Genomic DNA, 144,179 nt, shown 5'->3' with positions numbered 1-144,179 from the left:
TGTCGTCCTCGCGGCCTTCTAACCCCCTTTTTCGAGCATCGTGCGCGCTTGTTCTCCTCCCCCACCAAAGACACGCAGAAGAGGGAAAAAAATTGGCAAACTTATGGCCAGGAGGAGGTGTGCAAAATGTGTCCTAGCAGCGGCGGCCATTGCGCAAAAAAGAGCACCCCACCCTCACCCTCGGCCTGGCACGCGAAAATTTTTGCGGACTCTTCCTCCTCCTCGTCCGAGGCAGGAAAAATTCGCCCACGGATATGGCAGCGTACTCAAAAACTCCGGAGGGTTGTCTGTCGGGAATAAATAAATTGAGGAAGATGTGCGTATAATCAGAATTGAGTGCAAGTGGAGGAGTTGTAAATTTTAATGCGTATCGCTCGCGCGCCAAAAACGGTAACGATGAGTTACGCGCACGCACATTTCGCAATCGGTTTTGGCTACCGTGGCCAAGGCCATCAACCGGGTGATTACTGTCACGTGGCACCTCGGGGAGCGTACGAGGACATTTTAACGCTGGGATGATGATCTGGAGTAATGGCGTTTGATGGCATCTGTCGCGCTACGGCAGCGGCTTTTGAAGTCATTGCCGGGATTTGATTGGGCAGAAGTGATTTAGATAGTTTTCCCAAAAGAATACGAGTCAAAATAAATTGAGTCAATTACCTTTTTGAAAATGAGAATACAAAAAAAGATTGCATCCCATTTTGAAACATCAAAACATTAAAACATTAAAACATTAAAACATTAAAACATTAAAACATTAAAACATTAAAACATTAAAACATTAAAACATTAAAACATTAAAACATTAAAACATTAAAACATTAAAACATTAAAACATTAAAACATTAAAACATTAAAACATTAAAACATTAAAACATTAAAACATTAAAACATTAAAACATTAAAACATTAAAACATTAAAACATTAAAACATTAAAACATTAAAACATTAAAACATTAAAACATTAAAACATTAAAACATTAAAACATTAAAACATTAAAACATTAAAACATTAAAACATTAAAACATTAAAACATTAAAACATTAAAACATTAAAACATTCAAAAAGGTTACATAAAGGTAAAATTATATGATCAAAACCCAATCTTACCACCCAGACCCAATGTCACCCGGTATGACTATGACTGTGGACTTTTATCACTACTGACAGTTTGCTCAAATTATTAAAAGACTTGAGTGAGCTAAACGATTCACATTTAAAAATTCTCAAAAACTTTTTGTTCGCTAATGTTTTTGCAATTCTTAAGGTGAAACAAGAAGGCAGCGCCATATTGAAAGAATGATTCGAGTTTTTGAAAGCACCTTTAGGAAAACGGCATTTTTTTTGTTGAGCCTTGATACCACTGTGACCAATTAGAGGATTATTGTGGTGTAGGAAAATGGCATACCCTACAAAGTTATGTTAAAATATGATGATAATACGGGAAAATTTTATTTAATTTTAAGATAAATGCGTGTAAACGAGTTCCATACAACATTTTTTGCAATTCCAAAAAACACACACTGAGTAAAATTTTATGTCAAATTTTCATGTATTTTGTCAATAAATCGTTTAAATCAAAAAATTTTTGAAAAGTGTTACTTTTCGAAACAAGTGCTGAAAAGTTCAACCCATTTGAGTGCTGAAAAGTAGAACTTTTCAGCATTTATTTTGAAAAGTGTTGCTATTCGATTCTGTTATTGTTGGTACAGAAAAGTAGGCTATTTCGTCGTTCAAGAATGACAGGAAAAGTAAGTAGTTTCATGACGGAATTGCAAAAAATGCATTATACACCTGTCCAGTCGTTTTTTCCATCATTAATTTCCAAAATATCTAACTATTGACAAAAATTTTATTTTTTTCTAAAAATAAAATTTTTGCGTTGCTGTACATTGGGATTTCATAAAAATTCAAAACATTTTTAAACAAGCCCAAACATGCTAAATATGATTATCAATGTAGAAAAATGCATTAAAGATTGTTTTCAGTTGATTAGACTACTATTTTCATGGAAATTTTAAAGTTTTTTGGAAAAATATTTTTTTGCACTCTGATTTTTCAGACCAATTTTTAAGGGGTGCGACATAAACTTTGAAAAATATTTGCAACGGCCTAATTAGTAAGGAAATATAAGTCGTGGCAAACAGGAATAAAAACGATTAAAACATAAATATTAATTGAAATTCTGAATAAGTGATTATTTCTTATGGTCTTTGGAGTTGTTGAGATTAAACTTTCATGAAAAAAAATAACTGTTGCTTTTATTACTGGTGATTTTATTTTAATTTCATATGATGTGATTGTTAGCTTGAGATCCGACTTTTTGAAAATTCGGCCTTTTAACATTCAGCTGTTTGGAAAATTGAAAAACCTCCCTGCGAGAAAGCCTTGGGGACCTTGAAATAATAAGTTTCTTTAACTATAATTTTAACAAATCCATAAACAAATTTTTGTCTGCTCACCCGAGCAAGGGAATTTTTTTTTTACTTCTTAAAAAGACTGGTTTCTACAACTGATTTATCCCCTTACGGTTTATTCCCCTGAACACACGCTGCTTTCTTGACCTCAAGAGGGCAAAAGATGAACCCGAAACAATCTCTCGCCACCCCAATATTAAGCAACCCTCCGAAACCCGAGACGTCAAACTGACATACACACACACACACATGTGTGTGTGTGTGTGTGTGCGCAAGGATCAAAGGCTTCATCAAAGGCAGCAGCAGAAAATTCCAGCTCTCCTAATGGGAACGACACGCTTCTGTGAAATTTTATGTTTTCACACTAAAAATCGCTCATTTCTGTCCAACCCCCCTCGGGTAGTTTTTTTTTGTTCGTATGGTAGAAGGGTTTTGATTTACATTTATTTTGCATTCGGTTTCGCTCACATAATTAATGGCACAAAAGCCAACGCGAACGATGTTGCGTCCCGTGCAACAACAACAAAAAGGACTAATATTAAAAAAATGACATATATCATCCATCGAATCCTGTGGCGTTTCTTTTTTTTTTTTCTTTTCGAGGGTAATCTGCATCCCTGCACAACATCACACACGACGACGCCTGTGATGAGATGAGGCGAAAGGATTTTTTTTTTCAGTTAGTTTACGCTACTTTTGTTACCAATTTTAAACATATTGAATAGATGGGTGGAAAAAAGTGATAAATTTAAATTGGGATGGCAACGCGCTTACAATGGATTGGTGTCATGTTTTGCAGTGGCATTTGCACATGCAGCGAGTGAGGTTTTTTTTCGAGCATAATTTTGCGTGAGTGAGCTTATCTGGGTTTTTTTAGCGTAAAGATAAACAGCATGGAGGAATATTTTGGCATGTACAAGCAGCTAGGCGATTGATTAATAGATAGTTGGGTACTGTTTGAATGAGGAAAAGTTTTGAACTTGGTATTTGAAAACCATAAATTAAATTTTGTAAGTTAACACTACTGAATGAGCAGCTAACATGTACTACAAGCAAACTACATCTATTTTTCATAGAAAGTGTGTTGCATACATCGCTAAAAATTTGTAAATTTGGAGGGTGTTATTTTAGAAGGTTGAATATTACCTCTTTAATGTTGTAATTTAACCTCAATTCAATCTCAGAAAGTGACATCACAACAGAAAAGTGGTTAATTTACACGCTTTCAGAGGTGGATAAAAAAGTTATTTTCATAAAAAAAAACGAAGTTGGCTTTATAGCACCCGCCGCGGGATTCGAACCAGCGACCTCTGGATTGTGAGTCCAGTGCGCGGTCCGTTTGATCCACGCGGGCGGGATGGCTTTTGAATTTTTCTGCATTTCAAATCGATTTTAGCATGTTTGAGTTCATTCAAAAATATTTATAATTGTACAAAACCGCAAAAAGTTTTATTTTACAAAATTTAGTTTTATATGTGTCAATTATTTTCTTTTAAATATTTAATGATTTCATCTGAGGGTGACAAGAAATATTTGATTTTTATTCATCTTCAGAAATACCCTCTAGCTCGATTTTTAGGAAAAAAAAACAAAATTTCACAAAAAGGTGGTGTTAAATTTGTTGGATCTTTGTTAAGTATGAGACTCTTATAAAAATGTAATGGCAGACAACTTTGTCGAAGACTGCAGAACGATCCGAATTAACACTGAAGAATTATTAGCGATTTAAAGATATGAAAAGATTTTTTTTCACCGTATTTAACAATTTATAGAAACGCTTAATTCAAATTCAAAAACTTTGAAAAATGTTTGCATCAGCCTAAATTAATTGATGTTTTGCAATATTTTTGCTGGTATCATAACTGCCATGATGAATAAAGCATTTTGCGATACTTTTTGATAATGGGCTAACCATTTTATATTTATCTTTTTTTTTTTTCGAGGGAAGAAAGTGTTGCCAAAAAAGGGATTCACATTTCCACCCAAAATACATCGCGTGGTAGGTAAATTCTTAAACTGCAAGCATAAAAAATCGTTATCTCAAGTGATTTAAATTCTCCCAACATTCGAAAAATTGATTCTTATGTAAAATCTTCTGGGAACACAATGGTGAAGTTTAATCAAAATTGGGATTCTCAAAATTTGAGCTTGATTAGAGAAAAAGCATTTCGAGTTGGCGCGGAATGACCCTTATATGACTCACATGAGCAGTTCTCTCAGATTTCGGTCATTCGATTTTTTTTTCTTTTGTATTTTTTAATCCGACTGAAACTTTTTTGGTGCCTCGGTATGCTCAAAGAAGCCATTTTGCATCATAAGTTTGTCCATATAATTTTCCATACAAATTTGGCAGCTGTCCATACAAAAACGATGTATGAAAATTCAAAAATCTGTATCTTTTGAAGGAATTTTTTGATCGATTTGGTGTCTTCGGCAAAGTTGTAGGTATGGATATGGACTACACTGAAAAAAATGATACGAAGTAAAAAAAAAATGGTGATTTTTTATTTAACTTTTTATCACTAAAACTTGATTTGCAAAAAAACACTATTTTTATTTTTTTTATATGTTTTAGAGGACATAAAATGTCAACTTTTCAGAAATTTCCAGGTTGTGCAAAAAATCATTGAGCGAGTTATGAATTTTTGAATCAATACTGATTTTTTTCAAAAAATCGAAATATTGGTCGCAACAATTTTTCAACTTCATTTTTCGATTAAAAATCAAATTTGCAATCAAAAAGTACTTTAGTGAATCTTTGATAAAGTGCACCGTTTTCAAGTTAAATCCATATTTAGGTGACTTTTTTGAAAATAGTCGCAGTTTTTCATTTTTTTAAATTAGTGCACATGTTTACACACTTTTCGAAAAAATATTTTTGAAAGGCTGAGAAAATTCTCTATGTTTTGCTTTTTGAAACTTTGTTGATACGAGCCTTAGTTGCTGAGATATTGCCATGCAAAAGTTTAAAAACAGGAAAATTTATGTTTTCTAAGTCTCACCCAAACAACAATGTAAAAATATGAAACATTCGTGAAATTTTCCGATCTTTTCGAAAAAAATATTTTCAAAATTTTTAAACCAAGACTAACATTTTAAAAGGGCGTAATATTGAATATTTAGCCCTTTTGAAATGTTAGTCTTGATTTAAAAAAAATTAAAATATTGTTTTCGAAAAGATCGGAAAATTTCACGAATGTTTCATATTTTAACATTGTAAATCGGACCATTAGTTGCTGAGATATCGACGTTAGAAAATGGTAGGTTGTTTGGGTGAGACTTAGAAAACATCAATTTTCCTGTTTTTAAACCTTTGCATGGCAATATCTCAGCAACTAAGGGTCGTATTAACAAAGTTCAAAAAAGCAAAATAGGGGAACAGCATCTAATTCCAGCGTGCCTCTAATGTTGGCAGGTCAGAACTTCGACATTCAATTAGAGCTAATTAAAAGCGTTTTCAACTGAACTCGAGTGATAAATAGCTCAATAAGAAGTGAGCAAGCAAGTTTCTATCAAAAGTTTTGCAAAATTAGTTGTTTAAAAAGTGAAAATTAGCCAATTGGATGGAGTTAGAAGCAAAAGCTTAACCTGCCAAACATACGAGAATTTACCCTACAGAGAATTTTCTCAGCTTTTCAAAAATATGTTTTTCAAAGGTTTTGCAAACATGTGCACTTATTTAAAAAAAATGAAAAACTGCGACTATTTTCAAAAAAGTTACTTAAAAATTGCTTTAACTTGAAAACGGTGCACTTTATCAAAATTTCACTAAAGTACTTTTTGATTGCAAATTTGATGATTTCGTAGAGAATCACTCACATATTACTATTCAGCAATTTCATTTGAAAAGAGCCTAAACCGAAAAAAAAGTTCTCCGATCGGGCTCAAAATTTTTCTGGGGGTTCCTTGGCCAAAATAATTAGACCCATTTTTTTTTGTTTGGCCATTAGCAAGCTTTTTTTTAAAAAAAATCATATCTCCGCGTCATTTCATCCGATTTCAGCTGTCTTAGACGCAAAAGACAGGTGATTAGTTTAGCTATTTGTAAAAAATAGCAAGAAGTTTCGAAAATCTAGACTAACATTTGAAAAAGTCGTATGAAGACTAAAAACGGCGTTTTGACCGTGTCTGGACCAAAAAGCCTATGTCTGAAAATATTTAAATCGGATTCCTCGGAAAATTTCATTTAATACATCACAAAATTGGCGATGTCAAACCGTACGTTTCCAAGATATGATTTTTTGAAAATAAAAACTGAGTTTTTCGACGCGCCACGCGCAAAAACAGGAAAATGAAGAAATTTGCAGAAAATCAACTTTTTCACTAAAACAGCGATAACTTAAAAATTTCAGCGATGATCTATACATGTTAGGGTACCAACAGTTGCGTATTTTTTCATTTCTCTGTAAAGGAACCCCACTTATTGAATGTACCAAACTCAAAGTCATACACGAGCTTCGTTCATTGATTAATTCCAAGGGTAGTCTTTGTTTGCATTTCCATTCATTTACCGCCAAATTCAACAATAATTATTTCTCGTGTATCTTCCCCGAAAATAAAACCCATTAAAAAATCTTCCCGTGTGGGTCATAAAAACTTCGATTTACATACCTAGCTTCATGCTGATTTCATTTCCACTCGTCAATTCCCGCGCGCTGAATGGAACCTCGTTAGCCGCGCAGTTAGCTTGACAGGATATGCGTTCCCGCGTTGTCTGGGCACATGTGCAAAATCCTAACCAAAACCGAGAAAAAAGGGGTTGAATGTCACCCCACGGAGGAACAAAGCCTGGCTCGGTTGGTAGCGGCAGGTAGAAACTACCCCTTCCTATCTACCTTAACGTTATTTTGCTGTGAAAAGTGTGCAACAGTAATTTCTCTAACGAGGATTGTATCACACGGGCTCGTTGACGTAAGTGGGTTCCGATTCATCTGGAGCGCGGCCCACACTTGACAGGATGATGATAAGAACTGCGGCCGTCAAGAATTGGAACGAACACCTTTTGAGTAGGTTTATTATTGCGTAATAGAATCTCTAAAACTACGTCGCTGAAAATAGTTTCCGAGGGGGACAATCTGATCCCTTTATGCAATTCAAGTGTCAAGAGGCTACCCATTCAGAATCAATCATTTTTCACTTCTGAATGAGTTAACGAGGGGATTCTTGTTCCAGCATTGTTTCAAATCAGTTGATGTGAAAATGAGTGCAGTGAAATGCTTACAAACTTCATGGGAACCTCTAGTTGAAACGTAACAGATGTGATAACCAATCTGCAACCAGCAGGCAATAAGCCTGGCCAAATAAGTTAGTTCTTGAAAAATGTAGTGCTATCTTGTCGCATGTCAATTTTGGCCAAATTGGGTTAAGAACGCCTCACCCTTCGACCTCAACAGATCCTCAAAATTCAATTGCAATTCTGAGGTAACGTCATGATTCGAATTCCCGGACGCTTCGAAACCCGGACACTTCATCTTGTTTTATCAATTATTTGGATATAAGTTCGCATTGTAAATGTCAAAACTGTGTTATTTGATGAATTCCAACATCAACTTTAATTTAAAGTTTGTTTGAACGCTGTAGTTAATGCCAAAACAGTTAAATACAATAAAACTATAAGTTTACCAAAAAAGCGAAACATTTCACTTGAAATATTTCAAAGGCATTCGAAGCACCTAAAGGCAAAGCAGAAATTTATGTTTTCGATTTCCTTAAGGGGTTACATACATGTAGAAAATCTCAAAATTTCATATTAAGGTAAATTCCACTAAAAAGATGATTTCAAATCACTCCTGAAAGTTCCATGAAGATATTTCATGATTCAACTGGGTAACAGGCGATTTAAGTTTGAATTTTTGCCGTGCGCAAAGCGAACTGTCAAACTTTGTGAGCGTTTTTCTCGAAACACAGAGTTGATTTACGGGTGCCACGATATCTCGAGGTGGTATGGACCGAATACGCTGAAATTTGTGATGAAGACTCTCAAGACATATTCCGTGTGCATGACGAAGCCCGAAGGCTTTTGTTAATTTGATTTGGTTAACCGCGGTGGATTTTCTTGAAATAATTCGAACTGTCAAAACTCCACCAAAGCATCTACCACATTGATCGCACAAAAATCTGTGGTAGAAAAGTATCCACCGGTAGAAGCTTTGGTGGATTTTTGACAGATCGAATTATTTCAAGAAAATCCACCGCGGTTAACCAAATCAAATTAACAAAAGCCCTCCGATTTTTAAATTTTGCTTTTTAAAAAAAAATACAAAAATCAAAAACTGACGATTTTTAAAATGAAAAACATAAAAATATTTTTATCTTTTTTTAAAATAAACTTTTTGAAAATCGACCTTCGTCATGCACACGGAATCGGTTTAGCAAGTCTTCACCAAAATTTTGAAATATTTCAGTACAAATTTGTGCTATTCTTAAATAAAATCGAGTGTCCCGAATTCGAAGCAAAAGTGTCCGGATTTCGAATCAGCTTTTATCAATGTCCGGAATTCGAAGCACAACAAGTCATTTTAATTTTAGGATTCTGATGAAAAATTGTTAGAAAAGACATATTTTGCATGCATTTTCTTGAAACTGACTGTTTATACTACATCCTCCTGATATTTCTTCATTTCCAACTTATTACATGATTTTTTGTCAGCTATAACAAAAATGATATGCTACTAAGTGTCCGGATTTAGAATCATGACGTTATTCAACAAAATCAAAAAAACTCCGTGCATTGTTGTCACTCTTAATATAGAAGACGTTTCAATCTTGTCGTGCTATCTTGACACACCCTGAAAAATAAGGCAAGTACGACAACTGACCAAAGGGTATTTAGTCAGAGGATGTGAACCAAACCATTTTCTTTGTCCAAAAATTGCCTGATGGTGAAATCATTTCCACTTCTATCATTCAAAGATGCTCGTTGATGATGTGTCCTCCCATACCATTGTGTTCCTTCGCCAGTGCGTTTATCTTCTTCTAACTAGGTTTGCGCGCCCCCTCCCACGTGTCAAGATCACTTCTGCCTAAAATTTACATTTTCCGCCTTGAGTCCATTTCGCACACACCATGGACGTTATTTTTCCGGAACGGCAGTCCTCAAAGGGTTTCCTTTTTTATTGTTTCTTTTGTTGGCATGTGCTAAGAAAAGGGTCCTATTTTGGACCAAGATTTACATCACAAGAATGGAAACAAATTCAACTCAATTTGCTGATAAGCCCAACTTTGGACAATCAACCTTTCCCCGACATTCTTCTCCTACGCTCAATGGCCCAAGGATCGAAGTTGTGCGTAAACGTGTGAGTGCGATTTCGCCTGGATAAACAAAAAAAAAGAGAAACGGATGATTCAAAATTGGAATCCTCCTTTCAGCTTTCACCCTTATCCCTTAACCGGAGGTCGCGGAACGGAACGGAATGTGTCACTCCGAAACGGGGCGCACAGGTTCCGGCGGCGAGTGCAAGAAAGTGTACGCACATAAATATTTCATGCTCGCACAATTTTATTTCGTCAAACGAAGATAAAAGTGGAATACGGGCCGGAAAGCCATAAAATATAAATAGCGTATCCGGGGAAACGTCCGCGGGCGGAAGGAAAGCCACTGACAAGTGCGCCCCCCCCCCCCCATCGCACATATCCGGCGGACTATGGCTGCTGGAAAGCGGGGGGATTGTTTTGAGTGAAGGAAAAAAATGTACAAAGGATTCATTTGAGGGCCATAGCTCATGAAAAATCTCAAAACATTGAACTTAAAATCATCTCAAAAAAATAAAATGTAATCACAGGTTATGTTCTCAAGAATAACTTAATTCAAATAAATATCTTATTGTTTTTTTTCAATTCTAAAATATCCTTAATTGAAATAAATTATACATAAATAGCAAATCCATATGAACAAGACTATTTTAGGGGAAAATTTCCACATTTTTTGCTAAATTAAATAATAACATTTTCATAATCATCGCAGTCGCAGTCGGTGTCGGAGAAATAGAGTCTTTAGGAGGACCCGGAGTTCATGGAATTCTGATAAGCTGTAGTCGGAATGGACACAACAGGGTTTGGAGTTGGAATCGATTAATTTTCAGCAATTTGTATGTGAATTGTTGTTGGAGTCGAAGTCGCTGGATTAGGAACATTTAGGAGAGCTGGAGTCGGACTCGGAGTCTGATTCATTGAATCTTCGAGAGGGCGTCAGAGTTGGAATTGCTTCAGAAGGTAATATATCAAATAAAATGTATTTACCTACCAATTGTTCAATGATATGTTTAGGCCATTTTTATTGGATTCATTTACATAACATATCCAAACATGATAAGGTGTCATCAACAGGATTCCAAGATTTTTTTGACAATAAAGTCTTTTTTTTTTCAACACGCCTCGCACCAAAACAAGCGAATGTAAAAATGTAAAAAATAACTGCATTAACTAGAAGATTAAAGCTCTGTTTTTTTTTTTTTTTTTTTGTTTTCAATTAAAAGTCGCAGCTTTTGGTACCCAAAAAAATACATTTAATTTTTATTCAGCAACAAACATAACACTCATCTACAGTAGGGTACCCAGAATATGAAACTTTTTCTCAAAACCTCGCTCCAAAAGCTGAATAATGTGAAGTTTGTGTGGGAAAAATCGAAAAAAATGTATGGGAAATCCAATTTTCTTACTGTTTGATCTGCACGGTGCGCTAGATCCATCAAAATGTTCCCAAAAGTGATATTCATTGAAAATTTAATGCTCTACAACTTTTTAGATCATACCAAAGCTGTAAGACTCGATCCCGAAAAGTTATTAGCGATTTGAAAAAGTTATTTTTGTATGAAACACATTTTTTTCACCAACTTTGAGTATCAATGGGTAAATCTCAACCAATTTCGCTCAAAATTTGCACAGATGCTTAAAATAACCCAACAAACCGTTTTCCACTTGTGGAGCAGGGGGTCATTTTTTCTGGTCATTTTTTCATGGTGATATTACATCTGGGAAGTGGTACATCTTTTATGTCAGAAAAAATGTGTAATTTTACCTCAGGAAATGTGTAATTTCACCACTTTTCTGGTGTAATGCCGCTTTTTCAGTCTAAATTGAGGTAAAATTACATCATCAAAGAGGTAATATTCAATCTTCCAAAATTACAGCTTCCAACATTACATTATTTTTGACTGTGTAATCTGCAGTCATCCTTCTTTTTAAAAATATAATTATAACTACACAGATTACGGACAGATTTTTAATTGGCCGGACTTTTGTACGGATTTTTTCGTATAATACGGATTTGTACGGAATTTTAATGATGACAATAATAACTTTGTTTATATTTTACTGCTTTTGCCCAACTGCGTTGTGTTTACCGCAGGGAGGATTCTGTGGACGGATCACATTCCACAGAAAATTACAGGGGAGGAAGGATGCGTGGACATTAGCCTGTCCCATTTTGAGGTCATGTCGAGGAATTTCAGGTGCTCACTTCTTAAATGATAGATTATGATGTTAGGAACAATGTTTTCTTAGACAAGAAAAAATAATAAAATACTTTCTCGCACCCCCTAGTCGATTTACTGAAAAAAGTCACTTTTTTGAACAAATTTTCTAAAATCGCTTGGAATCAATACAAAAACTGTTTCGATCAGGTGTGTATTATCTTCAAACGATAGGTTTTTGTCCATAGATTAAGATGCACTATCAATATTGGACCAAAATTTAAGTTTTTGGACTCTCCCAGGCGGATTTGTGTCGAAAAAATCGCATTTTTTCGAAACTTTTTTCAGAAATGTTCATTTAATTTAGGGTAGCCTATTTTTCCCAGTAAAACCAATACATGCAGCTTGTAGGAAATTTCATGGCGAACATTTTTCCCTCTGAGAAAATGCAATTTCGACACTCCAGAGCCGAGATATTTGAGTTTTAGTGAGGAAAAAAGTGCCAATTTTCAAAATTTCTCAGAATTCAGAAGCAAGGCCTACTAATTACACGATGTAGCAAGCATATGTCTTAAAGGTCAAGGTATGCTTTTTTATAGTAATTTTGGCGGCTGAATCCAAATCTGAAATCAAATTTCGTGTAAACAGTGATGTTTTGGAGCTACACCCTTTTGGAATGTTATTTGCGTGTTTAAGAGGCAGTTTTTGTAAATATTACTCGGTTTGTTCTAGAGGTCGTATCGAGGTGCTCCGATTTGGATGAAACTTTCAGCGTTTGTTTGTCTATACATGAGATGAACTCATGCGAAATATGAGCCCTCGACGACAAAGGGAAGTGGGGTAAAACGGGCATTGAAGTTTGAGATCCAAAAACATAAAAAATCTTAAAATTGCTCGCATTTTAGTAAAACTTCATCATTTCAAAACACTCTTAGATGCATTCGAAAGGTCTTTGAAGCCCTTCAAAATGTGCCATAGACATCCAGGAATGGTTTAACTTTTTCTCATAGCTTTTGCAAATTACTGTTAAAAATGGATTTTTTTAAAACCTCAATATCTTTTTGCAACAGCCTCCAACACCCATACTCTTTTAGTTCAAAAGTTAGGGAATTTCATGGACTATAATCCTACGGTAATAACTTTTTGGCCAATCGCAGTTTTTCTCATAGTTTTTCGATTTTTCTATAACAAACATTTTACAACGTTAGTTATTGTCCCTACAGCATCCATAGCGGCACTTTTTAGTCTCAATTTTGTCATATTCGAAATCCTTGGAAACTTCAAACTTCAATGCCCGTTTTACCCCACTTCCCTCATCTCATCTCATCTCATCCAAATCGGAGCACCTCGATACGACCTCTAGAACAAACCGAGTAATATTTACAAAAACTGCCTCTTAAACACGCAAATAACATTCCAAAAGGGTGTAGCTCCAAAACATCACTGTTTACACGAAATTTGATTTCAGATTTGGATTCAGCCGCCAAAATTACTATAAAAAAGCATACCTTGACCTTTAAGACATATGCTTGCTACATCGTGTAATTAGTAGGCCTTGCTTCTGAATTCTGAGAAATTTTGAAAATTGGCACTTTTTTCCTCACTAAAACTCAAATATCTCGGCTCTGGAGTGTCGAAATTGCATTTTCTCAGAGGGAAAAATGTTCGCCATGAAATTTCCTACAAGCTGCATGTATTGGTTTTACTGGGAAAAATAGGCTACCCTAAATTAAATGAACATTTCTGAAAAAAGTTTCGAAAAAATGCGATTTTTTTGACACAAGTCTGCCTGGGAGAGTCCAAAAACTTAAATTTTGGTCCAATATTGATAGTGCATCTTAATCTATGGACAAAAACCTATCGTTTGAAGATAATACACACCTGATCGAAACAGTTTTTGTATTGATTCCAAGCGATTTTAGAAAATTTGTTCAAAAAAGTGACTTTTTTCAGTAAATCGACTAGGGGGTGCGAGAAAGTATTTTATTATTTTTTCTTGTCTAAGAAAACATTGTTCCTAACATCATAATCTATCATTTAAGAAGTGAGCACCTGAAATTCCTCGACATGACCTCAAAATGGGACAGGCTAGTGGACATACCGTACGATGAACCAAAATACCAACACACAATGGGTTCAGGCTCGTACCGAAGCTAGAAAACCAAACCCGCGGTGTGCGTTGGCACTGGCGCATGGGAAGCTTGATTATTGTTGTGAAAGTTGCGTTTACTGTTAATGTGTGTAGTAAAATATAATATTATAAATGAATGTATTCATAAGCATTAATTTTAAAAGTAAATGACCTTCATAACCAGCTGAACAATAATGAAGTATCAATTGAAATAAGGCAGAGCGGATTAAAGAAATTGTGAGAAGTTGATTTATTGTTGATGTCAAATAAATATAAAGAAGAATTAACGAAACATAAAGACGTTGTCAAAACTAATCAAAATAAAAACAGAACTTTCATTAAATCACAGACGTATATAAATTTTCTTTCTTCCTTAGTACCTAAATAACATTTCTTTCCAATAATATTTAAATCTCGTCATGAATTGTACAGATTTCCCCTTTTCTGACTACCTTTCGTCAACTTTTAAACTTTTGAACATTTAGCAAAAAAAGTGGAAGAACATAAAGAATCACGGTTTATTTTGTGATCGTAAGCTGTAAATTCGTTTTATTATACGATGGAGTCATAAGCTCAGCAAAAGTTGGTAGTCTAAGGCATGGACATGAACATTGCAATAATAATAGGTGATTGGTTGTCAGCCTTGCCAATTCGTATGGAAATTTCAATATCTCAAACCAGAGGATCCTTCTTATAAAGGTAGTTCAAATAACTACATGGTTTGCATGGTTTAAATGTATTTTCACATTCTTCATGAGTGTTTCAGTTCTTAATAATCCAATTCATCTGCTACGGACATTAGAGTGCTTAATGTTCAAAATTCGCAAATCCTTAACAATTGCCGGTTGATCTTCAACATTCAGTCTCTCCCTCCTCAACGCCCAAATTTATACATGGGATGTTCCCCGGGGGACACTGAATTGGCGAGGGTTCCGCGAAAATAAAAAAAACATTAAACTCCCGATATGGAGTGCCAATATTTTGGAAATGCACATTACCAAAGTCGTTGAACTGTATCTTATCTAGCAGAGCAGCGCAGAGGGGTTGTCGCTACCATTACCGGTATCACCCACGATTTGGTCCCCTCTCATCGCGGACTCTTTTTTTTCGCACAAGATATTCGCGCACATGTTTATTAAAAAATACCTAGCAAAAAGCATGCAAACGACACTGCCATCGCCGGCAAGAATGGCGAAAAAAAGATAAAACTAATTTCGCATTACGTGCGTTTACGTTGACATCGCGTCTCGCGGGAATCAAACATAAACATTCGTTTGCATTAGGCGACCCCCTCAGCTTCCTCAGATTATATAAGCCGAGAAATTACTCCGCCGAAATCGATTCCTCGGAGACGCGGAACCGATCCATCCATCCAACTCCGCGAGGTGGCCCTGCCTCGAGTATGGTAAACAACCCACGGAATGGGATTTGGCAGTTCCAGAAGTGTTGACTCTTCATTTCTGCAAGCTTTTTGAAGGCACATACCAGAAAAAGAATATTATCAGAAGAAAAGCGTGGAAAACCCACTCTCGACGCACACAAACACACATATCGAAAGCAAACAAACCGTCCGCCATTTTGGCTCATCTGCCTTTTTTGTAAGACGTGCGACAATCATCAACAGTTCAACCGCTTCAACCGCTATGGCATGCGTGCGTGTGCTGACGATGATGAGTTGCCATCTGGGGAGGCTTCCGGCCCCCTGGGCGGCGTGGAACCAGCCAGCTTCTTCGTCGGCTCTGGAATCAGAATGCGTTTCAGGAGAATGCCAAAAATGTGGCACTTGTTTGTTGGTTCAGATGGCGTTCTCTGAGATGGTGTTACGTTGGGAATGCCCACGCAGTTTGGTGGTTTTGGCTAATGGAGTGGCGGCGTAAACATTTTGGCACAGATGATACATCGTTGCATAAGTCGACGTGATCGTGCTATCTTGTCGCACGTCGATTTTTGGCCAATTTGAGTTAAGAACGCTGTTTTGTGCCACTATTAATGTCTGACCTTTTGACCTTAACAGATCCGCCAAATTCGATCTTAATCCTGAGAAATTCAACAAAAACCTTAAAAACTCCATGCTTTGTTCTCAATCTTCATGTGAAAGAAGTTTCTATCTGATCGTGCTATCTTGACACATCCTACAAGTGTGACAACTGTCCAAACTTACACCCAAAATTCAGACTCGAGAGAACCGTTCCCTCAAAATTTATTGAGAGCTCAAAGCCACTATCACACAGAATAATACTACCAACTCACACCATCATAACAAATGTGTTCATTCGTTAACTGATACAATAAATCTCCAACAAGTGTTAACATCGACATCTGACCAATCCTTTATTACCAAGCAGTGATGGCCGAGGCATTTAAGCCATTGGGTTAGTATGTCAAAGGTCTTTGGTTCGATTTCCGCAGTCGACGCTTTTGTTTTTTTTACGAATGAACTTTTTTTACAAATGAACCTCGAAAGAATAATTCTTTCGCTCATCTCGAGCTGTGTCCGTGAGTGGTATCACTGTTCTGTCGACTCGAGGCCATTATTCTCTCGGACCAGCGGTGCCCAATTTTGGGTGTAGTAGTTTGTCACACGTGCATGCCCGACATTTTTAATTAAAACTCAAACAACCAAATTTCGGGAAAATACTTAAAACGGTCAGCCTAAAAAAACGTGTTTGCTATTGTTTACATTGCGTGCTCTGTGTTTTGTTTAGTCGAGGTCAAACAAGTAGCGTGTATTTCAAATAAAGTTTTACAAATATAATTTTGCTCTCAATATTGTGTACTTTTATATCTTTTTAAATCCTTTTATAGTTTTCCCAGGCTCACGCAGGAAACACTTGAACTTCGTTAAAAAAAAAATCCTTTGACAAATGTTTACAAAGTCACAATTTTACCCATTACAATTCTCCGCAAAATAAACCGATTTCATGACATATTATTTTTTGTAATTTTTTAGGCAAATACTTTTCATGGGGTTTCCTTATGACTAAAGATGTCATTTTGCATTATTGATTGGTCCTACAAACATCCATACAATTTTGGAAGGTATCCGTATAAAATGGTTTGTGAATTCTCTAAAATCTGTATCTTGGGAAGGAATTTTTTGATCAATTTGCACATTTCAGGCTGACGTTTGGCAAAGAAATGTTAATCCCTGCCAAACTTTTCATCAACATGATATGAGAAAGCTTACCGATGAAACGCCTCAAAGAAATCCACCAAAATTGTATGTTTGTATTAACTCTAGTTTTAGCTGCTGTTAGCCTAAAATTGTCCAGAGAATCTGATAATGCTATTCGATTTCCGATTCGAACTCATTTTTATTGAGAAAAAAATGAAACTTTAAAGTAATTTGATATTTTTAAAGTTTTCGTAATATCAGTTAATTTCAATTTTGTTTGTATGTTTAAAGGTCCAAAAACATCATTTGAGCCATAGGGAAGCATGGGCAATAGACCTCATTACTTAAATTATATTTCCAAGAGCTGAGAAAAATTCAGAGAAATTCGTCTAAGAAACATTGAAGATTGCAATTTCCGGTCCTGAGAAACATGCACTTAAATATATTGAAATAATAATACTGAAGGTTTCAAACGGCGATACTTCGCCGAATCTGTCCCTGCGGTTAATGCAACGCAGTACTCCTGGCCGCTTTAATTTTTGCTTTACATTTTTGGGGTCACTCGGATGTACTGTAATTATTAATATTGACAAGAAAGGACTTGAGACGTAATCAAACCGCAAGTTCTTCCAGGATGCTTTCTCCGGACGGGCTGCACTTGTGTTCGAACAAATTAGATTAGATTTAAGGTTTCAAACAGCGATACCTCGAAAACGAATGGTCCGATATCCAATCTCAAAAGTCTTCAATGTTTCTTTGGTAAATGTTTTGGACACATTTTAAAGCATTTTTTTCAGTCCCAGAGCTATTTTTTTAAATCGAAAAAAGATACAATTTTTCTCCAAATCGATCTAAAGGTGGCTTAAAGTTGATAAGTTTGCAATATTTAAAAACAAAAATGAATTATTATACACTTTTCGATTGCATATTGCATTATACAAGAAAAACTAAGATAAATTTTAATTTTTCAAAAAATTATCGTGATTTTATTGGTTCCTTAAAAAACATAAAAAAATGAGCAACTTATAATTTCTGAACATCCCTAACCAACACCTACAAGCAGACACCAAATCGACCGAAAATTCCTCCCCAAGATCCAGATTTTCGAATTTTTAAACAACATTTTAATGGATTGCTGCAAAAATTGTATGGAATTTTGTATGGGTAAATCAATGATGCAAAAAGGCGTCTTTGGCCCTGAAAAGTTTCAGACAAAACAAAACAAAAATACAAATAAAATCCATTCACGGTTTTCGTGAAGAATTGCTCCATTATTCAATATTTTGAAGGACCGAATAGTTTTTCGCAAGTTTTGATTCTTTATTGGAGAACAGAGATTTATAAAAAGTCAATTTGAATTGACTTTTAAATTTCCAGAAAAATAGTCGTGTAAATACTGAGCTAAAAGTCATCTGATCGAGGGCAGTTGTATAATCCTTCATTTCGAAAATAGTGGTTTTCTCTCACCGTGGCAGCCGTTACCATAGCTTCCCACAAAACTCAGTTTTTCGAAGGAAATTGTCTAACGCACTCTCATTGGATATTTTTGGCAGTAAGTTTCTGGTGAAAGACTTCGCGGTCCGCCCAGGGAGGCTTCTGCTCCCATGGGGTGGGGGGAGGGGGGCTTTTCTCATTTAGAAAGTTTGCTGAAATTTTCTGTACATACACACCAAACTTATTTGCCATGGCGTGCACTAAATGCCCCTCCGTTCAGCAGCCTCTCCAATCCATCCTGACTTGGCCAAAAAGGCGCCTTCGCGCTGGTGTCTGTTTTTAGTCTAATTTAATCCTTTTTGGGTAGTGAGAGAGGATCCTTGGGGGTTGACGGGGAATCTTCCCACCCAGTAGCACATATGTGCTTATTAGACCACCGTGGACTGCACTGGGAAAAGTAAGTGGAGGCGGATTGTGGGGGGAAACCGGGGCGTCTTATGGGCGAAACCGCACATTCGTGAAGATTTGCATGCAATTTCGGAGGAACGCGCTGCGGGAGATGATGTGCCGAAAAAGGAGGAGGACTTCATTAAAATTGTGCGGGAAAATGCCACTGAACAGTGGGTGGGTTTCGTTTCGGTGACGATATTTCGAGCTAGTATGGAAACGAGTTGAAAACTTAGTTTTGCCTGTGACTGAAGACTGATTGAAGGGTTAACCACACGTTTTACGGTTGATTATTATTTGAGTTTGTTTGGAGTAACGTCCAAATCGAATTCATTTATCTTGTTTGCTGATTTGGTTTTGCTTAACACTATTTCATTGCATTTGCCTGACTCTTGACAAACATACCAAATTGGGGGAATCGATGAGTCGAGACAATCAATCAATACTTCATTTATCATAGCCTTAAGCAGATCAATTAATCATTCGGTTTCACTTGTGGAGTTTATCTATTTGGTTTTGAATACATTGCTATTGATGAAGCGAAACCAAATCGTAAAGTGTGACACTGTCAGAATGAAACGAAGCATTTTTAATGTGTAGTTCATTAGTGTAATCTATAAAATGACTCAGAAGAAGAAATAACTGTTCTTTAGACAAAATAAAAATCGATTTCTCTAAATATACAACGTCAAGAAGTTCATCTTGCGAAGCCAACAAAACTTTGACCCAAACCCACCCCCGGCAACCATCAGCACCAACACACAAAGAATTCACATGTCCTGGCCAAACCCACATGCCACGTGAAATATCGAATGAGCTAAAACCCCCAGGCCCACGTGTCCCTTCCCACCATCCACATGAGGAAAAGTTCGCGCTTCGAAAATAAGGCAAGAAGCTTAATTAGCATGGCACTGACTGCTTCCCCGCCATCCATCTCAACGACCTCCCCCTACGTCCACGAAGCCCCTTTCAAAAGAGTTTTCCTGGCGATGCTGGTGCTGCCATGGGGACGCAAAGACCTGCGCCGCCACCAACGAGAAGGGACTTTGGGGAGGTTTGGAGCGAAACTTCATATCAGCTCCAGAACCGTCAGTTTACGTGAAAGGCAGGACTTATCCCCGCCCGCACACACGCAAACGGCAGAAACCCCGGCACTGCTGCTGTCCACGTAATCCGTTCGGTCGGTTCTGGTGGAGGGACCAGAGTTGAAACTACTTACTTTTTCTATCATTCTCGAATAACGAAACGGCCTTCTTTTCATCGCCAACAATAACAGTACTGTAAAGTACTTTTTAGCATCCATTTGAGTGCTAAAAAGTTCAACTTTTCAGCAGTTGTGTAAAATTCGTTGAAAAAACTTTATGCATGAACTACTATTTTTCAAAAAAAAAGAGTGAATGAAATTTACGAATAATTTCCATTTCTGACCGTCTCACATCACTGCCGCCACATCGCACAAATTCCCCAGCAAAAGCCGGGCGTCCTGTTGTTGTGCTAAGGGAAAGACACTCGACATCCCAAATCCCGTGGAATTTCCCGGCCCGTTCGCAACTTGCTCTCGCGCCGCCTGCCATTCAATTTCAGAAACGATGAATGTGTACATAGTTCGGTGAAGGTCCGGAACACCAGCCTTCCCGACCCCAGTCCCGCACCCCCAAAATCTGTAGCGTGAGTCCATTTGTCTCATCTTGTCGTGTTGTGTTTTAGTCCTGGAGATAAAGTATACATAGGAAGTCTGCAGGACGACCCCCTTGTGGACCCGTCCTTAGACAAGCCACCAGAGCTCCAGTGTGGTGAGCTATGGCAATGTCGATTGTTTAAACGACTGCTTGCTCCAAACTGTTTCCAAAACGGCGAAACTTTGGCCATTTGCACATTCTCAAGGAGCCGCCGCCTTCTCTTACCACCTTCATCGCACCCGGTTAAGTTCCAACTTCGAAAACCAATTTCCGCTAATACCTGACGAGATTGTGCAAGCTCTAAATCAATAACCGGAGGACAAAACGACGCGGTATCTAACAAAAATCTCATTTGCTCGCGTTCTTCCTAAGCCGCAGCTTTGCCAGCCGCGTTCCATTCCGTAGCATCGGTTCCGAAATTCGTCGTCGAACACACCCCCAAAACCTGAAACGCAAAACCAAACAAATATATATTATAAATTTGAGTTATCTTCTGGTAAGCTTCTCCAAAATGCTGATTCCGATTTCGAAGCATCCCTTCAACGAGTAGTACAGGTTTAGGTATGGTATGTGTGTAGTGGCGATGCGTGGTTCGCGGATCGTTCCGAAAGACCGCGTAGCGCGCGCTTTCTATTGCGAAAAGCAATAGGGTAGAGGACCCAGAAATCGCCCACTTTATAGTGGCAATCTAGGAAATTTGATGAGTATTTAATGACAATTTATGGTATTTGGTTCTATATGTTGTAGAACGTTGATAAACTATTTGATTTTAAGTTTCCACAAAGTTTTCATCATTTAAATGTTCATTTTTGATGAAATTTTGCGTTTTAATAAAGTGCTCTGAAGAGCCTATTTTCGCCCCCCTAAATCCAATTTTCGCCCATCCTTGGAACCAGTTTTCGCCCACGACAAAAATCAAGATACCATATGAAGTTATGACACAAAGCTAAGCAAATATGGTCTCCTATTGATACACAACATGTTCCCGAAGCTCAATTTCATTGATTTGCACATATTTTGTCGTAAAATAAATTGAAGTTCAAAAAACCCTAGGAGCTTTCTATACAGATGTCCTAATATTTTTTAGGTTCTTTGTATATTCTAACTAAAACCAAAACATGTTCTCACTCTCACTAAAAAAAATATGACTAAATCAAAATTTGTGATAGAACTCATGTGTCCCTATTCACCCTAGATAAGAGCACACAGTTACAATTAGCTCCATGTTGTTGTTGATTTTGTTAGGGGAGCTTTAACCCTATGGGGCATTCGCTCCCGAATTGACTCAATATAAAACTTCGAGTACCTCTTAATAAAAATATTAAAGCACATGTGTAACTACTTTCCCATCCTCTGCTTAATTTGTTTTCCTCTGTACCAGTAAACTTTTACTACATTTGAACTAGGTGTCCCATATCTTAGCTTAGGTCAATTTTTGAACTGATGTTTATACCAAAACCCCCTAATGAATGAAACTAATTAAAATGATTATTTAACCTATAAAAATATTCTAGAATGTTCCAAATATATTTTCAAGCACATTTCGCTGCGATTAGATAAGTTTTTATGGTAAACGAAAACTGGTTCTAGATAAAATCTGAAAACACAATAAAAGATTTCGCCCTGGACGAAAATTGGATCGCATGTTTTTTCATGACCCCAGAAATCGCCCTCTTTATTTTATTGAAATAACCTTTGGAAAACGTTTAAAACAGGTAAATCACTAGATTTTCATGAAATTCACACATACAGTGAACTAATGAATTATTCATTTACATAATTTTCGGACAAAATGAGTTGTTTTCCCTTATTAACATTATTACCCGCTGTAGTCTAAATTGACAAAAATATGGCGGCTGCAGTAAGGCTTTTTTTGAAAAGCTTATAAAAACTTAATAAACAATAGAAATTCATAAGAAAAGTTTCAATTAGTACTAGAAATGAATGAATATGTAAACCTGCATAGTAAATTCAACCAAAAAATGGTATAAGTTTGCTAAATACAGATTAAATCCAGTAGGTGGGCGAAAACTGGAGCAGGGCGAAAACTGGGTCCTCTACCCTATTACGGACGCTGACTGCGTCACCTCGCAACGCAAAGGGGATGTACCGTCAAGTGGGGTGGAATTGCAAATTGGCTCATTAACATTGTATATTGAGATTCTAAGGCACAATTTTTTGATCGATTTGTTTTTTTTTTTTTTTCAAAAAAGTTGTAGATATTGACAATAACTAGTTTGACACAAAACAAAAATAAATGATAACTTTTTATCACAATTGTTAAATGCTCGAAGATGTTTTTTGTCAAAATTGTCATATTTTATGTGTTTAAAAGAACCAAAAGAACCCAAAGAAATGCACCTTTTGAGCAATAGAGAAGGACAGGCAAAAACTCTGCCGCCAAGTATTTCTTTTTTTTTGTGAAAAATGTAATTTATAAATAATGCTATATTACAATAAATTTCTCCATTTGTTTATTTGATGTTTTTATGATAAGGCAGGTAAAAAAATAGTTGAAGTTGTTGTCTCTCAGCTCTAGTCAAGGTCAAAGGGAGGGCAAAAATACGAAATTTTAAATTTCCTAATTTACAAAATGATTCATAGATTGATAGAGTTGTGCAACTGTTAAAAAAAATAACAAGTTATCAATGGTATTCAGAAAAAATAATATTTGGAGGAGATCGAAATGGTTCAAACAAGTTTTTAAAACTGCTTTTAATAAAAATAATCTTTGGCTCACTGACTTTTAGGGAAAATTTTGAAGAGGGTTGGGACAAAATGTTGTAATAACACATGCATCGGCCTGAAGTAACTAAGAATATGGTTTGAAGGGAAGATTTCTATTACTGAGATGAGAAAATTTGCTAAAAATTCTGAAAATACAAAAAAAATTAAATTACTAATAACAATTAAAAGTGTTTTTTTTTTACCCAAAAAATATATTGAAAAATAAAAAAAATAATATTTAAGGTTTTAATGTGCATTGTTTTCAAATATAGTAAACCAGGTTGAGTTTGAAAGGATTTCAAATTATATATGAAATATTTTCCAACTGTAAGGGCGTTGCAAAAAATATTTGATGTCCCTCGAGGGGGGGGGGAGGAGGAGGGGGGGGGGGTTTGCGGTGATGTGAATTGGAAACCATAAAAACAAGCAAAAAACTCGATTTTCGTCCAAATCGGACTAGGTCCTTTTATTTGACACCACCCCAAAGTTTCACTTTTCTGCAAACAATGTTAAAAACCTTTATTGACAAACTGCGATATCTCTTTCTTGTTTTTATGGTATCAACAGCCCCATACAATTTTAACTTGATCAAAAAATATTGATTTCAACATTGCACTTTTTTGTGCACGATTGAGGTTATACAAATAAAGCAGATCTTCCCAAAACAAATTCTGTACATAAAATATTACTTCAGTGAAATGTGGCGAATCGAGACTACAGTCTAAGTAAGGACATTAGTTTTCAGAGTACTTAATTGCATAAAATTTAGAAACTTGTTTGTTTATGTATGTTTTTACATCAACAATTTAAAAATATGATCTGATGAGTGAAAGTATAGTTGAAATAGCTGTCCCTATCCATCCTATATGTCCAGATTCGGCTCAAATACAATCCTGCTTTGTTTTGACTGTAAATTGGGCTCATTTCTGAAGTCTGAGCTGTGGTTATTTTTAACTGAAATTTTACCAATTTCTTTCATCCGTTAATAACTATACGAAAACTATTTCATTACACTACTTTTCTCAAGTTGATTTTATGCAAAATCTTCCAATCTTTCGAATGAAAATGGTTGCGTAATGATAAGTGGTTGCGAACACGGTCAAAATTCAAAATTAAGAGTAAGTTTCTCAAAAATCCTTAAAATTACCCTTGAAAAAAATATTTTTGAAATGTTTTTCAAAGTGCGATAGAAAGCCCTCGCGATTACCTTTCCAACGATATATAACTTTTTGATGTTTGGTAATGTATTTTGGGAGATATCATTTCTCCAAATTAGGGCATTATTTCGAAAAAAAATCCATAGTTCAATACAAGTTTTTATTTACAGGTGGCTAACGGCTGACATTTTCATTGGTTCGAAGGTTGTTTTAATGGTTTTTTGGTGCGCTGAATCGAATGAGAACATTGCCGTAACGATTTGAGAACATGTGCATCTAGTGGGACGGTTTCAGCGAGAATTGCTCATATTTAAGGTTTTAATGCGCATTGTTTTCAAATACCGTGTACCAGGTTGAGTTTGATAGGATTTCCGCTATCGTCAATCTCGGGATTTATCCTCTGTGTCCGTTCACAGTACCTTTATACTACCAGATCGTGTTCTTTATTCTCTCGGATGGTGCTGTCCAATTGTGGGTGAACAATTTAAAAATTATGATTTTTTTTAAACTAACCATTTGAATGATTTGTTGACAATCTTTGTTCAAAATGTCTCCTAAATCAGGAGTCTTGAGCTTACTTATATTTTGTGAAATTGTAAGCTTTATGATGCCAAAATCTCTGAATTTTGTTATGTAAATAAGACCTCCGCTAAGTTGAGGGCCTCATAATCTATTAGCATTATTCTTTCAGTACAATTTGATACCGTCATTCCATCGTGTATTGTGGGTATACTTATCGAAACCAAGCCAAAAGTGGTCAATCCAATCTATCCTATTCATCCAGATCTTAGATATTTCAGTATAGGGTAATTCTCTACCAACTCACACGAAATCGGGAAAAGTTGCCCCGACCCCTCTTCGATTTGCGTGAAACTTTGTCCTAAGGGGTAACTTTTGTCCCTGATCACGAATCCGAGGTCCGTTTTTTGATATCTCGTGACGGAGGGGCGGTACGACCCCTTCCATTTTTGAACATGCGAAAAAAGAGGTGTTTTTACTTTTTGCGTTTCACTTTGTTTCGTCGTCCGTGTCTGTCGCGGGTGACCATGAACGGCCATGATCGATGACGACCAACTTTTTCAAAACTTTTTTTCGTAAAATCGCAATAACTCGTGACGTTTCCAAGCAAACCCCTTATGTCTATATATTAAAATTTTTGTAATTGTCTGCTCTACAACTTTGTAGAACATTGTTACACTCTAAAAAATAACTAAATAAATAAAGTTAGAAAAAAACACGAAATTTTAAAATGAAAAATTTTGTTTCAAATGAAAAAATTACCCTTCTGGGTCAATGTAGATTCGAAAAGTACATTAAATTTCCCATAAAATGACATGTTCCAAATTTTTTACAGTCAGGGAGCGGCCGTGGCTGACTGGTTACGGTGTTTGCTTTGTAAGCGAATGGTTCTGGGTTCGATTCCCATCTGCTCCCAACGAGAAAGTTAAGAACACAGAAATTTGAAATGATGAATATGAACGAAAAACCAAAGTCACTCGAGGCGGGGTTCGATCCCCCGTCCTTTGGATTGGTAAGCAAAAATGCTAACCACTAGGCCATGACGACTTGGTGAGCATAGACTGGAATTAGGAATACTGTTACAACCAACCCGCAACGCCTTTCGAGGTGTATCCTAGGGTTCTACCTCTCCTACTAACATTGAGTCCAAAACCTCCCTACAAACATCTATACCACTAAGGTGACGTAGGGGTCCTTGCGCACTTTAGATAGGTGTTTACTAACGATCCTCCCCATCCCTGAGGATAGCTTGGACCCGGCCCGGACCCCCTTATGCCCTGGGTTGTATTACACACTCATCAAAAGATGAAGACATGGTATCTCCCGTGTTGGATTATTGTTCCGGATGAGGGTCTAACACAACCACACCAAACAGTGGGATAAGCGTTGTGGAGCCTTCCGGTGGTGGGGCGTCCTCCAAATGCTAATGCTAATGCTAATGCTAATGTTCCAAATTTTTTACAGTCGAGTAACGGAAAATGGGAGAATTTTTAAAACTTTTTTAGTGTTTTTATCGATGAAAAATACGTTTTTTCGGAATTCTGTGTACGGCATCATATCGGGCGTCTACTTTTACATAAAAATTTCGTTTGACACCAAATTTCTATCTCATCACCGTTTCAGGCTGCAAATTATTGAAAAACACCTCTTTTTCGCATGTTCAAAAATGGAAGGGGTCGTACCGCCCCTCCGTCACGAGATATCAAAAAACGGACTTCGGATTCGTGATCAGGGACAAAAGTTACCCCTTAGGACAAAGTTTCACGCAAATCGAAGAGGGGTCGGGGCAACTGCTGTGTGAGTTGGCGGAGAATTACCCTATAGACAAAACATCATCCTGACAATTGTTCAGTTCCCAATCTTGAAGTATACGCTAAAGTGGATATATGAATCTCGCTACAAAATCTGAATAAACAAGCCACAACTGCTTAATTTCAAACCTCACCCAGATGACGGTACATGTTAAGGACGACACACGTGGAACGAAACCAGCCTGGAAGCGGGAACGGAGGTAACCGCGTGTCTTAACTTATATCTTGGCCCGTTCGCTTCTCGTTTCGTCCAAAAATGCCAACTTCTTCTTATTTTTATTTTTGTTCTTGTTTTCCAGCTTCGGCTTCTTCTTTTCGGTTCACTCACCACGGGGCTCAACATTTTGGAAGGGGGGGAGGCCACCCTTCTTCTGCTGTCCTGTGCATATGTATGTGGTCCGTTTCTACGTGACTCCTACGTGTGTGTGTGTGGGGTCGTGGGTGGTGGTTTCGGCAGGATATATAATGGCTGACTCGCGCGCGCTTTCTGTCTCTCGTTGCTCGTAGCAGCATAAATACCAGCGCCAAACCCTCAAGTATGGGCTAGCAACACGGAGAAGAACAAGAACGAAAAAGATGTGAGGTACTTTTGCGAAGAAAATAAAGCTGGCCCCAAGTCCTCGAGAAAAGTTCGGAATGGAAAAAGGATATGAGATATTTGCATGTTTGATACGGAGCAGCACCAAACTCGGAGGGATCAAGCTGACGCGGGGTGGTTTGGGGTGATTCCGGACCACCAGCCAGCAGCAGCACACGTGGGTGGCGGCGGGTGTGTGTGGAATGGGAATCCCTTTTGCTTTTTAGAAAAACGAAGAATTGGGCAAAAAGGATTTCTTTGGCAGCGAGGGGTGGGAAAACGAGAAATAAGTTTGCGAACGGATCAATGCCGCGGGGAAGAAGGTGAGGGAAGCAGGAATAAATTTTATAATAAAACAAGCTTAAATTAAAATACGTATACTTACGGAGTCGTGCACGTACACAAACACACTGATAGGAGAGGACTGTGTAAGGAGACCAAACAGAAGAAAAGGAGAAAGGAGGAGAAGGACAAACTTAAATTATAATTTTAAAGACTATTAATATTAAAACATCAAAATTTATTATAAAAATCATACATTTAGTTTAGAACGCAATGCTGTTGGAAACTTTGATAAATATTGGTTCAATTCACCGATGAAAATAAGACATTGGCGAAAATCTTTTCAGAATACCAATTTCCCGAGGTAACAAAAATCCCGAAAAACGGTATTTTTTCAACAAATTTTCCGGTAAATTTGGGGAATTCTAATGAAATTGGAAATTGTTTCAAACTATGTTAATCATGACTAATAACTTTTCAAGAACAGGTCTTACTAATTTCAGCTGTTGAAAAAATAAAAAAGCGTTAAATTTCTAAAAATATCAGTGATTTTTATTATCAAATTATAACTTAAAATTATTATTTTTATTTTTGAAATATTTTGTTTAAGTTTTTGATTTTTTTTTAAATTTATGTTATGTTTTGTGTAACATGGTTTTCAGCTTAATAAATGACTTCAGTTAAATATTTCAAATAAAACGATTATTAACCTCTTCAAAACAATCGGGTCACCATTTTGTTTTTCATATTTAACCCTCTTACGCCCTTCAGTGCTCCATATGATTTTTAACTTCGAGCGGGTATTTTTCAAAGACTATTGAACTAATGAAATCGTAATAAAAATATCGATTTTGCTCTCGCGAGAATTGGGTTAATAATGAGCAATTCCACCCTCTCCGATTTCAATGAAACTTTGTAGACATGTTATCCTACGCTTATGTTAGCCATTTTTATGTATATGGAGCCAGTTTCACTCGATAATGACATTTGAGAAGGGTGTAAGTGTTTTCAATATTTTTGTTATCCGGAATTTGCTGTTTCTCGAAGCCGTTGCATCGTATCAAAAAGTGGTCAAAGACAAACTTGTAGGAAATTTGACGGGCTTTTCGAAAAAAAAATACACTGAAACAAAAAACATGCAATTTTATGACTCTTTTTCAATTTTTTCGTTTAAACGTCAAATTTGAAAGAGAGACCACGATTTTTTTTTCGTTCAAAATTTTTGTAATAGCTAAGATGTTACAAAAGTGCTCGAAAAAAATACAAAAATCATTGAATGAAAATGTTTTTTTGAAAAGTGCTCTAAACGTAAAAATTTTCAAAAATTGAATACGAGAATCGATTTTCTAAACAATTTTACATGAAAGTCTCCATATTGACCAATGTCCTAAGTCCAATCCTTGTGAAGTTACAGCGGTTTTAAAAAACAAAATGTTGGAAAAATTCAATTCAATTGGAAATATGAGCTTACAGATTTAAGCTAATTACATTGCTCATAACTGAAAACAGATTATTTTTTTCGGTGTAGTTCAGTGGATGGCAGTAACCTGGATACTAAATAAGATGAAATCATAAAAAAAAAACTGGTTATTTTGAAAAGTGGTCAAAGACAAACTTATGGGAAATTAGACAAACTTTCCGGTAAAAATATTTTCGAGACTGAAAAATCAAAACTGTCATATATAAATTGCCAAAACCATCAAAAAACCTTTTCTTCAACATTTTTATTTTTAAACTGTACTTTAACAAGAATGGGTGGTCAATATGAAAACTTTGTCTGAAAAATCGATTCCCGCGTTAAGTTTTTGTCATTTTTGACTTTTAGAGCACTTTTCTAATACAAACAGTGTTAGTAAGTGATGTCTGTATTTTTTAAGGAGAATTGCTCCATCCTATTTTTTGCGTGAATCTTTTTGTAACATCCTAGACTATTCTCACAACAATTTTGAACGAAAAAAAAATCGTAGGCTTACCTTCAAATTTGATTTTCAAATTTAAATGTCGTAAAATTTGCATGTATTTTTCGTTCAGTGTTTTTTTCGGAAAGCCCGTCAAATTTCCTACGTCTGCAAAGTTTCATTGGAATCAGAGAGGGTTCGGTAAAACCGATTCCTTATTTGCTCTACTTTTTTCAAAAATAATATAACAGAATGAAAAAGCTCACTAGACACATTGGTGCCAAAAAAATCAGTAAAATGTATACATCCGTTTGCATTTCGGATATTCCCAGAAAATTTAAAAACTTTTCGAGAAATGGAAAATATTTCATTTTCCAGGGGTGGAAAACAGGACGCTCTACTCCAGAACTTTAAAAAATCATCCATAAGTAAACAATATTCTTATGCATCTCTCTGTTATTTTTTTTTCACGTAAAATGGGTCACAAAAAATAGGAAAATTTCAGCTAGCAAATATTCAAATAAAAAAAAATCTTCTCAAACAACATTTTATAATTCCATTTTAACTGTCTAATATGTTGATGAAATTTCGCTACTGTTCCACTCTTCAAATTACTCAAATTAAAACGAATTGCCTCTGCCACTAACCATAAACAAGCCTTGTGTCTTTGCGATGTTACAATACTCATTTCTAAATTATTAGCAACATTTGATTTGATAATTTGCTCCTTTTTAACAAACATTGATTGTCCGCGAAAAGTGACATCATATTAAGTTCAGTTAGTTAGATCTCTTGAAAATCTTGTAGAGTCTACAACTTGTTTCGAATGGCCAAAATTGAAAATTCTTGATCCTGAAAAGTTATAAGCTATTGTAAAAAGTTTGAGATCTGGATATCGACTATTAAATTAGATTTTTGTTTAAAAATTAAATCCAGCAAAACATGAAATTTGAAGCTTTTTTCAAAGTTTAAGTGCACTTACAAGCACACAAAAGTCGTGTGCTGAAAAGTGCACTTAAACTTTGAAAAAAAGCTTTAAATTTCAAGTTTTGTTAGATTTAATTTTCTAACAAAAGTCTAATTTAACAGATCTCTAACTAGCGGAAATCACTCATGTCCACATTCAAAATTTCCGTCCCTTTTTCTTCCTAACGCTCCATGACACACCTGTCCATTCCATCAAGAGCGCACTTCGTTAGCGTCGATAACGAAGTACCACATTTTCCCCACTTCCTCTCAACAACGCCACCCACCAAAAATCCCCCATACATCATGGCACAAAGAACCGAACCCAAAGCCCCGACCGGGTTCGGTTTGCATTGCTATCCAATCACGTATACGAGGACCGTCGTCCGTTCGTCGGCCATCTTGTTTCCACCGGAGCGGAAATTGTCCCCTTTTTCCCGGTCTCTTTCTCTCTCTCTCTCTCTGGCGTGGAAAACTCCTACACAACACAACACATAATATACACACAGCACACACATGTCGTGCTCGTCGCCCCTCACCAGTCCAAATGTCCGCCACTGGAAGGACGACGGCGAGCAAGTGGAACACAACACACGTACTCACATGTGGAAAAGGGTGTGTGTGTGTGTGTGTGGGTGATACAGGTTTATGCTTTATGTGCGGAAAAACCCTCGAAATTGAAGAACGGACCAGGGCACACGCGGCATTGAAGCGCATCCAGCCAGCCACTGTGGGGCATTGTGGAATGGTGGCAGATAGCAAATGGAAGGGCGACGGCGGGGTGGCAGGGTAGGGTCGGAGTATGTGAGCATACTTTATATTCGACATAACAACCCCACCGTGCATGGTGGGATGAATGGGTGGTTTTGGCAGGGTTCGCTGATAGAAATGGGAACGTGGGGTTAAGTTTGCAGAAGGATAATATTGAATGATTCTTCTGGAGATTCATTATTTAGAATGACCCACGGGTCTTTACTCCTGGGAGTTCCTGAATTAGATTAGATATCTAATTGTATCAGAATAGTAGTCTACGGTACTCATTGAAGATATGTGAATATAAACCACCGACCTCTTTCCTGATACGGCGATAGACCAATGGGTCTAAACTCTCGGAAGTTCATGAATGACCTAGGACATCCTTACATAGATCCTAAGTTTGACCTAACAAACCGTCATGATCTTGCTATCTTGTCAAATGTAAATATTGGGATAGATTGATATTAGGACACCATTTTATGCAGCCTATTCCATTTCTGAGATATTCAACAAAAACCGCATAAACTCCAAGCAGTGTTGACACTCTTCATATGAAATGTAGTTTCGATCAAATCATGCCAACTTGAAACAACTTGTAATTACGACAAGTGCAATGTCAAATGAGGGCGAGGAAAAAAGGATAAAAATATGGATTTTAAATTTGAAGCTATAAGCATTGGACATTATTTCAGTTTGCTGCTGTCTAAAATTTGTAACATATCTGAGAATTCATGAAAAATGTTTCCCAATTTTTCTGAATTTTGATTCCAAAATTCTTTCTTTTTATTATTTATAAGTTTACTATTTTTTTACCTCATGTTTTATTTTTAGCTCTCTAATTTAACACAATTTTGAGCGGGAAAAAAGTTAATCAAAAACATTAAAGTTGAGATTAAATTTAAAATTTTTGTAGCACTTGGATAGAAAAAATATCTTATCGTGAAACGGGAAGGCAGCGCACTGTTGCCACCACGACTCAAGTTTTTGGAAGCACCTTTAAAGAATCATGAAGTTCTTTTTGCAGACGCTAAATAGTTTGAAAGAAAGCAACCTTAACTTAACGGTGCACATCAACCAAAACTTTTGCACCCAGATTTTTGTTGCAGACATTTTAGTATCTTCAAAACTACGGAAACTATCGATATGATCTTTTATTCATCCCTTAAAGTACTGTCCACAAAGTAATTTACAACATAGTTTGACTAATTTTAAAATCGCGTTGTTGCGGGATTGGGTCCGTAAGTTTGTCAATTTTGGAATAATGAGACAACAACTTCCTTCGTTGCTGTGCACTCTTAAGTAGAACAGAAGTGTTCCAAGAACTTGCTTCCCATTTCACGTTAGTATATTTTTTTCTCTTTTTCTTTTTTGTTTTTATTTAATGGAGATATTTTTTATTGAATTCTATTAACATATGTTTGTTTTGTCAAACACATGTTATAAATTACATTTGAATACCAATAATTTGATGGAAAAAAAATAATAATTTAGTTTTTCTGTAGAAATTCATTTTCCATTAAACCTGCACTTTTCACTACATGAGCAATCAACACTCAGTTTTGCTCATATTTTTTGTTCATTTTAAATAAATAATATTGCTATTTAAATAAAAAATGCATCAACTTGTTACGTAAGACTTCCATTGTGTTTAGGTATTTTCACTAATTTAAAATTGGCACTTGAAACACATTAAAAAAAATGTAATTTCTTTAAGCCCTTTTTTCATGAACAGCTGAGAAGCAAATTCTGACCAAAAATGCAATGCGTTGAATTTATTCTTTATAATTATTTTTGTTACGATTAGGACTTCGTGGTTCTGGCGCGGCCGACGTCTGTCACCTTGACAAGACGGTTGTCAAGAGATGCGTCGCCGCGTAGAGTATGGACGCTCTCCCAACAATTATAAAAGCAGTTTATTTAAAATTCGCTGGTACATATTACATCAATTTAACCAAGGGTTCTGATTTTCGGTCCAACGATCAAACATCACTCCCTCATCGCCAAACGAATCTTTGCCGACTGAAGCGTGCAACCATTCGTGAGGGAACACGACCCGCTAACTAGCAGCGTCTTGGCCAATTGCTTCACACAGCGATACAGATACTTCGTGAATTTCTTTGCCCACTCCGTCCGTCGATCCGAGTCTCAAATGAATATTTTCAGAGAGGAGAGAATCTAATAAGATGCCAGCGCGGCTCTCTTTTGCCCAGAACCGCCACAGTTTACGGTAAATTTGTTTTTGGCATGGTGGAAATTGCTGTCAAATGTGTTTTTGGGGTGTGTTATCAACAAAATGGCAAAATATTTTTGAAAACATTGATTGTAAGCAGTTTAATACATGATCAAAACCTTTGAACCATTCGCTGTACTAGTAGATTCGAGTGAGAGGGAGAGAAAAGAGAGAGTATTCAGTAGCGATTGGTGTGAAAGTGAAGTCAAGAAGGGCACCTGATTGAGAAGCGCTATCTTAGTGGAATAATAGTTTACCTGCACGTCAACAAAAACATAACAAAAAATCCCGTTGTACCTGTTGTACCAGTCAATGACCGATTTACTTTTACCATATCATCAAGGTAGCATTATATGTCAGTATAAATATATTCAAACTATTTAGTAGATCATAAGTTAACCACAAGCAATCCATCAAGCAGTTATCATCAACAGTTTTGAAGTTGTGAAAATCATGGAGTTCAATTTATTCCCCCTGGAAGTGAAGCAGCACATTTTCAATTATCTGCCAATTCCAAAGATGCTGGAAATGGCTACCATCTGCAAAGACTGGAATGAATCCATTGCACCTCTAGTGTCGTTACGAAACGTAGTCCTTCGTTTACCATGTGGAGCCAGCTTCGCTTCGTTGCTGACTGAATCAACCAGAAGCTATAAAGCTATCGAGATGTGGATCATGGACACCGCCACCCGTGAGGATCTGGAAGAACTGTACGACCTAGTGACTGTCTGCAAGGACAAGTTTAAGCTGAAAAAGCTGTTTTTGATAGTGAACGGTGCCGATAAACTGTTTGCGTTTTACACCTCATTCTTGGATATGTTCACTTCTCTGGTTGAGCTTCACATCAAGTTTGAATCCTGTGATTGTGTCGAGCAAGAAGAAAGCATGTTCGAGCTGTGTCTTCCGGAGGTCGAAGTCTTCAGCTGGCAGGAATCGAAACCATGTATGGACTTCCCGATCCCAACAAAGCTCAACTCTGTTTTCAACGTCCGTGTGCCCAATTTGAATAAAGCAAAAGTTGATTTCTGCACCAAGCTATCCTACTGGGATCAGTACTATGGCCAGGATCAGCTGACCAGCAGAAAGTATGCCGAACTGGGATCTCTTGTTCTGCAAGATTGCACTAAACTGCATTCTTTGGAAGTAACCCTAGCCGATAAATCACTGGACAAGCTTCTTCCCACAGGGTTGGAGTCTATCAAGAAGCTGAAACTTGCCGAGGCTTCCAAAGCCAGGCATCCATGGAACGATACCTTCAGTAAGCTGACGCACATCGATTCCTTGAATCTTCAGCATTGTCATCCGGAGGTTCTGTCCGCGGCTCTCAACCACTGCAAGACACTTACAACGGCCCAGATCATTACCAACGATTCAACGGGACTGCAGGAGAAGATTTTCAAGTCGTGGCCTAATCTAACGAACAGCTGCATCGTGACTAGTAAGTGCAGATTTAATGAAAATATTGTTTACAGGCCATATTTGGCACTGGACCATGATCTGGGAAGATTGGTTGTCGCGTCGGATGATGTGGTTAGCGATGATAGTTTTGACCTGAGTGATTATGGAGATGATTTGGAAGAGTTTCTATGAATAAAATGATGAATAAAAATACAACCGCAAAACAAATATGTTTCGTTTACATTAGTTCTGTAGTAATTTTGATCAATATGCTATTCAAGAAGAAAGAATGTGAGTCAAAAGCAAACACATAAATACAAAAAATCAACTAAGATGCAAAAAGTATTAAGTCAGTTTCACCCCAAACGACCCCAATTGTGCTAGCTAGCACTGCCATCAGGACATGTCAGGATCGCCACCACCATCGCCACTCGAGACTCAACTCGAGGGGGTGGTGGCTGCTGCCAACTTGGCTGATATGGCAACGGACGTCGTCGTCGTCGGAACAAAAACTTTCCCCCCTGCTGCTGCTGCTTCTTTGCATGATTTGGATGCCGGGATGGTGTTCTAGCATTTATTTTCGAACGCATGTGAGGACGTTGCGCAGGAGGGGAAAGGCAGGTTGAACAGAGTGCGGCGGGGTCTTTGGTCGGTTTTTCGTTTTCGACGGTAGCGGGTACGAACGCGTAGTAGCTGCTACTATAGCTTAGACCTGTGGACGAGCTCGGGGTTCGGCTAGTAGTAATTGTATTTTACGAGTGTGTGTGTGTGTGTGTGTGAGTGGTGCGTGACGGTTTCGTCGATATAGAAAACTCGAAAGTTTTTCCCCCACCCTCGCTAACCCTTAGCCTAATAGAGGGATGGTTTTTCACATATGTGAATCCCTAGGGGGAAACACGTGGGACCACCAAGAAAGGAGTGTGGGTGGAAATGTTTTGCTAAGAAGAGGGTACTCGACAAAGACCGGCAGGCAGGCAGGATAATGGTTCAGCTACCAAACCCACCACAGCATGTGTGTGTGTGTTTGTGTAGAGGGGACCGTTCGTTGGATAAACTTAATTAAAATTGTACCGATTCTTTGAAAATGGCAGGGAAACTTGGTACTTTCGAGTGAGCAGAAATGGGTTCGAAGTTTCCGGAATAAAATCCACTTCGATGTTGCCGATGACAGCATGATACTTTTGTATTATATCGTTTCGTCTTTCATTTTATTTCTGTAATGCAAACTGAGGTGAAAACTTTCAACAATTTTGTGTCAGTTTAAAACATAAAAACCACATAGTCAAATAACTGATAAACGAAATGGGCAAAAATTTCCAATTTCAGCTTCAGTCAAACTAATGGGGTAAATTTTCAGTTTAATACCCTCTTAATCGTTCTAACCTCGAATCATTCTAAGTTTTAGTTGGTCACTTTTAAGTTTGGCTTTAGAACTGGGGAAGTGTGTATCCCGTCGCGGCAAAAAATATCAGGCCATATTTGGCATATAATATATTTTAAAATTGCTCTGAATCTGCCAGTGGTGTTAAAAATCACTTTAGTCTAATATCAACTTCACAGCAACTTGGAATAATTTTGGGACACTGCAAATACTCAAGAATTGTATGACCCTCTGTTCGGCGCTTTTCCATTGTAAATTATATTATACATTAAAAAAAGTTAAAAAAAAAAATGCTTTCTATTTCGATTCCTTCAGAAAGACATCATCCCTGTCTGACCACCTAAAACAAATACAAAAAAACTCAAAGATCTACGAATACGAAAGATATACGAGTTTTGAGAATTTATTTCTTAGTGATAAGACCAATCAGCAATTCTCTACAAAAATTGGAAATAATCGATACTATGATATCTTCAGCACAGTTGTAGGTATAGTAAGGAGAATTCAAGAAAAATATGTTATTTATTGTTTATTTATTGATATCCCAAGTAACATTTTTTCCAGGAGTTCTACAAGAGCTCTTCAAGATAGCTACAGCATAGCAGTTTGGACCGCGGTAGGATAAAATTCTCTTCAAGTACTCTTCCATACTCCTGAAGAAGTTTTGAAGAGAATTTTATCCTACCGCGGTCCAAACTGCTATGCTGTAGCTATCTTGAAGAGCTCTCGTAGAACTCCTGGAAAAAAATGTTACTTGGGATGTTTGGTAAATGGCAAAATGGCAAAATTTGAGCCAAACCAAAATGATGAGTAATTTTGTTCAGGGAATTACGATTTTTTAAAAAATAAACGTTTTTGAATTTCTGAAAAGGGCTTGAACCCAACTTCTAAAATAATAATTTTCATTCTAGGCAAGTCTACTAATTTTTCGATTTTGAATGCCTTAAAACGAAAGTTATGGAGAATTTTCTGAGCTAATCGAAAGCAATATTTTTAAAAAATGGACAGAGATTTAGGTACATCTTAACACAAAAACATTTCCATTTCTCCATTTCATTTAACCCACAAATTTAGTGTTATATGCTTTTTAATAAAAAAAAAAGCTGCTTTATAAATAGTTTTTTTGTGATTTTTTTTAAAGTAAATTTTCAATACATTTTAAAAATCGTGTATTTTTCAAAAAATCATAGCTTCGTGCAAAAAATATTGTCGTACTTCTGTTTGGTTCATAACTTCCAATTTTATTTTTTCTTGTAAGCAAAATCAATTTTGATAACCGAAATACCAACAACGATTGCTGAATCTTCAGCAAATGATCTGTCAAACTGACACAAGAAAATAACTGAACTTTTTGTCAAAGTGACAAGTGTCACTTAACTGAGAATTCAATAAAATCTAAATTACTGAATCGTTTACTGAAAATTCAGTAAATCATTACTGAATTTCAGCGAAAATACTTTGGTGCTCATGTAATGCTAACAGTAACCTTAACATGTTAACATTAAGTTTAAAAAGCGACTTAATCCGTTTTGATGTGGGCATCATGGAGAAAAAATACAATTTTTTAGGTGATATTCACGTAATTTCTTTACACACAATTTTTTTGTACTGAAGTTCAGTAAAGTTTTACTGAATTTTCATCTACTGATTTATTGAAATTTCAGTTAAACAATTGAAGTATTAGCAAAAGAAACGTCACATTATTTTGCTGAAAATTCAGTAATTTTCTTGTGGCAGTTTGACAGATCATTTGCTGAAGATTCAGCAATCGTTGCTGGTATTTCAGTTATCAAAATTTGATTTTGCTTGTCATTGAAAATGTTTCCAGTACTGTTATTTATACATTTATTTCATCAATCGTCCAAACCTAAAAAACAAATGGTTAACATCGAGGCATTTGTTATTACATTTTTCTTACCTTGGTTTCTAAAGATCACAATACAAAATTTAAAAAACACAACATGTTTGAAAGAGGATTTTCTCTCGGCAGCATCCAAACAATAAGTCATAAGTGACATTTCAGTTTGACAGATATGCAGTTACTGATTTTTCAGCAATGTTTTTGTTCATTACCGAATTTCAGCAAAAGTGATGATTACTGAATCGCATTTAGTTATTTATTTTACTGAAACGGCAATCCAGAATTTGCTGTGTGCTACGTCCATTTGAAGATGATACACTTGAAGCTTATCAAAACAAAATTAACTTTCTCAGCAATACGAGCAAATCCCAATCCTCTAATTACGTAAAAATTACCAGAAAAAAACATAAGTGATACCACCGAACGTCCTCTGATGGTTCGACAAAATTTCACCCAAGTAAGCGCTCCGGGAACCAAACCCATTACGCCGTTGGCGGTCCCCATCCGACATCCATTATTCAACAAAGAGAAATTTCATCTCCCCTTCCCGGGGGCAAATATAATCACAAGCACATAAGCCCACACATGTGTGCCCAAACCCAGATCGTCCAGAAGCCTTCACGGGTTAAACGCTTCCCAAGATTAATTAACGAGCGCGAGCTGCTCGGGAGTGGAAATGTGGGCCCTGCCCGAACTCTTCTGAACGTCGACGAACGACGACTGTGGCGCTTACACACATATGGGAAAAATCTAATTTTCTCTCCATTTTCCAATTTTCCGCCAATCCGCACGCCCCTTGGCGACCCCTTTGAGCTCGCACGAGCCAGGATTGGGCTCATTCGAGGCTTGGCTAAAAGTTTTCTTCCAGCAAAGTGACAAAGAAAACGAAGCGCGTGGAAAAAACAGATGCCAGCAGCGAATAATATATTTTTAATTAACATTCTTAATTACGGTTCCATTAAATTTTGGGAAAAGCCGCCTCGCTCTTCGTCTTGATCCCCCTACCCCTCCCCTTTGCATGCATGGCCACGTCCCACCACGGATTGGCCGGGACGTCACGAGATGTAGCCACCACGCCAGGACATTAATGGGTGATATGGGAATTTTAAATAAATGATTTGGAAATCCTCGCCACTTGCTCTTCCTCCCGGCTTAGGTCCAACCCTCCGAAGATCCGCCGGAAGGATACGGGCGCGGATAAACAAAGCGCCGTCTAACCCGTGACGATGAACAGGCAGTCAGACAGCAGACCGGGGCTTTTTTCCGAAGGCTCCTGGATGCCAACCCAACCCCAAACCAGCAGCGCCCCAAAACGAACGATGTAATTAATCACATGTCGTAGTCAGCAGTTTCGGTGGCTTTGGAAGCTCCGGGCGGTGGTCCTCGTCGGTGATGGAAAACCGGTGAAAAGCAAGAGTTGGAGTCGGCGATGGGAATGGACGGGAGATGGGATGAATAATGGTAGGTTAGATGGGCACATTCTTGAGCCCTCTCCCCTCGCACGAACGAACTCGCGTATCGATCGGGTTTGGGCATATTGTCCGTTTTAAGGTTTTGGTTTTTGGGTTCCTTCTAATGGAAAACGTTCAGAGAGAAGGTAATACTGGTGCATTCAGATTGTTGTTCAAGAAATTTTTTTTAGAGCTGAATCAATTATTACACAGAAAATTACATTACATCTAGGCAGTGAATGACCAAGAAGGTTAAAGTTGCCTTAAATTGACGAACAAACAACGACAAGAACATTTGCATTGATTACAAGAAGGGAGGTTAACTTTGCCTTACAGAAATCCGAAATTATCCGAAACCTACATTATCCGAAATTTCAATTATCCAAATATCGTTTTGTCGAAGGTTTTTCAGAAAAAATAGGGATGATCAAATAAAAATATTTTTTTATTATATTATTCTCAAGATTTTTTTTCCGGGACTCGTGGTGTAGGGGTAAGCGTGATTGCCTCTCACCCAGACGGCTTGAGTTCGATCCCAAGTCGGCATTTTTCGAGACGAGATTTGTCTGACCTCGCCTTCCGTCGGACGGGGAAGTAAATGTTGGCCCCAGTCTGACCTAGAAGGTTAGGTCGTTAGCTCAATCCAGGTGTAGGAGTCCCTGGGTCCTGCCTCGGTGAAGTCGCTGGTAGGCAGTTGGACTAACAATCCAAAGGTCTTCAGTTCGATTCCCGGGGTGGATGGAAGTTGAGGTGTAAAAAGAGGCCTCAACAATCAAGCCTTCGGACGCCAATCAAGCCATCGGAGTAGGAATCTCGTAATCGAGAACGCCAAGGCAATAATGCTGTAGAGCGAATAATTTGAATTTTTTCTTAAGAATTTTACTCAAGTGTCTACAATGTTAAAATGCCTTTAAAGTTAACAAACAAATATTACAAAAAAAAATAGAGCTGAGAAAAATACCTACGTTTTGCTTTATTTTATTTTTTTTTCAATTGTTGAGACGACCTTTGGTGACTGAGATATGGCCATGCAAAGATACAAAATAACAGGATTTTCTCAGGGTTGCCCAATTTGCATCGTCATTTGTTCATCGATAAGGCCGATGCAAATATTTAAAAAAGTTTTTGTCCCTCGGCCCTGGCAAAAAAATAAAAAAATATAAAAATTTAAATAACAAGCCTTAGTCTTCACATTTAAATGAAAAAAGTGTCTTAAAATGCATTTTACACTAGTTCAGTTGTTTTGCAATCATTAGTTTTCAAAAAATCTAAGATCTGACAAAAACAAAAATTGTATCGAAAAAAAAGATTTTGCATCGAAAGTTTTCAAAAATTCTTAAGATTTTTTAATAAACCCAAACATGCTAAAAATGATTTTAAACGCAGAAGAATGTATTTTAATTTGATTTCAGCTGGTTGCACTTGAATTTTCATTGAAATTTTGAAGTTTATTGCAAAAATATTTTTTTTGCCCCCTGATTTTTCGGGCCAATTTTGAAGAGGGGGGGGGTGACAAAAACTTTTAAAAATATTTGTACCAGCCTAACTAGGAAACTAATGGTCCAATTTTCAATACTAAAAACTTCAAATTTTCTAAAGCTTCAGAAACCATATGGCAAATTTCAAAAAAGCAAAATGTAAGAAATTTCCTGAGATTTTTTTTCAAAAGTGGGCAAACATGGGCACTATTTTTAAAAGTTGAAAAACTGCGACTTTAAAAAAACTAACGTAATCCACCAATGTGATTGGAGCCTTCCTCACTCTTTACAAAAATGGGTATTATGATGGGTTTGTACACAAATTTCAACTATTTTTTTAGATCTGGAATAAAAAAAAGTACACAAATACCTCTTAAATGGTCATTCCTCGAGACAGCGTTGCCAGATCTTCAAAGTTCTGGACTCATTGGAAAGGTCTTTCGATTGCCTAAACAACGATGGGTCGGACGATGGATCCGGCATAGTTTACATTGATTTAAGTGAGTTCCGCATATATGCAAAAATAAATGTTTGTAACTTCATAAAAATCAATAGGTTCGTATGGGACCCTAAATAGAATCAAATTTCAAAATTTGAGCAAAATCGGTTCAACCAGTGCTGAGAAAACTGAGTTAAAATATTGGTCACATACACACACACACAGACATTCGTTCAGTTTTCGATTCTGAGTAGTTATGTATACATAATGGTGAGTCTACGAGCTTTTAATGAAAAGCTCATTTTTAGAGCTATAATCCTAGCCTTAACTTAGTGAGGAAGGCAAAAAAGGTTACCAAAAAAAGGTAAAAAAGGTGCATTTATCAAAATTTCACTAAACTTGTTTTGACTACTTAGTTACTTTTACTTTAAAATATAAAGTTATAAATAAATTATTGACCAGCATTGTAAATGAGTGAAAGAACAACCCATCATTTGATGTTTCCTGCCCCGAAACTTCAAAGAGAATAATAACCGTCACTATAGTCTGTGAGTTCTCTTCCTTTATTTTTGTGATTGCCAGCAGGAGCTATCACTCCTTCTCTTTAGCTCGTTAACGCACACTCGCTGAAGATTCTTTTGTTTTATCTGAAAACCACAAAGAACGAACGCGAGAGGGAGAATGGGAATCGACCACACATTACGTCTCGTTAAACTGCGTTGGTAAATTTTGTTTTGTGGAGGCTTTTGTGACTACGCATTATTGAGGTGGGATGAATGTGAAAGTGGGAATGAGAGGGAAAAAGAGACTGTCAAACTGAGATGAAATTTCGGGCGTGATAATAAAGCACCCGATTTGAGTGTTAGAAATGACTGTTTTTCCAAATGGTATACATTTTAGAAAAAAAGCTGCTTGAACGGAAGTACGCTGGAAGTAGTTGCTGAGACTAAAAAGTTTGATATTTTACAATCCTGTTGTTGACCTTTTAAAGATTTTCTTTTAAAATCAAATTTTTCAAAAAATATATACCTAGCTCAAAGATTTTTTACCATATACGAATTTTCTGAAAAAAAGAATTTTATCTCCCCTCAAACAAATAAAATGAAGTGTGAAATGTGTATAGAAATAAAATTCCATCTTTGAGAATACGAAAGGCCCCCAATAAGTTTCTGCCAAATAAAAAAAAAAACAAAAAAAATGTGAAAAAGCTTATTTTGTGGCAATTAACACAACTACCACTTAAGGAATGCTTGAATAACAAAAAATCAAATTAGGGTATTTTAACCATTAGAGTCGACGAGCATTTTTAAAAAAAAGGTGCAGGTGGTTATGTTACACATGACCAGTATGACAAAGAACTTTGCAAGATGGTTGTTGAAATTTTCGATTACATTGTCTGGTCCAAATTTTCCCAAGATTCACTAGATTCTTAATAACCATAAAGTTTGATACCCATATTGCCCCTACTCTTATGGTTCGGCAAATGTCCCCCCATCGGAACATCCCCGGGGCCTCCGGCCACTCCGGACTGTGGCCACTACTGCCGAAATGTCAAATTTCATATACAGTATCAAAAATCATAAAGTTTGATACCCATATTGCCCATACTCTTATGGTTCGGCAAATGTCCCCCCATCGGAACATCCCCGGGGCCTCCGGCCACTCCGTATTGTGGCCACTACTGCCGAAATGTCTAATTTTATATACAGTATCAAAAACCATAAAGTTTGATACCCATATTGCCCCAACTCTTATGGTTCGGCAAATGTCCCCCCATCGGAACATCCCCGGGGCCTCCGGCCACTCCGGATTGTGGCCACTACTGCCGAAATGTCAAATTTCATATCCAGTATCAAAAATCATAAAGTTTGATACCCATATTGCCCCTACTCTTATGGTTCGGCAAATGTCCCCCCATCGGAACATCCCCGGGGCCTCCGGCCACTCCGGATTGTGGCCACTACTGCCGAAATGTCAAATTTCATATCCAGTATCAAAAACCATAAAGTTTGATACCCATATTGCCCCTACTCTTATGGTTCGGCAAATGTCCCCCATCGGAACATCCCCGGGGCCTCCGGCCACTCCGGATTGTGGCCACTACTGCCGAAATGTCAAATTTCATATCCAGTATCAAAAACCATAAAGTTTGATACCCATATTGCCCATACTCTTATGGTTCGGCAAATGTCCCTCCATCGGAACATCCCCGGGGCCTACGGCCACTCCGGATTGTGGCCATTACTGCCGAAATGTCAAATTTCATATCCAGTATCAAAAACCATAAAGTTTGATACCCATATTGCCCCTACTCTTATGGTTCGGCAAATGTCCCCCATCGGAACATCCCCGGGGCCTCCGGCCACTCCGGATTGTGGCCATTACTGCCGAAATGTCAAATTTCATATTCAGTATCAAAAACCATAAAGTTTGATACCCATATTGCCCCTACTCTTATGGTTCGGCAAATGTCCCCCATCGGAACATCCCCGGGGCCTCCGGCCACTCCGGATTGTGGCCACTACTGCCGAAATGTCAAATTTCATATCCAGTATCAAAAACCATAAAGTTTGATACCCATATTGCCCATACTCTTATGGTTCGGCAAATGTCCCTCCATCGGAACATCCCCGGGGCCTACGGCCACTCCGGATTGTGGCCATTACTGCCGAAATGTCAAATTTCATATCCAGTATCAAAAACCATAAAGTTTGATACCCATATTGCCCCAACTCTTATGGTTCGGCAAATGTCCCCCCATCGGAACATCGTCGGGGCCTCCGGCCACTCCGGATTGTGGCCACTACTGCCGAAATGTTAAATTTCATATTCAGTATCAAAAACCATAAAGTTTGACACCCATATTGCCCATACTCTTATGGTTCGGCAAATGTCCCCCCATCGGAACATCCCCGGGGCCTCCGGCCACTCCGGATTGTGGCCATTACTGCCGAAATGTCAAATTTCATATCCAGTATCAAAAACCATAAAGTTTGATACCCATATTGCCCCTACTCTTATGGTTCGGCAAATGTCCCTCCATCGGAACATCCCCGGGGCCTACGGCCACTCCGGATTGTGGCCATTACTGCCGAAATGTCAAATTTCATATCCAGTATCAAAAACCATAAAGTTTGATACCCATATTGCCCCTACTCTTATGGTTCGGCAAATGTCCCCCATCGGAACATCCCCGGGGCCTCCGGCCACTCCGGATTGTGGCCACTACTGCCGAAATGACAAATTTTATATCCAGTATCAAAAATCATAAAGTTTGATACCCATATTGCCCCTACTCTTATGGTTCGGCAAATGTCCCCCATCGGAACATCCCCGGGGCCTCCGGCCACTCCGGATTGTGGCCATTACTGCCGAAATGTTAAATTTCATATCCAGTATCAAAAACCATAAAGTTTGACACCCATATTGCCCATACTCTTATGGTTCGGCAAATGTCCCCCCATCGGAACATCCCCGGGGCCTCCGGCCACTGCGGATTGTGGCCATTACTGCCGAAATGTCAAATTTCATATCCAGTATCAAAAACCATAAAGTTTGATACCCATATTGCCCATACTCTTATGGTTCGGCAAATGTCCCCCATCGGAACATCCCCGGGGCCTCCGGCCACTCCGGATTGTGGCCACTACTGCCGAAATGTCAAATTTCATATCCAGTATCAAAAACCATAAAGTTTGATACCCATATTGCCCAAACTCTTATGGTTCGGCAAATGTCCCCCCATCGGAACATCCCCGGGGCCTCCGGCCACTCCGGATTGTGGCCACTACTGCCGAAATGTTAAATTTCATATCCAGTATCAAAAACCATAAAGTTTGACACCCATATTGCCCATACTCTTATGGTTCGGCAAATGTCCCCCCATCGGAACATCCCCGGGGCCTCCGGCCACTCCGGATTGTGGCCATTACTGCCGAAATGTCAAATTTCATATCCAGTATCAAAAACCATAAAGTTTGATACCCATATTGCCCCTACTCTTATGGTTCGGCAAATGTCCCCCATCGGAACATCCCCGGGGCCTCCGGCCACTCCGGATTGTGGCCACTACTGCCGAAATGTCAAATTTCATATCCAGTATCAAAAACCATAAAGTTTGATACCCATATTGCCCATACTCTTATGGTTCGGCAAATGTCCCCCCATCGGAACATCCCCGGGGCCTCCGGCCACTCCGGATTGTGGCCACTACGAACACTTCAGCCAACGGGGCCTCCGAACACTCCAGGTGGTGGCCAATTCCAATTATCGACTCCTTCTAATGCCGGCTGGCATGTCTTGGCTGATCCATGCCATCTGCTCCCGGGCCACCAGACCATCTGCTCCTGATGTTGACTCGTCGACGTCCAGCAACAGAATGAATTTTCGGGACCAACCGAGCCGAGTTTTGTTGGCTTAGGTTTAGTTTTGTTGCCCCGTCGACGATCCGAAAATTATGAGGTGGAGTGGGGGTAATTTTAGATACATCAATCTCACGTCTCTCGATTGACTGATTGGGAAACGTTTGTTCGACCAACCAGCGTGTACTTTAGAGGGGAAATTTGCCGAGAGGGGAATTCGTCACGTAACGTTTTCGCTTCGCGAAAATTTTGGATTGACACCACGTATAGAAACCTTAGGACAAAGTTCTTTGTCAAAACTCTTTTTATTTGCATTGCTGAATAATTATCCTAAAATACGTACTGAAGAAAGATTGCAATTCTTATCAGATTATGTCAGATCAGATCAGGATAACATTGATTAAATATTTTGAATTCATTTATTAGAAATTTCGTCATTGGTTGATGGGAGTAACGGCTTAAAAATGTTTTTTTTTAGATTTTTAAAGAATTTCTTCTCGGAAGAGAATAGACGTAATGTTGCCGAAAAAATCAGGGTCACCCGTATTTCGATAGGTTTTGCCTCCCACAGAAAAAAAAGTTGAATTTTGCGAGGATGAAAAATTGGTTTGTTGAATATCTCTCTTTTTTGAGTGATGTGTAAAAAGTAATGTGTAAAATTGTGAACCTGATGAAAACTCACCGCAAAACGATGGAGGAAAAATGTTTTCATCAACAAAAAAAAACAAAAGTGAGTTGCTCTGGGCAGTTTTCAACGAAATCGATCTTTTTTCTTAAATGAGAATTGAACAACATGGCGGCAGTGTGGACGCTGGTTGTTTCCGTCGCGAGTTATTTGAGTGATATCGAGGTGTTTTCGCAGCGTTGCGGTCCGGGATAGTGCATTAAAAGTCTGAGAAAGTGACAGGCTTTCCGGTTTTGGTGAAGGTTACGCGTTGTTTGGTTCTAAAAGTGATTTTTATTCCATTTTGATTTTCGTTGCCGTATAAATTAGAAGCCAAACGTCAGTTTTCCCAAGGATCTCCCTCTCAGAGAGCATCGTGGAAGAAAGAGAATGAGAGGGGGTTAGCTGGTATGTGTGGTCTGTGCTGTGTTGGTTAACCGATGACAGCTTGACGCTTGTGTATTTGTGTTTGAGACAGAAATCGAGCCGCCAACGAAGCATGGTATTGGTGTGCAGTGATTGGGGTGGCCGAAGTGGACTGCAGTTAGCAACTGCAACTGCATTGCTGGCAGCACGAGAAGGATGCGGCTGATCAGCGAGAGGGTGGGAAGTGCTGGACGGCGATTCTGTACCACCCCGTCGCTCGGAGGGGTGGAGCGGCAGCGATCGAGAGACGACTACACGCTAGGCCGTGACCCGGGTGAGAGCGTTCTGTTTTATGTTGTGTTTGTGTTTGTGGCAGGAAGAGGGATGTTAGCCGTTTTTGTTTGTTGTTCACACTGAGGAAATTTGTCGGTTGTAATTGACGATTTTCGCCGTTTGGGTCGTCGCGTATTTTGTCGTCAATATCGTGATCGTATCGCGTACTCGCGAGCCTCACCGTTTTGTGATAAATTGTAATCATTATTATTTATTGTTATTATTTCTAGTCCTATTTTTCCACAGACGGCTGTGTAAAATAGGAACAATTTCTGTGGAAGGAACGACGTCGCGTGGTTGAATTTTTGTTTTTTTTCCTTTTGTTTGATTTATGATCGCGACTTGCATGCATTCTATATTAACTAGAATTAGTAGAATCGCTATATAAGGTTCTTCAGAGAGAGAAAGACAATGAAAAGTCATATAAACAACGGGCGCGTTTAGTTATTAATTTATGTGTTTTACTTAGTTATTTTATCTTTCGGTTAGTTCAAGCTTTCCACAGCCGGCTGTCTAGGCTTGAACTGTTAAATTAAAATTTTAGAACTAAACGGGAATTATCTCTACAGCAACATCAGATGTTTGCCTTGAGAATAATAATTAAAACCGACAATAATTAAACGGGAATTGTCTCGACAGCAGCATCCGATTGCTTGCCTTGAGAATAAAACTATAACCTTTAAACCAGCGATTCCCAACGGGGGTACCGGGCCTACTTGATTTACACGGTAGGGGGTACCAGCCTAGAAGAAGGTTGAGAATCGCTGCTTTAAACACACTATGCCAATGGTCGCAACGCTTGCTTAGAGTGTATCCTAGACCTTATACCTTCCCAAAAACCGTCCAACTCCAAGCGAAACTTACTTGAGGATACCGTGGAGATTTTCCCTTAATACTCTGAAAAAAGTGGAGCATCAACACTTCCCGTCTTCCAAATCCCTTTCCTTGTCCCTGGTGCGCGGTGGAGATGGGAGCGGCCGGCAATGGACGGCTGTCATGGTGGTGAGAATCTGGTTCAGGTGGAATTGGTTCTATTCCCAATTATCAATCCTAGGCAACTTGGGCTTAGACAATCATCACATCACATGGCGAAATCCAGTCTGCAATCCGCTAAAATCACCGTCTCCTAGCGAAGCGAAGCGAAGCGATTAGAGTCGACGAGCATTTTTCACAATTATTTAATATTTTAAGCACTATTTCATAACCCTTTGTACAACACAATTAAATCTGATGTCTTTTGAACAATTCTGACTGTTTGTTTCGTCAATTATTAGCTTTTGTGCAGAAAAATAGCCATTTAAAATAGTGTTTTTTGCCAGGACCCCCTTTTCGGATTATGGACCCGGGTCCACTATAGAAAATCTGTTGTTTTTATATCAAATTTAACCGATATTTGATGTTCTGATGATTGGTATGGGTCTAATAATACATATAAAGATTAAAAGTGGTCACTTGCTAACTTTTCACAGTAAACAAATAAATGTTGTAAACAGATATAGCTTAAAACAACATAAAAACTGAACAGACTTTAAACTCATATACTTCCATTTTTTTGAGGCACTATGCTGTAAATCTTTTTGTAGTACACAAGATTCTGGTTGGCGTACACAGTTAACCGTTCAAAACATTCAAATCTGGATAATTGAGCTCAATTGTCTTGGTACATAATTGAGTTAATGATTGCTGAGGTACCAAATAATCGTATCATGACTGTAATTTAAAAAATACCTGACAGTTTTGTGTACATCATCAGCAGAGAAGCCACTTTATCCTATAATATCAAATCACAACAAGGTCGGAGGTGATTTGCTAATGTCCACATTATGTTCAACATTTAGGAACAAGATTTTCCTCCTCACAAGCTACTACCTTGACCCACGGGGGTCAAGACGGTAACCGATAATGGTCTGGCCCAACTAATTACTGCTTAACGGCACGCGCTTGCTTTCCTAGAAGAAGCCCAGCCTTGTTCCGAAGATCATAAATCAATTTCCTAATTTTGGGCACATTTCACGCGCGCTAATACGGGTAGGCCGGAACTGCTACACGAATAACGACATTAATAATGGTGGACGGCTTCGGTCAAAGCACCAATCCCTTTCTCCGGCCAAAGGCCGGTTCTCCCCGCCAAAGAGTGCATTCCCGACAGCCGGTGACCACTCTAAAGGTTGGATTGGTAGAAAATTATTTACATATTTTCTTACCCTTTTATTTCTAAGGGAACAAGCACGAAAGGTTCGGGATATTTGAAAGGGCGCGAAAGAAAATGCCGTCGGAAGGGTGCCAGCAGCGGACTCCCTTCGCCGACGGCCGACCGTGCTTCGGAACGGTTTGCAAGGGGTTTCTCGGCTTCTACGGAAGGGTCACTCCCAGTGCATTAAAAACGGGTAAGGCGCGAGCCGCTAATGTCGCTGACTGACCATTCCGTTGTGTGCCGAGCGCTTCACCAGTGGAGAGGGATTTAGGGTGAGCAAATGGACTCGAACCGCCCTTCGGTGAAGTCCTTGACGGGTAAAAATGCTGGAATTAGCAGTCCAAACGGGTTTCCGAGAAATTAAAATGGTAACAATAAAAATCTACCTGCCTCCGGAACTGTCCGCTGGGTTCAGTATTTTATTTAACCATTTTAAAATATTTTGAATAAATTTACATTCAGCGCGGCGCTGCTGGCGGCAACGCGAACACGAGTCCCGTGACCTGGGCATGTCTGACCCTTGCGTCCAACTATCTGCAAACGTTGAGGCTGAACCGGATGGTCAGAGAGGGAAATTTGAGACGGGTTTGGGTCCGTCGTCCGTCCCGAGGATTTAGGATTGAAATGCGAATAAATGCGATAGTCAACAAATGGGACCGATGACAGTTTTGCGTTTTTGAGGAGGGATTCCCCGCGCGAGCTGCTGACCAGCTGACCGGAGTTGACCAACGGGGTTCACGGTATTGATGGGATGGCAGGGACGCGCTTGCTTGAGGACACCTTTGAGACTTTGTGATTTTCCAATTATCTCGAGGGGTTTCTTGAGGTCGGTACGGGTCGCGGAGCAGGCACGTGGAGGAATTGACAACTTCTTGAAATTTTAAAATTTGATCAGAATAAAGTTGATTTCGTATGCTCATATCGTCGTTGTCGTGCTATCTTGTCACACGTGCATTTTGGACCAAATTAAGAACGTCATTTTGTGCAGCTCTCAATGCTTCACCTTTTGGCCTGCACAGATCTCCAAAATTCGATTTCAATCCATAGATATTCAATCAAACTCAAATCAAACCATCCACATTAACGACCCCTGGGTATTTTGTGGTTTCTATTTCAAGTTTCTGCTCGAACCTAGGAGTCCGAAGGCTTGAATGGGAAGAGCACCCAAACCTCTTTCTACTCCAAGGAACCTTCCACCCCAGTGTTTAACTGACGACCTTTGGATTGCGAGTCCAACCGCCAGCGATTCCACCGGAGTAGGCTTGGTTTGGTGTGTTGTTTGTACTTATGGCATGGAGAAGACACCTACACCTGGAATGACTTAACGGCCTAACAACCAAGGCCGGGACCGACATTTTACTTCCTCATCCGATAGAAGGTTGGAGCAGATGGGAATCGAACCCAGAATCATCCGCTTACAAAGCGGACAACGTAACCATTCGGCCACGCACTGCCAACTATAAAAACTGAAAAAACACAGTGCATTGTTGTCACTCTTGATATGAAAAAAGTTTCGATCTTTTCGTGTTTTCTTGACACAACCTGGAAATCGCTGTAAGTGCACAACTGGTCAAAGGGATTACCGGTCAGAACGCGTTTGACACACGTACATGCCCGACTACCGTAAACATTTGTTATTATGACTCGATACTTCGGCAACCAAATTCAACCAAATTTTGGAACAATGCACAGAATGGTAAACAAAAAAAACGTTTTTGTTGTTGTTAACATTGCGTGCTCTATTTATTTATTTATTCAAGGTCAAACATTAAATCGCGTTTTTAAAGAGCCATGCGACAAGATTGCACGACAACGTCGATATACGGATACATATCCAGTAAGCGGATCCATCAAATATGTGTTGTCAAATTTGTAGACAAGTCGCTAACAATTTCCTCGACTTTTGAGCCAATGTTTTTAAATCAGGCACATTGTTTCCATTTTTGAAGAAAAATTGCGAGGATGTTTTTTTCCTTCTTGGAGATTTAATAGGGGTAATTCTCCGCCAACTCACACAGCAGTTGCCCCGACCCCTCTTCGATTTGCGTGAAACTTTGTCCTAAGGGGTAACTTTTGTCCCTGATCACGAATCCGAGGTCCGTTTTTTGATATCTCGTGACGGAGGGGCGGTACGACCCCTTCCATTTTTTGACATGCGAAAAAAGAGGTGTTTTTCAATAATTTGCAGCCTGAAACGGTGATGAGATAGAAATTTGGTGTCAAAGGGACTTTTATGTAAAATTAGACGCCCGATTTGATGGCGTACTCAGAATTCCGAAATCGAAAATGAAGAGATCCCTGACTTGACTCTTTAGGCAATATTAAGTAACTGAGGCAATTTTGAGCCAAATCGGTTAAGGTAAAGTGGTTACCCAAGTGTGAGATTCTTGTAGTAAATTTAATTTCCTAAAACTTTGTCGAAGGGTGCAAGAAGTTCTGAGTTGATCCACTGATAAAAAAAATCTAGCTTGATTGGAACAGTGCACAGTGGGGAAAAAGGGCCCAAAAAATTACCGCAACACGATTTCGCGCAAACCATCGATTGCTATACACCAAAAGCTTCGTTTTTGCACCAGGAACAATAATCCGATGAAAAATCGCACTGCATGGACCGGTGGCCGGAGTACAGGCCACCGGAAGATCCGGATTTTTGGAAAAAGTGTCAGATTTATGCAATTGTGAACTGATAAGCTTTCTTCTGCCATGAATAGGCATGCAAAATAATCCTAGAATAATATTAAATACCATAGGACCCATCGGAACCGGTTCCACCGATCTCCAGTGGCCACATCCGGAACCGCATTAGGAAACAGCGTAAACTAGTCATGCGACGTATCAAACTTCTTGATTTTGGATGGAGAGTATCCTTATCCTATCCTGAGAATCTGTAACTCAAAATGACGGTAGTGAAGTTATGAGAATTTTCATTTTACAATTTAACCGGCAATCAACAACTTGTATTTGACGAATTTGGAGTCACTGAACTCGAATTTGATGTTAGGAAAAAGAAAGCTTGAAAATGCTGTTGAAATTTTTATTTTTCGTGATTCGTTTAACCAATTTTTTTGGAGATATTATCCAAAGAACTTCAAATAATTGACACTTCAGATATTCGAGGCTTTGGATAATCGAGCATGGAAAAGGAAATCGTAAGCATCGTCAATCCCAAGTAGCACTCATAACTTGTCGACTGTTGAATAATAGTTAGACAATTGTTTTTGATAAACATACGAGAAAAAATCTGAACATAACTTAAATAACAGTTTGTTTCACTGCTTGTATAACTGACTTGTGTAACTATCGTGTTTTGTGCCACAAAAGTGTTAAAACACAGTCAACTTCACTCTTTTCCAACAAAACACAACATAGGAAAAATTCTCACCTATTTGGAGGGTTCCATCCAATTTGCTGATTTACACTGTTTAAATAACTTATTTTGGAACACCTTCGATAAAAACTTGCTTGCTCACTTCCGTTTGAGGTTTTGATCACTTGATTTCAGTCGAAAACGCTTTTTATGAGCTGTAATTAAACGTCAAAATCCTGATATGCCATGATGCTGTTCCCTCATCTGCATTGTTTTCCTCGAAAACAGTTTGTTGAATAAGAATAATATTGCACTGTTTGTTTCACTGCTTATCTAACATTGTCATGTGACGGCATCTTCTGAAAAATGGGCGTGGCCAACCATTCTATAAATAACCTTAGGTTTTCTCGCTTTGTTACACAAATGTTATCGGAGAACAGGTTATATAACTGATATTCAACAAACATATTCAACTTGACATTGCGTGTTGTTAGGTGGTGTAAATTTGTACGTGAGGTATTTAGAGTTTCAATAATGTTTATTTATCGAAGATTGCAATAATTTTAATTGTTGACCGATTATTTATAAAAATATCGCCGGTAAAAGCTACAAAAAATATCAGCTTACGGAATTCATGATAGAGAAAACAACAAATTAAAATCACACCAATTTTCAATGTTACTCCGTGGTACGGTAATCGAAATGACAGTTGAAACGGTTTGTTATAACAAAGTTACATAATGGAGTTATAAAAACTGACTTGAAACAAACTTATATAACTTTATTTCCAATGACAGCCTTTTCTGGAGTTAAGTTGTATAGCTCACTGCAGTATAACAAAGCTGACAGCAGCCTTCTTATTGACGTTTAGGCCAGCTTGTTTACTATGAAGCCTCGTGGAGAGATGTGGAAGCGCGCCTGGACCTGCCTGGAGATAACAACAAGTCGTCGAAGTCATCGGATCGAATCTTGGGAAAGACGAAGTTCATCAAAAAAATGAAAATCTAAAAGTTCGCAATGAAGAGGGTTTCACATGAATCACACAGTTAGAGAGCGCGAAAATATTATTTTATTTTTTTTCATACAATTTCAATTTTTTTCTAAATAAATCGGGCAGAAACAAGCGTACCAAAATAGTCAGAGATACTATTCATATTGGCTTCGTCGTTGATTGAAATTCTGATAAGAACTGTTTGTTTACATGTAAGTTGGGTAACGGTTAGACAACTGTTTTCAATCTATCTTTCCTTTTCAGTGTGCGCTTTGATTTGACAGCACAGCCGTTAACCACGCCCCCTTTTTTCGTTGAATCTCTTGTTAGCTAGCACAGTGTTGTCAAATACATTTGTACAACTTACTCTGATAACTTGCATCTTATTCTGGCAAGTTATACAACAGAAAAAAGTGCGCTTTTTCCAATGCACAGGAGTTGTAGAACAAGTTGTGGTAACGAGGCCGTTCGGTTACACAACCAGTTAGGAAATACGTTTATCTGACAAAGTGTGTTGCTTGGGATATTACTGATTCATGCCAGATATTTTTGAACTTGTCTCGTTTATCTTCAGTTTGAAAATGCTAAAATAAATAGAAGAAATTTTGAGCTAAATCCTTTAAAAAGTAATCAGCTCTGACTTGTTCGGCATTAGCTTCCATACTGATTGATTTTTTCCACAGACAACTTGTATAAAAACCCGTTGCATTTCCTCAAACTCGACTGCTACAAACCCAAATACACACACACTTTCGTCAACGTTCTGTAATAACAAACCCCGATCCGATCCGCGAGTGATGTGTTAAATTCGGGGTTTTCCACCACTACCACCAGCCGGTGCCATATGCAAATTAAGGTAAACCTCTTCCCTTTCAGTGCGCAAAGCCCCGGGATTTTCGATTCCAGCCTCTGGACCTGGACCTTTCCACCACCGAAGAACCCCTTTCCCGGCCCCGGAAGGATTTGGTGATTTTCTACCTGGCTCCGGATGACGCAAAGAAATTAACAATGTGCATTTAAATTAAAAATAAAATATTGTGTAACGTTCCGCGATTATAATGTGCGTGTGCGTGTTTGTGCCCGATATTTAATTAGAGCGTCTTTTCAGGAATAAAACGCGAACCACGAAAAGGGAGAAAGGGTTTCCCGGGTCGTCCCAGCAGAGGAAATTTTGCACGTTTTACACATATGCCCAAACAAAGTTTATAATTTGATACCCCGTCATCGTTTCGCCGGTTGACGACGACGCGCAGGTAGAAAATCAGATCCTGGGCCCGTCTCTCTCGCCTGGGCCGGGGTCCTGTGGATGTGGAAAATTTAAATTTTTAATGCATAGCGCATAAATAACAGTGTTCTAAACGCAACGCACACGTTATTGAAAGGATGGCGGTTCCTCAAATTTATGCGCAGATGTGAGACATTTCTTCCCGACGACGACAGTCGTGCCAGGACCAGGGGAGTCGGGAGTAGTTTTTGGGCGCTGCACCGGTCCTGATTAATATAGAAAAAAGGTTACATGATTTGCGTAATAATAAATGAAGCCCTATTGTGTGCTGACGGCATTGGGTGATGCGGAGCAGAAGATTGAATTCACTATAATGTATCCGGTACCGAATGGTGAATGCTGAAGGGTTGTATTTGGTATTTAAGAGATGCATTGCGTTGTCAGAGATCATTTCTCTTTGGACTTTGTAACTCGAAACATCTTGAAGTTCGGTTCTGATTGCTCAACAATTTGATTAGCTTTTAAAAATGTGGATCAAAACAAAAAAGAGAGCAGCATAATAAAATCTGCCAAAAATAGAGTGCTCTGGAGGCTAAATACGGCATGCTGTTAAGACTAAATTATGCGATACCGCACAAATCTACAGATAATTACATCAAGGAAAAACTTTATTTTACAATAAATTTTATAAAATTTCAGAATAACTCAAAATAAGGAACATATTTTTTATAACTTTGTACATGTCTTGCTTATGTTTATTTATCTAGCATAAAACATTAAAACACATTTTTCTCGATTCCACGAAAATGTTTAATTTTATTTTATTTTGATATGTTTTGTAGATTGATTGTTCTAAGTCATTTAAAATTCATGAAAATAAACATTTATGTTCGAAAACAACCTTAGAACAACAACAACAACAACATTGAAAGCATTGTTTATAACACCTTGTTAAAGTGGGGTGCCATTGTTTTCAACATATTCCTTAACTAGTAAACATTTTCACATGAATTATACTTCCAACATATGGAATGGGGTAGGCCAAAGAATGTTCATAAACTTTTGAACCTATTTTTTACTTAAAAGTGCTTTCAGAATAAGGAAGCTAGATATTGATATTTTTAGTGTTGGGTGACATTAACAGTAATTGTGTTTCTTCACAGTAAAAGTGTGTAGAATAAAGTATTTACGTCGCATCGACCATAGTTGCTACCCAAGTAGTACATTTGTTCGCCAAGAGATTTTCGAACTCCGAACGTCCCCGAGAACCCTTGAACGCTGGAAGATGCGCCATTTTTCTGTTGTTGAACATCTCTTCATCCGATAAAAAAGTACGTGTTTTGAGTTAGTTTTTGCAAGTGCAAGTAATACTTCCATAAAGAACGATTGTTGAACATGTCATAAGAACTCATGACCATAAGATTCTGGAAGCGGGTTAGGTAAAGGTTGTTAGAACCGTTTAACAACATCCTTCCCTTAAGATTAAGAAGTGAGTTAGGCAATTAGAAATCTACGGGCATCTAGGTTACCAAGTTCACTAACAGTTTGTCAAAACTTCCTTTGAACATAAGCTGTTTCTATTTTTAGAACTCTCTGTGCTTGTTTTGTCAACATGTTCTTTCTCGGTTTTTAAAACACGAACGCAAACTACACATCAACAACTTGTTTACGAGAAATCCCAGCTGAAACTAAAGGTCCAATCTGCTATGTTATCGTGTTTAGCAAACTGAAATGAAACATCATGTATGCAAATGAGCAGTTCTCTACGGAATCGGTCTTTTTTCTTTAATTTTAATTTTTGTATTTTTTAATCCGGCTTTTGGTGCCTTCGGTATGCCCAAAGAAGCCATTTTGCATCATTAGTTTGTCCATATAAATTTCTATACAAATTTGGCAGCTGTCCATACAAAAATGATATGTGAAAATTCAAAAATCTGTATCTTTTGAAGGAATTTTTTGATCGATTTGGTGTCTTCGGCAATGTTGTAGGTATGGATATGGACTACACCGAAAAAAAATTATACACGGTAAAAAATTTTTTGGTGATTTTTAATTTCACTTTTTGTCACTAAAACATGATTTGCAAAAAAAACACTATTTTATTTTTTTTTTTTTTATTTTTTGATATGTTTTAGAGGACATAAAATGCCAACTTTTCTGAAATTTCCAGAATGGGCAAAAAATCTTTGACCGAGTTATGATTTTTTGAATCAATACAGATTTTTTCAAAAAATCGAAATATTGGTCGCAAAAATTTTTCAACTTCATTTTTCGATGTAAAATCGAATTTGCAATCAAAAAGTACTTTAGTGAATTTTTGATAAAGTGTACCGTTTTCAAGTTATAACCATTTTTAGGTAATTTTTTTGAAAATAGTCGCAGTTTTTCATTTTTTTTTTAATTAGTGCCCATGTTTGCCCACCTTTGAAAAAAAATATTTTTGAAAAGCTGAGAAAATTCTCTATTTTTTGCTTTAATAAACTTTGTTGATACGACCCATAGTTGCTGAGATATTGCCATGCAAAGGTTGAAAAACAGGAAAATTGATGTTTTCTAAGTCTCACCCAAACAACCCACCATTTTCTAATGTCGATATCTCAGCAATTAATGGTCCAAATGGACCAAATCGATCAAAAAATTCCTTCAAAAGATACAGATTTTTGAATTTTCACATATCATTTTTGTATGGACAGCTGCCAAATTTGTATGGAAATTTATATGGACAAACTAATGATGCAAAATGGCTTCTTTGGGCATACCGAAGTCACCAAAAAAGTTTCAGCCGGATTAAAAAATACAAAAAAAATCGAATGACCGAAATCTCAGAGAATTGCTCAAATGTAATTTTGCTTTTCGAGTTCTACAAGCATGTTTCATTGAAGTCAGAATAAACTTCAAAATGAACTATTCGTAATCCGTTGCTAGATTTGGCATTTGTGTTACACAAACATGTTAAATAATGGTTTTTTGATCAAAATGAGATCAATTCAGCAAATTTTATGACACTTGTTCAAAATTTCACGTATAAAAACGCTAGTGGAGCAATTGATCAACTAAAACAATAAAAAGCAATGTTTTACTTGCTTCTTGGGAATCAAAGATTATTTTTTTACAATTTTTAGACTTTTGGTTTACTAAGTTCATTACCTTTTTATAAAATACAAATTAGGCCGATGCATTTTTTTGAGGTTTATATCCCTCGACTCTGATCAAAGTTGAGCCCCCCCCCCCCCTTATTTTTTAACAATTCTTAGACTAATGTTTTATTAAGTTTATTAACTTTTTTATAAAATACAAATTAGGCCGATGCATTTATTTTATTTATTTTTTTTTTTTTTTGAGGTTTACATCCCTCGACTTTGATCAGAGTCGAGGGACGTAAACTTTAAAAAAATTACCCCGGAAGGCAAAATAAGAAAGAGTAAAAAAAATTAAATTACAGGCCACGGTGTCAACATTGTCCAGTTGTTTTGCAATCATTAGTTTCCAAAATGTCTAGTCTAAGTATTGACAAAAATTTTATTTATGAGAGAAAAAATGTTTTTGCGGTGCTGTACATTGTAATTTCATAAGAGTTCAAAATATTTTCAAATGAACCCAAACATACTGAGTATGATTATCAATGTAGAAAAAGGCCTTTTAGATTGATCTCAGTTGATTAGACTTCTATTTCCATTGAAATTTTTATGTTTTTTGAAAAAAAAAATTTTTTTGCCCCCTTATTTTACGGGCCATTTTTGAAGGGAGCGACATAAACTTTGAAAAATATTTGCAACGGCCTTAATATAAGGAAAAGTAAATATGATGGTAAAATTTTGATCGATATCCGTTAAAACATATTTTTTTGTAAACATGTTTAATAAACATTGTTTATTTTTATTTTAATGTGAATTCATCAAATATTTTCACCATTTGCTAACATTATTAAAAACTAATTTGAACTGCTTATAGATGAAAATTCTCTAAACATTTCGAAAATGCAATTTATTGTTCCGATTCAAACTAAATCTTATTAAAAAGTTATGGCACTTTGTGAACATTGAAACAATCACATTTAGCATTTTTTAATTATAGTTGACAAACTATTAAAACTTTTCAAACTTTTTTTGAAACATGCCAAGAATGATTCATTGCCTTTTCTTTCGAATGTATTTCTTATTCTTCATTTAGCAAAAAAAAACTCCTTCAGACTATCAATGAAAGCATATTAATATGATAAATCCACAAATTTCCAAGGCTTGGAAGCCTAATAATGTGAAATAAAATGAGAAAATATTGAAATATAACTTTTTGCAATTCCGTCGTGAAACTACTTACTTTTCCTGTCATTCTTGAACGACAAAATAGTTTAACTTTTCAGCACTTGTTTCGAAAGGTAATACTTTTCAAAAAAATTTTGATTTAAACGATTTATTGACAAAATACATGAAAATTTGACTTAAAATTTCACTCAATAGGTGTTTTTCGGAATTGCAAAAAATGTTGTATGGAACTCGTTGCAAAACTTGATTTTTTCAGCACTCTTCGTATTTATCCAACTCGGTGAACCTCATTAGATAAATGTACGACTTGTGCTGAAAAAATCATCTTTTTGCAACTTGTTGCATAAACTACTATTATGGAGGCCAGCCTCGATTAGCAAGAGAATTGGGTTATTTTTTTAAAACCTTTTTAGTGTTAAATGTGTTTGTTGTTGTTGTTGTAACGCAATTTAATATGTAGTTTCAAATTGAAGTTTTGAAAAATTATTTGGATTTTTATAACATTTCCATTCAACCCTTTTTCCGGTTGATAACAAAAATATAGTTAAGGCGATTTTCAACTACATTTATTTCAAGATTACTGTTAGATATAGAACAACAGTTTTTTTCTTTCATTTTCAGTATTTTGATAACAATTGTTAAATTTTTATTGATTCTTGAATATTTTTGTTTCTGTGTGATTAAAATTTTTTCAGTACATTTTTGATTAATTTGCTTTTTTAACATTTTGCTTTTTGCTTGTCTGGACTCTGGACAGAAACAAAATAATCGAATACTTATTTCAACATGAAATCTACGAAATGATTAAAAAACACTTTTAAAGTTGACCCAAACAATTTACATTTTAAAAGCATTGCCATAGTTACACGAAACAAGTTAAATAAACAAACGCATTAATTTATCCTAAATTTCATATTAAAATAGATTTTGAAAATCAAAAATTGATTTTTGGTGAAATTTTAAATCGAAACCTTCATTTAGAGGATTGTTGGATTGCAGACTGTTAGTTTTGATCATTTTAGGGTTCCCAAAATAATATTATATGCATTTGAAGCTTAATGTCAGACTTTGTTCAAGGCCACACCTTTGACCTCTCCAATTTCCCACGAGAAAGCACCCAATCTCCTCTGCCGGGGTCAGAAATCTTGACCGTTTCCGGTGACCGTTGAACGTTACCTTCTCACCAGAAACTCGTCGTCTGTCCATCATTTTAATGCCACTCATGAATAATTCCCATCAAGACGACGCCCTTTGATGGACAATTCAATTATCTAACCCTTCCGAAAAATTAAAACCTTAAACTTCTTATCCATCGGCCCAAATCTTTGCACGACACTTCTGTCTTTAACTTTAAAAAAAATCCCCTTTTGACCCGCGAGCACCTCGTGTTCACATGATGTCCAGACATCGGTCTTAAGTACCGGGCCAAGGTAGCCGTTGGTCAAGCCAACCGGGGCTGGGAACCGGTTTCTTGCGTCCTGGCCAGCGGTCGTTAATTGACCAAAACGGTAGCGAACAAGCTTTCTTTTAAGGGAGGAAATCGTTTCGAATTAAACTATTAAGGTGGTACCCTCGGGGGTTGAACACGGTCGTTAACGGACTTGTAAAACATTTTATTTTATTTTTTAGAATTTTTAAAAGTTAGGAGGGAACTCTTCATTTTATGCTACAAATAAACTTAAAAACAAAACAAGTCTCTTCTAAAATTCCCGTCGGTACCACGTTGCATAAATAATATTTTTTCCTCACGCTTTTCCACTCCCGCCATGCAACAAGCTTAAACATCATTTTCACGCCATTTGTGGGGTTGTAAAAAAATCAACGTGAGAACTTGCTCCACGCAACAACCCGTATCCGAGCGCGGTCCCCGAGACATCGCGCCGGCTGGCTGAGCGCAACACTTTTCTACAACTGCTGGCATTATGCACCTGAGAGAGCATGGTGGCGGGAAAAATCGTGCCACCGACTTGCCGGGAAAACTGCGCGCGAGAAAAAAAAATGCACTCAACACCACGTGTCAGCTGATTTTATTTTTTGTGCTCTTCACGGGACTTGTGAATTCTTGGCGCTGTTTTATTTTTAGCTTTTGCCACACGACTTGCTCATAGTATTTTGCAGAGATTTTTCGATTAAATTTAGTATTGTATTCGTTTATGATTAAAGCTGATTTTCTATAATCGAAAGTTAAATTGCTGTTATGCCAACGTTAGCAGTCATTATGCTTTTTTAACCACTTTCTATTAAATACTTTAATGCAATTTGTCCAAAAAAATATCCTTTCAATTACAAAAAAAAATGATAAACTATCAAAACCATTTTTTTTTTTAAATCGTTATCTAATTTTGTATTTAGACCTCTTCAAAATGAGGTTCTGCATATCTTTCAATTGAGAATGTCCAAAAAAAATTTTTTGCAATTCCGTCGTGAAACTACTTACTTTTTCTGCCATTCTTGAACGACGAAATAGCCTACTTTTCTGTACCAAAAATAACAGAATCGAATAGCAACACTTTTCAAAATAAATGCTCAGATGGGTGCTGAAAAGTTGAACTTTTCAGCACTTGTTTTGAAAAGTAACACTTTTCAACATTTTTTGATTTAATCGATTTATTGACAAAATACATGAAAATTTGACATGAAATTTCACTTAGTGTGTGTTTTTGGAATTGCAAAAAATGTTGTATGGAACTCGTTGCAAAACTTGATTTTTTTCAGCACTCTTCGTATTTATTCGACTCGGTGAACCTCGTTGGATAAATATACGACTCGTGCTGAAAAAATCCTCTTTTTGCAACTTGTTGCATAAACTACTATTTTTATAAAAATAATACTAAGAAAAAGGTAAGAAAGAGAAACAGAATACAGAATCATTTAAAGCAGCGTAATTGTTTACACAAAAACTTACGTTAAAACCAAGATTCATTCATTCTGAAAAAAATCATTTCAATGAACAGATTCGGAGTAACTAAAACAAATTTAAATAATAGTTTATGTAGTGCGTCCATCCCGGGACGTCCATCCCGGGAATTCCCGGGACAAAAATCCCGGGATTTTTCCAAAACCGGGAATTCCCGAATCCCGGGAATTTTCATAATTTGTCCCGAGAATTCCCGAAATTGAAAAAAAAAACAAATTTTGGTCTGAAAATTAAAATTTTGTTGTAGAAATAGATGACCAGTAAAATACATAGTAATCGATACGAACTTTAAAGCATTAAAATTTGTATTCGGCATATATCAGCTTTAATTTGACTGATAAGAGAAAATTGATTATAATTTAGTCATAGATCCGCAAAATGCCTGGCGCAATAAATATTTTCTATTTAATTTTTCGTATTTTTGAAGACTATTTATCATATTTATATTTATGATATTATAATTGAAAATTATCATCTTAAATTATTTTTCATTAAACTCCGGATTTTGGGGCAAGTAACGAAATAAGACAGCTATTTAAGAAAAAAAATGCATCGTGTTTTGAATAACATTGGTTAAAACAGGAACAGAAAAAAAAAATTAGTACACCGATTTCCAAATGTATTGCTCTGAAATCTCCTGTACCTTTTCAGCCTCTTTTCCTGATTTTCCCTAGTTGACGGTAGTAACTTAAAGAGAATTATTAAAATATGTTTTATATAAAATAAAACATTCAACAGTTATCTAAAATTTTGCATTGACTGTTTTTTTTTAAATATGAAGGACAATAGCTTATAGGAACTTTTTTTTTTCAAAAAAAAAACTCTTGTGTTGTTGTCGCTTTTCGTTTTTGTAGATATTTTCAAAGAAATTTGTCTAGCTTTTCTAGTTATGGCATATATTAAAATATATATAAGAAATTTATTTATAAAACGCTTATTTAATTTGAATAACATTTAAAATTTAAATTTGAACTTTTTTTTAAATAAAAAAAATAATTTTTATTTCTTTTAAGTTTTTTAAAAACTGTCGTCCTTGTTTAGATTGAAGTGTAGATTGTCACCAATTATTATTATTGAGCTTGAAAACATATCAAATATTATGAAAACAAACATTTTATGACTGCTTAAAAAATTTCCCGGGATCCCGGGAATTCCCGGGATCCCGGGAATTCCCGGGATTTCAAAAATATTTTTCCCGTTTCCCGGGAAATTCAAAACCCGGGAAAATTGGACGCCCTAAGTTTATGCAACAAGTTACAAAAAGAAGATTTTTTCAGCATGAGTCGTACATTTATCAAATTTCAAAAACATCCTTTGATAGAATTCAAATGTCAAATTTACATGTATTTCACCGTCCAAATCAAAACAATATTGAATAGTATTACTTTTCGATATAAGTGCTGAAACCCATTTCAGTGCTGTAAAGTATAACTTTTCAGGCCTTACCTCGAAAAGTATTACTTTTCGATTGTGTTGAATCGAAATTCTATTTACTAACAACGCAAATGAGTCAAAATAGTAGTTTATGCAACAAGTTGCAAAAAGAGGATTTTTTCAGCACGAGTCGTACATTTATCCAACGAGGTTCACCGAGTTGGATAGATACGAAGAGTGCTGGAAAAATCAAGTTTTGCAACGAGTTCCATACAACATTTTTTGCAATTCCAAAAAACACACACTGAGTGAAATTTTATGTCAAATTTTCATGTATTTTGTTTGACCCATTTGAGTGCTGAATAGTAGAACTTTTCAGCATTTATTTTGAAAAGAGTTGCTATTCGATTCTGTTATTTTTGGTACAGAAATGTAGGCTATTTCGTCGTTCAAGAATGACAGGAAAAGTAAGTAGTTTCACGACGGAATTGCAAAAAAAATTTTTTTTGTTTTTCGTTCAAGTTGCTTAGATCAACAGGCCTAAAAATTTAAAAAAAACTCAAAGATGTTTCAGAAGAATAATTTTTCCAACAACTAAAAGTATGGGTTAATTTTTTACACAGCTTTTTTTCAACAATCGATTGTTGATTTTTTTAACTTGAAATTGCTGGCCACCAGTAACTAAAAGTAACTAAAAAAAAAGTTGGAATTTCCATTTTTGTTGGTAAAATGGCCAAAACAAAATTCTAGCAGTCGACTGCTAGAATATTTTTTTCAGAAAATTAACCTTTTTTTTTGTTTTCAGCTGAAATATCGTAGAATATTCTTTAAGCTTAATTGGACGTAAAAATCGACCCCAGCAAAAAAGATATGCGTCGCAATTCGCGACGCCCGAGACGCCTTTTGAATTTGATAGGGCAATTTTTTCGAAAAAAATGCCAAACTTTGAAGGTCTGTACCGATTTCTAGGAAGCTCCAAACTTCTATATATTATTATTATTATTGTTTATTCATGTAATGTAAGACACAGTCTTATAAAATATTACATCTTGATTTAGTATGACAAATTCACAGCTTCGTAACCTTAACACAACACAACTTCAATGTCATATATACCAAAATATGCGCAAAGATCTGGCCTACACGCTAGTGATGTTTTTGGCAAACGCATTGATGGCATAAGTGCCTCAAAAATAGACATTATTGAAAAAAAAATGTTTTTTGCGGGTTAAATCCCATTTAAAATTGAAGGGCGGAACGCCAGCTCCTGTTACGTCCAATCAAGCTCATATTTTGGATTTGGGCTCAGTATGCCCACCGGAACAAGCCCCTGAATGCCCGCCAAAAAGTCATTTTTGTTACATCCTATTGTAGATAGCCTATTACAGTTCAATGCAACACCCAAAATTCAGAATCGAGATAATCGTTCTCTCAAAATTTATTGAGGGCTCAGTGCCAAAATCGATAGAATAATGGTACCAACTCACACCATCATAACAAATGAGTTCATTCGTTAGTTGAATCAATAAATCTCCAACAAGTGTCATACATCGACTTCTGACTTCTCCTTGGTCACCAAGCTATGGTGGCCGAGGCAGCTAAGTCATTGGATTGGTTTGTCAAAGGTCTCTGGTTCGATTCCCGTTGTCGACACTTTTGGTTTTTTGTTTGACTGATGAACTATTTTTGCAAATGAACCTCGAGAGAATAGTTCTATCACCCATCTCGAGCTGTGTTCTCTGCGTCCGTGAATGGTACTACTATTCTCTCGACTCGAGACCATCATTCTCTCGGACTAGCGCTGCCAGTTTTGGGTGAATATCAACATATTTCAATAAATAAAAGGTTAAAACAAATTGATATTTTTCGTTACTCACTTGTGAAAAATCGTGAAATTGTCATTACGTCCCTGCCGTACTATCTTGTCGCACATGCATTTTGGGTCAATTTTAGTTCAGCATGCCATTTTGTGTAGCTCACAATGCCTTACCTTTTGACCTTCACAGATCCCCAATCTTCGATTTCAATCCTGAGATATTCAATAAAAACCGAAAAAACTCTGTGCATTGTTGACTAACTTGACACACCCTGAAAATTGATGTCAGTGCGGCCTAAAGGATTTCAGTTCAGAACGCGTTTGACACACGTACCAGCCCGACTAGCGTAGCCAAACTAAACCAAACTTCGGAACAATGTACATAATGGTCAACCAAACAAAACGTGTTTGTTATTGTTTACATTGCGTGCTCTCGTTTTTGTTTATTCAAGGTCAAACATTACAACGCGTTTTTCTCAGAAGGTCAATAAGCGACGTGCGACAAGATAGCACGACAGCGTTGATTTGAAACAACTGGCTAAAGAGAATTTTAGTCGAGGCCGTTTTGTCACACGTGCATGGAGGTCTGCTGCTTGCTTTTCTGGTTATAATTTGGAACTCTTACAACCAAAACCAATCTAGTTTCAGGAAAATTTAGAAAACAGTCAGCAAAACTAAACATGTTTTACGTGGTATAGTTTTTTTAATGTTGAACATAAAAAAAACTCTAAATGTGACAAAAAACAACATAAACAAAGAAAGTCATCACGTCCTTGCTAGATGAGTTGCACAAACTTTTTTTCCCAGATGCAACTATTCTTGCAGCACTAGCTGGTGGCTGTCATCAATGCTTAAGACACTGAGAGCATATTTTTCGCGCGTTTTTCGCGGACGAGCTTCTTTATGGTATTTTTTTTCTTTTCCCCATAACTCCGAACTTCTCGTTGGAGTCGAAACGCTTTCACTCTTTCTGGCGTAATTTTTTTTTTACGTCATCATCATCGGCGGAGAGGAAAAAAATTCAGGATCAGCTGAAGTCACGCGTTCGTCTCATTTGGCTGCACGACAGCAGCCAGACATAAATTAAAAAAAAGGTGCTTCCGCGCAAAAAAACTGACACACTACGGGAGGAAAATCGGTTCACAGAGAAGGAGAGGGAATGAAATTTATTATGTAAGAAGTTTGCTGGCACAGTTTTTCCACCATTTGTTTTTGTCAAGTGTTTTGACTTTACCTTGACAGTCACCGTAAAAGAAAGGGGGGTTTTGGCACTACTCCAAAAAACCAGAACGATTGTGATATTGTGAATGTTGAACTTACTAAATAAACAATTTAGATTAAAATCATGTACAATTTGACAGTTCTCGCTGTTTCAACAAATTTAGTTTGAAAAAAAATAGTACTTACTTTCTGGAAAGTTTTTATTAACTTTATTTTAGTTGAAAATGCTTAGTGAAGTTTTGATCGACCATGAATGTTCTGGTAAAATGCCACCTAAAACGGTTTTTTTTTTCAAGAAAAGATGCAATTAGATATTAACGAAATAACTTAAATCCGTGCTGAGCATTCTAGAGCATTGTTTAAAGTTTTTTAACCAAATTTGGATAGTTTTGAAAAATAGTAAAATACCATTTCAAAAATGAGTTATTCTTAAAGGATTCAAGTTTGAGAAATTACAAATGAGAAAGACTCATAAAATTATAAAAAAATGTTTAGGTTCGTTTTATTTGCTACAATAGAAGTACCTTCAAGTTTAATATTTTAATTTGAAATGACTATTTCTAATTGCCAGCGAATAAAATTACATATTACAAAGAAAAAATGCATTCTGTTTTAAATAAAACCATGAAGATTTTTAGAAAAATAAGAAAAAAGATAGAATAAAAAAAGGAAATAAACGTTGAGATTAAAAAACTATTATAAAACTGCTAAAACTAAAAACAAAGATTTTGTTCCATTCGATCTGAATCAGTGCACGAATCCTTTACACAAAGATCGCTTCAAATGGTAAATCTGCATATGTTTGTAACTGTGCATAACAAAAACAACGATAAATTGTTTTGTTCCAACGTAAAAATCTTTTTTCCTGAAGATCATTATAACCGTTATGACCTATTGAAAACTGAAAAAAGATTTCGTCACAAAATTGACTTCATTATTATTTGTAATTGAATTAAGGTAAAGATCAATCATGTCAAAAATTATCAAAAATAAAATGTTCTGATAAGTTACTATCAAAACGCTTGTAATATGCGTGGTGAGCCTATTTACTTTTCTTACAATAAAATTATTTTGATTGACCCCCCCCTTTCGATCCCACGAACTCCAATCAACCCCTGGAAAGCTGAATCAAACTCAAATTACATCAAATTAACATTTCATGGCCCCAAATTATCCACCCACACCGTAATCTAACCGTGCACCCACCGCGGAAAACCGATAAACAACCGAGTTATGAAAATTAAGTTCTACTGCGGCACGCGGGAAGCTGGCAGGACGCCTAATTGACGAACAAAGGAACCAAAACAAAAGCCGCCAAGCCCGTGAAATTGTTGTAGTAAATATGCCTCCATGAAGCAACCGCTTGAAGTTTGTTTTTCTTTCTTTCTCAGGACTTTTCATTCAACTTTTTTTTTGGGAAAGGAAAGGGGGTGGGGAAAAGCGTCGCGACGACCGACTTTTTTTCTGCTCAATAAAAAGCATCCCCCCTCTTTGGGTCCTCTTTAGGAAGAGCCACCATAAAAATTAATAAAGAAAGGCACGAATCTTTACGCCGGCAAATTGCCCCGCTAAATGAGAAGGATCTTCTTTCCCTGCCGGCAAAACACCGGTGACCAACTTGAAGGATCCTAGAAGAGAGGGGGAGAGAAGAAAAAGTGTCTGTCTAGGAGTAAAAATAAAAAATCTCAAGGTTACACAAGTTTTCACTCTCATTTTCCACCCGCCGCCGAGTTTTCCCACCGACTTCGCGACATAACACAATTGAGTGCGCGCTTTTTTTAAATACCGTCAGGCACAAATTAGAAGGGAAGGTTGGAAAAAATGTGCCATCATCGCCCTCTCCCACAACCTTTCCACCTACCTAAGAAAAAAAAAGCTGTAAAAAGAAGAGTAAAAATTAAGATCATAAAAAAGGAAAAAGTTCGACGACATCGCGCAACGTCGTGCGACATCCTCAACGTGACACTTTCCACGCGACGCAACAAAACGCTAGGTGAGTTCCCTCTCCCCGGCTGCAACTGTGTTGGTGAGCGCTACAATCGTAGAGGGCGTGTTTTCCACTCACCAATACACACCATGGAAACGGTGGATTTTTTGTTGTCCTTTGCATCACATACGCCGCGGCTAAACCGCAACTGACACACGTGAGGAATTTATTGCGTGGCGGCACCCCTTTCCCACACACACACCCACCCGGCGAGGAAAATGAGGGTGAGGGAGAAAGGGACGCACACACAGGCATGAAAGGGATGCTGGCTGAACGGACACGGTGCGATTAGAATGCCAGGCAGACAGGACAGGGCGATAATACAACGGCGAATTGCGAATGGGGTGATGTCCTTTCCGTTTGGTTCACTTCTTCTTTGTTTTGGCTGTGATATGTTTCGGGGCGCGCTGATAAGGGTATAACAGTGGGATAGAATGTTTCGGATGAGTGGGCAAAATTGCTTTTGGTTTTTATTTTTCCTTATTTTTTGTTGTTTTTTTTTATTTAGCGAAATATTGTTTTTTATTGCTCAATCTTTCCTTTTTTAAATACAGTCCAGCCTCGATTATACGATGCCTCGATTATCCGAAGTTTCAATTATCCAAAGTTCGATTAACCAAAGGTTTGTATGAGACTTCGGATAATCAAACCACGATTTTTGTTCTTGTTTTTTTTTTGTTTTCTTGTTTATTTATTTTCATATTTTCAACATCAAATTCGAGTTCTGCGATCTCGTTTTAGTCAAATTTAAGTTATTGATTGCCTTTTAGCATACCAAATACACAACCATTTTTGCCGCCATATTGGATTTACAAATTCTTAATCACATTAGACCTTGTTTGGAATCATATTCAAGCTCAACAATCAAAAACAAGACAACGAAAAAAATATTTGTCGTGATTCGATTATCCGAAATGAATTTTTTCCGGGGCCATCGGATAATCGAGTCTGGACTCTAATTTAAAAAAATGAATTTTGGACTACTGTACTGCCGTTCTACGCATAACTGTCCCATGTTCAAAATAGAGCAACTGAGAAAAACGCGTTTGAAATTGAGCAGTTCTCTACGAAATCGGTCTTTTTTCTTAAATTTTAATTTTTGTATTTTTTAATCCGACTGAAACTTTTTTGGTTCCTTCGGTATGCCCAAAGAAGCCATTTTGCATCATTAGTTTGTCCATATAATTTTCCATACAAATTTGGCAGCTGGCCATACAAAAATGATTTATGAAAATTCATAAATCTGTATCTTTTGAAGGAATTTTTTGATCGATTTGGTGTCTTCGGCAAAGTTAGAGGTATGGATATGGACTACACTGAAAAAAAAATGATACACGGTAAAAACAAATTTGGTGATTTTTTATTTAACTTTTTGTCACTAAAACTTGATTTGCAAAAAAACTCTTTTTTTATTTATTTTTTGTATATGTTTTGGAGGAAATCAAATGCCAACTTTTCAGAAATTTCCAGGTTGTGCAAAAAATCTTTGAGCGAGTTATGAATTTTTGAATCAATACTGATTTTTTCAAAAAATCGAAAAATTGGTTGCAAAAGTATTTCAACTTCATTTTTCGATGTAAAATCAAATTTGCAATCAAAAAGTACTTCAGTGAAATTTTGATAAAGTGTACCGTTTTCAAGTTAAATCCATTTTTAGGTGACTTTTTCGAAAATAGTCGCAGTTTTTCATTTTTTTTTAAATTAGTGCACATGTTTGCCCACCTTTGAAAAAAATATTTTTGAAAAGCTGAGAAAATTTTCTATATTTTGCATATTTAAATTTTGTTGATACGACCCTTCGTTGCTGAGATATTGCCATGCAAAGGTTTAAAAACAAGAAAATTGATGTTTTCTAAGTCCCACCCAAACAAAACATCATTTTCTAATGTCGATATCTCAGCAACTAGTGTTCTGATTTTCAATGTTAAAATATGAAACATTCGTAAAATTTTCCGATCTTTTCGAAAAAAATATTTTCAAAATTTTTAAACCAAGACTAACATTTTAAAAGAGCGTAATATTGAATTTTTTTATTGATATCGAGAAGATCAACAGCCAGAGAGTCGACTGTATTAACAAAATTACTCATTTCAGAAATTGTTCATAATTTTGTTTTACGGAATACAGATAATGAATTGTAAATTTCAAGCGTAAAAAGCTTTGATTGTAATATGCTATGGATAATAATATGTTAAGGATACAGCATTATATAAAATAAGAATATATTTTAATTTAAGAAAGTTCCAAAAAGAATCTGAAAGGACGTCATTCAAAACTCCAATGAACGAAACTTAAAGCAGCTGGAGCTATGTTATTTTCAAATATTTATAAAATTTTATTAAATTGTGATAAACGTTTTATATATATGTGACGAAAGTTAAAAATATTAATATGTTGATTATAAACAAAGTTATCTTCAATTTAGTTTACAATACAATGCAACTTGAAAAAAAAATCTCATATAAAACGATACAACAAAATGTGTTAAACGCCTTGTTCAATTATTAGAAATTGCGAAAAATAACATAACATAACCTAAATATAATATCAAGCAACAACTGCCCAGGCACCATTTTTGAAATACACAACCAACACCACCAATTTAATCTTTTTATTATTCTTTGCACACTTTTGAAAACTTTGTTTTAAGATATCACTTGTAGCTGCATTTAAAAGCTGAATCAAAGTAATTCGTCTCCTTGCACTGTGTTTCTCGTTCTTCAACTGAATAAGTTGAAGTGACAGTTCAAATCCAACAAGATTGGTTAAATTCCTTATTAAGACGCTAAAGATTTATTGCAGACTTCGTCAAGATATTCAAGCTGCGCCATGTATTCTTCAGGAAATCTCGAAGTGAAACATTTAAAACCATATAAGAATATAATGCATTTTAATTGCTACTTGGGATTTGCATTTTTTCATAAGTTTCTGTTAGAATTAATACCGTAAATTTCACCTAAACTTGTTTGCAGTTCTCAATTCCCTTTTTTTTTGGAATCAGAGAAAAAATATTTACTGTGCTGTGTATTTGAGTTATTTTAGCAAGTTATTCTGATTTTCTGAATTTCAAAAATCACAGAAAAATAAGGATAGCTAAGGATCGTGAATTCAGCTGCAGAAAAAAAAAATAGATGGGGATCGTAAATTCAACAGCAGAAAAAAAAAATTAAAAATCCAGAAATTGAACTTATCAAAAAAAAATATGTAGCTAATATTTCTGCACGGAAAAAAAGAGTTCCCAAAATCGTGAACAAGCGTTCATGAAAAAATAACCACGAACAAAGTGTTCAAATCCCATGGTACGATTTCCAAAAACGTACCATGGGATTTGAACACTTTGTTCGTGGTTCCCATTTTCATGAACGCTTGTTCACGATTTTGGGAACTCTTTTTTCTCCGTGTGTGTAAGGGGTAGTATAAGTATCTTGAACAACTGCTTATTTTTAAGCAACATTTCTGTACACAATTACCAACAAAAAAAATGTATTATTTTCAAGCTGATTTTAGAATGCCATAACATTGCCACGAAATTCCAATGTTTTGATATTTATCCCTTAAAATACGAATCATTGAAGAAAATAACTATTAAATTTTGCCCACTACTGCAAACCCACTATCCAACTAGCCCTTCGCCAGAAGTACATAAATTATCCCCATACATCCTTTCACACACATACCCTCTCGCTGACTGGTCCACCCGTCGTCAGCCAGGACGAGAACTAGAGCATTCGTCGTCCTTGTGCCGGCACTCACCAAAACTGTGTCCTTTGCACCGTGCCTAATCTATGCTGCTGCTACACATATCCAAACCTACCTTCTAACTCCAAACGAGTGACTGTGTGTGTGTGTGTGTGTAAGAGAGAGAGAGAGAGCGTGATGGAACTGTATCCTGTGAGAAAGAGAACGCCTGTGGAAAGGGCTACTCACACGTTAGGCATATGTGAGTGTGTGTGAGAGAAGGAGAGAATGAAGCTATGCTGCAGGACACTCGTTTGAGGAGGAGGCAGGACGAAGGACTCACACGCTAGAGCGGGACAACTGGCTGTGTTGCCACGTGTGTGGTGGCACCTCCGCCGATGGTCCACGTTGCGCGCACCCGTGTATTGAATACACATAAATATAAAAGGATCAAATATCCTTTCATTTTCGGCTTATGTATACCGCGTCAACGTCACCACATATAATTTATTATGTGCCAAAAGAAGGGTCCTCTTTTTGGGGCTTTGCGAGTGAGGGTGTACGTTGGCATGCCGTTTCATACATGGTCCAATACAAAAACCATAGGTACATTTGAAGCTCGGGCTTTGGTCGTCGTAATTGTGGCGTGGAGATTTTGGGGTTCGCCAAAAAGGGCCATTGTATCCACCTATCCTGTCCTGGTCCCTGGGCGCACATACAAGTACATGTGCGATTTTGATAAACGAGCTCAGGTGGATCCTTACAGGGCGGGAGGGGAGGCAGGAGGGTTATTGTAAGCTGCTCAAGCGAATGCTAATGGAAATACCACCCCCACCACTTGACATAACAGAAATCCTTTGGAATGGCCAGAATCCGTCCGAGAATTTGGAGGTGAGCTGATGTCTCCCGGGAGAGAAAAGAAAAATCGACACTTTCAATGGAGCTGTTTGGCAAAAGCACCCGGGTGTGAGTGTGTGAGCAAGAATCATTAATTAAATTATTGATTTTCCATCACATGCACCATGGTTTACATTTTTGGGTACTCGTTCGGTGGGGTGATGGAAGATCAGAACAGTGTATTATTCAATTCAAACTAAGAGGTTTTGTCGTCAGCTGCTTTTAGCTGACGAAATGTCGTTCATTTATAGATTTAAATATTTTAATATTACGTTTCAACACGTGTTTGAATACAACTATTTTCATCATTACCCTACTGTATTAAATATTCGTCTTCGAGAATGAATCTGGTCATGTAGATGTTTGGTCAACAAATTGAAAAACATACTAGATTTTTTACGTTTGTCTCTTAAAGCATTTTTTAAAGATGAGCAATTCTCTACGAAATCGGTCTTTTTTTTAGAATTTTTTTTTTTGTATTTTTTAATCCGACTGGAACTTTTTTGGTGCCTTCGGTATGCCCAAAGAAGCCTTTTTGCATCATTAGTTTGTCCATATAATTTTCCATACAAATTTGGCAGCTGTCCATACAAAAACGATGCATGAAAATTCAAAAACCTGTATCTTTTGAAGAAATTTTTTGATCGATTTGGTGTCTTCGACAAAGTTGTAGGTATGGATATGGACTACACTGAAAAAAATGATACAGGGTAAAAAAAGATTGGTGATTTTTTATTTGACTTTTTGTCAGTAAAGCTTGATTTGCAAAAAACACTATTTTTAATTTATTTCATTTTTTGATATGTGTTAGAGGACATCAAATGCCAACTTTTCTGAAACATCCAGGTTGTGCAAAAAATCTTTGACCGAGTTATGAATGTTTGAATCAATACTGATTTTTTTTTTTTTTCAAAAGATCGAAGTATTGGTCGCAAAAATTTTTCAACTTCATTTTTCGATGTAAAATCAAATTTGCAATCAAAAAATACTTGAGTGAAATTTTGATAAAGTGCACCGTTTTCAAGTTAAGGCCATTTTTAGGTAACTTTTTTGAAAATAGTCGCAGTTTTTCATTTTTTTTTAAATTAGTGCACATGTTTGTCCACTTTTGAAAAAAATATTTTTGAAAAGCTGAAAACGTTCTCTATATTTTGCTATTTTGAACTCTCACTCAAACAACTCACCATTTTCTAATGTCAACTAATGGTCCGATTTACAATGTTAAAATATGAAACATTCGTGAAATTTTCCGATCTTTTCGAAAAAAATATTTTCAAAATTTTTGAATCAAGACTAACATTTCAAAAGGGCCAAATATTCAATATTACGCCCTTTTAAAATGTAAGTCTTGGTTTAAAAACTTTGAAAATATTAATTTTTACCTTGGTCAAAGATTTTTTGCATAACCTGAAATTTCTGAAAAGTTGGCATTTGATGTCCTTTAAAACATAGCAAAAATGAAATAAATTAAAAATAGTGATTTTTGGCAAATCAAGTTTTAGTGACAAAAAGTTAAATAAAAAATCACTAATCTTTTTTTACCCTGTATCATTTTTTTTTCAGTGTAGTCCATATCCATACCTAAAACTTTGCCGAAGACACCAAATCGATCAAAAAATTTCTTCAAAAGATACAGATTTTTGAATTTTCATACATCGTTTTTGTATGGACAGCTGCCAAATTTGTATGGAAAATTATATGGACAAACTAATGATGCAAAATGGCTTCTTTGGGCATACCGAAGGAACCAAAAATTTTTAAGTCGGATTAAAAAATACAAAAAAATCGAATGATCGAAATCTGAGAGAACTGCTCAGATTAGAGGTGGGCAAAAAATGAGCGAGCCGCTCAAAGAGCCGGTTCACTGAAAAGAGCGAACGAACCGTGGCTCAGAAAAAAAGAACCGCGGTTCTTTTTAAACTTCGGTCTTTTGAAAGAACCGTTTCAAGATGGCATGATTTATGTTATAAATATAATTTATTGAATTTCCAAAAAAAATAGTAATAAATTTGTTTTTGAGAATTGAAAATGCAATTTCAAATATTTCAAAGCTAATAAAAATTTATCTCAAAAGTAAATGATTGTCTGAACAAAATGAAAAAAAAATCATTGTACAACTGATTGTACACTAAAGTTTAACCAGAATACGAATTTGAGCATTTCAAATTGCATAATTTGTAAAATATTACCAAAAATCTACTGAATAGTTTAGAGATTTTTTTAAAAAATAAATAAACCCTTTTGTCCGATTAAGCTTTAGCGTTTATAGACTTTATCGATTAAATCAGAATGTAGAAAAGAATTCACAGCATATTTTTCTTCAAATAAAACATCAGAATTAGTTCAGATCTTGCAGAAATAAATGCAATTAAAAACAATTTTTCCAGCATCCTAGATTTCAGTTTGGATGCCATTCAATTACCCGAATGTTTAGGTTCGAACTTTGGTTTCCAAGGGCATCTTCTCGTTTTCAGTTTTAATTTGTTTTATCAAATAATTTATAAAAGTCCAATGTTAAGAAACCTTTAAAATCACACTTTTCATAAAAAAAACCTTTCTATCAAAACTTTGAAAAAGAGCGAAAGAGCCGTTCAAAAGAGCGGTTCTTTTTAATGAGCGAACGAAAATGAGCGGCTCATAAAAAAGAGCGGGTTTGCCCACCTCTAGCTCAGATGATTTTCAAATAAATTAAAAATAGGTTTTTTGAAAACTACACAGCTAAAAAAGTAGTAATCCAGCTGCGTGTAAAAGGCCTGGGTGTAAAATAAACTTTGCATTATTTTATGAAATTCTGTGTAATATTACACGCTGAAATATGTAGCCCATCAGTATGGGAAACCTACTTGACCGAAATGTCAAGCTCATATATGCGTTTATCCTTACAGCTTTCATCGGTCTGATGGCCGAGTGGGCTAAGGCGCCAGTCCTTACTGATGGTGCTGGGTTTGAATCCCGTCGGTTGCAACTTTTTTTTTGTGTTTGCAAAAATTGTACATGCAGTGTGTAATATTAAGTGTTTATTTTGACGAAGGTGATGTGCATGCTTTTGCATGCGATTTTACCATCGGATAATCTTAAAGAAACACTATTTTCAATAAATTTGACATTTTTTGATATAGGTTCGAATTCAAACATTTTCTAATAAAACTTTTTGAAGCTCTGCTCATGTTCAAAGGATGAAAAACTAAAAAAATGCTTTGGCAAGAATAAATTAATTTAAATAATTTTTTCATTAATGTTGTATTTAAAAAAAAATCACATAAAAATAATAAAAAAAATATTTATTATTGTATCGAAATAAAATTATTTTTAAAGAATTATTCAAATTATGCTAAAGAGACTCTTTAGAGTTCAGAAATATTCTAATAAACTATGGAAAGAATAATAGTTTTATTTTGAAGCAAAAAATAACAAAAATATTAAAGAAACAAGCACAAACTATTATGAAAGAACGAAAAACTTACCGAGATGTTAGAGAACAATATGAATGAATAATTTTGAAGAATATAGAGCAATTCTAGTTCAAATTAGGAAATTTACATGCAAGTCCTCATATTGATCATTGTCCTAAGCCCAATCTTTGTGAAAATACGGAGGTTTTGAAAATAAAAATGTTGAAAAATAAGGAGTTTTGGCCATTTCTATATGACAGACTTGATTTTCTCAGTCCGATTTCCCATAAGTTTGTCTTTGGCCACTTTTCAATCTGCATTTTTCGTGAGTATTTTGTAACGTCTTAGCATATTTCCGCATAAATTTTGAACGAAAAAATCGTTACATCGCATTTAAATTTAACTTTTAAACTTAATAATCGTAAAATCTCATAGTCTAAAGTACATAGTACAAATTGTGTTTAAATTTGGAAGGTATAAAGTATAACCCCTATTAAGATGTAATGAAGACCGGGACCGTGGTGTATGGTTAAGCGTGGTTGCCTCTCACCCAGTCGGCTTGGGTTCGATCCCAGACGGTCCCGGTGGCAAATTTCGAGACGAGATTTGTCTGATCACGCCTTCCATCGGACGGGAAAGTAAATGTTGGCCCCGGTCTAACCTAGAGGTTAGGTCGTTAGCTCAGTCTAGGTGTAGAAGTTGTTTCCCTGGGTCCTGTCTCGGTGGAGTCGCTGTTAGGCAGTTGGACTTACAATCCAAAGGTCGTCAGTTCGAATCCCGGGGTGGATGAGAAAGCTAAGGTGTAAAAAGAAGTTTGCAATTGCCTCAACAATCAAGCCTTCGGACACTTAATTTCGAGTAGGAATCTCGCAATCGAGAATGCCAAGGCAATGCTGTAGAGCGAATAATTTAATTTGATTTGAAGACTTTAAAAGTGGATTTACACAATTTTAGAGGTAGCATTACGCATTTCCTGACATAAAAGGGGTACATATTCAAAGATGTAATTTTTCCATGATTTTTTTTACTGTGTAGGGGAAATTCTCATACACAGAAAAAAAATGAATTTTGGAATGTTGAAAATTTGGTAGGTTGAATATTACCTCTTTTTTGAGTAATGTTAAATAAAAAATGTGTAAAAATGTGAACCTGATGAATATTTATCAAAAACAGATGAAAATTCATCATTTTCTGGGGTAAAATTCATCATTGCGGTTCCCCCAGCAATCTAAGAAATAGTACAAAAACTAATCATTCTAAAGGTAAACCATATCCATATCGAGCACAACAATGTAAATAGGTCAATGATGATTTTTAAACAAGCAGTTCATCCTGCTCATTCTTGATGTAAACATTCACTGACTGGGAATGAGTACCATCTTTTGTGAAAGAAAGGATGTGTAATTTTGCCTCTAAAAATTTCTAAATTTACCGCTTTTGCAGTTTGATTTCAGTTTTTCATTCCTTCCAAATTTACACATTTTTTAACGGTGTAGACTGTGTGTTTACAAATCCACATGCCAATCACACTAATCGGACAAAAGACATGATCAAACCGTTTGGACTCCAATATTGGCATCATATTGGTTCAATATCAGAAGTAATTTGCCCTTTGGGCGCATATCATCTTGTTAAAATTAATTTTAGAAATATCGCTGTTTTTTTTTTGTTTTATTGAAATTTAAAAAAAATCTATTTTTTGTCCAATTTTCTATTTTGAATGCAAATTTTGAGGAGTTTTTGTCCAATGGATATGTTTTTTGAAAATGCCCTGCAAATCCTGCTTATGTACCACTAAAAAAACGAATGAATGCAAAATTAAAGATATTTTGAAGTTATTTCGGAATGAAGAAAATTTAACACATTAGAGTTTCAGAGTAAAATTTTATCAAATAAAACTTTATTATTTATTCATCATATCAAAGATAATATACAATACATCTTTGGAGTTTCATAATAATAATTCTATTGCGAATTGCACTGTCATTGATGTTTAGTTTACAATAAATATATATAAATCCTTTACATTCTGCATCTTAACTTAATGATTCGCAAATGATTCAAATCATCCGAAATGTGCTTTAGATTGGTGTTTCAAACAAAATCTACATTATTTTTGCTGCAAGCGCTTTTTGATATTTGCAAGTGTGTGTGCTGGTTTTTTAAAACTTTTCAATTTCATTCGTCACCGTAGTGGACCCGGCCGGAACTGTGGCCGAGGTCGGGTTACTCTGCTCGGGTTGGGATTCGACTGTAGCGGAGGGACGATTCTGTTCGACAAAGTTCTGGATGGCACGGTCTTCGGCTAGCTGTTCCGCCTGCATTCGCTTGAATTCCTCGATCTCGAAACTGTACTTGGGCGTGGTGATGCCAAGGAAGGAGGCCAGCCCCTCACCGACGTAGTCACAGCCGGCCAGGACCGAGGTGCCCAGTTTGCAGGTTTTGTGCAGCATCCAGTCGCTCCAGTTCATTTTGGACTGCAATCAGAACAATTTTGTTGGCTATTATTTCTTAAAAATGCATTTAAGGTTATTTAAAAGTTTATTTTCTGTCGTTCCAACTTTTCAAATAGTATACTTAATATTTCTAAGGGCAATCCACAAACTAAGGTTATTCAAGTTCAATAGAAAAGGTAGTGTGAACTCATTCTGAGCTGTACAGTGTACGTCCTTTGCCGTAGACGTAGATCATTCTTAGCTCCTTCGGTTTGAAAATTCTAGGTTATCTGATAACTTGCCTTGAGAATACAACTAAAACCCTTACACACATTATGCCATTGATGAGATTTTCCCTTGTCCTCTTAAAAATGTGAAGCTTCAACACTGTCCGGTTTCCAAATCGTTTTCGGCAATGGACAGTGATTTTTGTTTTGCATTCTTATTGAAATGCCATATAAACCGTAGCGAGCAACTGTTTTCAGGTAGAGATCCAGACTGCTTATGACACATCACACGATCCAAGGTAGCTTTGACTATAGCCAAATCAGTTTGTCCGGAAATCCATTTTCGCCCATAATGAAATTTTTAAAAATGTTCAACATGTGACAAGAGCTCGAAAACTTTGCAATACTGCTAAGCTCAACTTCAAAATGGTTTGGAGCAAAGCTGGACAAGGATTCTGGTTCACTGTAAAATAAAATCCAATAGGAACACCGAATTCTATGCTCACTGCATAAATACGAAACAAATTATCCAACTAGAATTCAAACATAAAACCATGACTCAAACCAATCCCAAACCGAAACAGCCACCTGTCGGCAAATGCCTGAACTACTCGCAGAAATACTTAAAGAAAAACAAATAAACAACCTTGGTTGCCATGAATCACTCAGCCCCAATCCAGACAATGAATAATTAATGACTTACGGAAATCTTCAATTTCCTTTCTTAAAATCTCACTCTCATCTACCCACCTCATCAACGGTGCCCTCCTCGTTCCGTCCGACCCCGTCGATCTGGTCCTGGTCGTCGTCGCTGTACTCCTCGAGCGTCCCATCGCTAAAGTGCAATACCCTTTTCGGGGCACGCACCTGAACTTCGACGTCTTTTTCGTGCTGGATAAAGTTGGCCGACGCGTCGACCTTGTTCTTCATCGGGATGTCCACCTTGGTCATCTTGGCCGACTAGATGTTTGCTTCGAGACCTTTTGGGTTACAATTGGTGTATTGTTGTACAATATGTTTGGGTAAAAACTGTAAAAAATACACTCACAAAGACTCGCCTAACCAGGTATTCTCGAAGGACACGACGAACTGTTCGCGTTTTTTCTTCGTTCTAATGCACTTTGTTATTGTTTGGAAACTATGGTGCAACAACGGTTTGGGGTAGGGGGAGAAATGTCAAGTCAAGATCATGCGTCAAACGAAACTTCAGCTGAAGCAATTTTCAAAATTGAAAAAGTAAAAATAAATCATTCAACTAATCTAACAATTTAAAACCGTAATAATTTAAACCGGAAAAAACACAAATTCAAGCAAATTTATTCAAATTGACATTGACAGATTTGACTGATTGACAGAGTTTGTATGACTTTTTTTTCTTTGAAGTTCTGACCAAACTTCCCCTTAAGTTGACTAAACTTCAAGGGCATGATAATACAACACTCTAGTTTTTCCGTAGTTCAAGTGAACAACTTTATTTAGTTACTCTATGTACACTTTTAACCATCTTCAACCACCAATCCAACACACCAACCATTACTTGGCAGACGGCTGTGGCAGCCGGAACTTGTTCATCTCGATTTCGGCCTCAAAGTAGCTGTTCTTGTCGTAGCAGTAGTACTCCGGCACCTTGTACTCGCCGTCGCGAGACGCACCCGGTCCGATGGGTCCCGACTTGCTGTGGACACACTTGGAGCTGAGTCCGGGAACGTCTCCGGAGACTGCCTTCGGAGCGGCGGCCGCCGCTGCACCAGCAGGTTTTCCCGCAGATGGTTGACTGTACGCCCGGGCTGCGACCAGCCGGACAAGGATGTCGTTCTTCAGCAGAATCTGGCGGATCATCTTTGGTCCGGGTTTCGTACCAGGTTCTGAAGCACCAAAAACACCTAGAAAATAATGCAGCGATTATTCAATCACAGCGAGCACAGCTGCTGTCAGATGTCAAAACAGAGAATATGAGTTTGCTGACAGATGATGCGCGCGCATTTGACTGGCGTGAAAATAGGATGAGATCAACCGATATGATACAACCTTTTCAAAACGAACGCAGTTAAAACAAATATTCAGCATTGTTTTAAAAATTATTTCCATTACATCTAGATTACTTGTTCAAAACAACCAATGCGCCATGGGGTTGCTATGTACATAGGACTATTTTCAAAAGTAAAAGTACCGTAAACTGTAAACTGGGGTCAATCGGGACACATGGGGCGAATTGCAGTTTTAACCATGTCGGCGCACAATATTTTGATTTTTCTGGTTGGTTTCGGTTAGAACAGACTCAGACCAACAAAATGTGTATGTACATTTATTTCCAAATTGAAAAGCTTTAAGTGCTCTAAAAACGGCTGTCCCTATTCAGACTAAAGTCCCGATTCACCCCAAATTACGATAAGTGAGAAATATCAGTTTTGCAAAACTAGTTTTTATGAAAGCTATATAAGAAAGAAAAAAAAATTACAGGCTTAGAAAACATCAAATTAGTTACCAAGTCCAAACAAAATATATACAGTTCAGACTCGACTATCCGAAGGTTTCGGATAATCGAATCACACATAAAAAAATCGTATGGCGTCATCCATAAAGTATGTCACGCTAAAATCGGCCAAAATTAACCCCCCCTCCCCCCTATGTCACACTTTGTCACGCTGGCTCCAACCCCCCTTCGAAAAGTACGTCACATTCTGTTGAACCCCCTCCCCCCTTCATATTGATTTTTGAATAATTATTACATGATTTATAAATAGGATTATTTATAAACTCAAAGTTCAATCGAGAAAGTTTTTAATTTTTACAGGTTGTGTTTAGATTTTTTTTTGTGAATGTTGTAGTGATAGAAATCACCATCAACAGTTTTTTTTTTTGAAAATCTAATAATTTAAGCATATTAAATCTATCATCGGAAACTCAGTTTCTTAAAGTCTTGTGTCGTGTTTGATTTATGAGTAAATTTTATCTAAAAAAAAACTTTTTTTAGATATATTCTTTGACTGAATTTTCAGTATTCAGGAAATATTCTAGCGTGACGTCACGGTCTCACGGACCCCCCCTCTCCCCCTTGTCACACTTTGTCACGCTTGCGACAACCCCCCCCCCCCTCCCCCCCTAGAGCGTGTCGTACTTTATGGATGACGCCATGGTTCAGCCAGTGCCGAGAAACATGAGCTAGTTTGTTTGTCACATACATACATACACACACACATCTACACACACACACATACACACAGACATTTGTTCAGTTTTCCATTCTGAGTCGATATGTAATAGGATGTAACAAAAATGACTTTTTGGCGGGCATTCAGGGGTTTGTTCCGGTGGGCATACTGAGCCTAAATCAAGCCTAAATCCCAAATATGAGCTTGATTGGACGTAACAGGAGCTGGCGCTCCGCCCTTCAATTTTAAATGGGATTTAACCCGTAAAAAAAGATTTTTTCAAAAATGTCACTTTTTGAGGCATTTTGACCACCAATGCGTTTACCAAAAACATCACTGGCGTGTAGGCCAGATCCTTGCGCATCTTTTGGTATATATAACATTGAAGTTTGGAGCATCCTGGAGCTCGATACAGACCTTCAAAGTTTATTTTCGAAAAATCGGTCCCAGCAAAATCAAATGGCGTCTCGGGCGTCGCGAGGTGCGACGCATATCTTTTTTGCCGGGGCCGATTTTTCTAAAAAATGCCAAACTTTGAAGGTCTGTACCGAGCTCCAGGATGCTCCAAACTTCAATGTTATATATACCAAAAGATGCGCAAGGATCTGGCCTACACGCCAGTGATGTTTTTGGTAAACGCATTGTTGGCCAAAATGCCTCAAAAAGTGACATTTTTGAAAAAATCTTTTTTTACGGGTTAAATCCCATTTAAAATTGAAGGGCGGAGCGCCAGCTCCTGTTACGTCCAATCAAGCTCATATTTGGGATTTAGGCTCAGTATGCCCACCGGAACAAACCCCTGAATGCCCACCAAAAAGTCATTTTTGTTACACTCTAATATGTATACATGAAGATGGGTCTACGACGTTTTTATGCAAAGTTCATTTTTAGAGCAGGATTATAGCCTTACCTCAGTGAGGAAGGCAAAAAGCTTCAGAACCACGTTTAGGAATTTGCAATCACATTTTTGGGATTGCCACAAAAGGCTGAAACTCAAAAGGCAGAATCTCGGAAAGCCAAAATTCAAAAGGCCGAATTTTGTCTTTTGCCCAGAAGGCAGAACGTCTCAAAAGGCAGAATGTCTCGAAAGGCAGAATGATTATGGAACTCAGAATTTTGATCATATTTACACAATTTTCATTAATTATGATGTTCAAGATACACTCAAACCCCGATGGTTTGACACCAACTGTTGTCAAACGAACGGGGTCACGTTTTAGTTTGACACCCCTTTTACACGGACTTCACACACACTACCAAACGTTTGTTTTGATAGTGTTCGTGAGCGCCGTGTAAAAAGTGACAGTTCGTCACTTTTTAGTTTAACTTTGACCAACCAACGGGGTACAAAATAAAAAAAAGTGTCAAACGAAAAAGTGACCAACCACCGGGGGTTGAGTGTACAGTAAACTAACAAACTGTGTTCTTTTTTATAATTTTAAGCGAAATATGTACAAAATGAGTACATTCTGTTTATCTCTACCGATCATTTTGTTACCATGCATACAAATGCGTAGAGTAGCATGAATTAAAGCATTTCAAAAGTGTTCCAATCTTGTTGTTGATTGAATTATGGTAACGATAACCGAAATTTGATCACTTGTCACCAAGTACTCAAATAATTACAATTATTTTGTTGTGACAAATAAATAAATAAAATAAAACTTAGTTAGCACAATGCTACAAAGTTATGCCTTCTTTATTTCGATTTTTTATTACACAACTATGATTTACAAAAATAATAACAAACCGCGCCCAAAAAGGCGGAAACGCATTACAAACGAAGTTTGGAATGCGTTTCCACCTTTTTGGGCGCGGTTTGTCTTATGAGATTCGGCCTTTTGGGATTCAACCTTATGATAATTCTGCCTTTCGAGTAATTTGGCCTTTTGAATTTCAGCCTTTCGGGATTCAGCCTTTTGAGATTCGGCCTTTTGAGCATTCGGCCTTTTGGGATTCGACCTAATGATAATTCTGCCTTTCGAGTAATTTGGCCTTTTGAATTTCGGCCTTTCGGGATTCGGCCTTTTGAGAATCGGCCATTTGAGATTCGGCCTTTCGTAGGAGACCCAAATTTTTCTAATTCAACGTTTTATTCTGATTTTGCATATATATTTTTTATAATGTTTTTTCATTCGATTTTAAACATTCTTCATGGTTCAATTTTATTCATATTATTTCTATATTGATAGTTTCAGAATCAATTAATAAACTGTAAAATGACGCAAGATAACAAAATTACCTATTTCGAAAAAATGTGAAAAAATTGGATTGTTGTCTGAAAACTAGCAATAAAACACTAAATTTCAACTTCTTAAGGCTCTGGAAGGCATCATCCCCAATCGGCCATTTGGCGGCCATGTTTGTTTTAGAAAAACATTCAAATCTTGATTCAGAATGTTTCAATCAAAAAAGGTTTTCTTTGTGTTGTTTGTAGGAGCATTTTACAAATATTGATTATTTTTTCATTTCAATTTACTATTTCTGGACCCTGAATTCAGAACCATCATTGACAGTCATTGCCCCAAAAGAGAAGGACACCATCTACCACCTTAAAATGTTTACAATGTTTACTGCAAATTGAATCTTTTCTTTTTTGAGGAACTTGATAAAATTTATTTTTTTAATACAACTTTGCAGTGATAATGTTTTGTTTGATAAAAGTTTATAAATTAGTCATAGCCAGAATTTTTTTTTTTTATTCTTTGTCCTCTATCTTAACCTATACCCTAACTGGCTCAATCGGCCTTGCCATCACGGAGCCGTGCGTCTATTTATAGATCCGAGATCTATTGTTCTTCGTCTTGATGGATGTTGATGATCTCCTGGGGGTCTTGTTGGAAGAGTCTTCCTTCCTTCCTTCACTCGTTGCGGTGTGGTTGGTTGGTCATCTTCCCGTCCATTCCCCACTCACCCACCGCTAGTTGTTGTAGTGGGGGGAGCGGCATGTGTGTGTGTGTGGTAATTAATTACCGTGTATCTGATGCTCCCAGAGGAAGCAGGGGGTTCAAGTTGCCACCGAAAAATCGGTGGCGAGGTGACCGGGCGGGATTCGATCCCTGATCGTCTGCTTGAAAGGCAGATCGCTTAACCATTCGGCTAAGTACCCGGACTAGTCAGAAAATTTTAAAATATTAAAAAAAGTCTTATAAAAAATTACAATACAATTTTAAACAAAACAAAATAAAAATAAATCAAATCAAACAAATATTTTTTTAAGTTGTCGTTGTTTTTTTTACTTAAAATTTATATATCAAAATTATTCACTATACAGCATTGCCTTGGCGTTCTCGATTGCGAGATTCCTACTCGAAACTAAGTGTCTGAAGGCTTGATTGTTGAGGCAATTGCAAACCTCTTTTTACACCTTAGCTTCCATCCACCCACATGACGACCTTTGGATTGTAAGTAAGTCCAACTGCCTATCAGCGACTCCACCGAGACAGGACCCAGGGAGACGACTCCTATACCTGGACTGAGCTAACGACCTAACCTTTTTTGTTAGTCCGAATTTTATTTGCAACACTTGTTTGTTTATTTGATTACTTTAAAAGAACATTATAAAATTATGTTATAATTATTTTTTTTTACTCTTTCAACTTTTATCAAACTTTAGGTTCGGCCCGCCACTGCTTCAGAAAAATCAGATCTGGCCCGCATTCCAAAAGGTTGGGAACCCTGACTTAAACATTCATTAAAAATTCATTTTTTCTGTTTGTTAGCCATATTCATGTCTCAAAACTTCAATTTTTGGCATCAGGGGTGACATTGGGTCTGGGGGGATGAGATTGGGTCATACAAATTTCAGCATTTTTGTATGATGACGGTACACACCAATTTTTCTTATGCCAGGCAAAAAAGTGTGTAAATTTGGAAGGTATAATCTTAGAAGGTTGAATATTACCTATTTTATGATGTAATTTTACCTCAATTAATACTGAAAAAGTGACATTACACCAGAAGAGTGGTAAAATTTATAGAGGGGACCACCCATAAACAACGTGTACACTTTTTTGGAAATCTCAAACACCGCCCCCCCCCCTCTCATTCCCCTTCGTGAACAATTGCCCATACAAAAAAAAATGGTATGGACCGTCGACAATCGACATACCACTGAACGTTTTTCTCTAAACAAGGAGTTGATTTACGGGTGCCACGATATCTCGAGATGGAATGGACCAAAAGAGCTGAAATTTAAAGTGAAATCTCCAAACACATATCCCGTTAGGGTGAAATATGAAAATCGATTTTCCAGCACAGCATCTTTCCAGTACATTTTGAGGTCCTAAACAACTCCCCAAAGAACGATTGGTACAGTCCTCACTTTGCGCAAAGCGATTAAATTTTCCATATAAATTTGCATGGGAAAAATCATTTTTTTAATTTAAATATTTAAAAAAAATCCACGTTTCACGCTATATCAAAACCAGATTCATTATCGGATGCTCCGGAATGTCCTCAAAACTCTAAAATGTGATTTTCGAGCAAAAAACACGATTTAGACGAGTTTTGAACACGCTATATTTTTTATAGGAGCAAGTTAGCACCATACTCTCTTCGGGAAAGTTGTAGAGCACAGTCCAGAGCAATCGAATATGAATCCGGTTTTGATAAAGCGTAAAACGTGGATTTTTAAACTATTTAAATTCAAAAAAATGACTCCTCAATTTTTTGGACCGATTGGTTTAGTCCTCACTTTGCGCAAAGCGATTCAATTTTCCATATGAATTTTTATGAGGAAAACCATTTTTTGGATTTTGATATTTATAAAATCCACGTTTCATGCTATATCAAAACCGGACTCATATTCGAATACTCTGGAATGTGCTCTACAACTTTGCCGAGAGTATGGTGCTAGCATGCCCCTAAAAAAAGACACAGCGTGTTCAAAACTCGTCTAAAATGTGTTTTTTTTTTTGCTCAAAAATCACGTTTTAGACGAGTTTTGAGGACGCTATATCTTCTTTCAGGAGCAAGTTAGCACCATACTCTCTTCGGCAAAGTTGTAGAGCACAGAGTATTCGAATACGAGTCCGGTTCTAATATAGCATGAAACGTGGATTTGATATATATTAAAATCCAAAAAAATGGTTTTCTCCATACAAATTTATATGGAAAATTTAATCGCTTTGCGCAAAGTGAGGACTAAACCAATCGGATCCAAAAGGTCCATTGAGGAGTTGTTTAAGACCCCAAAAGGAAATGAAAAAGTGCTGTGCTCACTAAATTTGAACTTTTATTTATTTCCATACACCCATATCACAGACAAACAGACATGAAAGTCGAGGTCACTAACTTGTCCCAAAAATGTAACGGTTATTTTTCAAAAATCTAAAAGCATGGTTAATACCTTTCGGATTCACCGCCAGAGGCGCCCTTGTGCTCATCAACAGGTTTTTCAAATGACAGCTTTGAGCTTTCATTTTTATTTTGTTTTGGTTGTCGACAACACGTGGCTCGAAGTCGTGTTTTGGAGTAGGGTCGATTATTACGGAGACTTGATTCCGCCGAATGAACAGAACTCGGAGGTGGTTCCGTCCGGCCACTTTCAGAACCTGTTGCTCCGGTGGATTAAGCTGTGATTTTTTATGCGGAGTGCTGGTTTGCCTGGGCAGATGGTTCCATCGATGCAGTTCTTTAATAATCGCTTCAAAAGCGGAACATGCCACCTACTGCACAGCCACGATCAGGGGCGCCGACTAGTCCAAAATGTTGGGGGGGCACGGTTGTTTTCCGAAATCGATAGGTAAGAGTGGCGATTAGATGTTAAAATTCTTGTATATCACGAATTTAAATAATTTTATTACGATGTGAAACGATTTTTTTTCATCCGGAATAATTTTTTTAAGAAAAAGATAATTTATTAAAACGTGATTGTTTTCTAGAAGTAACAGTAAAAAAAATCAGATATTTAGAAATGCAATAATATTTATATTCTAAAAATGAAAACAAAAGTAAAATGCAAAAATTTAGAACTTCAGAAATTTAAAAAAAATACACATTAAAAAAAACATCCATTTTTCAAATCTGCAATTTAGAAAAAAATAACAGATACACAAAATTCAATATTCCAAAAAAAATAATAGTATAAAAAAATCCAGGGTTAAAAAAACTCTTGGCTTGAATATGTTAAGAAATCAAAAGCAGAAATTCAGAAATTTAAGCAATCAGAAATTCAGAAATAACAATAAAATTCAATGCTTGAAAAAATTGAAAATTAAAAAATTATGATACATCAATTATTTTTTTTAGAATTTAAGAATTTAAGAATTTAAGAATTTAAGAATTTAAGAATTTAAGAATTTAAGAATTTAAGAATTTAAGAATTTAAGAATTTAAGAATTTAAGAATTTAAGAATTTAAAAATTTAAGAATTTAAGAATTTAAGAATTTAAGAATTTAAGAATTTAAGAATTTAAGAATTTAAGAATTTAAAAATTTAAGAATTTAAGAATTTAAGAATTTAAGAATTTAAGAATTTAAGAATTTAAGAATTTAAGAATTTAAGAATTTAAGAATTTAAGAATTTAAGAATTTAAGAATTTAAGAATTTAAGAATTTAAGAATTTAAGAATTTAAGAATTTAAGAATTTAAGAATTTAAGAATTTAAGAATTTAAGAATTTAAGAATTTAAGAATTTAAGAATTTAAGAATTTAAGAATTTAAGAATTTAAGAATTTAAGAATTTAAGAATTTAAGAATTTAAGAATTTAAGAATTTAAGAATTTAAGAATTTAAGAATTTAAGAATTTAAGAATTTAAGAATTTAAGAATTTAAGAATTTAAGAATTTAAGAATTTAAGAATTTAAGAATTTAAGAATTTAAGAATTTAAGAATTTAAGAATTTAAGAATTTAAGAATTTAAGAATTTAAGAATTTAAGAATTTAAGAATTTAAGAATTTAAGAATTTAAGAATTTAAGAATTTAAGAATTTAAGAATTTAAGAATTTAAGAATTTAAGAATTTAAGAATTTAAGAATTTAAGAATTTAAGAATTTAAGAATTTAAGAATTTAAGAATTTAAGAATTTAAGAATTTAAGAATTTAAGAATTTAAGAATTTAAGAATTTAAGAATTTAAGAATTTAAGAATTTAAGAATTTAAGAATTTAAGAATTTAAGAATTTAAGAATTTAAGAATTTAAGAATTTAAGAATTTAAGAATTTAAGAATTTAAGAATTTAAGAATTTAAGAATTTAAGAATTTAAGAATTTAAGAATTTAAGAATTTAAGAATTTAAGAATTTAAGAATTTAAGAATACGACCAAAGAATTTAAGAATTAAAGAATACGACTAAATAATGCTGATTTCCTGAAAATGTTCTATTTTTAGTATTATTCTCTAATCCCTGATTTTTTTTGCATATTTTTTGAGGGTGCAGTTAAAATTTCTACAGCCTTTTTTGGCCTTTTTTTTAAATCGATCATAAATTGCAGAAGACGATACACTTGTTTTTTTTTAAGATTATAATGTGGAATTGTCTCAGATTAGGTTTTAATTTGTCGGTTTCTCAGTAAAGCGGTGCGCTAGTTTTCAAAAATTTACTTTTTTTTGAAACAATTGTAATTATCGGCTAGAATTGGTATAGAACGGTTTACAAATGTATTTGAAATCTTTTCAAATCCTTTCTAAAATTACCCAAAAAATTATCGAATTTATCAGCATTTTTGTTAATGTAAAGCAGTCAACAAATGACCATTTTGAAAAGAGTTTCAATTTATACTCGTTAAATCCTGATGTACAAAGGCAAATCGCAGAATGTTGCGTTTGAAAACTTGATGATTGCTTTCGCAAGAGTTTGCGCAAGTTTGTTTGTAGATGAAGTGCTATGAGAAAAGTACATTGGTTTTGTTTTTGGAACAACATGCACAGATAGAAATCTTATGAGCAAATCCGACGTATGTTGACGACATCTCTCAAATCATTCACCGATGCCTCTGTGCTCTTGCACTAAGCTTACTGATTTTTCTAGAGAGCACAGTGGTTTAGATAATACGTTGTCGATTTAGAAAAAAATGCATCTTCAAGTTTTAGATATTATTTTCAATTATTTCCTTTTTTATAATTGATATAAGAATATTTTTCTTCCAAAATTTCTAGGGGGGGCACAATGTATGGGCTGCCCCCCCAGCCAAATTTTAGGGGGGGCAAAAAGTACCGTGCCCCCCCAGAGTCGGCGCCCCTGGCCACGATCTTTTCGGCGCGTTTGTTGCCAAGTTTGTGTTGACTTGGTGGAAGACCCCACTCGTCTATCGGTGGATAGAATGGCCAACGCTTTGAAAAAATGACGCTGTTTATGTCAGCTTATTCTAGGGCATCGCGACCATCAACACTGCAGTATTCTGGACCAGGTCGTGTCAAATAAAATCACGAGTAAACCCAATGCGTACAGGGAGTTGGCCATTCTACCCACTGATAGACGGGTGGGGTCTTCCACCAAGTCAACACAAACGTTGCAACAAACGCGCCGAAAAGATCGTGGCTGGGCAGTAAAGGGCCTGTTCCACTTTTGCAGCGATTATTGAAGAAACTGCACCGATGGAACCTCGGATGGAACCATCTGCCCAGGCAAACCAGCACTCCGCATAAAAAAGCGCAGCTTCTTCCACCGGGGCAACAGGTTCTGAAAGCGGCCGGACGGAACCACCTCGTGGTTCTATTCATTCCGCGGAATCAAGTGCATGGTCTCCGTAATGATCGATCCGGCTCCAAATCATGACTTCGAGCTGGGTGGAGTCTTCCACCGCCAACCTACTCCGACCCAACGTTTTTTTAGCTAGGAACCGATTAATGACTAATTCTTCTACTCCTCCTTTACAACCGGCAGGAGAAGATGTTTTGGCGACCTTTTTGTTGTTGTCAGCTGCACGGCACTCGCTGGCATTGTGAGACTGTACTTGGCCGGAAGAAATAAACTGTCCTTTCAGCCTCGATTTTCTTTTGGTCGTCTGAACAGTGACATGTGGAATTTCCGTCGAAACGGAACGTCTTCTCTCTTGTATCGAAAGCAAACCATTTTTCTTTAAAATGCCTTTTCAACGTTTTGTTGTGATTGCCTTTGATGCACGCTTTTGGTTATCTGTCATGATTACTCATACATACATACACATGTCCAGCTGACATTTGGGAGAGGGAGATTCTAGGAATCGTAGATAGATGTCGTTAGTGAGCAAACCAAATTCAAATTTAAACTGGTCCCACTTTTTGAATAAAAATTTGTTCTAACTTTCATGTCTGTTTGTCTGTGCCCATATTACACCCTACTGTACCAATCGTTCTAAAACTTTGGGGAGTTATTTAGGACCCTATAAGGAACCAATAAGTAGCTGTGCTCACTAAATTTGGACAACTTTATTTTTTCCATATAACCATATTACACCCTAGATTACACCCTAATATCCCGTGTGCATGACGAAGCCCGATTTTGAAATTTTGCTTTTTTAAAAAAATACAAAAATCAAAAACTAACGTTTTTTTTATATAAAAAACATAAAAATATTTTTTATCTTTTTTAAATTAAGTTTTTGAAAATCGGCCATCGTCATGCACACGGGACCAGTTTAACGAGTCTTCACCGAGGTCTTCACCAAAACTTTGAGCTGATTTGGTCAAAGCAGTGTTGAGATATCGTGGCACCCGTTTTTTGAAACTGCTAACTTAAAATGGCTATATCTCGGCAATGGTACATCCAAGTGTCTTCATAGTTTTTGTTAATAGATGAAAATGTACATTTAAATGCCCTGCAAAAAGAATGTAATAAAGTCTAGGTTTTAGATGAGTTTTGAGCACACTGTATCTTCTTTCAGAGGCAAGCTAGCACCATACTCTTCTCGGGAAAGTTGTAGGGCAAATTCCAGAACATCCGTATATTAATACGGTTTTAGTACAAAAGTGCAAACAAAGAGTCCATCCTGCTCACGTCACATTAGGAACGAGCAGGATAGACTCTTTGTTTACACTTCGGCTTCGGCCCTATTACAATGTTTTGTTAGCTTTTATAAACATCAAAATCCAAAAAATTGGGTTTCCCCACGGGGTTGGGCACTCTTTTGATCGCTATAGCGAATACGGAGCGAATCACGTTTATATGGTAAATACACGGTAAATATATGTAAATATGGATGTACAGGATGCGCTAAAGTCACTGTATGATTTAAATCAGTGTTCTGGCGAGACGTCACTTTTATAAAAGTGACGTTTTGCCAGTAAAAAAATCGAGCGCCTTTTTGACAGCTGCTTTCACGTGGCTTAAGCAAGAAGCACTTTCCTTGGACTTTTTCACCGCAAGTTTTCCCGCAAGAACCCGTGACTAAGGACGGAACCGCTAGACGACCACAATTAGCCAGGACCGTCCTTTCGGACAGCTTTCGGACCATCCAACGGCCAGTGCGGTAGGAACGTGGGTAGGAAACATCCGGATCGCTGAAGCGGTGGCCATATCGGATCACCGAAGCGGTGGCCATACTGGATCACCGAAGCGCTAGCCATACCGGATCGCCGAAGCGGCGGCCAAAGCTGCCGGACCAGGACAACCAGACAGATTCCGGACCATCTAACGGCCAGGGAGGTGGTAAACTTCCGGATCACTGAAGCGGTGGCCATACCGGATCGCCGGCTTCTGGATCAACGAAGCGCTAGCCATACCGGATCGCCGAAGTGGCGGCCAAAGCTGCCGGACGACCAAATTCAAACTTCCGGATCACCGAAGCGGTGGCCATACCGGAACGCCGAAGCGGCGGCCAAAGCTGCCGGACGACAAAATTCAAACTTCCGGATCACCGAAGCGGTGGCCATACCGGAAAGCCGAAGCGGCGGCCATACCGGATCACCGAAGCGCTGGCCATACCGGATCGCCGAAGCGGCGGCCAAAGCTGCCGGACGACCAAATTCAAACTTCCGGATCACCGAAGCGGTGGCCATACCGGATCGCCGAAGCGGCGGCCAAAGCTGCCGGACGACCAAATTCAAACTTCCGGATCACCGAAGCGGTGGCCATACCGGAACGCCGAAGCGGCGGCCAAAGCGGGGCCATACCGGAACGCCGAAGCGGTGGCCAAAGTGGGTTTCCCATTCAAATTCCCATAGAAAATTGAATCGCTTTGTGCAAAGTGAGGACTAAACAAATCGGTCCCAAACATTGGGGAGTTGTTTAGGACCCCAAAAGGAACTGAAAAATTGCTGTGCTAGAAAATCGCTTTTGATATTACATTCTAATGTGACACAGATGCGAACATAAAGGAATAAAACCTCACAATATTCAAGAAACAAAAACTGAAGCAGCAATCTCTCCCCCGGTTGTACATGAATCCGGAATGTTCTATAGAAATATAAAGCAAATTTGTCATACCAGTTTTTAACATACCTTTCCATTTTTAAGATTTGTGTAGCAGAGCAATGAATACAATATTTTTTCGTGATTTGATTACACTCAAACCCCGATGGTTTGACACCAACTGTTGTCAAACGAACGGGGTCCATTTTTAGTTTGACACCCCTTTTACACGGAGTTCACACACACTACCAAACGTTTGTTTTGATAGTGTGCGAGAGGGCCGTGTAAAAAGTGATAGTTCGTCACTTTTTAGTTTGACTTTGACCAACCAACGGGATACAAACTAAAAAAGTGTCAAACGAAAGAGTGACCAACCACCGGGGGTTGAGTGTATCCGAAGATTCGATATCCGTACTGATTTTTTTAGGACTACGGATAATCCAGTACCAGTTTGGAATGTATTTGACATCTAGAAAGTTGAGTAAGCTACGCTGTCATATTAGGTTTATTTTTCAACATTCACGTTAGTATAATTCACGCAAAAATCGATAAATCGTTGTAAAAATTCAAACTACTCAACTGAAAATTCCCCTTCATCAAATTATGCCGACAGCATTCGACCTGCCTCTCGAGCACCGTGTAGCTATCCCCTTTTTTCTAATCATCATCATCACTGCGTCATCATAAATCGAAGTAATACCTAAATGAATCAATATTGTAATTTAAAAATCATGGAACATTTCTATTTTATGCAGTACTTGAATAAAATTGTATGAAATAAAGCTAACCTATACCGAAGCAAACTATTAAGATGACAAAAATAACTCAACATTCGTGAAATCATAAAAAATAAAGGCCGAAACATAAAACTTCTTCGCCACCGTCGTCATCTTTGTGCCCAGCTTGTTTATGCTCGTCATTCGTTTGTTTCCACCTTGGGTGGGATGCAAAACAAACAAACAAAACACACATAATATCGTGCGTAGCGCTAGCCCCCTTTCTTATCACCTTACTAAAGGACGGTGCACCATCTTTCAAGTGCAACCTTATCAGTTCTAGTATCATTCGGAATTGCTAGGTCACGACTCTAAATTTGTGCAAAAATGTCGCAGAATCTGGATGTGGTCGTTTTTGGGTCGTGTATTGTCGATTTCATTAGGTAAATTTGATTGCTTTTTGCGGTGATTTTATTGTTTTGTTTGGGATTACATTGCACTCCCTTCAGCTATGTTCCGCGACTTCCGCGGGTGGGCGAAACGCTGCACGGGACGAAATTCGTCACCGGGTTCGGAGGTAAGGGCGCCAATCAGTGCGTGGCGGCGGCTCGGCTAGGGTCGCGTACGGCCATCATCGGGAAGCTGGGCAATGACCCGTGGGGTAGCAATTACCGAAAGGCGCTCGAGTCCGAGGGCGTAAACGTCGACCACGTGAAGATCGTGAAGGGCGAAAGTACGGGAATCGCCCAAATTAATGTGGCCGACAATGGGGACAACCAGATTGTGATCGTAGTAGGCGCCAACAACAGCCTACTGCCGGCGGATGTGGGTGCGAGTGCTGACCTGTTGACGCGGGCGAAGATCCTGGTTTGTCAGCTGGAGACGCCTTTGGCGGGGACGTTGGAGGCGTTACGGACCTTCTCCGGAACTTCGATCATGAACGCGGCGCCCGCCGTGGAAAACGTCCCGCACGACCTGCTCCACCTCTGTTCGATATTCTGCGTCAACGAGACGGAAGCGGCGCTCATCACCGGAGTGCCCGTAGAGACAGTCATGTAAGGGCTTGAACCAATATGTGGAGCAATCGGAAATTATTTCGCCCTCCCTCTTTCAGTCAAGCCAAAGGCGCCCTGCTGAAGCTACGCGACATGGGTTGCAACACCGTTGTGATAACGCTGGGCGACAAAGGCGCCATCTTTGCGCCCAAAGACAACGCCAAAGTGGTGCACGTGAAGCCGTGCAAGGTGGACAAAGTCGTCGACACGACGGTAACTTAGCGGCAAACATTCTCTAAACCAAATTTCGACCACGAATTCAATTCATTTGCAGGGTGCTGGTGATGCCTTTATAGGCGCTTTGGCGCACTTTATGGCGCGGAATCCGGAAGCTGAGCTAACGCAGTGCATTGCGGCCGCAAACAAAGTGGCGTCGCTGTCGGTGCAGAAACCCGGAACTCAGACCAGCTTTCCGCGGCTTTCGGAGACGGGACTTGGCCAGGACTTGTCATCGAACCCGTGCGAGTGGGAGTACATTTGAAAGGCATTTTGCTTACTGTTTTGCATTTTATTGATAACTGAATAAATTGTTTCGATACATTATATTTTTATTCACTACTCTTTTGTTTGTGTACTACTTGAAGCTTATACAGTTGTGTTATTTTCACGCAATAAAACAGAAACTAAAAGTTAACAACTCTCCAATTTCTATATAAAATTTACCAATCATAAAGTTATAGTAAAGTATTGTTTGCAAAGTTTTTTTTCAGAAAACTTTTGTACACTTAACTCTTTTCATTCGTTTTACCCCGTAAGACATTCCAACCACTTAATTTGTCGATTTTTTCCAATTTATTCTTAAAAAATATTTCAACGCCAACACTCCTTCCAAGTTTATTTCAAGATACCTGCAAAAAAAGAAAGAAAAAATGTTAATAAATATCAAAATAGATAAGATAACATCGACCTTAAAGCCAACTCCCCTTGAAAAAGGATTCGGCCATTGTGCCGACAACCGTTCAAAACCCTCCCCACTAAAAAAAATCAGAAATTAAAATATAAACCATAGTTGCCTCTCTTCGCAGCAGGTTGCCTTGTCGCCAGCTGTCAAAAAGCAACGAGGGGTGATTCGTGAACGAAAGGCCCTTTGCAAAAATCTGCACGAGGAGATTTTGCGCGCGAGACCCTTTATAAAAATCAGCGCAAGGGGGTTCTGGCCCCTTGGAAAAAACATCGGAAAACTTCAAATGCAAAGGGGTAAACCAAATTTCTTGTTTTATGACGCATTTTTTAAATTTTACGCTAAATTTGCACCAGTTAGGTAATAAAAGAATGTAATTTTTGCACTTTTTGAAGTTTTAGAGGAGCCATTCAAGAAAAACAGTATTAAAAAGAGATGTACAACCATTTGCAGGAATCAAGTTTTCTTAACAAGACAACCTACCTTCCTTTAAGAAACCATTGCCGAGCTTCCGTGGCCGTGAGGTTACGGGTTTCGCCTTGTAAGCGGAAGGTGATGGGTTCGATTCCTGTCTGGCTCGGCAAAGTCAGATCCCTTCAAAGAGTAATTCTACTCACTGGGAATACTGACCGGTAGGGGATGGGTTTCGACTAGCGGCGTGCTGGGTTTCCAATCCAGAGGTCGAGAGTTCGATTCTCGTACCGGGATGATGAAGTTTTTTTAAAAAAACCTGAAACCCATGTGGTGAATCATAAGTCCACACGCTTATTCAAACTAACTCAAATCAGATTATTCATACCAACATTTGGTAACCAAAAATAACTCAGTTTTGTCAAAATTGAACTTACTCAGGAAGGAATTTTGAGGTCAAAACTCAAATTTGGGTGGATTTCAAACAGAATTTAACGAAAGCTGATTCAAATTCATCCAGATCTTGGTGAAAATCACCGAAATCTAACGTTTGGCCCCAAAAATAATTTCTGGGTATGCTTGGTTTGACTGAAACAGTGTGATTCTAATAATGAGGATGAAAGCGACATTTGCACAGAAATGTTGTTAATTGGTAAGGTATGCTCTTTTCAAATAACTAATTTCTGAGTCTTTTTTTTAATTTTGTCAAAACTGATCCAACTTAGGAAAGAGATTTGAAGTGTTTTTTTATCCTCATTTGGATAATTTTAACTAGAATTGCGTAATATTTTTATCTATATCGGATGCAACCTTAGGCACAAATAGGCGAGGTTACGCCTGATAGTAAAGTTATTGCAGAATTCTGAGGTCATTTCACTGACACGCGGGTGAAATTCGCCCATAAATGAGTTAAAAGAAAACTCCCCAAAACTCAATCCTGGGTAGATTCAATTATGACGAAATCTAAGGGAAAATAACTCCGAAATTTGTTATTCGAATTGAGCGTGTAGCATTTTTAGTTAATGTGTATGATCACACGCTTATTAAAAACCTCTTATTTCTGGGGTATTTGAACTAAGAAATCAATTGAGAACCTCAGAACTGCATTCCGGAAACATAATTTCTTTAAAGTCTTAGTGAAATTCTCAGAAATTTTGTAAAATTCATCTCGAATATCATAAAAAATACACCAATTTTGCATGGATAAACAATTTATTTATGTTCAATCAAATTCTATAAAAATTTAATCTACTCAAAAATAAATATAACAAGTTTCATTTCATCTTTTCAATGTTGTGCGAAATTCATAAACATTTTAGTAAATTTAACTGTAGTTTGAGTGAAAATCACTCAAAATTATAGCCCAATTCACCCTAAAGCTGAGAACGGAGCTGGGAAAGCACGAGGTCACAAAATGTAGGGCATTCTTTTCGTGAATCTCCTTCTTAGATGTTCCAAAATTCTTTTAAATAAATAAATTGTAGAATTCAAAAATTAAAAAAACTTGAAAACATAAAAAATTATCATTCGAAAATTTAAAAAAAAAATCACAAATTCTAAAATTTAAATAATTCAAAATGTTAACCAAATATTAACAAAATTTTTAATTAAAAACCCAAAATCTGAAATTACAAAATTCAACAAAGTTTAAACAATACATTTAGGGGGAATTCTCGTATGTTTGACAGGTTGAGTACTCGCTCCTGACTCCATCCAATAGGCTGATTTTCACTATTTAAACCACTTATTTTGCAAAACTTTTGATATTATATTCTGCTTGCTCACTTCTTATTGAGCTATTTATCACTCGATTTCAGTTGAAAACGCTTTTAATGAGCTGTAATTGAATGTCAAAATGCTGATATGGCAGCATCAGCGGCACGCTGAAATTAGATGCTGTTCCCCCCAAAAAAAACTGTTCAAAACTTCAAAAATTTAGAATTGATTAATTTAACTGAAATCAATAATTTAAAAAATGTTTTTTTTTTTATAAACGGTCGGAAAATTTAGCAGGATTTTGCTAACTCTACAAAAACTTGTACGATTCATGTGAATCTCAGGATTTACCCAATTTTGAGCTCTGGCTACTCAAAACTACTCACTGTACACTTGTTGAGATTTTAGCCTAATTTTGAAGTAAACTCCAAAAGCGTGTATTCGACAAACGTCAAAACATTCCAGAGTTTAAAATTAGCGAAAATTAAGATTTTTAGAATATTATTCGATGAAAAGGTTTATTGGAGATAGTTTCACTGCACAAGAAGGAGGAAGATCTGTGTGTACGCATTGTAAACAAAAGTAGAAGAGAAAAAGAAACAAAGCGACAACGTGTTGATATGCAAGCCAAACAAGGACGGCCAGACTGACGTTTCAGAAATGTCCGTCAAGGTAATTCGTTGAAGTTGCTGTTTCTAACCACGTGGTTGGGCTAGAGTCGGTGATATTGGGCAAGAGGAGCAGATGTTTGAGCATGGAAGGAACAAAACCCGTGCGTACGCATTGTTAACAAACGACGAAACCCATAGCGATAAGAGTTATTGTTGGCCAGACCCACGTTGCAGCGTTTCCCGCGGACACGTTTCATTGAGCACGAAAAAGACACAACCTTACAAAAAATGTTCTCTCTGTATTTTGCCACTATTTTGTATTGCAAATGCACTACTTACACCTAGGTTCACCTTAATTCGTTAACCAATCGTTATAGAAAAGATGTGAGAGACGTTCTTAACATAATCTGTACGCGACATGCTAATAAATAACGAGTACTGATTTGGGGCGGAGGGCATTTAATTCCCCAAAACGGAGTGCGTGCTCTCAAAAGAGCAGTTATATTTTGTTTCAAAATACAATCTGTTAAAAAAGGCTGAACGCATGTCTCTCTTTGAAAATAAAAAGGTCTTACCCACAATGCAAAAATCAACGATATTTACCTCTCTTCTTCAGTGGGGAGCGCCTGCAGCGGGTTTTTTGCTTTTTTTCAAATGGCAAGCCAACTGAAACCCGTCCGCGAAAAATAGTCACGATAAATCATCTCTCGGTTTATCCTTGTACGGCTATAAATTGTGTGTATGTGTGTGTAAATGTGTGTGTTTGTTTCGTTCGTCGTCATCCGCCTTGATAAAAAGCTATGTACACTGATGGTCGCCACCGGCGCGCGCCTAGGCCGCCGACAGTTCGACGCAGGTGTTTTTCAGATTCACAAAGTCCACCACCGAGAGGAGCGTCTCGATGTCGGCGGCGTCGTCGAGCTTGGTGGGCGCCCCCACCAGCTGGCAGTTCTTGCCGTCGACGTTGATGAAGAAGGTGTCGTTCTTGAAGATGACGGCCCGGTCGTACTGCAGGTTAAACTTGCCGGGCACGGCCGTTCGCCGCCGGAACATGATGTTGCACGGTTCGTAGTTGCGCTTTTCCTCCTCGCTGATGGCACGGTCCTCGACGTCCCCGTTGAACACCTCGTCGCCGTCGGCGGGGGCCGTTTTCCGCTTCGTCAGGATGATCTTGTGGGACCACTCGTCCGAGGGGAGCTGGATCTTGTCCGCTTTGTTTCCGAGGCCGATCATGGACATGGCGAACGAGGGCTTCTCCGGTTTGTTTTCGCTGTTGGGGATGTTGATGACGTACCTGGTTGGTTGGGGGGAAGAACTAGCGTTAATATCTGGGGCGATACTTAACCGAGTGGAGCTTACCAAGTCTCGTAGCAGGTGATCTTCTTCATTTTGGGACTACCCGTTGTTGATCCCGCCGTCAACGACGAAACGGATCGCTGCACCGCCCCTCCAATCGGCTTGTTCAGCGCGTTGCCGGCGTTCCGCAGACCGCCGGCGGCCGTAGCAGGTCGCGTAATGGTCTTCACCGGAGGACCCCGTTTGATCGGCTGCGTCGTCGTCGTCGGTGGTGGTGGCGAATCCGGCGAGGCCACCAGCTTCACGTTGTTGTCCGGGTCGGTCAGGTCGATCGAGTAGTGCTTGTTGCCGCTGTTCGAGACCAGCTTGGCAAAGGGCCGGCTGTCGCCCATCTTCATGGTCGAGTTGAGGATGCGGGGTGGGTTTTTGTGGGGCGAGGCCGACCCAGACCGGTTCAGGGAGCTCGAGGAGCCGAAGCGGCCGTTGTTGTTGGATTTGTACAGGTTGTTGTTGTTGTTACCAGGTCGCTTGTTGGTGTTTTCGTCGGACCTTCGCTGGCGCGCTCCGGCCGCCGGTTGCATCACCTTCTGGACCTTGTTTGCGGTGACGATGTTCGTTTGCAGCATGTCCTCAAAGTCGATTTCGTCTTCTTCTTCAGTGGGGGTGGCGGCGGCGGGTGTAGATTGACGACCTTTGGGGGAGGCTTTGTTGGCGGCACTGGCTGGTCGGCCACGCTTCGAAGGTCGATTCGTCCGGAGGTGGTCCACGTTGACGGCCTGTTTGCGCTCCAGAATCGACGCCACCAGTTCGGTGTTGGTCTTTGGCTTGGATGGTTCGCCATCGTCGGAATCGCTGCTGCTGCTGCTGCTTTCGTAGGCATCTTTCCGGACGTCCGGCGTGCTGGCCGCTCGCTTCTTCATGATGTCGCCAATGTCCACGATCCGAATGGTGGCACTCTTGGCCTTGGCACGATCCGCCGACGTCGGTGCCTTCCCGGTTGAAAGAATCGGATCAACGAGATTCAGCTCGGATTTGCTCTTCGAAGGAAGTGCCGCGGCCGAAGGCTTCGGAGTGGACGCTGCCATTGGCTTGGACAGTGTCTTGGCGGCCGGCGTCTGCACTGACTTGCCCGGCAATCCCTGCTTGGACTTGTCCAACGCTGGCATGCTGATCGATTTCGTCAGGGAAGACTTCACCGAGTCCGACTCCTTTCTACCTCGCGCCGAAGCTGGCGACTCTTTAGCCGGGGCGACCTTCCCAACGGAACTGTTCTGCGGCGTTGACGCCGCCGAACCCTTGTCCGACGGCAAGCTGGACCGCGTCGTCCGACGCGCCGGTTCCTCATCTTCAACCTCCTCAACGCCACTGCTCTCACTATCATCGGAATCGACCGTAATCGACAGCTTAGCGTTCTTCACCGGCCGACCCTGCTGCGGCTTCGCATCCACTTCCGCTTTGCGCTTCAAACCAGCCGCCACAGGCGGCGTTGCCTTGCCCGGAACCTTCCTCGGCAGCGGCGAAATCTGCTTCGCCACCAGCGGACTCTTGCGGGCCGCTTTCCGCCCCAACACCGGATTCGTCTCCCGACTTATTCCCACAATCTGAACGTCATCATCATCATCATCATCGTCCTCCTCCTCCTCCTCCTCCTCGACCTTCTTGGCACGCTTGTCCAGAATCGACTTCTCCACCAGCTGCTTCTTCACCGCAACCGGATTGATGACCTTCTTCTGGGCGTCCACGTCTTCTTTCTTGCTAGCCTGCGCTGGCGGCGGCGGCTCCGCCTTCTTGCGCACAACGCGAGCCTCCGACTTGGCCCGCTCGCGGGCAACCGCCGCCGGCGGAACCTTCTCCGGTTCGCGTTGCTTTGCCACGACTTTTTGCTTGACGATTTCCCGCGGTTTTTCCACCTTTTCCGCCTCACGAGCTTTCGGGGTTGGTTTTTCTGTAAAAACAAATCATCGTTAAAACTGTCCTTCTTCCCCGCCCCAACCCCCACTCCTCACCCTTCTCCACCGTTTCATCCAGGTTCAGCTTTCGCTTCGGGTCCTGCTTCAGCGGGGTCAGCAGCACGCGCGCCTTGCCCACGCTCAGCGTCGTCAGGTCCATCTTCTTCATCACCTCCTTGCGCAGATTCTTGACCGGTTCCGTCTTCACCGCTGCCTTGCCCGACTTGGGCGGCCTGCCGCGCGGTTTTGACCCCGGAGATAACGACGTCTTCTTCGCCGCAGCGGCCGCCACACTCTTCCTCCCAGCCGCCGACTTCACCGGCACGACCTCCTCATCGTCGTCATCGTCCTCTTCCTCCTCCTCGTCGCGGGCATTCTTCCGGTACTCGTCCTCGCTGAGATCGCTGTCGTCCGGACTGCTCGAGCGGGACGACGTCTTCGAGGGTGGCATCGACACGATGCTGTCGTTCAGATACTTCCGGTTCGGTTTGATGGTGCGCCGGGAGCGACCGGCCGTTAGGGTGAGGGCCGCTGCCTCCGGAGCGGCAGCGGCAGGCGGAGTGGCCACCTCCTTCTTCTTCAAGCGCGGCATTGTTGAGGTTCGAGCAGTAGTTGCACTGGATGCAAATTAAATTCTGGAAGGAGAATTGAAAAACTTCATAAAGCGGTACATGAAACGGGGTTTGTGAAAAGAGTAAGTAAGTAAATAAGTCTCTTCCTTAACATATATTATTAAAATAAATAAATTGTCCACTGAATAGCCTTGGCGTTCTCTGCGTGATTCCTACTCGACACTAGGTGTCCGAAGGCTTGATTGTTGAGGCAATTGCAAACTTCCATCCACCCCGGGATTCGAACTGACGACCTTTGGATTGTGAGTCCAACTGCCTACCAGCGACTCCACCGAGGCAGGACCCAGGGAGACGACTCCTACACCTGAACTGAGCTAACGAACTAACCTCTAGGTTAGACCGGGGCCAACGTTTACTTCCCCATCCCACGGAAGGCGAGATCAGAGAAATCTCGTCTCGGAAAATGCCAACGGGATCGTCTGGGATCGAACCCAGGCTGACTCCTACACAACTGATCCCGGCAACCTTGATCTTTATCTAACTTTCTATCTCTGCATCTTTATCTCTTGCTCTCTTTGCCTTTGCCTCTCCCTATTTACATATATTTCCTTTATTTATTTACTCTCTCTTTCTCTTCACATTTTCTCTCTTAACATTTCATCTCTTCTTTAGATCTCTTTTTTCATCTCCCTCTTTTTTTATCTCTCGCTTTTTCATGTCACTCTTTTTCTTTTTATGGCTCTTTTTTTTATTCTATTTCGCTTTTTTTAGCCTTCTCTTTTTTATCTCTCTTTTTCATATCTCTCTTATAATCTCTCTATTTTTTAACTCTCTATTTTTTATATCTCTCTTTCTCTCTCTCTTTTTTCTTTCCCTCTTTTTTTATTTCTCTCTCTTTTTTATCGCTCTCTCTCTCTCTCTTTTTTATCGCTCTCTCTCTCTTTTTCATTTCTTTCTCACTTTTTTTCCTCTCTCTTTTTTATCACTCTCTTTTTTATCACTCTCTTTTTTATCTCTCTTTTTTATCTCTCTTTTTAATCTCTCTTTTTTATCCCTCCCTTTTTTATTTCGCTTTTTTATCTCTCTTTTTTATCGCTCTCTTTTTTATCGATCTCTTTTTTATCGATCTTTTTTTTATCTCTCTGTTTTTTATCGATCTCTTTTTTATCGCTCTCTTTTTTATCTCTCTCTTTTTTATCTCTCTCTTTTTTATCTCTCTCTTTTTATCTCTCTCTTTTTTATCTCTCTCTTTTTTATCTCTCTCTTTTTATCTCTCTCTTTTTTATCGCTCTCTTTTTTATCTCTCTCTTTTTTATCTCTCTCTTTTTTATCTCTCTCTTTTTTATCTCTCTCTTTTTTATCTCTCTCTTTTTTATCTCTCTCTTTTTTATCTCTTTCTTTTTAATCTCTCTCTTTTTTATTATCCTTTTCACTGAGGTCTTTTCAAACACTCACGAAGCAAAATGATCATCGTTCGGTTAAAACGTTCATCGTTTGTGCAAAACTAGAGAGAATTGAGAGAAAAATGTCCATTTCCGATCTCTTTTTGCTCAATTCTCTCCCGTTAGCGTCGAATTCTTTCATTTTCTTGACATTCGCGTCCCATTTCCTGATCCCTGATTCCTGTTTGTGACTTTTTACATGCATTGGAGTTCATCGCTCATGAAAGTGAAATCATTGTAAGTGCTCGTTTGAAGACTTACCAATGAAATCGAGAACATCTCTCTCTCTCTCTCTTTTCTATCTCTCTCTTATTTATCTCTCTCTTATTTATCTCTCTCTTTTTTATCTCTTTCTCTTTTTTATTTCTCGCTTCTATCTCTCTCTATTTTTATCTCTCTCTCTTTTTCATCTCTCTCTCTTTTTTCTCTTTCTCTTTTTTCTCTTTCTCTTTTTTATCTCTCTCTCTTTTTTCTCTTGCTCTTTTTAATCTCTCTCTCTTTTTATCTCTCTCTTTATATCTCTCTCTTTTTTATCTCTTTCTCTCTCTTTTTTATCTCTTTCTCTCTCTTTTTTATCTCTTTCTCTCTCTTTTTTATCTCTTTCTCTCTTTTTTATCTCTTTCTCTCTTTTTATCTCTCTTTTTTATCTCTTTCTCTCTCTTTTTTTATCTCTCTCTCTTTTTTATCTCTCTCTCTCTTTGTTATCTCTCTCTCTTTTCTAACCCTCTCTCACTCTCTTTTCTAACCCTCTCTCACTCTCTTTTCTATCCTCTCTTTTTTATCTCTTTCTATTTTTTATTTCTCTCTTTTTATCTCTCTCTCTTTTTTATCGCTCTCTCTTTTTTATCTCTCTCTCTTTTTATCTCACTCTCTCTCTTTTATTTCTCTCTCTCTCTCTCTTTTATCTCTCTCTCTTTTTTATCTCTCTCTTTTTTATCTCTATCTCTTTTTTTATCTCTCTCTCTTTTTTATCTCTCTCTCTTTTTTATCTCTCTCTTTTTTATCTCTCTCTCTTTTTTATCTCTCTCTCTTTTTTATCTCTCTCTCTTTTTTATCTCTCTCTCTTTTTATCTCTTTCTCTCTCTTTTTTATCACTCCCTTTATATCTCTTTTTTTTCTCTTTTTTATCACTCTTTTTTTATCTCTTTCTCTCTCTCTTTTTATCTATTTCTCTCTCTTTTTTATCACTCTCTTTTTATCTCTTTCTCTCTCTTTTTATCACTCTCTTTTTATCTCTTTCTCTCTCTTTTTTATCACTCTCTTTTAATCTCTTTCTCTCTCTTTTTTATCACTCTCTTTTTATCTCTTTCTCTCTCTTTTTTATCACTCTCTTTTTATCTCTTTCTCTCTCTTTTTTATCACTCTCTTTTTATCTCTTTCTCTCTCTTTTTTATCACTCTCTTTTTATCTCTTTCTCTCTCTTTTTTATCACTCTCTTTTTATCTCTTTCTCTCTCTTTTTTATCACTCTCTTTTTTATTTCTCTCTTTTTATCTCTTTCTCTCTCTTTTTTATTTCTCTCTTTTATACTTCTCTCTTTTTTATTTCTCTCTACAAGGCTTTAAAGGAATTTTGCCCTAATTTTTATTTAAAATCGCTCCCAATTTCGTGATACAGACCAGATTTTTTTCGTGATTCGATTATCCGAAGTGAAATTTTATCGTGGTCTTCGGATAACCGAGTCTGGGTAAGTCGATTGTCCACGATCCATACAAAAAAGTTTTTTTTTTTTGTATGGACAATTGTCCACGAGGGGGGGTAACAGATTCCCAAAAAAGTGTCCACGTGGTTTATGGATGGTCCCTAAGACACATATTAAAATTTATTTCAGACGCTACCCATGAACGGCTCAGCTTTTTTTAAAGAAGTGTTGACCCAGGCAATAGGCTGACTATTTTACATAGGTAACCTGAAGTGTGTTAAATGAAGTGTTCAAAATGTGTATAAAATTTGCCTGAATAAAATGAGTTTTAGCTGTTAGAATGCCCTTCCATTTCTATTTCTGAAGCACCATTTGAAAAGAGCGGCATTTTGACAGCTGTTAAAAATTTACAATTTCCGATACAACATGCTACTGTTTAACAAGAGTCTTGACTTGTTACAAGACCCACAGTGTTGCAACGTAACTGGTGATGTCATCTGTTGTTGAACACTTCGAGTTTTGTAAACATGCTAAAGTTAGCCGGAGAAACAGCAAGATAGTTGAAATGCTTATCCGCCCTTTTTTCGCGTTGCTCCAGAATTATAAAAAAAGCCCATTTCTCAGATTAAGGAAGTTGAAAATAATAGGTAAAAGGTAATAAAACCTTTCCGCTATCACGCTAATGTACTGTTTGCACCGTTTGTAAGGACGTTTGTAACGAAGGCGACTTTCGAAAGGTTAACTGGGCCGAAGGAGAGGATGAGGGGAGCGCTGGTTAAAACTTTTTGAACATGGGACAATTATGCGTAGAACGCCAATAAGGCGGATGACAAAATGCATTTGTTATTTCTTTCACAATCTGGATCGAACAGGAACGAGAAACGGATGCGAAATACAATTGGAATCTGTATGCTGTTTCCCGTAAGAATTGATAAACCTTAACGGAAAAGGATCGGATCCTAAAACCAAGTCGTAAACTCTGTCAATCCAAAGGTTCAATGTAGGTAACCTACTTTCTTACCCTCCAGACCCAGCGCCGTAATCGAGAATCCGTGGGAATGTTGCTCTCAAAGCAGACGAGATAAAGAAAGAAAAAATGCTTTTCTGACGCCACTTCGTGGCAAACTTTCGTCAATTTGAACTCCAAAAAAAAACTGCACTCACCCACTAAATTTGACGGCGTCCCTTTGGTTTTTCGATGCCCTTCTGGAAAAAGCGCCTATTTTTCAGCCACTTTATGACAACTGTTTATGTTTATCTCCGAGTTCCGTCAAAATCGCGACTGACTTTTGCTAACACACGCACAGCCCCCACTTTGCGACGGTGCGCTCTTTATTATTTTTATTGTTTATGTTTGTCTTTTTACTCGCTCGCACCAGAAAACGATTCACCGCGACAGCTCAATCGAAAGTTCCCGCGCTCTCGCAGCAGGCTCCGCCACCGTCGCCGCCGCCGCTACCCAAGCCTACTTCGATTTTGGCGGCCCCCGGGAAGCAACTTTTTCCGTCGCCAAATTCGGCCTCTTCCGGCACCAGATTCCACCCAACTCCGTTCGCTTCCGATGGCGCCCCACTTTCGGCGTCGATTCCGAGCGGTCAATCACGGCGCAAATTGCATCAACTTTACTATTTTTGCGAAAAACTTGCCGAACGTACGCGTCCCCAACCAGTCCAAACTTGTCACTTCTTGCTCGATTTCGTCGGCAACACACGCACACACCGAAGCGTTCGACAGTGTCAAAGTGCGGCACGCGTAAAGGTGGGCAACTTTTTCAACCACCAAATCGTATCCGTACACGGAACGCTCACGCACACAATCGTATTATTGTGACGTCACTCCATACAAGTGCTGACGTCAGGCAGCACCAATACCAGTGAAACCCACGTGGCCTGCCAACCTACCGTGATGGCGCTCGAACGTTGTCGATTTAAAATGGGCAAGATGGCCGCCCGCAGCAAAGCAATTATTATTAGAAAAATTACAATAATAACCCAAATTTTGGTTTATGCTGATAAGCGTGTAAAAGTCGACGGCACCCTCAACAAACGTCAAACCATACAAATTTGCTGACGATTTCTGTACCGGAAAAGTTTCGTCTAGAAATGTGTCCCGAAAATCTGCAGGATCTTTGCAAAAGAGCAAATTCATACTAGAAAATTGATATCCTATGCTGATACGACATTTTAAAACATTACACAAGAATTTGATGAAACGCGGTTTGTGTACGGTACCGCTTGGAATAAACAAATTGGTTAGAGAAGTTAGAGATCGAAGCCGGCTACGGAAGAGTGCTGAGCATTCTTAGTGCGTGACAGTTTTGAGCAATTTTTTTTTTCAGCCCTGTTTATTTTTGCAAAATTATTCGATTTTGGTGAATATGGAAGTGAAAGCACTCAAATTGCTGCGGGTAAACTTTAACAGGTAATATGAGAAGGCATTGTTGTTTTTAAAGGCTAGTATGCAGATCGGAAGGAAAGGGGCCAAGAAACAGCTATACGAACAGCAGAACAAAGGAGAGGGAGCGATTTCTTGGGGCTTTTCTTCACCCTCTCTGACTTGCTTGCGCTGCCGCCGCTGACCATTTGATTTTTTTTTTCTTGACCGGTTCCTTCCGAAGTGCGTATACCGCTTAAGGTGGTGCTTAATTGCAAAAAAAAATGGTTTTGCCTTCCTCACCTTACTGAGGAAAGGCTATAAAATCACTCGAAAACTGAACTTCTCAATTAGACCTCCTAGACCCACCTTCATGTATACCTATCGACTCAGAATCGAATTCTGAGCAAATGTCTGTGTGTGTGTGTGTGTGTGTGTGTGTGTGTGTGTGTGTGTGTGTGTGTGTGTGTGTGTGTGTGTGTGTGTGTGTGTGTGTGTGTGTGTGTGTGTGTGTGTGTGTGTGTGTGTGTAGGGATGTGGGTCTGTGCACCAAAAAATATGCACTCGATTATCTCAGCACTGGCTTAACCGATTTGGACCGTTTTGGTCTCATTCGATTCATCTTGGGGTCCCATAAGTCCCTATTGAAAATTATGAAGTTTAGTAAAGTACTTCAAAAGTTATGCTAAAAAAACGATTTTGACTAAAGTCCGGAAGATTGTAAAAAGGGTGTTTTTTGTAAGAAACCCCAGCATGTTATACATTTTTAGAAAGGTATTTAAAAGACCTTTCCAACGCGACCAATACATTGAAGATCTGACAACCCTATCAAAAGTTATAAGCACTTAAGAGTTATTTATACACTTTTTGGAGGCTAGTTCTCAGATATTTAGATGAAAACGTTTTCCAAATATATCACCCGACCGAGCATCCGACCTATCTTTGGATAGGTAATTTAAAGACCTTCCCACGAGCGTGTGTATTTTGGATAGCATTACCCTTTGAATGAGAGGAAGGCACCAACCACCTAAGGGTGGATTAAGTAACGTTTTGCCTTCCTCACCTTTGGAGCATTTCCATTCGAGCAGTTTTTGCTGTCATTTCTACCACTCGAATCCGGTGCTCCATTGTTGAGCATGTCAGGTCATTTTTTTTTGTATTAAAATAAAAACGTTACTGCAGGCCAAGGATTGATACCTAAGAGCATGCAATGGCACTGACCTTGTTGCGTGCTCTTCGGTTGACGTCCACGTAAGGAACATCCTGGAAGGAGCGTAACTAACTACATCCGTAGTTCTGTTAGATCATCCGAATTATCTTGATCAGAACAGTATAGCTCTGGTTCCTTGCGAGTGTCCTATTTTCTTACCTCCACGTTGGCTTGGTTTTCATGATGACCTAGCTGGTGGCCTGTGGAAACGGCTCGTAAACCTTTGACCACCGCGGGTCAGAGTCGAGACGGCTAAAAGAAAGGGGCGCGACAATGTGGGAAAGGGAAGTAATTTGTGATTGTAGACGGTATTGTTTTGATTCGCAGTATGTTGAGTCAACTGCTGTGGATGTACCTGAAACATCGCACAACGGGGTTTCTCTTCTTTCCGTTTTATCTACCATTAGAGAGCCTGGAGCTTGTTAGAGAACGGACGTCTCAGGCCTGAAGTGCCAATCGAGGCGCGGAAGCTGTCAAGCGGAGGTGCCTATCGAGCAAAATCCTTTGTCTTTTGCTCGATTGGTACCTCCGTTTGAAAGTTCTCGTGCTTCGATTGGTGCTTTTGGTTTGAGGTGTCCGTCCTCTAATAGGCTCCAGGCTCTCTATCTACCATCTATATTCTGTTTATTTTGTTTCACTGATTCTCTAACACGCCTTCTGTTTATTATCGTCCATTTGTTTTCGATTTTATTTTCTTGATTCTCTTATTTCTCAACGCTTTTCCACTCTATTTACTAATTGATGCTGCTGTAACAAACTGTCTGTCTGTACCCGTGCCCTTATACAATCTAAGCTTGTTTGTTGCCTCTATTTATTAACTATTGTTAATTTCTTTATCTACTTCATTAATTACTATCTTTCTTTTACTATTGATTCTTCAATAATATATTTCTTTCACTGTCCATTGTTTTCAATCTTCACCCTTTTCTTTAAAACAAGTGAGGTTTGAGCCCTTACTCAATTTTTGGAATGATCAAAGAATCAACAGAAATATTACTATTGTACTTTTGAAAAACTTTTATAAAATGCTTAGGACCAAAAATTGTAACAAAACACCGCGACAAAAGAAATAGCAACATATAAACACGACTCAACACTAGGAATGATTTCAGGAGAAAACAATACACAGTAAAATAACAACTAGTTTTTGAATTCAAACTAAATATAAAACAGTGTTTGCTTTAATGAAAGTTGATAGGCACACTTTAAATGGTTAGGCGCTTATACTTACATCAAACCCTACGTAATGTACCACCCCCGGCCGAGTTAAAATGCGTAACCGGAAAAGAAGGTGTGCATGCCTGGCACGAACACTCAAAGCGTGTTCTAGCGTGCTGCTCGTACTGACTCAGAGCAAGGGTGAGATGTAGGTGTAAGGGCAGTGCGTGTTCGTCGGGAACCTAGTGCATAAGATCGGTCAAGGCCCGTTCTTACACTGAAAATTGCGAATTGCGAATTGCGAATAAAATAAAAACGTTACTTAATCCAACCTTAGGTGGTTGGCGCCTTCCTCACATTTAAAAGGTGCTATCCAAAATTCAAATAGTGCGTAAATAACACTTAAGTGCTTATAACTTTTGATAGGATTGTCAGATCTTCAATGTTTTGGACGCGTTGGAAAGCTCTTTTAAATACCTATCCAACGATTAGTCGCGTGAGAGATCCGGACAACGTTTTCATCAACATATCTGAGATCCGGCCTCCAAAAAGCGTATAAATTACACTTAAGTGCTTATAACTTTTGATAGGATAGTCAGATCTTCAATGTCTTGGACGCGTTGGAAAGGTCTTTTAAATACCTTTCTGAAAATGTATAACATGACGGGTTTCCTTACAAAAACCACCCTTTTTACAATCTTCCGGACTCTTGTTAAAATCGTTTTTTTAGCATAACTTGTGAAGTACTTAACTAAACTGCATAATTTTTAATAGCGACTTATGGGACCCCAAGACGGATCGAATGACGCCAAAACGGACAAAATCGGTTCAGCCAGCCTCGAGATAATCGAGTGACAATTTTTTGATCAACATCCCACCACACACACAAACATTTGCTCAGAATTTGATTCTGAGTCGATAGGTGGGTCTAGGAGGTCTAATTGAGAAGTTCATTTTTCGAGTGATTTTATAGCCTTTCCTCAGTAACGTGAGGAAGCCAAAAAAAGTGATCAGAAAGTGATTTTAATCTTGTTTTTTACCGTTGTACATAAAAATTGACACAGGGCTTTAGTACCCAGTTATAAAAAAGTTAAAATTTACAAATTCTTAAATCTAAAAATGTAATAATTTAAAAATCATAAACATAAAAAATTAAATTCTTTTTTAATCTTATTATTTAAATGCGGCAATTTATGAATCATTGGTTTTTAAATTTCTGAATATTCATATTTTTAAATTGAATATTTTTGTTCAAAATCTATGATTTAAATCAACAATTAACAAATCGAATTCGCATCCGCATAAAATAGTGATCTTAGCGGGTTTCAGACTGTATTTCGTCATGTATGTGTAATGATTGTCCTGCCAAGGTTGCTTAGAAATTGATTAATGGGAATTAAAACCAATTTTTCCCGAACAGGACAGGCAGCACCTTGAAAGCCATCCATTGTCGGCCGCTCCCATCACCACCACTCACCGGGGAAGGAATAAGGATTGATACTTGCCTTAATTAGAAAAAGGTAGCGAAACCGCAGGCTCTTTTTCCCAATCTTATTGTGAAACTCGATCAAATTGACTGTTTGACCAAATTTAAAATTATTGAACAACAGGGATGCGTGAGCGTCGCTTGGAGTTGGTAGTTATGTGGTATAAAGGTCTGGAATTCGCCTTAAGCAAGCGATACGACCAGTGGCATGCGGACGCTGCTGTTGAGACAATAAAGCTTTCTAGGTCCATTGAAACAGCTCTAATTTAACTCAAAAATTACGAACTCCTCGTCACAGTGTCCTGATCTAGGTCCTGATGCATACAATCATCGAGCTCGGTGGCTGTTGCATGTCCGCATCTGCCATGTAAACATACTTTGAATGTGTCGGTAAATGTCTAACTAGAATGTCTTATTCCCATTTTTTTTAAAATTAGAATTTTAAAGTATGCATGTTTCATAATCTAAAGACAAGCAATTAGATGCTGCTGTTGAGAAGATTCCCGTTTAGTTATTGTCCTTTTCTTTCAAATGTACACGCCGCGCGGCATTTCAGAAAATGCCATAGACATTGTTGCCAGCGATTTTCTGCACTTTTGGTGCAATAAAAAACATTCCCGGCAACAATGCCATGCAATTCGAAGAAGAAGATCAACAAAAACAAAACGCACAGTATGGGATTTGACAGCGCGCATTTGCCGAAAGTGCGGCGCGTCGTTTCGAGGTTGGTATGCCGCGTGTCTTTTTCGGGAATACGAGCAATATTTATTGAGGAAATTAATTTTGGGAAGGCTCTTTTGTAGTCAGCCGGCAGCAGTATCGAGGTTTTTAAGCGAAGATGGCGTTCGAATGGTGAACATCCGAAATGTCAAAATCGCGCAGTAGCACCAACATTAGAAAAAAATGTGGCTGTCATGCCATGGTACACTTTTTTTCGTAATGTTGGTGTCACTGCGTGATTTTGACATTACGGGCGTTCACCTTTCGAACGCCATTTTCCCTTAAAAACCTGGATACGCACTTGGTAAGGAACCGAGCAAGTCATAGTTTCAAATGGGCAGCAACGGCAGCGAAAGCAAGCCACAGAGGGTAAATAAAAGCCCCAAGAAATCGTTCCCTCTCCTTTGTGCTGCTGTTCGCAAAGTCATTTCTTGGCAAGGCGCCTAGGTATTCGTCAATTTTTACTTTGACTTTGTGAAAATCCCAAAAGACGAAAAATAGGGGCATTATTTTTTTAAGTTTTCAAGGGCTGTTAAACTTCAGCATTAAAATACCGTCACAGAGGAGACATTGGGTCTGGAGGATGAGATTCATCATACAAATTTGCTGAAATTTATATGATCTCATCCCCCTCTTTTCCTTGGCAAAAAGAAAAGTTGACAGTTCGATTTGAGCGTGTGTAATAAAAATTAAATATTGAAAGATCAAAATCAAGAATTTATAATTCAATAAATCAAATTTCAAATTTTAAAATGATAATATTCTAAGAATTGAATTTCAGAAGTTCTTTAATTTTTCAGTGGACACTTCAAACATAAAAGTTTAATGTTAACATTAACAATTTACATAAAGTTCAAATTCTTTAAAAACTACTTTTTATCTTATTTTTTCAGAAGACTTAAATTTAATTATCCAAAAACTCATTAGGACACTAGTACGGGGAACCATCCAATTTTGAGTTACATCATAATTTTTTAAACTAGCCCTGTCACGACCCAGCCCAGTGAAACTTTTGAATGTTTGGTCGAAATAAAATTAGCAAAAAATAGCAGACAATCATTGCTTATGTAAACATCAACTGACGTAAGAGCGTTTGGTACGGTATGTCCACGCATCCTTCCTCCCCTGTAGATTCTGTGAAATGTGATCCGTTCTCAGAATCCTCTCTGCGGTAAACACAACGCAGTGGGCTGGCCGCTTTAATTTTTGTTTTACAATTTCGGGTGTTCTCGGGTGTACTGCAATTATTAAAAATGACAAGAAAAGTGCTTGGGGCATAATCTTATCACAAGACTTTCCAGCATGCTTTCATCGGACTGGCTGCGTTTGTGCTAGATTAGATTAGATTATATAAACATCAACTGACGTAAGCAGGGCAGACTGATTGTTTACACTTGGTCTTTGGCCTATATGCAATGTTTTGCTTGAAATACCACTTTCCGATTATGTTTCTTTTAAGTTCATTCCGAGCTCCGTACCAGCTTTCAAATATTAAAATCGACGAATAGTGATATCCACGGTTTCTCTCACGCACACCATGATTCTGTATTAGTATTCGTATTCAAAGTATTGTTTTGGTTTTGATCGATTGTGATTGGCTGAATTCCATGCAGCTGATTTTGACGTTTCAATTTGACTACCCCCACAAAGGCTGTGATTGGCTGAATATCAAGCACGTGGTATAACAGCTGATCCAAATTTCTAAACAATCCAACACACTCTCATGCGTGGATATCTCTTTTGGATGGAAATTGAACCGAACTTTTAACCTTCAAAAATTGCGAGAATTTTTCCAAGTTGAGTTTTCTCGTTTTCTATAAGGCCGATGCAAATATTCAAAAAAGTTTTTGTCCCTCGGCCGAGGTCAAGGGGAGGGGCAAAAAAATAAAAAAATATAAAAATTTAAATAACAAGCCATAGTCTTCACATTTAAATGAAAAAAGTGTTTTAAAATGCATTTTACAAAAACTGACTGACAAAAACAAAAATTGTACAAAACAAAAAAAGATTTTGCATCGAAAATTTTCAAAAAAACTTAACATTTTTTAATAAACCCAAACATGCTAAAAATCTCGCTAAAAATGATTTTAAACGCAGAAGAATGTATTTTAATTTGATTTCAGCTGGTTGCACTTGAATTTTCATTGAAATATTGAAGTTTATTGTAAAAATATTTTTTTGCCCCCTGATTTTTCGGGCCAATTTTAAAGGGGGAGGGGGGGGGGGGGGTGGCAAAAACTTTTAAAAATATTTGTACCAGCCTAAATCAATATTTTCAAAAATTGCCAAAAATTTAGGTCCTGATCAAACATTTCGCTACTTTTCAAACAGCGGTAATCCAACATTTCATTGCAGTGGCACCCACACAAGTAAACATCACAACCGCTGCAAAGGAATCTCACATTATGACATCCCTGTCAAACTCGCGGCTCCAAGCATGACACTTCAATTTTGTGCAGAGTCGCGTTCATTGTGTTTATTTGAGAGTGGAAGCAAATAAAAATTAGCAGAAATTTATAAAAGCTTTAATTTCCTCTCCCTCAAAGAGTAATTCGAAGACTGCAAATAACCCCCTGGAAACCACCACCGCCGCCGGAAGTCCCCGTCAACCAGCCCAAAATGGACAACGTCGTCGCCCTGTACAAGCAGCTCAAGACCGAGTGGATCAAGAGCCCGATTAACCTCAAGCTGTGCGGTTCCCTGCTGGACAAGCTGAAGGTTCGTTTGCTGGGACTCTTTCTTGAATGGTTTTTTAACGAATTAGTTTCCTATTGCGCAGATTGCCCTCACCGAGCTGTCCTACTTGCCCACGAGCAACAGTCCGGCCTCGCAGCAGGAGCTTGTGATTGCCCGGGACGTGCTGGAGATTGGCGTCGAGTACAGCGTGGCCACCAAGAATATTCCGGCCTTTGAGCGGTACATTTCGCAGCTCAAGTGCTACTACTACGATTACAAGTGAGATTTGAACTCCGGGTTTAGTACCTTCAATATTTTTATTAACGATTCTTACTTTTAGGAACGAAATCGGCGAATCCAAGAACAAGTACCAGCTGCTCGGGCTGAACCTGCTCTTCCTGCTGTCCCAGAACCGCGTGGCCGAGTTCCACACCGAGCTGGAGCTGCTGCCGGCGGACATCATCCAGGAGAACGAGTACATCCGGCATCCGCTGGCCCTGGAGCAGTACCTGATGGAGGGCCGCTACAACAAGATCTTCGCGGCCAAGGGCAACGCCCCGGCGGAATCGTACAATTTCTTCACCGACATCCTGCTGCAGACGGTGCGCGACGAGATCGGCGCCTGTCTGGAGAGCTCGTACGAGCGCGTTTCCGTGCAGGAAGCGGCCAAGCGGCTCAACCTCAAGTCCAAGGACGAGGTCAAACAGTTTGCCGAAAAGAAGGGCTGGAAGCTGAACGCGGACGGCTTCTACCACTTTATCAGCGAGCTGGCCAAGCCCAAGGAGCCGATCCCGTCGCGGGAACTGGCCGAGCAGGCCATCTTTTACGCGCGCGAGCTCGAGATGATCGTTTAGAGAGGCGGGAATTTTCTTTTCTTTGTCTACGCAAGAGAAAAAAAAAACACTCACTTTTCGTTCGTTTTTCAACTGTATCACTTGTACTGATCGAGAAAATAATAACACAAAAAAATAATTTAATAAAGCAACTCTTAACTAGGAATCGAAAAAAAAGTCGATTACTTTTCCACAAAAATGCTGATATCATGCGTCTTCCTAAGGTTTGTAGCGTTGCGTCGGAATCAGACACTCCATGTCGTGACATTCGTACACCCAAAGTGGTTTGACCAGCTCGCCCTTGAAGCTGGCGGGGAGGGGCTTCTGGGTGCGTGTCACCACGTAATCCGCCTCGGCGATGCTTTTCGTGACGGAGCTGGGGGAAGGTGGAGAGAGAGAGGGAGGTTGAGAACGTAGGTTGTGTTTCCTTTGAATTTTGAAATCAAATTTTGGAATCTGAATTTCAATTTCATGATTTTGAATTTTCAATTTTATAAATTCGAAAAAATTAAAAAGTTTTATGCTTCAATTAAAAAAACAATTTATTGGAGGATTTGGCGTAGCAAACAGTTTTGGTCCGTCGTCAATCACTTCATGAAACTGGCCTATAACGTCCCAAACAATGTGGCCCAGATCATAACTATATCAGCTTGTGCAGACAGATCGCCAACTTGTCTGGGCCCATCTTGAAGAATTCGGCTCCGATGCCATTCTAATCAGCTGCATTGTGTTCTTCAGATTATTGATTCCCCTCGTAATCTTGGTTCTCCACTTATTGGACGTTCCGGTGATCGTCGAAGTGCTGCTTCCACCTTACGCTCACCTCATTCGTCCCGCGCTGCTTTCTTCCGGACCAAAATCGGCTGACATTCCTCGTCAAACCAGACGTTCCGTCGAACTCAGCTTCATACCTGACGGCACTCGAGAACGCTGTACTTTAAATTTTCTATACATACATACTCATTCTGAGCTGTACGTACTCTACCGTAGATCGTTCGCAGCACCTTCCGTTCTAAAACTCCAAGGGCTCGTTCATCCCCTTGCCGCAGTGTCCAGGTCTCGTGGCCATAGAGGGCAACCGGTCTAATCAGTGTCTTGTACAGGGTCAGCTTCGTGGCGCGTTGCACTCGATCAGATGTCAAGGTTTTCCGTAATCCAAAGTAGGCTCGATTCGCAGAGCGGATACGAGTCCGGATCTCTAAGGTGTCGTTGTCGGCCGTTACCAGCGATCCCAAGTACACGAATTCGCTCACCTCCTCCAGTACATCCAGAGAGAAGGGAAATACTCAATACTCTTTGGTACATCTCTGAAGGTGTGAGTCTTGGAGGGGGGACAATGCCTTTGAGCCCCTCCCTGTCATGTACATTGTTTTCTTCATATTCATGGCCAATCCAATTCATCTTGCTTGCATTTTCATGGCGGTGTAAACTCTTCTCACCGTCTCTAGGTCTTTCGCTATAATATCAACATCGTCCGCATAAGCAAGAAGTTGGACTGTCCTGTTGCATGTCGTGCCTCTCATCACACGATCCAAAGTAGCCTTGAACAGCCGAGCCAGTTTGTCCGGGAAACCGTGCATAATCTGCCATAGCTGTGCGCGGTCGACTGTATCGTACGCTGCCTTGAAATCGATGAAGATGTGATGTGTGGGCACGTTGTGCTCACGGCATTTCTCGAGGATCTGTCGGAGCGAGAAAATTTGATCCGTGGTGGCTGGTAATCCACGCTTGAGGGGCCCACGAACCTCCGTGCGGACGGTGTTAGCAGACGACAGAGGTTCTGGGAGAGGATTTTGTAAGCTGAGTTGATGAGCGTGATGCCGAGTTCCTCCTCCGTTGACAGCCTCACTTCCAGTTGAACGGCGATGGAAGCCGGCTCCGTCGTCGACAGTTTTGAGTGCTTGCTTGCACCCACCAGGTAGTTGTCCGCACCGCTCACCGGCTTGTACATCTCCTCCCTTCCTATGCGGGCGCTAATATCTCCGATGACAATATTGACGATCCTCTGCGGGCAGATGTCCAACTTCTGCTCCAGCTTCGCGTTCGTTATCGGATGTTTCTTCGTGTGGGCAATGCACGTTGAAGATGTGATAGTTAATGAAACGGCATTTTTTCCTCAATCTACACACCCTGTCATTGATCGGCTCCCACGACTCCGCACTTGCCCAACACTGTGAAGCTTGTTTACGGCTCCGCCACTCTGGTACATGGTGAGCGCCCCAAAGCACCGTCCTTTCAGCACATCTCCTGCAGTGCTACAAAATCGAAGTTGCGGGGTTTGAGCTCTTTCAACAGAACGCACTCATACCCATCGAAACGTAGCGATCTGCAGTTCCATGTTCCGGATCCTCATTCCTTCTTGATTGTTCGTAATGCTTTTGTTTTCGGTATGCGGCCGGATTGGGGCTGCAAATATCGGCACCAGTTTTACTTGGAGAGCAAAAGAAAAACGTGTGCGTTTATTTTGACGGAACGATCTGGAGCAAAGTGTAAACAATCCAAGAGTGTGTACATAGGTGAACACAGTTTTTTTCTGAACAGGTGTGTTAGTGTTTGGCGCACTGTGACGTCATTCTAGTCACAAATTTACCACACGCTTTCTGGTCACAAATTTACCAACACATTCAAAGTATGTTTACATGACAGCTGGACGTTTGTTTGCATCAGGTTTCCTATCTCTTTCTAGCAAAAGTTTTTTGTCAGGAGACTTCTAGCTGGTTTTTTTAACTGGCTGCCCGATATGTCAGCCAACATACTTCGCAGGGCTGTGACAGCTACAGCTCGATCATTGTTTGCATCAGGACACTGTGACGAGGAGCTCGTCATTTTTGAGTTAAATTGTATTTTTTTCACTGGGCCTAGAAAGCCTTATGGTACGTTCGTTTGAGGGCTAGTTCCGCACTCAGAGCTGTCAAAGTGTTTGTTTGAAGAAACTCGCGCTAGTTCCGCACGAGTTTCGCCGCCATCTTGGAACTGAAACTCTAGTGCCGCACTCGATATTTTTTCAGTTTCATGCGAGTTCCATGCACACTGAAAAAGAAAGTTCGTTTGAACCAAAACTGGCACCGACGAGTGTGGCACTCAGTGCCGCACTGGCTGTTCAAACGAACGTACCATTAGTCTCGGGGTGGGGCTGCCACAAGCAAACCCAGCTCCGGGTTTCTCTCGACGCCGTAACGGGGGCTTTTCTCTAGTGGCGTAACGGTTACGGGACAAGAGGCTAACAGACCACTTGGTGGTTCGCAGGTTGTTGGTTTTCTCTCTGCTATTCCATCAAATTCGAGATTAGTAGACCTTTGCAGCGGTGCACCCGCAATAATTAGCGGTGTGGTTACCTTCACAGTTTGCACACATTCGACGTGACTCGATACATTCTCGGAATGTTTGTATTACAACTTTTCTGGTGAAACGGACTAACTTGGAGATCCATGTTATGTAGTTCTGTTAAATAGAATAATTCTAGTTTAAATTTTAAAAAGGTCCTATCTTCATAGGAAACCCATGGCTCATAGGTTGTTTTAAAAATTTACTCTAGATTTAAGATTGCCTTTCAAACACCTACCCTTTGTACAGCTCCACGTACCGCTCCAGCTTGATCACATCCACGGCACCCACGTCGTCGTCCAGCAGGAACCGTTTCCGCTTGAAAAAGTCCAGCTGCTTCTCCTTCTCCTCACCACCATTCTGCCCCTCTTCCTCCTCGGTACTCTTATCGTACACTTCACTCCTATCCTTGACCTGCTCGCGCTGTTTCTGCTTGACCCGCTCGATCTCCTCCTCCGTGTCCGACCCGGACAGTTCGTACGTGGGTGGCTTGTCCTCCACGATCGCCACATCGTCCAGATCGTAGTGCGCCAGTGCTTCCTCGTCCGTTTCTTTGCGGGGAGAGGGATCCTTAACCGGCGAACTACCACGTTGGGGCGGATCCTGCTTTGGCCGGCGCGCTTCGTCCACGATTTCCCCCTCGGAGTCCGAGCGCTCCGCGTCGTCCGAATCGAGGGCGAACTTGCGCCACGAGAGGCGTTTGCGCAGTGCGTGGCACCGTTCGATTCACCCCTTGCGTACGATCTTACCGTAGCCGTAGACCTGGTTGTACTTGTGGGTATTTTTGAAGACGCAAATCAAATTCGTAGGTACAGCTTGAATCCCAATCGGACTTGTACTTGGCTCCCATGGCCAGCGCCTGATTCCGCAGGTTGGCCCGTTCCGGATTTTGAATCCCGCTAATCACGAGCACCACCTTTTCAAACAAATTGTTTAATGACTTGTACGTCACCGGCTTTCGCGTCCGCTCTTCGTCCTCTTCCCGATCCCTGTCCAGTTTTGGCTTCTTGATGTCGGATGTCCGGTCCCGACTGCCGGAGGACGACTCCGTCGGTCGCTTCTTCCGCTCCGGCGACGACTTTTTCTCCCGATCGCGACTCCGCTTCGCTTCCTCGTCCTTGCGACGATCCTTCTCGGAGGAGCTCTTCTTCTCCGACGAAGTTTCCGGTTCGTCAAAGAGAAAGTTCTTAAACTTGGTCGCCGACGTGTCGTGAAGCTTTTCCTTCTTCTTCTCCGATAAAGACCGCTCTCGTTTCTCACGCTCCTCCTTGGCGTCCTTTTCGCGCTGCTTCCGGGCACGATCTTCGGCCAGCTTGCGTTCCAGCTTTTCGTTCGGCTTGTCGTCTTCCTTGTCGTACAGCAGGGCGTCCCGGTTCCGGTCCCGAGGCTTGACCGTCGCTTCTTCCTTTCCCTCATCGTCGTCAAACAGTCGTGGCTTCGGCTTTGGCGTGATTTTGGTCGTCATTTTAGCTGCTTGTGGGGAGGCCAACGAGTTCCTAATAGCCGCCGGCGTCGACGCGTCCCGAATCGCTGCCGCCGTAGACGTCGCTGCCCTGGCCGGGGTCGTTGCGGGTTTACTCGCGACGGGTTGCGAATCCGCACCGGATCGCGCCGCTTTCCAGCGCGCAAACAACCCCTCGCTTCCCTCGTCCGAATCGGGAGATTCCTCCCGCAGCTTAAACCTCCCCAGCTGAACCACCCTCGATGGTTCCTTCTTCAATCCCTCCTCCTGGATCTGCCGCTGAAACGCGGCCGGAACCAGCGGTTTGTCCTTCCGCTCGCCCCCACCCGAGTGCAACGTCACAAAAGCCACCCCGTACTGAACCCGACTGTTGAACGGCTGCGTACAAATAACCTTCACCAAATCCCACCGCTCCCTGGCCACCGACTCCACTAGTTCCTTCGCCGTGAAACATCGCACCCGTCCACTGTTCGTGGAGTTGCGGCTCTCGATCGGACTCATAAACGACGAGGTGAGCAAAATCTCCTTAAACTCCGGCACCGCAGGACCGCTCCGCCCCACCAGCACCTCCACGAACGCCGAGTGCTCGTTACCGATGTCGATTCCGGTGATGCAAACGGCGCCCCCGTCCAGCCGGAACACGACGAAGGCACTCTTCTCACCCGCGTCGCGGCACTTCCAGCGGCGCGTTTCCTTGGCGAGCAGGTTTGAGGCAGGGAAGTTCTGGAAACGGTTCCCGAATGATTACAGTTAGAATAAAATAAAAGGTGCTGGAACTTACCGGATCTTCGCTGCTGAAACTCTCGATGGAAGCGAGCGACACGGTTGGCATTGTGAGGGACTAAGAACTGTACAATTTCAAGTAAAACATTCAAGACATAAAAAAGAACGAACTTGCGTAAATTTTTCAAGTTGATTCGTGTTCTTCTTGTTGATCAACAAAATCGTGTTTGAAAGCAGCGGCAAAACGCGTGCCGGGCTAGGGATGTCACAAAAAAAGTTTAAGTTTGACGACGACGGTGAAAGATGCTCACCACGACCACAAGGAGCGCGCGCACGGTCAGCTGGTTGTACTCAAAATCAAGTTCAAATCCACTCATAATCAAGTTCGGATCTTGAACTGAAAATGAGTGGTTTTCTGAACTTGATTATGAGTGGATTTTTTACTCAAACGACAGTTCAAAAGCTGAACTGGCGTTTGAGTAGTTTGAACTTGGTGAAAAAAATTCGGTTGCTCGCTGTTCAGTCACCTTTTCCCCTTTGTCAAGGTAAGTTGGATTTCAGTTTCCAGCTATAATCCACGACTGAAAAAGTGATTGAATCTTCCGGCAAAAGCAAAGTATGAAGGCCAGTGGAAAAAGTGGACAATCGAACCTCCGGTACGAGAAAAACAACACATTTTGCCCCAACTGGAAGTGGATAATAAAAACTCCCGAACTATTTTGAAGTGGAAATCTTGTTTCATAGGGTATTTTAACCATTAGTGGACCCCGTGGTGGATCCCCTAGTAGAGCCGAAGCACATTTTTCACAAATTTTCAATATTTTAAGCACTTTTTCAGAACCCTTTGTACAAAACAATTAAAACTGAAGTCTTTTGGACAATTTTGACTATTTGTTTCATCAGTTTATTTGTTTTTGAGCCGAAAAATAGCCATTTGAAAAAAAAAGTTTTTTTTGCCTGTTATAATATAAATTTTGGCTATGTCTCACGCAAAACCTATGTTTATGAGGTTTTTTGAAATGTTAGCGACGAATTATCAATAGTTATGAATGGCACCAGCTAAATAATATTGAATAAACTTACTCCGATATTATCACTAGGCCTCAAAGATACAAAATCAAGGAACTTCCATTCGGTTGCTCTTCAGATTCATAAAATTCCACCCCACTTCTGACGCAATTTTTCGTCACGTGGAAAACAAAGATTGACTCTTTTGGCCGCTCATTATTTAGTCTACGAACAAAAAAAGCACAAAGCACTTAATTTTTCAGCAAAAACTTCAAAATCAACAGATCTAAAATGTTTCAAAACAAGTCACTTCAGCAGCAAAAAATATGTCACGCTTGAGCTTGAACATAGCCTTCTACTTTGTTTATGTTTAAAGGCTGGTATGCAGATCGGAAGGAAAGGGGTCAAGAAACAGCTTTACGAACAGCAGAACAAAGGAGAGGGAGCGATTTCTTGGGGCGTTTCTTCACCCTCTCTGGGTTGCTTTCGCTGCCGCTGCTGCCCGTTTGATTTTTTTCTTGACCGGTTCCTTCCGAAGTGCGTATAAAGCTAAAGCGGTATACGCACCTCGGAAGGAAAAGAAAAAAATCAAATGGGCAACAGCGGCAGCGCAAGCAAGTCAGAGAGGGCGAAGAAAAGCCCCAAGAAATCGCTCCCTCTCCTTTGTTCTGCTGTTCGCAAAGCTGTTTCTTGACCCCTTTTCTTCCGATCTGCATACTAGCCTTAAAACTGTAGTGCAGTAATTGTATTAGTGAAGAGCAGTAGCTGGATCATTCGGAAACTAGGGGCAGGACAAATTGGTCGATAGACTAATAATAGTTCGTTAACATATTAATATTTCGTCAATACTTTAACGCAACCTTACCTGGTTTTGTGATTCCTTGAACCACTGTCAAATAGTAATGTCAAATAGTAATGTCAAACCGAACATAAACACAAAACATTTTGACGGTGAGGAGGTTCATGGGAATTCCGGAGGGACATTTAAAAGTGGCAGGAATTACACATTCTTTCAGAGCGGACAGTCCGAATAATGCTCCGTCGACCAAGAATGATCAGGTCTTGTTACTTCGCGTAAAAAAGAAAATACAGTGGAGCGGATTCCTGATTCCGCTACGTCCCCCCACGTTGAAGGAATGCCCCGAAACGTCTGGTTCAACTAAATAAGCCTCCACCTTCTCCACCTGTGGCAAAAGTAACCAAGTTCTGGTGGCTATTTCCTGTCCCATTGCTTCCTCCAGCATTTAAGAATCAAAAATGACCCCTTAATAAAAAGTAGAATACGGAGAAAGCTTCTCCTTTTCTAAGGACCCTGGCTGAGGACGGATAACATAACCTGACTCTCAAAGCGCTAAGCAAAAACTCTTTACCGGGGACTTTCCGTAACATCCTCTATGTGGCGGAAGTGGATCAACTTTCCCTTTAATACCGCAGTGTAGTATGTCTCATCTTGGTCCCAAACAAGTCCCAAACCTACGTGGACCGTCCAACATGTTTCAAATCCGATCACAAAATGTGGCCAACTGAAACCAGGCAGCGGAAAGTGAGGAAACAATCGACAGGTTGCCTCCTTTTTCCACCAGGCAAGAGGAAACTATTTGGACATCATCATCGTCATGGCCGCTAGCAGAACGGTTCTTTTATCCTGTCCAATTTTTTATTGAAGTGTAACCCGGAAAATCACGGATGATACCGTTGATATTGCCTCCACCTCCTCGAACCAAATCTTCTGCTTTCGCCTACTTTCAGAGCACCTCCCCTACTGTTTGATTTTCGTCAAACCCGGTCGAAACGCCAAATGCTCCATTTCAGTGGAAGCTCTCACTTTCTTCGACCGAATTTGGCCAATCTGGGACCGAACAGGCCTATTTGTATTAAAAAATGCCGAACTGTATGGTTTATTTCTGTTTATTTTATTCGCCAAAATTATTTTTGTTTCCTTCTGTCAAATGTCAAATCAAGGTGTTCAAATGTAGGTCATCACGATTTTCGTTAATCTATTGACCAGTATATCAATAACAACGTCAATATATTGACGAACGTTAATTATTTTATTTTTGTACACCCCCTAGTTCGGAAATCACTTTACGCATTCTGTCTTTTCAGCACTGATAATAATAATAATAAAAAAAACAAAATTAAAAAAATCAGGTAAAGTAAATTCAAAACAAAAAAAAATACAAATTATCAAAAAACCAGCAATTTAACAATAAAAAACTAACTCAGAAATTTAAAATTCTGTTTTGAAGTATTTATTTAAAACCAGTCATGCTTTTGAACGGGTTCTCCGTTCGTTCAAGTTCACACAGCAACAAGAAAAATGACAGCTCTGAGAACGAACGCCCGTCTTTAAGGAACGTTCGTTCAGTAGGCTTTTTGAAACGAACGGAGAACCCAATTCAGAACTTCAGAACATTTTCCTTTGATGGGACCTCAGTAGACTAGCTAAACTTCATTCACTTTTAATCACCCTTGGACATATCAGCTCTGCTAGCTCAGTGGTAACATACCTATAAGTTTAGAAATCAAAGGTAGTGAGTTCGAAAATTCAAATGATTTGTTTTTGTTGTTTGTGTAGTTCGAATCATTTTTTTTTCTCCTAAACTTGACAGCTTGAACATTTTTCAAAACCACGGTGGTCATAAGTTTTTGTATATTTCTTAGTTGAAATTCTCAGATGCATTTTTGAATATAAATCGCTTAGCTTTAGTTCTCCTAGCCTCTCCACTTGGATTTTCCCTTGAATGGTATGAGAATTTAAGTCCAAAAGTTGTTTCACTACCCAACTAAACACCAAATAAAAAAAAAATAATTCATGTTCCATGTGAATTCCATGTGTTGAAAGAGAACGGCACGAAAAAGTGACGTTCTGTTTTTGGAACGAAAATCAATGGCTCCTGCGCTGTGGGTTCAGTTCACATTGAAGAACGAGAACGAACGCAGAACGGGTTCCGTGCAAATTGCATGACTGTTTAAAACATGATTTAAAACTTGATTTAAAAGCAGTTCGTGTGCGATTGTTTAAAGTCCTCGCAAAAATTTCACTCGGGTTATCGAATCACGAAATTTTATTATTCTTAAAATATGGTTCTCTTACCTTGCCTCTTCCAACCTAAAACATGACTAAATGCGGTAGTTCGGCGACTTTAACCTCCCGTCAGTCGAAGTAAAGGAGAATCGTGATTTTATCGCGCAGGATTCTTACAGAAATCTTACAGAGCGAAAATGTTCTTACTAGAACGCTGCCATCATCCTGCTAGATTTTCTCAAGAATTCTTTGAGAATTGGGTACTAAAGTCCTATGTCAATTTTTATGCACAACGGTAAAAAACACGATTAAAAACCATTTCTGATCACTTTTTTTCATTTTAATGCAAATTTTTTTTACAAGACAACATTTTTTCGATGGATCAACTATGGTCCCCTTGGAACGAGCTGTCAAGTAGGAGCTTTTCTGTCAGGAAGGTGCTGTTTCCTATCCCTCGCCTAGACCAGACCAAAATCCATGATAAAGCTGTCAGACCAAATCTGTCAGACCAAGACTGTCAGACCAAAGAGTAAAAAGTAAACAATCTTGGTCTTTGACGAAGGTGCACACAAATCAAAAACAGAAAATTTGAAAAAGAATTTTATTTTTTAGTTTAATAAGGCTTTCTAGGCCCAGTGAAAAAAAATTAATTTAACTCAAAAATGATGAACTTCTCGTCACAGTGTCCTGATGCAAACAATGATCGAGCGCGAGCTGTCACAGCCCTGCGAAGTATGTTGGCTGACATATCGGGCGGTCAGTCAAAAAAACCAGCTAGAAGTCGCCTGACAAAAAACTTTTGCTAGAAAGAGATAGGAAACCTGATGCAAACAATCGTCCAGCTGTAATGTAAACATACTTTGAGTGTATTGGTAAATTTCTGACTATAAAGCCTCATAACTGGATTTGGGCTGCAAAATTAAATGTACGCCAGAAAATGATGCAATAGTGCGGCGTCCTGTACACCGACAATTAAATAAGCAGTTAAGAGCCTTATTCGTCCATTTTAATTTTTGATCTCGTTTTCGGTTTACACCTAAACAATCTTGAAATTATTTATGCGAATTTGTGATTTTTCTCGTTCAATCATTCCCTTGTTTTCTGTCAAGAAGGACCGCGAGGTTAATTTTTCAAAATTGATTTAAAAATCAATTTTAAGCTCTTTATGGTCGTTCAAAGGGTCATTGTACTCAGAAAAATAAGCTTTATCGCTGTGAACAATAATATCAGCAAAATCTAAGCTTCATTTTAGAGGACCCAATTGTGGCTTTTGCCCACAAGATTTTTTTCACAAGATGGCGGTCACAATGCGGTTTGGCGAAAATGACGTCATTCTCGCCAAATTTTGCTCTGCTAGAAAGTTCTAACAAAATTCTAACAGAAATCTGGCAGGCCTGCTAGAATCATTCTAGCAGGATTCTAGCAAAACCAGCTCTGCTAGAAATTTCCGTGACCGGGATATTGTTATTAATGAATTTATGAATCAACCTGGAGGTAAACACCTTCACATCTTGGCCTCCCTACCCCGCGCACGTCACTCTGACGTTTCTCCAAACTCACCACTCCGCCGTCGCTTTTTCTTCTTCGTTCGCTTCTCGCTCTTTTGCCAACTGTCACAAAACTTTTCTCGATCCTTCATTTTGGGGCGCATCGCGGCATCATCCTTCGAGAGAAAAAGTGCTTCCCGGGGGAAAATAACCGCATTTCCCGAACAAATAAAGTGAATTAAACCGTCGAAAATAGTTCAGCTTTGTTGCGCTGCAGACGAGCTACCTCGCGAGGTACGAGTAGTGTGAGTTCGGAGCCGAAATGGGTGAGTAAATTGAATTTTAGTTTGAGTGCTTGAAAGTGGCTTGCAAAAAATCAATATGTCGATGCTAACTAACGCGAAGGTTTTCCTTCCGGCGGTGCTTTAGATCGGGACAATCGCGGGGGCGGCGGTGGCGGAGGAGGAGGCGGTGGTCGACGACATCGTTCGCGGTCCAGATCGCGGGATCGTCGTAGGAGTCGCAGCCGTGGTGGGGGCGGTGGTGGAGGAGGAGGGGGCGGAGATCGGGGCGATCGGAGGCGGTCCCGGTCGCGGTCACCGTACCGAAAGGGCCGTTCTCGCCGCAGGAAGCCGTCGCTGTACTGGGATGTTCCGCCGCCAGGGTTCGAGCACATTACGCCCCTGCAGTACAAGGCCATGCAGGCCGCCGGACAGATTCCGGCTAACATCGTGGCGGACACTCCGCAAGCGGCGGTCCCGGTTGTGGGGTCGACCATCACGCGCCAGGCGCGCCGACTGTACGTGGGCAACATTCCGTTCGGCGTGACGGAGGAGGAAATGATGGAGTTCTTCAACCAGCAGATGCACCTTTCCGGGTTGGCTCAGGCCGCCGGCAATCCGGTGCTGGCCTGCCAGATCAACCTGGACAAGAACTTTGCCTTCCTGGAGTTCCGCTCGATTGACGAAACCACCCAGGCGATGGCCTTCGACGGGATCAATTTTAAGGGGCAGAGTTTGAAGATACGCCGACCGCACGATTACCAGCCGATGCCGGGCATGACCGATTCGGCGGTTGCGCCAGTTCAAGGTGAGATCTCCTGTAACGCTCGTAACCTGAATTTGTCCTAAAACTCGTCATTTTGTGTTGCTTTTGCAGAGAAATTCAGCGGCGTCATCAGCACGGTGGTGCCGGATTCGCCCCACAAGATCTTCATCGGTGGCCTGCCCAACTATCTGAACGAGGACCAGGTAAGTGCAATCGACGCAGGGTTGAGAGTTGGGTGGGTTGGTTTTGCGGGATTATTCTCTTAGGAACTCTAGGCAAACACCAGAGAGATTACACGCCGGCATGAAAGAGCCCACAAGCAACAGAGCGCGGAGTTGGATTGCGTTTCCGTTTTTTTTCCAGGGCTCGTCCGTAATTTCGTTCTTTTATTTGCAGCATCTGCGAACAAAGTGCGCATTTTTTTTTGCGACGTTGAATCTGCCTTCGGAAAGCTTTTTTCTTTGGTGCTTTGTTGAAGGCAACAACGTTAACGAGGGCTTTGTGCGACGGGTTCTCGTTTTTGAGGGTAGTTTTTGTTGAAAAATCTTAACAAAAGCTCGGAACAAGATTATGCGTCCAACGCAGACGCAGAACTTTGCGTCAGTTCGATTTTTTTGAGATCCGTCACTTTGGACTTTTCGTTCTCTAGAACACTCACTTATTATAGAATTATGCTGTGAAGGAGGTATTAGACTATGACAAACAAACTTTTTGACAGTTTGGCAGTTTGCCTGCTCTGTTTGCTAGCATTTGTTTGCAGAAACGTCAAAATTTTAATCGGCAAGAGACTAAATGGCAGAAATGTGCGGAACTTATGTTTTTAATATAGCAGAAAATTCGAAAGCCAAAAAATCAAAATGCGAAAACTAAGAACAGAAAAATCAAATTTGCAGAAATATTATCAGCAGAAATGTTCCAAAAAAGAAAATTAAATGGCAGAAAGTTGATCAGCAGAAACATCACATCGCTGAAATCAGTCAAAATTAAAAAAAAGCAGGACAATAAAGAGCATTAAATTGTCGCAATTGAGCGATAGAAAATAAAACGGCAGAAATTTGTTAAGCAGTAAAATGTAATGACAGAAAATTAAATAGCACAAAGTTATTCCGCAGAAAATTTATTTGGTACACAATCCAAAACTTGATGAAAATAAAAAAAATATGGCGAAAAATTGCAAAACCAAAATTGAAACAGGTGAAAAAAAATGGCAGAAATTGTATGGGCAGAATTTTTTAATGACAGCAAATTGAAAAGCCACAAAAACTCTTATTTTTGATTTTCGAGTTTGGCAGAATTCTGCCAACAACATAACAACTGATTTTTTCGGCAGAAAAATTCCGAACTTTGGCAAATTATCTGTCAGTTTTTGCTGAGCATTCGGCAGAATGACTCATAATTTGCCAAGACTCGGCATTTGTTTCTGCCGATCGATAAGTTGTTGTGATTTCGGCAGAATTCAGCCGAAGCTCGGCAAAAATTCTGAGCGTGCATAATTTCAAAAGGCTGGCAGAAGAATTAAAAAACAGAAAATATTACAAAGCAGAAAATAAAATGGCAGAAAATCATGTGGCAGAAAGCTGTTGAGCAGAAAAATTTAATGACACAAAATTTGAATGCCATTTTTTTGAAAAAGTTTTTCTGCTACAGGTAATGACAGAAAGTAGAAAATAAAGTGGAAGAAAGTTATTCAGCAGAAAAAATAAATGGTAGAAAATGTGGAATGGCAAATATTTGAACGGCAGAATAATTGAAGCAGAATATTTAAATGGCAGAAAATTCATGAGCAGATTTATTTGTCCACATGAACGCAGATGAATATCGGCCCAAGTAGCAAACCAGTTAAACAGCTGTTCTAAAAACAGTTGTCTTATTAAAGATAAATTTACAATGGTATCTATTTTAAGAGCAGACAAAAATAAATGGCAGAAAGTTATTCAGCAGAGAAAATGCAAGAAAGTTGATGAGTAGAAAAATAAAACGGCAGAAATACCAAAAGCCAAAGCAGAAATCAGAATGGAGGAAAGTCCAATAACCAACAGGGTCACAGGCATGACCAATGTAAGGTCGCATAGAACTACAGATTTAAAAGGAGAATCAGATCAGATTACTGCAGCATGAAAGGCCTTCGATTCCGTCCGGTAGTAAAGGTGAAAAAAATATAAAAATATGAAGAAAGACAAGAAAAAAAGAGACAGATGGTAGAACGAGCAAAAGAAGAACAGAAATTCAGGAATAAGAAATAGTCAATGCGGATGGATAGCAAATTGAATCCCTCCTTACAAAGACTGCTATAAAAAGCGGTGAAAATAATAAATGCGAAAAAGTGAATGCGGATGGAGACAAAATTGATAATTTGATTTTCTAACTAGAGAGAGATATGTAGGGTTTACTTTTGACTTGTAATTGTAATCCAGAAAAAGCAAAATTAAAATAAAAACTACCCCTCTAAGAATCCGTTGCACAAAGCCAAAACTTCTTCCCGTTTTTTACAGCTTTTACAGCGCAAACAGGCAGGCTTTTCCCACCAGAAAGACGATTTATTTCTAGCAAATGCGTTTTTCAGCAATGTTTTCCAATTTTAGCCCTTTGCCCCGCGTATTCAACATTTCAGTGAAAAATGTTCCACCTTTCCAGGTCAATTTTATTTGCAGGACATTTTGCATCCGTTCCTTTCAGCTCCCACTTTCTAGCCCGTACAAAAACGTGGAGGATTTTCTCTCTATCTCTTTCAGTTTCGCGGTTCCAAATTTGGGGTTTTTTTTTGCAGGACCTTCTCGTTTTTCAGCAAAAAATAACATTTAAAAAAAAAAACAATCTTTCAGCTCGTTACTGATCCACCTTCTTTTTTCTTCTTTTTTTCGTTTTTTCATGTTCCCACGACTGTGTAGATGCTTCCGGGGTCGGTTTGGGCGGCCGGCCTGGTCTCGAGGCACTACCACACTCGTTTAGGCACAACACACCTCCTCTGTTGTTGTGCTTGAAAATCCACACATTCACAGTTTAACAATGCAAGAGCAATCTGATTTATGCCAGCGAAACTGAAAACGTTTAAGTTTATTTTTTCGGTTGTGGCGCTAACCTTCTAGTTTTGTGTGGTTGGGCAAAGTTTTGTTTAGATCAAAGAAAAAAGGTTAAACCCCCCTCCTCACTTGAGAAAGAGTCCGGCGGAAGAGCGAGCAAAGGCAAGTTCCAAACAAACTCTGGAAAACACACCTACATGAATTCTCTTTGCAGCCCGAGCGCGCGCGTGACTTGCCTTCGAAAGTGTTTGTTAGGGTTTTCTTTTTCCAGCGTGGGGACAGTCTCGCACAGTTAGTTAGGAATGTTAGGATGATTTCAGTTCAGGGACTTCCAGGGTAGGGCAAAACGGGGCACACTTCGGCGGTAAGTATTGGGCCAGGTGGTTTGGTCACCCGTCAAGCGTGGGACGTTTCCAGACCACTTGGACCGGGTGGCAGGAGCAGGTCGAAATGTGCACGAAGGTCTTCTTAGGTGTTAGGGTCTCGTCTTAGGAAAGGTCAACACACTCTTGGAAGAAACGAACGGTTAACTAATTCTGAACCTTTTCTCTCTCTTTCCGTGATCTTGCCCAATTTCGTCCCGCCAACAGGTCAAGGAACTGCTGCTGTCGTTCGGCCAGCTGAAGGCGTTCAATCTGGTCAAGGATGCCGCCACCGGGCTTAGCAAGGGTTACGCCTTCGCCGAGTACGTCGAGTACAGTATCACTGATCAGGTAATGCGGAACGATGCGAAGATCTGTCGCAGAAATCACTGACAATTTTGTTTCTCTAATTTAAAAGGCAATTGCTGGCCTCAATGGTATGCAGCTCGGCGACAAGAAGCTAATTGTACAACGGGCAAGCGTGGGAGCGAAGAACGCCAACGTGGCCGCCGTGGCGCCGGTGCAGATTCAGGTAAGTTTCATTCGTCATTCCTTCATTAGTCTGCTCTATTACGGACTTCAATACTCACTTAACTAAGGTTTAAACTCGTTGAATATCTAATATTACCAATCTTGTTGGTTTACGACTAGAGTTATGTAAAAACACCTTGCTTCAGCTTTGCTTTGATACGGAATTCCGATAGCCGAAGAATAATTTATTCCACTCTCCGTCTATGATCACGGTTCAAAAGCACATGCGAAAGCGGTAGTTATATGACTTGTTTTGTTCAACCATAGCTACCTAGTTTAGACTGTGGTGATTCTGGAATCCGCTCTAATAAATCGCTCGTATTGGTTCTTCCAAACTTCAACTGGTGTTTTTAAAAACTTCAAGCTATCACCACTGGCATCAATAGACTTATTTGCTCTGGATATGCTAACATCAACATGCTAAACACCAGAAAAAAACCGCCATCATTGCGATTTGCATTGTTCCAGTAAAAGCAAATTGGAAAACTTCGCAACCGGAACAGGAAATGTCAGACGAAATGGCTGTTTCGACGTCGAATAACAGGTTGCTGCGATGTGCATGTGTAGTACGAATTCAATAAACCCGCGATTCGTCAGCGCGAACTTTCTAAAGGAGACACGTAACAAAGCTCTTTGTCAAGTGTTCCCGTCATTGGTGATGGGTGCTTCTCTATTACGGACTTCAATGCTCGCATAACGCAGGCTCCATTCAAAGCCTCTAGCTAAAGTTTGAACTCGGGATGTTTCCCATACCTTGTTACCAGGCATTCTCAGTGGTTGAGCAAAACGCTGTTCCTCTTCTGCGCACACGCCGGCGGTGCCGAATCGCTGACTTGCTCCTTTGCTCTTTCGTACGTTTGGTGTTGTCATTTGACCATGGGTACGTAGTTAAAAAGACCTGCCACTACACCGCCCGTGTCTGCACGACACTAAACTTCACTTCAAGAAACAGGTCCGTAACCGCTGGTACTGCAACGGGTAAGGCAGGTATCGATACTGTTTTTTTTATTTCCTTCGATATATATCAGCGGTTGATAGGATATCTTACGAGATTGGTATTTTGACCTTATGTCGGATGTCGGATTTAAATTCTGGAGACAAGATCTATGCAAGAACGTAATTTTGTTTTGCTTTTTTAAATCACATGGACTTTCTGAAATTAACACTCTTTGAAAACAAACATTTCATCCAAGGCCTGCTCTTTCTTTTCAAGGGCATTAGCGCAGCTGAATGCTTCGTCATTATATCGATTCTCTCATAATTTTTATCGATTTTAAGCCGATGAACGCCATTTATTTTGATTCCTTGCAGCGCCGTGAAGAATTTACGTGTAGATGTAGTATGTACGTGCCGTTTCTTTGGCCTTTTCTAAAATCAGATATTTACAATACACTTTAGACTATCTTGCTGTCCATAAATAATACAAATTTTTGGTAAATCAAATGCGTGGAATGCTGAATGTAATAAACAATGTTCTGGCAGAATTACAAAACAACCTTATCAGAAACTTTCTTTAATTGATTTGAACTGGGCAAATAAATTGCTACAATTACTGAAGATTTAGAGAAAATATATAGTAGGGTGCCCAGTGTATGGGACTTTTTTTTTCAAAACCTCGTTCCAAAGTTTGCAGGTGAAGTTTGCATGGAAAAATCGAAAAAATGTATGGAAACCCCAAGTTTCTTACGGTATGCACGGTGCGTAATGCTCTATAACTTCGTAGAACATACTTAAGCTGTAAAAATCGATCCTGAAAAGTTATTAGCAATTTCAAAAAGTCATTTTTGTATGAAATTCAAATTCGGTTTTGTTGGCGAATAATCAAGATGCAATAAGTTCTTTTGAGGTTCATCGCAAAGTCACTCACACAGTCGTTTGACTCAGAGGAGAAAATCGTGACGTCAGGAATGAACTCAAATCATTCAAAGTTCATTTTTTGAGTGACTTTAACAATTTTGCCTAGTTTGATAGCTACATTGTCCCCAGTTTTTCGTGGGAGAGAAAAGGAGGCGAATACTTTAAGGAAATCATACCTGTCAAAATTCCTAGCCTCAAGTTTTGTCGCGAGTTGCTTTTCTCCTCTATTGCGCGAAACGTCATAACCCGAGTTTTTCCCGTATTATTGCCCGTGTGCTTGTCCGTGCTTCTGGCCGTCTTCGTGTCCCTGGCCGTGTAGGTGCCTGTTCCTGGCCATTCCCGTGACCGTGTTCTTGTCGTGCTCCCGACCGTGTTGGTGTCCATGCGAATCGAAACAACCGGATCAAAATTTAATTTTAAACGCTAAGTCCCGGAACTGACACCTGTCAAAAAAGGGAGCGTTCTTTTATTACGTAACGCAGTAGGGGGGGGGGGGGGGGTCGGAGGCCGTGTTACGCTCCATACAAATTTTTTAAAATTTGTATGGAAATTTTGTTACGAGGGGGGGGGGAGGGGGTCTAAAAGTCCGATTTTTCGCGTTACGTAATAAAAGAACGCTCCCAAAGTTCATTTGGTTTGTTTACCTTTGAGGTTAAGTTCCGAGCTTTTCTTTTCTCATAGACTGTGCCTGAAAAACCAAAACATTAACAAAGTCAGCTTCCATTGGTGACACGTAATCGCGAGTATCTTATGGTACGCTCGTTTGAAGAGCCAGTGGTACCAGTCTTGGTTCAATCAAACATCATTAAAAAAATTTCAGTGTGCATGGAACTCGCATCAAACTGAAAAAAAAATCGAGTGCGGCACTAGAGTTTCAGTTCCAAGATGGCGCCAAAACTCGTGCGGAACTAGCGCGAGTTTCTTCAAACAAACACTTTGACAGCTCTGTGTGCGGCACTCAGTGCGGAACTAGTCTTCAAACGAACGTACCATTACACAGTGGTCCGAAACCGAAATCTAGCGTGACAAAATTGATAGCAGCCACACGTTAAGATTTAGAGTTTTGGTGTCTTCGGAACAAATGATCAGGGTCAATAGGGGCATCTTTTGGTATGGTGGACATTAGGGTGGTCCAAATTTTAGGGTGGTTCAGAATTTTTATTTTGGCGGGATGACGAGATAGCGCTTCGGTGTCTTCAGAAAAGTTGTAGGGAACACCATTCTGAGCAACTTTGCTGAAGAACACAAAGCTCTATCTTCAAACGGGAAGTTTCTAGAGCCATTTTTGTAATTAAGGTTGAGGTGTTAATGAAAAAATGAATTTATTGAAGTTATCAACTCAGGCTTATGTTGTAGCGAGATGGTGTCTTCTAGACATTTGTAGAGCTTATCAAAACACACATTTATCTTTCAAGAGAGCGAAAATCGGACCTTCTAAACGAAAGTTATAGCCAAAAAACGACAAAAAAGACGCCATTTTGAAATGTGAATAACTTGAAAAGGTGGTGGTCGCTATTAAAAGCATCTGAAAGTACACATTCTAGAGTACATTTGCTGAAAATATCTCGGAAGTCTTTTTTGTTTAACTGGTTTAATCTCAATTTGAAAATGAGCATTTTTAAATCGTTATTTTGCCCATAACTTTTGATAAAAAAAATGTACAAAATAATGTAGTGGTTGTAAAAGAAGAAACAAGTTTTAGGTGAAATATTTCAGGAATCAACAAAATAATTGAATTTAATCCTGAAATATTTCAGTTAATACTTGTTTCTTCTTTTACAACCAAGAGAGAACACGAGGGGGGGGGGGCATGTTCTGTTGGGGGGAGCTGTCAACTTATCCCCCCCCCCCCTCATGCGTTTGAATTTGGTCCTAAAGTTATGCTTAAATTTTGATATTTCTGTTCACAAAGAAAAAGTTTATTTTTCTGAGTACAATGACCCTTTGTACGATTGTAAATGGGAAAAAATGTTGTCTTGTTATTTTTTTGCATTTAAATGAATGATGATTGAAATGAATGAAAGGCCCTAGGAAACTCATATTTTATAGGTTGTTTTGAACATTACTTCTAGGTTTATAATCTTAGTACATAAAAATTTACACAGAATAGGGTCCTACCGAAATTACGATCATTTGGCCCATGACTGCATATTAGCCTGTCCCATTTTGAGGTCATGTCGAGGAATTTCAGGTGCTCACTTCTTAAATGGTAGATTATGATGTTAGGAACAATGTTTTCTTAGACAAGAAAAAATAATAAAATACTTTCTCGCACCCCCTAGTCGATTTACTGAAAAAAGTCACTTTTTTGAACAAATTTTCTAAAATCGCTTGGAATCAATACAAAAACTGTTTCGATCAGGTGTGTATTATCTTCAAACGATAGGTTTTTGTCCATAGATTAAGATGCACTATCAATATTGGACGAAAATTTAAGTTTTTGGACTCTCCCAGGCGGATTTGTGTCGAAAAAATCGCATTTTTTCGAAACTTTTTTCAGAAATGTTCATTTAATTTAGGGTAGCCTATTTTTCCCAGTAAAACCAATACGTGCAGCTTGTAGGAAATTTCATGGCGAACATTTTTCTCTCTGAGAAAATGCAATTTCGACACTCCAGAGCCGAGATATTTGAGTTTTAGTGAGGAAAAAAGTGCCAATTTTCAAAATTTCTCAGAATTCTGAAGCAAGGCCTACTAATTACACGATGTAGCAAGCATATGTCTCAAAGGTCAGGGTATGCTTTTTATAGTAATTTTGGCCGCTGAATCCGAATCTGAAATCAAATTTCGTGCAAACAGTGATGTTTTGGAGCTACACCCTTTTGGAATGTTATTTGCGTGTTTAAGAGGTAGTTTTTGTAAATATTGCTCGGTTTGTTGTCGTATCAAGGTGCTCCGATTTGGATGAAACTTTCAGCGTTTGTTTGTCTATACATGAGATGAACTCATGCCAGTTTGGAGTTTGAATTTTCCGAGGATTTCGAATATGACAAAAGTGAGACTAAACAACAGGACAATAACTAACATTGTAAATATTTGTTATAGAAAAATCGAAAAACTATGAGAAAAACTGCGATTGGCCAAAAAAGTTATTACCGTAGGCTTATAGTCCATGAAATTCCCTAACTTGAACTAAAAGAGTATGGGTGTTGGAGGCTGTTGCAAAAATATATTGAGGTTTAAAAAAAACAATTTTTAACAGTAATTTGCAAAAGCTATGAGAAAAAGTTAAACCAATCTTGGATGTCTATGGCTCATTTTGAAGTGCTTCAAAAGACCATTCAAATGCATCTAAGATAGTTGAAATTGATGAAGTTTTACTTAAATACGAGCAATTTTAAGATTTTTTATGTTTTTTGGACCTCAATCTTCAATGCCCGTTTTACCCCACTTCCCTTTGTCTTAGAGGGCTCATTTTTGGCATGAGTTTATCTCATGTATAGACAAACAAACGCTGAAAGTTTCATCCAAATCGGAGCACCTCGATACGACTCTAGAACAAACCGAGCAATATTTACAAAAACTGCCTCTTAAACACGCAAATAACATTCCAAAAGGGTGTAGCTCCAAAACATCACTGTTTGCACGAAATTTGATTTCAGATTCGGATTCAGCGGCCAAAATTACTATAAAAAGCATACCCTGACCTTTGAGACATGTGCTTGCTACATCGTGTAATTAGTAGGCCTTGCTTCAGAATTCTGAGAAATTTTGAAAATTGGCACTTTTTTCCTCACTAAAACTCAAATATCTTGGCTCTGGAGTGTCGAAATTGCATTTTCTCAGAGAGAAAAATGTTCGCCATGAAATTTCCTACAAGCTGCACGTATTGGCTTCACTGGGAAAAATAGGCTACCCTGAATTAAATGAACATTTCTGAAAAAAGTTTCGAAAAAATGCGATTTTTTCGACACAAATCCGCCTGGGAGAGTCCAAAAACTTAAATTTTCGTCCAATATTGATAGTGCATCTTAATCTATGGACAAAAACCTATCGTTTGAAGATAATACACACCTGATCGAAACAGTTTTTGTATTGATTCCAAGCGATTTTAGAAAATTTGTTCAAAAATGTGACTTTTTTCAGTAAATCGACTAGGGGGTGCGAGAAAGTATTTTATTATTTTTTCTTGTCTAAGAAAACATTGTTCCTAACATCATAATCTACCATTTAAGAAGTGAGCACCTGAAATTCCTCGACATGACCTCAAAATGGGACAGGCTACTGCATATTCAAATGATTGCTGTCATCACTCTTACCTTATACAAGTTCTTGTGCAAGAAAGAGATAGGAGAAGAGAGAAAGAGCATTTGTCCTCATGTCGCCCGGCAGTTTGAGTGTAGAGCTCGGTATTCTTTCGTGTTTACTTCGTATGTATCAAAGGACCGTCGCATCCAAATGACCGGCGCTGTCAGTGAACCTTCGGGTCGATGGTGAGATAGAGCTCACTCCCGAGCTCTGTCAAATATTAGCAATTTCTGTCAGTAGCCGATCCTTTTTCAAGCCTGCTTGGGAATGGTCAAGGCAAATTAATTAAATGTTGTTTTACAACATTAAGAAATTTCATGAATTGAACTTGAAGTTCGCCTCAATGGTTAATTTTTTCAAAATCTTTTCCCACAGGTACCTGGCCTGTCGCTGGTCGGCTCTTCCGGTCCCCCCACCGAGGTGCTCTGCCTGCTTAACATGGTCACGCCCGACGAGCTCAAGGACGAGGAAGAGTACGAGGACATCCTGGAGGACATCAAGGAGGAGTGCAACAAGTACGGCGTCGTGCGCAGCGTCGAGATCCCCCGCCCCATCGAGGGCGTCGACGTGCCCGGCTGTGGCAAGGTCTTTGTCGAGTTCAACTCGATCGTGGACTGTCAGAAGGCCCAGCAGGCGCTAACGGGGCGCAAGTTCAGCGACCGCGTCGTCGTTACCTCATACTTTGACCCGGATAAGTATCATCGGCGCGAGTTTTAGACACAATGAGCTGCGGTGTGAAGTAATTTAATTTTAAGGGTCCTCCCCGTTCGCGAGAGGAGCGGGGAGACAAACAAACTACAAAACATTATTGCACTTGTAGACAAAAAAAAAAAGAGCATCAAGACGATCAACAGAGTGAAAAAAAAACGAAGTAAACAGCGTGTGTAATATAAATTCAGTGGAGGGCTCATTAATTCCAAATCATACACTCTTGAGAAAGACGCCACACAATGCGCGAGCGCGCGCAAACTTCGTGGGTTCGTTCGGATGGTAAATGATGAAAAACGAAGCGGCTTATTATTCTCGTCAATCTTGAAAGTTTTATTACAAAAGTTTTGCGGCAAGCTTAAGTTTGCCTGCAATCATCACTTTATTATTATTAATAATGTTTCCCATAAGCAGCAGCAGTCAGCACACACACACATAAACACACAACCATAACGTGACGCAAAAAAAACTTATTTCGGTGAGGAATTAAGATATAACATCCGCGCGCAATAAACAGCCAAATGCAGAAACAGTGTGAACCGAATTAAAATAGAGACGCAATTTGCCCGCGCGCCCTCCCAGCATGAGTCCAATCGTTGCTCACACACGACCGACGAGACTCTTCTTGAATGGAAACTTTTTCAATTAAACAGTCACATCTTTCTGCCTCCGCGCGGTCCCACGTTTGGGCCAGGATGCGCTGAGCCGAGCATCAAATCATAAAGGCTCCACACGCAGTGATGGGCAAACAAGTGTTTGACAGGTTTGCGCGGGAATAATTCACACTGACTGGGTTGTAGTAGCGTTAAATTTAAGTTAATTAACGCACTGTGGCGGCAATGGTAATTTCGTGGCAGGATGTGTGTGTACTGGACCAGTTTAATAAAGAAAAAAAATGCACTCTCTACTGTAAATTGCGATGTTGTAATTTGGTTCGCTGCACGGGAATATCACACAGTCCTTGATTTTATAACTCATTAGAATTGTTTTAACACTTGTGGCACCAACGGGGTCAAAACTTACGCGAAGCACCAAGGGCAGGGTGGCCACCTCGGGAAAAAACCGGGAAAACCGGGAAAAAACCGGGATTTTTATCCACCGGGAGAAAACCGGGAAAAACTCGGGAATTCGACCGACAAACCGGGAAAATATTTTAAGTTTCGATAAAATTTGACAAAAGCCTCTTTAATGTATTCAATATGTTCTTTTCTCAATAAGAATATTATTCCTGTTATTCTAAATGAAGAATTCGCGAAATCTATGTTTGAATTTGTGTGATAGACTCATGCTTCTTGGCTATGGATTTTTTTCTGTTGTATCCTATGATACTTTTACCAGGCGAATTTGTTTTTTTTAATAAAGCAAAATGTTTGCTCTACCAGCGGTTCTCAACCTGGGGTACATGTATTCCTGGTGGTACCACGAGCGATCTCAGGGGGTCTGGAAGACAAACCCCGTAATGGCGGACATTTACCCCATCTTTGCTAAAATATTAGTTTTGCATAAAATTAAAATTAGGATTTTTTGTAAGTGGAAAATATGGATATCATGGTACGAAAACAACATTACAGTAAATATCTCTCTAAATTTAAAGATCAAGACTTTTCCTTCAAATTGTCACACAAAATACACTCTTTTAAAATATTTTTCTTGGCCTGTATCTCAGCAACAAAAGAATGGATCAAAAATGTTCAAAAAAGAATGCTGTAAAGAATTTTCTCAACCATTTGACTTTTTAGAGATAAAATAGAGTTATTTTTTAATTTAAAATAGCTACAACTTCAAAAAAGTATGTGTAGTTTGTTTAAATCTGAAAAAATCAAGGAACAAGCCATAGTCTCAAAATTTGAATGCAAAAAGTGTTAAAAAATGCATTTTACGCTAGTTCAGTTGTTTTGCAATCATTAGTCTACAAAAAATGACGAAAAAAAACTAAAGATCGAAAATTTTCAAAAATTCAAGAGATTATTAAATCAACCCAAACATGCTTAAAAATGATTCAAGACGCAAGGGAATGCATTTTAGATTGATTTCAGCTGATTGCACTTAAATTTCCATTAAAATTTTGATGTTTTTTGAAGAAAAAAAAAATAATAATTTTTTGTCCTCTGATTTTTCGGGGCAACAACACCTTTAAATAAAATGTGTACCCGCCTTATGTGTTGTTGAAAAAATCACAGCACGATAATTTTTTAATTGTTTTTACCATTATATGTTTTGGGTTTTTTAGAAAGTAATTATTCTAAAAAAAACTTTCAAGGTATCGATTTTTTTTTTACATTTGTATGGCACTTTTCCTGCGCAGCTGCCAAAGTGTATACATTTTTGTTTGGACTAATGCAATGATGCAAAAAGACTTTTTTGGTTATAAAAAAGTACTTACATAATTTTAACAAAAAGAAAATCTAATCTAATCTAATCAGACCCTAGCGCAGCCAATCTTTCGAAGGGATCCTGGAGAGTCACATCACTGCCACTCGTGAATCCTGACCTCATACCCATCTACTAACCCCCTCAAAACTCATGTGATACTTTGTCGGAGAAGCAGTCGATTGGGCGGTCTCTATCACTCAAGTATCGGACTAACATTCCCATCCACTTCCCCGTGACTCTACCACTGGTCGTGGCCGGCGCCGGTATTGATCAGCATGATAGGGGCCTTTGAGAAGTTGCGAAGCGAGGAAAGATAGCACCCACTCATCTTCCACGGCTCGTGGATGTAACTTCTGGAGGTCCTGGTCAATAACGGAGTAGCAACTGCGGGTGGGCACCTATGCTTATGCTTATTCTTATGCTTATGCTTATAAAAAAGTACTTACATAATTTTAACAAAAAGAAAATCTAATCTAATCTAATCAGACCCTAGCGCAGCCACTCTTTCGAAGGGATCCTGGAGAGTGCCTTAGGTTAGATGACGCCTAGCACTCTTCTTGTCATTTATTAACATTTGTAGTGCGCCATTGCATTAGAATGCATTGAAACATCACAAGCGTTAAACCGGCCAGGCCTACTGCGTAAAGCCGTATCGCAGAGATGACTCGTAATTGGGTTGAGTTTGAGCACAGAGTGTTCGAACAACAACACAATTCTGAATCGACAGGGGAGGAAGAAGCGTGGGGACACACCACCATACGCTCCGAGATTTGGTTGTATTCGTTGGGAGCACCATGCTAAGAAGGTCTGGTACTCCGGGACCCTCTGGGATGGGACATTGTATTTCCACGAATGCCCTGGACACTATTTGCCGTGGTTATAGCGCCACAACTCGCTCTAATAATTTGAACAAAAAGAAAATCACAGAAATTGATAATTCTTGGAAGAGTTGTTCTTTTTGAATTCACAAAACCTTTTTTCAAAGAAAATTAACAAGCATTTACATCAATGTTGATAACAATGTATTTTTGTAAATCTATTTTACAAAATTAATAAATTCTATTAATAATTTATCTTATTTAAAAAAATAAAAACGACTTTTGATGAAAAAATCAAATAATTTGAAAATTGAAGGTTTGATTGATAACAGATAAAAACGGCTTCGTTTACAACTTACTTACTTTTTACTCAAGATTTGAAAGCTTTCTTGAGGAATTCAAACTTTGAACCAAATGTATGCGTTCAAAAAGTATGATGATATTAACGTTAGCCTAAAAAACATTGTAATTTGGTTTAAAAACATTCCGGAAAATTCCTTCTGGTCTCGGGAGAAAACCGGGAAAAAACCGGGAAATTGAAAATCGAAATCTGGTGGCCACCCTGACCAAGGGGGTCAAACAAATTGGAAATGCAACTTCAACCGGCTGTGTCTCGGCGAAAACTCAACCGATGTGGATGATTCTTATTGAATTCCCAAAAAAGTGTCCACGTGGTTTATGGATGGTTCCGTACCTGTTTTGAATCTGAAAAGTCCTAATCATAACCTACAACTTTGCCGAAGACACCAAAACGATCAAATAATTCCTTTTGAGGATACAGAATTTATTACATTAACAAACCCATTTTGCAGCCACAAAAGTTGACCTGTATGGAAAAACTATTCATCTGTATCTTTTGAAGGATTTTTTTATCGGTTTGGTGACTAAGGCCAAGTTGCAGGAATTGATTAGGACAATTCAGATTAAAATTGGACACTATTTCTAAACTCCACATATTTTTTTAATTTCTGTTTTATTTTTATTTTTTAAAGTTCAAAAATATGGAATTTGGGAAATGATTTTTTTTTGTGAAAAAAAAACGGTTACTACCAACCAGACATTTCTGTATGCACAACTGCCAAAATTGTATGGAGCTTTCGATTTGTTTACCTTTTTATACCCTCCGCAAACGTCAAACCATACAAAACTGCTGCCGGATCTTTCCCGAGAGAGATCCGGAAAAAAGATCCGGCAGCAATTTGTATTGGTTTGACGTTTGCTGAGGGTGCCGAAAAGTTTGGTTATGTTCTGCTCTCGGGAATTCCCGGAATTTCCCGGAAAAAAATATTTCCCGTTTCCCGGGAAATTTGTAAATTTCCCGGGAATTCCCGAAATACAAGCGGAAGTATACATTTTCCTACCTTGTTGGCACCATTGTTTTGAAATTATATAAAAAATATTAATTAGTGAACCTGATTTGATTTTATTCATTTCAATCTACTGTTCATATTGAACTAATCAGCTTGTCTGTAAATTTTATGTCAAGGTTTAATTCATATAATTTTTATTTCTGAAGCATTCACAACTAGGAATATTGTGAATGAATACTAAGTAATGTTTTTTCAACAAGATATTTTAACGAAATTTTTTGTTATATCATTTGATATAATTAAAATTAAAAAAAAAAAAAATTGTATGAAGGTATTCGAGAAATTACTTTTTGAAGTTATAAATTTATTTAGCACGTGAGCTACCAAGGGCGTAAGAGGGTTAAATGTGAAAAAATATTGCTTAATTTTAACCACTTTTGCATTTTAAAAATTATTTTAATTTAATT

General features: G+C 38.7%; 7 protein-coding genes and 1 pseudogene across 9 annotated transcripts; 3 read left to right on the top strand and 5 right to left on the bottom strand.

Moving 5' to 3' along the window:
* Positions 1 to 78,421: 78,421 nt before the first annotated feature.
* Positions 78,422 to 80,417, bottom strand: LOC120417444 (protein FAM177A1-like). Its single transcript, XM_039579488.2, has 3 exons — positions 80,262 to 80,417; positions 79,964 to 80,193; positions 78,422 to 79,028 (listed from the first exon to the last, which is right to left on the bottom strand). Exons 2-3 carry the CDS (start codon positions 80,162 to 80,164, stop codon positions 78,714 to 78,716), a joined length of 516 nt encoding a protein of 171 aa, XP_039435422.1. The 5' UTR covers positions 80,165 to 80,193; positions 80,262 to 80,417; the 3' UTR covers positions 78,422 to 78,713.
* A 238-nt stretch (positions 80,418 to 80,655) lies between these two features.
* On the bottom strand, positions 80,656 to 81,159 carry LOC120417445 (uncharacterized). Its single transcript, XM_039579489.2, has one exon. The coding sequence runs from the start codon at positions 81,050 to 81,052 to the stop codon at positions 80,747 to 80,749; it is 306 nt and encodes a 101-aa protein (XP_039435423.1). The 5' UTR covers positions 81,053 to 81,159; the 3' UTR covers positions 80,656 to 80,746.
* Positions 81,160 to 94,494: 13,335 nt separating this feature from the next.
* Positions 94,495 to 95,962, top strand: LOC120417437 (ribokinase-like). The gene is made up of 4 exons (XM_039579478.2): positions 94,495 to 94,799; positions 94,866 to 95,411; positions 95,471 to 95,624; positions 95,686 to 95,962. Exons 1-4 carry the CDS (start codon positions 94,744 to 94,746, stop codon positions 95,890 to 95,892), a joined length of 963 nt encoding a protein of 320 aa, XP_039435412.1. The 5' UTR covers positions 94,495 to 94,743; the 3' UTR covers positions 95,893 to 95,962.
* A 142-nt stretch (positions 95,963 to 96,104) lies between these two features.
* LOC120417436 (nucleolar protein dao-5-like) lies at positions 96,105 to 107,654 on the bottom strand. 2 transcript variants are annotated; one of them, XR_005605464.2, is made up of 5 exons: positions 107,115 to 107,654; positions 102,353 to 102,930; positions 100,410 to 102,291; positions 99,654 to 100,344; positions 96,105 to 96,259 (listed from the first exon to the last, which is right to left on the bottom strand). XR_005605464.2 is itself a non-coding variant. In XM_039579477.2 (4 exons), exons 2-4 carry the CDS (start codon positions 102,885 to 102,887, stop codon positions 99,882 to 99,884), a joined length of 2,880 nt encoding a protein of 959 aa, XP_039435411.1. In that variant the 5' UTR covers positions 102,888 to 102,930; positions 107,115 to 107,654; the 3' UTR covers positions 99,330 to 99,881. The 2 variants fall into 2 exon arrangements, 1 of the variants encoding a protein (XP_039435411.1); XM_039579477.2 differs by lacking the exon at positions 96,105 to 96,259 and having other exon boundaries at positions 99,330 to 100,344.
* LOC120417431 (uncharacterized) lies at positions 103,944 to 106,378 on the bottom strand (annotated as a pseudogene).
* A 559-nt stretch (positions 107,655 to 108,213) lies between the features above and the next one.
* On the top strand, positions 108,214 to 116,583 carry LOC120417440 (26S proteasome non-ATPase regulatory subunit 8-like). The gene is made up of 4 exons (XM_039579483.2): positions 108,214 to 108,371; positions 115,444 to 115,615; positions 115,677 to 115,852; positions 115,914 to 116,583. The coding sequence occupies exons 1-4, from the start codon at positions 108,328 to 108,330 to the stop codon at positions 116,425 to 116,427; spliced, it is 906 nt and encodes a 301-aa protein (XP_039435417.1). The 5' UTR covers positions 108,214 to 108,327; the 3' UTR covers positions 116,428 to 116,583.
* A 42-nt stretch (positions 116,584 to 116,625) lies between these two features.
* LOC120417439 (DNA repair protein XRCC1-like) lies at positions 116,626 to 122,186 on the bottom strand. Its single transcript, XM_039579482.2, is given in 4 exon segments — positions 116,626 to 116,782; positions 119,969 to 120,534; positions 120,536 to 121,915; positions 121,974 to 122,186. Coding segments are annotated over 4 exon segments (2,154 nt in total). The 5' UTR covers positions 122,025 to 122,186.
* A 5,394-nt stretch (positions 122,187 to 127,580) lies between these two features.
* LOC120417438 (splicing factor U2AF 50 kDa subunit-like) lies at positions 127,581 to 140,125 on the top strand. 2 transcript variants are annotated; one of them, XM_039579481.2, is made up of 6 exons: positions 127,581 to 127,764; positions 127,868 to 128,527; positions 128,597 to 128,688; positions 132,096 to 132,218; positions 132,286 to 132,399; positions 138,879 to 140,125. In XM_039579481.2, exons 1-6 carry the CDS (start codon positions 127,761 to 127,763, stop codon positions 139,218 to 139,220), a joined length of 1,335 nt encoding a protein of 444 aa, XP_039435415.1. In that variant the 5' UTR covers positions 127,581 to 127,760; the 3' UTR covers positions 139,221 to 140,125. The 2 variants fall into 2 exon arrangements, with proteins under 2 accessions (XP_039435415.1, XP_039435414.1); XM_039579480.2 differs by having other exon boundaries at positions 127,844 to 128,527.
* The last annotated feature ends 4,054 nt before the right edge of the window (positions 140,126 to 144,179 follow it).

This window comes from Culex pipiens, unplaced genomic scaffold (genome assembly GCF_016801865.2).
Source record: "Culex pipiens pallens isolate TS unplaced genomic scaffold, TS_CPP_V2 Cpp_Un0002, whole genome shotgun sequence".
In the NCBI taxonomy this organism is placed as follows: Eukaryota; Metazoa; Arthropoda; class Insecta; order Diptera; family Culicidae; genus Culex; species Culex pipiens.
The sequence above is the reverse complement of the archived record's forward strand: the minus strand, read 5'-3'. Positions and strand labels throughout refer to the sequence as shown.

Coding starts and splice junctions, on each gene's coding strand:
- LOC120417445 (XM_039579489.2), bottom strand. CDS start 81,052: ATGATCCGCCAGATTCTGCTGAAGAACGACATCCTTGTCCGGCTGGTC.
- LOC120417444 (XM_039579488.2), bottom strand. CDS start 80,164: ATGACCAAGGTGGACATCCCGATGAAGAACAAGGTCGACGCGTCGGCC. Junction 79,029..79,963: donor AGGAGGGCACCGTTGATGAG/GTGGGTAGATGA, acceptor TTCTGATTGCAG/TCCAAAATGAACTGGAGCGA.
- LOC120417438 (XM_039579480.2), top strand. Junction 132,219..132,285: donor AGTACAGTATCACTGATCAG/GTAATGCGGAAC, acceptor CTAATTTAAAAG/GCAATTGCTGGCCTCAATGG. Junction 132,400..138,878: donor TGGCGCCGGTGCAGATTCAG/GTAAGTTTCATT, acceptor CTTTTCCCACAG/GTACCTGGCCTGTCGCTGGT.
- LOC120417436 (XM_039579477.2), bottom strand. CDS start 102,887: ATGCCGCGCTTGAAGAAGAAGGAGGTGGCCACTCCGCCTGCCGCTGCC. Junction 102,292..102,352: donor GGATGAAACGGTGGAGAAGG/GTGAGGAGTGGG, acceptor TTGTTTTTACAG/AAAAACCAACCCCGAAAGCT. Junction 100,345..100,409: donor ATCACCTGCTACGAGACTTG/GTAAGCTCCACT, acceptor CCAACCAACCAG/GTACGTCATCAACATCCCCA.
- LOC120417437 (XM_039579478.2), top strand. CDS start 94,744: ATGTCGCAGAATCTGGATGTGGTCGTTTTTGGGTCGTGTATTGTCGAT. Junction 94,800..94,865: donor TGTATTGTCGATTTCATTAG/GTAAATTTGATT, acceptor CACTCCCTTCAG/CTATGTTCCGCGACTTCCGC. Junction 95,412..95,470: donor GTGCCCGTAGAGACAGTCAT/GTAAGGGCTTGA, acceptor TCCCTCTTTCAG/TCAAGCCAAAGGCGCCCTGC.
- LOC120417440 (XM_039579483.2), top strand. CDS start 108,328: ATGGAAGTGAAAGCACTCAAATTGCTGCGGGTAAACTTTAACAG. Junction 108,372..115,443: donor CTGCGGGTAAACTTTAACAG/GTAATATGAGAA, acceptor TCTCCCTCAAAG/AGTAATTCGAAGACTGCAAA. Junction 115,616..115,676: donor CCCTGCTGGACAAGCTGAAG/GTTCGTTTGCTG, acceptor CCTATTGCGCAG/ATTGCCCTCACCGAGCTGTC.